Genomic DNA, 144,179 nt, shown 5'->3' with positions numbered 1-144,179 from the left:
TTATTCTTGGAAAAATTGCAAAACCATCAGCCAAGGCATTGTGTATTATTACTCCAATTGTGAACATTTAACATTCCAAGGTCATGGACTAAATATTTCCTTTTCTCCCCAGTAATTCTCGGTCTTTATACTTATAGGGACAAAATGTATGAGAATTAACCACCCCTTCAATTATAGAAAACAGAGACATTTTAAATGAAATATGGACAGGAGAAAATGCTTGAGACTTTCTAAGATTATTTTTTCTTTTTGAGAGAGAACAAAAAGAGACTATATACTACAAAATATCAAAATACTCTGAAATTGCAATGACTGTAATTGTATTAACTCAGAGAAAAGGAGTGAAACAATGAAATAGAAGAGAACTCAGCATAAGGGCTACATAAAATGTTTAAAATACACAAAAAGACAGCATTTCAAATCAGTAATGAAAGTATAAATGTCATTAGGAAAAACCTATCAAGCAGATAAACAAAAAGGTATATACCTGCCACATGTCAAGAACCATAATTAATTTATATGGATTAAAAATATAAATAAAAATAATCAATGAATTGGAAGATAATATAGACGTCCATTTTCTAGTCAGAGTTAGAATTGTTTCATGAAGACACAAATCCTAAAAGTAAAAATAAATTTAAAGTGACTTGACATATAAATGAAATAATATATACATTTTATATATAATATATGCATAAATATGTAAATAGATAGTGAATATATAATTGATATATTAACATATATAATATACATATATATGTAGACATATATCTACTAAATTAATATATATAATTAAATATATGTGTAATAATTTAGGGAAGTTCTGCTTGCTACACAAAGTTTAGAAGCCATACAAAAATTATTGATAGAGCTGACCTCCTGTAAACTCCTCTATATCACAGAAAATGCCACAAAACAATCAAAAGACAAGTGCTAATCTCTAATAGACAAAAAGTTTTCACAAAGAAATAAGAAAGGATAATAACAGAAAACTATGCAAAGCATATGCAATAGTTAATATACAAAATTAGAAAAATGCAAATTAAACAAATGGTATACAGTTTTCCCTTCAGATTGGCAGAAATTGCTAATCCATAGTGTTGTTGAGGGCGCAGTGTGCATTGTAAGCTAGTGTTCCACTTGTGCAGTTCCCAACTGGTATAGATTTTAAAGAAGGTAATCCAGCTATTCCTGTTAAATCTAAAATGCACAGCCCCACCTAGAGAAATGTACATTTGTGTGCAAAAAAGACATTTGCAAGGATGGGTGTGGAAACTTCACTTGAAACAGCAGAATAACAGGAAACAACCTAGCTGGCCATCAGTGCATGACCCGCAGTAGTTAGAAAGACAAAGTATAAATTTACAGGTTTTGATATAAAAATAATCCCAAGGAGAGTGGTGTGTAAACCTAACCATTACAGCTGCACGTGTCACAAGCATGTTGTGGGCACATGCTTCTTAAAACACTTACGGACATTGGAAAAGATGTTGATACATCTTCAGTGATTTGCACCTTCTCAGTTTCAATGGTCAGGAATATGACAGCAAGGACTCCCAAGGCATGAGGAAATATTTTGTGCAAGCTGTATGTTCATTATCAGTTTTCTTGCGATATGAATATACAATACTGAATTTCTTATTGAGCATATGCTTTCAATTTTTAAGTTCATTGATATCAGAGGAGTTTATTGCAAAACAGAGAAAGAGTGTTACCAAAGAATAAAAATAAATAAATGCTAAATCCATTGCAGTGAGAATATTCCGATTACTGTCCACCTGCTCTTATGTATATTTAATGAGGTTAAGTCAGTTTCTCAGAGTCTAAGCTCCCTGAGCACTGGAAAGGGAGAAACCAAGGGATCTCAAAAGAAAGAAGAGGGTCAGATCAGGTAGCTTTCCTCTAAGAGGTAACCAACCAAAGCCATCAGGTGCGTCTCTCCATTACTCGAACCAGGGTGGGACTGGGGAATAGGAAGATTTTCTAATTACTCTAGATGGTGCTGCTACGAATGGTTTGAGGCCCTGGAGGGCAAAGACTGAAACTAGCAACTTTTATTTCTATCTTTATCAGGTTAGTTATTTAGTTAACATTCCCTACTGCACATAACAAATAACAAAAAGACATCCCCGTTGCAGTTCCCCATTCAGCATGGAACGGCACTGTCATTACCAACTGCAACAAGAGGCTTCCGTTTCTGGGTGGGATAGGAGCACTGGCTGAAAGGGGGAAAACTCCCTGCCTTCACTGGAATCTGTACAGAATATTTCAATGACCTTAAAAAACTTTTTCCACATAACAAACTAGTCATATAGCTCAAGCAGATTACTCTGGAGTATATAGAAATTTTAGACAAAAGAGGTGTCATTGAAAAGTCATTTTTAAAATGTTTTGCATCTGTGTTATCATGCACATTTGTACCGTTGTACCATTAAGTTGGATTTTATTCCCAAATAGCACTGGAAGTCCAGTTACTCTCTGAATCTAATTCTATTCAAGTGGGACCTTGTGCCTGACTAAATGTACACGCGAGAGAGCTTTGATTGCAGGCTGTCTTAGTGTCGGTATTCACGTTTTCTATCCCCAGGCTATAACCAAGGTACAAAGCTTTGATTAGGGTCTTTGTCACTCTCATCCTCAAGGTAGATGTAGAAAGAGATGAAGGAACTCGAAGATTTCATTCAATTTTTTCCCCAAAGGGTTTGATAAGTATTTCTAATATGAAAAGAACCCTATTTGAAAGTCAAGTTTAGAGCATGGTTTAAATTTTATTTGGGGACTTACGCCTCATGAAAAAGTCTCACGCTCTTTTTCATGTTTTAGCTATGCGTGTGGCGTATTTATTTGCCGAGAACTCCTTAGGGTGAATAGTATTCCATTAGCTAACCTAAATAACCCCTTCAAAACCGCAATAGTTTATAACTCAGGAAATTTCTAAACAGTTTAGGCTCACTAAAAGTAGATTAGGATTAAAAAAAGTGATATGACATAACATGGTTGGCCTTTATGACGGCAATTAACCAAAAACTAATTTTCCCATCCAAAGCTAATATGTACTAATTATTACATTGCCTTTGTTCCGAAAGTGGCACTTAATGATTTACATATATTGTCTTTTTTATTTTCACAACGATGATACAGATTAGGTATGACTTTCCCCTTTCGGCAAGTGAGGACATTGAGCTTTAAAAGGATAAATACCTTGCCTGAGTTTGTACTTCTGCTGGGTGTCCTACAACTGTTGTCCAGAGTGTTTATTTTTAAGTCAATAACTCAAAAAAAGTAGAACTATCCTAATAACACAAGAAAAAAAGGAAAAATTCCAGAGCGGAAAATTGGACATTCTCATTCAGTGTAGGAGGAAAATAGCCATTGGAATTTTGGGGATTAAGTGTCACTACCAAGGCCGTTCCTCATGCAGTTAGATAAAAATTTCTAAATTTCGGGTCCTGATGGTAAAACCACTCCATCTTGGCCTAGAAGATTGAACTTTTCAAGACAACTAAGTCTCTTTATTCTAATGCCAACTCAGTAGACACACTTATTCTCAAACAGACCTGCCCGTGTAAGAGAGCTTTTAAAAGTCTAATAAACTGACTATTGTGACCCTCTACTTGCATCAGCGAATAGCTTCTGGCTATGATACTGTTTCTCACGCAGCCTGACTAAAGAGGAAACATGCCGAGCGTGTACGCGGCACAGTTTCCCATCTGCACGGGACTCATGTGGCCCCGAGGGGCGCAGACAGGCATTCTGCTGTCCTCTGAGGGTGTGTTCACTTACGAGGCATGAGTTAGTCCTTTGCAGCCCGATGTCCCTGGGCACCAGCAAGAGGCAGAGCTCAAAAACCAGAAGGCAACCCAGTTGGCTTTCTTCTAAATGACACATTTGAACACCAGATGCTCCCAGAACTGCTCTACACAGGACAGGCCTAACATCTGCAGCCTCAGAACACACTGGATATTACCGAGTCGTTCAGATTTGGGAGGGAGGCAGAGCCTGCCCCTCCCCACTCACAGACAGGGAGGCCGAGGCTCACAGAGGCGAAAGCACTTACCTGAGGACCCGCATTCAGCCCCACATCCAATAAGAGCATCTGGAACGGAGGCCTGTGTGCTTGGGCAGAGCTCTTTTAACCAGTCCAGGGCAGTCTCCACAGAGTTGGCCTTTTAGGGTCGCCCTTGTCTCCTCACAGTCTCATGTGCCCTTCGTGCTGGGGACCATTATTAAACTGAAGATGGGGCCTGAGAATATGCATACTTTGTGATTCCAACTGATGATGAGTTTGATTCCCTGGAGGACAAAGATCGAATCTTACACTTTAATTTTTCTAAGCGTTTAATGGCATAAGGTCTGTCTCGCACATAATAGGCCCTTATTACTTACCTGATGGTAATTACAGTCTGTCCTCCCCGTCCATATGTTCTGCATCCTAGGATTCAACCAACTGCAGATAGGAAAAAAAAAAATTCTGGAGAATTCCAAAAGGCAAAACTTGAATTTGCCACCCGCTGGTAACTATTTACATAACATTTACATTGCATTTACAACTACAAATTGACCCTTGAACAATGAAGTTCCCTAACCCCCATACTAGTCACAAATCCCAGTGTAACTTTACAGTCAGCCCTCTGTCTCCAGGGCTCCACATCCCTGGATTCAACTAACTGCAGACCAGGTAGTACTGTGGTATGTATTTAGTGAAAAAAACTCACTGTAAGTGGGCCCGCTAAGTTCAAACCTGTGTTGCTCAAGGGTCAGCTGTCTCTACGTAGCATCTACACTGCATTCAGTATTAAAAGTGATCTAGAGATGATTTAAAGTGTACAGGAGGGTATGTGTAGGCTATATGCAGAGACTAAGCCATTTTTACATAAGGGACTTGATCATCCTTGGATTTTAGTATCCGTGGGGGTCCTGGAACCAATCCACCACAGATAATGAGAGATAATGAGAGATCATGATAATATCATTTTCATAATTTATGTCATAGTGATATTGTCTTATTCCCTCACTATTTATCTAAAAGCCTTGGGTAAGTTTGACTACTTTAAGCCTTCACTTCTTCATATTTAAAATGGGGCTGGCATTCCCACTGTGTAGTGTCTTCGTGAGAACTGAAGATGACATGTGTGAAGCCCTGGACCCCTTCATAGCATGTGGGGGTAGTTAATAAAAGGAGGCGGTGAGTATTTTGTAATCATGATTATGTTTCTAATCAGTAGATCTTCTGTTTTCTATGGAACCCTCACACAGATAGAAATATAATAGATATTTAATAATGAGAGCTTAATAAATGCATGTTAGTTGATTAATTAATTGTCAAGAAAAGAAGGCTGAAAAGAAAACTCACCAGAGGGGCTCCTGGCAGAAGCTGTAGTCTCTAATTCATCTACTAAACTCCGCCATCTGTCCCAGGTTTACACTCCTGCCTCCTTACCAACGTGACCGACTGTGGACGCCCCCGCCCGCGGGCTGTCTGAAAGCAATTGCGGAGTCTTCCACTCCAAAGATCATTTCAACTACCAGGCCCCAAAGACATGAAAAAAGTCCCTCAGTAGACACATTTCCATTCTCATACAAGGCAATGTGAGACCACATTAAAGCTATACCTCGTGCAACCTACCTGGGGGACTACAGACTCAGGATTAGTGCTTCATCAGACACCTAGGGGGCGGGAAGAGAGCTCATACATAGCTGGGGTAGAGAATGGAATTTTCCAGGGAGTCCCTTGGACTCTTATGTTTCTTTTTATGGGAGAAAGGGGGCATGCAATTCAGTTAGCATGAAGATTAAAGGGCGCGCTGGGAGGAAGCTAGGTGACAGAGAGTCAAAGAGCAGCTTGGAGAACTGGGGAAGGCAGGAAGACAGCGCGCTGACTCACAGGGCCAGGCTTCAGGAGCTTGCCCGGCCCTAAGCGTGTGCCTGGGAGATGGACTCAAGGGCCAGAAGGAGTGTGAAGTTTCACAGCCTATGAAGTGGCTAAATGAAAGCACGCCAAAATGCAGTCGGTGAATTTGCATCAAAGTGATTTACTTCTGTGACTTGAAAATCCAAGGACAAAACGAGTTGGAGGTGGAGAAGGGAGGACAGAACCCAAAACTTCTGACCAAAAAGTTTGGAATCCAGGCCCGGCCAGTGAGTCGGGACCCGCCTAGGAGGGTCACGGAGGCCATGGCCTGTGCACCGGCAGCTGGCTGCGGATGCATCCCCGGTAGGGACCAGCCTCCACACCGCCAACCAGGCGAGAGAGGCAAACGGGCTGCTCCGTCAAAGCTGACTTGGCAGGCGGCTCCCCTGTGAGTGGGGCCTTTTCGCAAAGGGCCTGCGCTCGCAGGGCAGGAAGAGCACGCCTAGGGACACATCTGTGAGCGCGGCTCCCCCTTCGTTCCCACAGCAGGCCCGGGCCTTTTTCCTTCCCAGATGCCTGCTTCCAGGCAAACCGCGCTGTTGGGACGGGGTTCCATCACCACAACGGCGTTGAGAACCAGAAGCACAGCGCAGGCAGCTGATGCTGACTGGAGGGCCCGAGAAGACCACAGAGGAAGGTCTGCAGGCCAACAGGCGGCCAAGCAGGCAGAGCTTTTCTCCAGCTTCGTGGGGTCTCTGGAAATTGGCAGTTCCACGAGCGCACCCCGAAGTCCTCCAGGCCTAGACACAGTATCCCGAACGAATACATTCTCCAGGTGTGGAGAGAAACCAGAGTGACAATGAAGTCACTTAGAGTGGGGTTAAAGTGGTGCTATTACTAGCACCGCGAATTTTCTTAGAACACCCCCTTCTGTTGTGTAAGTTCACACAAGGCATTTCTTTTAGCCTGTGGGTCCCATGAACAAATAATTGAGGTACTACATGTACTGTGAACCAAAAGAGTTTGAAACCTCTGCCCAAGTGCCAACAGATATCACCGTTCCCAATACGGAGAAAGGAATCACTGGGTGTATATATTTTCTTTCAAATTATGGTTGGGATATATACAACAGTGAACACAATTTGTGTGTGTGTGTGTGTGTGTGTATAGGAAATATTTGAGGGAGCTTGGATGTAAGCAGACACCACGATTACCTTTGTTAACTCATATGAAGATGAATTGATGAAGTTGGTTGTAATCTTGGGATTATGGTTGAGCCTGAAGACATTTTGATGGTGTTTGCAAACATTCTAATTGATGACTTTAAGCGTCATCAAATAATGCACACAATATTGTAGAGACCTTAGCCCATTACTTTCCCTGCACCCAAAACAACATTTAATATTTGGCTTTAGAGTAAATACAGTATTTGTGTAGTATAAAGAAGGAATCTTCTTTTAGAAGGGAAATACTTGAGGCATGAATCAGGAAAGGAGAAGTAAGCCTCAGGAAAAAGAATGGGAAGAATGTGTCAAAGAGGATGAGGAAGTTCTCCCCTACAACTGAGAGGGGAGAAGTAATATTACAGATGCATGTTAAGTTAAAAAAAAGCCGACATTTCAGTGCATAGATAGAAAAGACAATGATGACTAAACACAAATGGTGGAGGGAAGAGAAAAGGATATAAGAAAGACACGTTGGAAAAATGTTCACATGCATGGTGGAAGAAAGAATTAGAAGGAATCTGGGTACAGGTGGAGAATAAGTTCCTGTGTCCTGGCTGAGCTGAATCTGATGCAGTGTTACCCTACTGGTAAGGAAACTAGAACAAATAACTGCATGAAATCCGAATGACTAGGTGTACAAGATCACATTTCCACAGATGGTAGAAAAATATCTCCAGTCCCACATGCTTTTCTGTAATGTTATCTTGCCACCTCTCCTGTAGAGATGAGGTCAAATTCCTCTTGCCTTGAAGCTGGTTACTCTGTGGTTATCTGAGTAACTGACAGTGATGTAAGCCATATTTTTGGGCATCTGAGCTCAGGCTTTAAGCAGACCCAGAAACTCCTCCTTTTGTATTCTACAGGAAGTTGGCCATCACGTAAAAATTGGACTAAACTAAGATGGTCCTATTAGGAGAAGACCAACGTAGCCATATGAAGACACCGCATGGGGCAGGATCAAGGGCCTGACCCACAACCTCTGCTGGACTCCTAGCCAGCAGCCACGAGTGAGCCACAGGACTGAGGCCATTTTGGAAATGGAATGTCTAACCCTAGCTGGGCCACTCAGCTGACGCCGTGTGGAGCAGAGTGGAGCTGTTGCCACTGAGCTCCGGTCAAACTGCAGTTTGGAGCACACCAGTGTTCTCGGTCACTGAGGTCTGCAATGTGTAATTTGAGGTTTTCTAGCCTTAACGTTCTTCAGAGTGACTGGCCCGGTTTCCTGCTCTTTGCCTCCCCCACTTGAGTGACTGAAGGGGGCCCCAAGAGGCTTTATCTTTATCTGTCAGACAAGCAATAGAAACCACTGCAGAAATTTCAAATGAGGAAATTCAACACAAGGATTATTGTATGTGAGATGGGAGAGTGAGAAGCCAAATGAAAGGCAACCCAGGTGTTGATAAATACTTGAGAGCTGCTGCCATTCATGGGGCTGACAGAGGAGAGGGGAGGAGAGGAGTATCCAGAACCCAAAAGCGAGGACCACCTTATGGAGGCCACATGGTAGAAGCTGGGACCATGGAGGGTGAGGCTGACCAGCAGGCAGAGGAGCCACAGGGAAGATGCAGCCTTCTTCACATGCTTCTCCTTCTTTCTCTGAGTCTCCCTAATTTTCACTGGATGGATGCATGACTGCAGTAGCTGCTGAGTTGAAAACCAGATCTGAGTGGCACACATCATGCTGTATGTATAATTACCCATCCCTGAGACAAGGAAGGCTGTGTACAGTTTCATAATCATGCATGAGAATTTCTCTTCCCCTGAAGCTTCAGTCCACATACAAATTCACTTCCGATGGCGTTAACCTCTGGGCACATTGCTCAGGCGTGTTCGAAATGCACTTTCAACATGCTGACCTCAACGAGCTGGAGTGGCAGTGTAAGGCTGGGGGAGGGGCCGGTGCTCTCACAAGTGGGGGCTCCACCCTGGAGGATCACAGCTGAGGGAACGTAAAGGACAGGGACTCCTAAAAGCAGTCATTTTCTTCTTTATTTTCCCAACTTTTTCTCCCTGACTCATCCTCTGACATGCTCCCAGAAACTTCACTTGCCCTCTTTAAAATGTTGTTCCTCAACTGATTAAGTCCCAAGGTGTCGATGTTTTGAATTTTGATTTCTAGGGTGCACTTGACTACAGGCCAGGAAAAGGGATGGTAGCAACATTACGTGAGTAACATCACAACACCCTGTAAGGAATTAGCCTCTTTATTTTTCAAAACTGGGTGGGCGGCAGCAGGTAGACAACCAGACGCAAGAGATTTAAAATCTTAGCCTAGAACCCAGAGTGTTTTAAGAACACACTGGGAGCAACCTTGTACACTCCTTCCTCCCTAATTGCAGTCATTAAAATGTGCTTCACAGTTGGGTTATTGATATTTTTATGTGCCATCCATCATATGTAGTATTCACTTTACACAAAAATATCAGTCAACATGAAGAAGCTTTTCACACAATTAAATGTGCGAGGCTGACGTCTATCGGGATATCAGAATCTTTCAGAACACATGAGAAATTCCACTACTCGATCACAGAGGTAAAAGGAAATAGAAAAGTTATGAAAAATGTAAATGTCAAACAGTGGAACCAGTTGCCTTGTTAAGACATACTTGAGTGACTTAAAGCAATTTCTGCATTATCCTAGTTTTGTATTTTGGTGAGAAACCAATTTTTAAGAGTAAAGCTTCTTTGTATCAAGAAATACTGTAGAAAATTTTTGTTGAAAAATTATTCCTCCCCTTTTTTTAAATGAAATGAAGCCACTACAAATACATTTATTTCAAAATTAAAATTTGCCTTAGTCCTAATCTAGCCCTAATCAAGAGGCGGACAGGCAGAGGAAATCCACGAAAGGAGTTGACAGAGGTCAGAGGTAGATGTGTCGGGGCCACAGATACTGGACTACGGCCGGTAAGGACCCTCCGATAGCGACCGGTCCCATTTATTCCACTGAATACAAAGCGCCCGCCGTTTCCACACTTCAGTCCGCTGCTTTCCGTCCCACTTCAGGCTTCTTACTTCTGAGCACGTAGAGACTGTCAGCCTTGCGATGGGTCAATCGTCACAGCTCAGAGCAGCTATTAAATCACTGTTGGGAACACAGCCAAGATGATCACAGTCCTTGCACCTGTTCTCCCTCCTTCCTTAATGTGTCCCCACTACCAGTGGCTGCGGGAGGAATGACCCAAGGGGCTTCGAGACACTCTGCTCCCGTTGGCCTTGTGAAAAAATGAGGACTTGGCCAACAAAACCCTGCAGAGCACTCACGGGGTGTACCAACCAAAAACACCCCGACATCTTTCTTTCCGTCAGAACACACTGTGACACTTCACCCCCGTAGCGGCCGCCGCTGCCGCCGCGTCCCCTCCCCCGATGTCTGTGCGCTCAGGCGCGAATGACACGGTCGCAGATGAGAAGAGCCTGGACAGCAGCGGCGGCGCCGGTGCCGCCTGCGCCCGGGTGGGCTTTCTTAGGCTCCAGAAGGCACTTCACTCCCGTTATTGATGATGGTCATGATAGTAACTCCCCAGCTCTAGCAGCATTCTCAAGTGCCCGGCCTTGGCCAGTCTCAGACCTGGTTCAGTTTGTCAGAAGACTCCTCTCTATTCTCAAGGCAAGTGTTCTTTTAAAATTTTTCTTTAAATCATGTGATCTCAACACAGCAAGTCTAAAAATGCAGAAGGGAAAAAAATCAAATCTTTCTATTCTGATTGGACATTTTCCAGAAGCACAAGGTACCTGCAAACGTTTTTAAGCAGGTCATGGAAACAGTGGTCTAGTCAGAGGCTCCAGAGCTTATCAAAAGTCTTGTCTTCATTTGCCCAGCAGAGCTGAGTTAGCTGGTACCAACCATAGAAATGAGAGCAACCATTTACTAGGACTTAGTTTGCTTCAAACACTGGGTTTAAGATCTTTGCATAGAGTTTCAGCTTGTTCCTTAAAACAACTTGCCAAGGGGTCATTATCACAGACATTTCATAGGCACAAATCTGAGCATAAAGGATTAGTGGCCCAAATAAGTGTCCTGCAGTGGTCAAGCTTAGATTTGCAGTGGGCTGAAGCTGGCCTCTCGGCTCCTGCTCTTTCTGCTCTGCTGGGCAGTCCCTGAGGACAGAACCCCAGGGAAAAAGCAGACGACCAATCAGATTGGTCAAGGGAAACTCTCCTTTTCTCAACATTCCCACTGCCCACAGAGAAAATACAATAAACAAACAAAAGAAAGAAATCTAAAGCAGAAGGAAAGAAAAGAAAAAGACTAAAGAACCAGTAGTTTATCTTCCAAAGGGATATATCAATTTCTATTGAAACAGTTTTAATTTTAATACATTTTGAAAGGTCAAATAAATACCAACTTAAAATGGGTAGTTGATCTTGTTAGAGCAGGCAGATAGCTAGATATGAGCAGAGAAAGGGGGATGCAGGCCAAGCAGCAGACATTGGGCAGAAAGGAGGGGCTCAGGCCATATGCAGGAAACCCCACATCACATAAGCACCAGGGGTCCCTGGGCAGAGAAAGAAGAGCAGGAACCTCTGGACTGATAAGGGGTCACACCTATTGGGGTGATGAGAGGCCTGGAGACAGACAAAGAAAGATGGAAAAAGGCAGGAATCCAGTGTCCAAATGTAACCTCTTGCACGTTATGCCCTCATTTCAATAAAGTTAGCCTTGCAGATTGGAAGTACCCATCACTTACTGAGGCCATGGCACTTCCAATCAAGACTAAATAAGGACAAAAGTCTCTCCTCCCCTCGGGAAGGTGGAGCTGGGATGAAAATAAGCAAATATGACCCCAAACCCTCCCCTTCCCAGTGAATATTCTGTCCATTCATTTTTACACCCTATGCAACCAACTTGCCAAAGGAACTCAGGGCAGCTGCTCACCTGAGCCTGACCACCTCCCCTTGAGAGTGTACTTTCCATCCCTTAATAAATCCTCACTTTACTTTCTTAATCTCTGTGTCTTTTCTCTGAATTCTTTCTGGGATGGGACAAGAACCTGGACACTGGTTACGTCTGCCAGCAATAATTGCACTTTTCTCAGCATTAGAATACAAATATTGCTATATTTTATAAGACAAATGATCTTTTGTGTTGTCTCATCTCCAATATTAGGCTTTCCTATATCAAAATGGAACTGTTTGATTGGATCTTAATGCATTTAAAATAGTGTCAATAATAAACATCCTTGGGTCTAAAAGATAAAGGGTTTTCTTTTTTGTTAGTGACCCACTAATTGCCAAAATGGGTAACAGTATAAATTACTTTATCAATCAGTTAAAAAATCCATATGCTTTAGAATTGGGACCTGAGATTCTTTCCAAGAGGAGGTTCTAAAAATAGCTTGAGGCAATTCCAGCTTCAATGGAATTACAAAAAATCTAAAAGCAAACACATTTGTCAAATTTAAAAGAAGTGAAAAAATTATTCATTTCAAATTTGGCAAAAATCATTGCCAAAGAACAAGTGCAAAGATAATTCTCTCTAAAAATGACTGGGCCTTATTTTTTCAGATATTTATAAATATTCTAAAGTAATGTCACCAAAAAATAATTTGGAATACTTAAGAGAAGAATACTTAATAGCCTGACTCCACAAAGAAGTGTTTCTGAGCTCCTCTTTGCTTTCCAATCATCTGGGCTTCAGCTGAAACAGGATTTTCAGTATCACTGGAAAACTAACTTCAAGGTCTGGACTGCTTTCCTGGGGGGTGTGCTATTTCTCCAAAAGGAAGAAATAAATGTATTTTATTAAAATATGATAGGCTTCACAAAAAGGCATACAAAACCAGGATGAAAATAAATTTAGGGGCACTTTTTCAAATGAGAAGAGTCAAGTTCATGAGTATGTCTTGACCTACATCTTTCTTACACACATGCCTTCAGTGCCACGTGCTCCGCTCTTTGCATCTACTGGAGCTGTGTGTAGGGAGTGGAACATCAGGTGATTACCTCCAAACTTTAATGATGTCTGAGTGTCACCTCCCTGGAGTTCACATTATGTTCCAGATATCTCCCTTTATATCTGCTGATTTGGTCAAAAATTGTATTAGAAGTGGAAAGTCAGAGTTTAATACTCTATAACCTTACACATTAAACTTGACTATTACTTCTCTACGACTGAATTTTATTTGTGATGATTTAGGAGGACAGCTTTGTTATGTCCTGGAAGTTAGGTAAACTTATAAAAGAGAGACAACTTCTATGACTCTTGTGCCAAATTTTAACTTGAAGAGGAATAAGAATTTAGGAAACAAAAGATCATCCACCTGTATGCTACTGAAAGATTCATACCCTCAGTTCCCAATGATCCAGGAGACAGAATTTAATCATATTCCTGAAAGAGTGATATATTTCATGCGTGGAGTGTGTGCGCCTTAAATTTTAATAAGCTTGCTCACATATTACTGCAAGAGGCTTGAAAAAGTTTTTTTTTCCCATCAACTCATAGTGTAGGATAATATGTAATTTTTTTTCCATTTATAAAGCTTTGGTTTATCTTTTTACCTTGTTTTCCATAAAAATAATATACTTAGATAGACTTTATAATTTGGCCAGTTTTAAGAGCACAATATACTTGAAACTTTTCAAGCCTATTAGAAAAGTGTACTAGTTACATAATACTCCTTTTACTTCAAATAGGCTTGCATTTTCTCTTATTTTATCCAATAAAAATCCTTAAAATAACATAATTCAACCACTAAAGTTTACATACAGAATAGTTAAGAAAATGGATTTATGTAATGTTTTTCTTCCAAGAATCTTCAGTGTGTCACACATGTCTATATATACATTTTCAGGACCCATTTCTTTACCAGGGGTTTCTGAAAATTTGCCTAATGTGTAGATTGTATGATCTGCAAAGTGTGGAACGTCTAGACACTCAACAAACTTCATGGCATGTCAAATCGGGGAAATTTTCACCTAGTGATTTTATCAGCTGAAAAGTAATGCGTATAAAAAAAGTACAATAAAATCAACTCACACAAGAACTAGAGCTGTGAATACATCACTTACAGTGCTGAAAATTGTGGAAAATAATCCAGGCCTCTTTGGCAGTATTTTAAGATGGATGACTTTCTTTACTGTTCTGTAGTAAATACACACAAGGGATGGTTTGATGAAAACATAACTAGTGAGAAAACAAACAGGTTAAAAGTAACACGAAACAGAAATCACCGTTGAGAATCCTATTATCTTGGCTAGCTATTCTTTACCTTAAAGAGTGTGCTTTGTAATGTTAGAAAATGTCACATAATGCGTATGGTTATAGCTCTGAAATGAACAGGATCCATTTTTCAAAGCCTGACACAGTGATTTGGATGCAAATTGAGTGGAGTTAAATATAGAAGAAATTGCTCCAGTGCAATTCAGAAATTAGATCTTTTCCTACCATTAACCTGTGGCAATTACTACATGGGGAAGGTTAGCCCTGGGGAGGAATTATAAACCCTCAGAAACAAATAATAGCTACTCCAGACAGACTACAATGTGCTTACCTTGCGTAGCTGGTGATTATCCCTTGTATTCACTGCGCCACATGACTTCAGGATAGTTAAGATTCAACAGTAATTGGTTTCCTGTCCTGCCTTCACATATCTAAAGCCTTATTCATAATTTGCTCTGCAGACACTTCCTTTAATCTCTTCTTCTGATAACGTATTTCAGTTCAAATGTAAACTACAAAGTGCTTACTTGACGAGAATCATAAAAACAAGTATAATTCAGGGATGATATGAAATTTTCCTGGCTCTGTCCATCTCTGAATATCATCAATGTAAAGAAAACATGTGCCTACACATAAATAAAATGCACAGGGCACTGTCCTTCTGAGACTTTTAGAACGGAAAATGAGTACTTCTTGTCTGTGACAGTCTTGGTCTGTGCTATTAAACACATGTCAAAACCTGACTTAAATAAGTAATTTTTATGAAGATAGGGTAAGCAGTCTGCCTAATTGCCTACATATTGTCACTCTACCAATCAGTCAAGACAAGTAACAAAATCATACGTACCTGAAATAAATTACCTTCTATTCTTGAAAAGTCTCTTTCCCTAAGTAACGTAGCAAAGATAAGTTCTCAGTTATCAAATGGTGCTATTAAGAGACAGCATATAATATTTATTAGGGCTTTTACCTTACTAGCTGGGACCAGTTCAGAAAGAGTCATTTCGGGCCAATGTCAGTGCAGACGGCGCTGTTTGGGACAAATGTTAGCGCGGGAAAGATGGCTCTGACATCATTCGGGACCCTTGTTTCGGTCAGGAGAAATCTGGCTAGGCTGCTGTAGTCAACAATGTTCAAATCTAAGTGTCCTAAAACCACAGTAGTTTATCTTTTGTTTGGAGTGGACCACTGTGTGGTAGGGGAGTTCCCTGAGCTCTGCTGTCCGCACGCCCCGCAGCTGACGACGCCTCCGCCACGGGAGCTGGAATGAGCCCTGACAACCGGAGGCTCGCAAGCCGCTTCTGCTCACGTTTGGCTGCTCAAAGCAAGTGACACGCAGTTCCTGGTCCCAGAAAGGAGGGCGACTCTTTTTAGAAGGAGGAGAACTTAGGATACTGGTAACAGCGATGATGACTGCTACACCGCCGAGTGAAGTTATCAGGGGAGAAGCTTTATCGGTAATTCAGGTCCAGGAAAATCTTTGATTTCCACCCCCTCCCTCGTAGAACTAGGAGCATCTTTTTTCTCTCTAGTAATGAGAATAATTTAAGTCGTCCCTTTCTCCTCTTTTTAAAAATTTCTTTTCTAGTAAACTCAGTCTTGAAGTTCCCCTATGAAGCTTCAACCACGGGGCTCTGCAATTTGATACACACACACACACACACACACACAATTTTTAAAAAATTGGAAAAAAGGGATTACAGCTGACAGCAGTCCCTCATCAGGCAGCAGGGGCCCTGTCCTAGGAGCCCCACCGCGCTTACTAGCCAGGAGCAGCCTGAGGGAGTGAGGCCTCAGTGTGAGCTCAGTGGTGCCTCTCAGGGTTTAGAAGCTGGAGGCTACATCTGCCAACCGTGCTCCTTACAGCTCGCTGTCAAGGAGTGAGATCTGAGCAAGGCCCCCTGGGCCACCACAAAGGATTAGTGTGGGACTGCAATAATCTAGAATGGTATTTTAAATTATATAAATGTTTACATGTCAAGTTTTAAGTAATACACATGTCACGTAAATATAAGCTGCAATTAACCCAACAACCAACACCTAAGTGACAGAAATTGATTACGAAGTGCTAATCACCCAACGTAAAATGATTAAGCCACTAAACATACTCAGCACCATTACTCACTTTTTTCTTTGTAGTTAAAAACACTTGTCTTAAAGTAAATTTTTTTTCCATGAAACTCTTTTGCAAACATAAAGTGATCTGATTTTAAAATGGACACCTTTATTTTTTTCTCAACGATTGCTCATCAACACTTTTGGGAATCATTTGTTAGTTAAAGTCATTGGCCACTCACCAAAATGTTTGAAATGTCATGCAGAATCTAGACTTTTTTGCCTTAAGGATTTGCAATTCAAATGTTTACCCTTTGAGGTATATCTTTACGATAACATATTCTCTTGACAAATGCAGTGACCATATGTGGCTGGAGAAAAAGTAGTTTTTAATAAAAAGGCTGATCCTTCCCCTCTGGGCAGTATCTTCCAGCTATATTACTGAACGACCGCAATGCAGAGGGAGGCATCTGTACAGACGGTTCTTCAAACCCTAATAAGCCTGAAATGTCATGAACTGTGGCTTTGTGTCTGATGCTTTAATGTAACTAAATATTTTGTTTGTTTTCCATAGCATGTTATTTCCAGTAAAGTAATCTTTCCTGACTTCACCTTAAATTATACCGTAAAGAAAGAAAAACACTAGTTGAAATAAAACCAGGGGGTTCTTTTCTTTAAATACGTAGAGGGTAAGAGATGCTTTCCTAGAGGGGACACAGTGCTCTGGCATCCGGGAGCCTCACTGCCTCCACTCAGCACTGGTCTGCAGGGTCTAAATGTGTTGAAATTCCAGCAGCTTTTGCATCCATCCATCAAAGCCAGAAGACCTCATAAGTGAATGAGTCAGTTGCTTTAAAACAATGTTTTAATATATAATCTGCTAAATACAGCTCCTGGGGCAAAACCCCTCCCTATGCATGGACCTGTGAACTGCGGTAGTGGGATGAGTTTAGGGTGACAGTCCTACATTATTACAGACAGGACAATTCCCACAGGGCATATGGGAGGTTAAGGCAACCACCAGGCTACAGCAGGTCTGAAACCCAGGCAGGCAAATGTCAGGAGTTTCTTGATTAGGTTTCAAAGCCTGGGACTATTGCTCTGTGAACCTCAGCCCTACTTCTTGTGTTCTTGGTTCTGCTCCATGAATAAGCCTTCCTTCTTATAAAAGATAGTGTGTGGTTGCAGTGAGCTGCAGTGGGCAGTTTTATCAGCCTGTTCATGGCATTGCCCATATGAGTGAAATTCGTGGACTCCTAAGAATGCCTTTCTCTCCATTCTTCTCAAGTTTTCATCTATAAGGAGGTATCTGGCATTACAACGTAAATCATAACATTAGTTAATTCTTTTAACTACAATAAATGCAATACAAATTTTGCAAAGGTAGCACAAAATAAACTTACAATCTCATTTATTAACAGAGATAAAAATGTTAAATAAAATTCTAGCAAATGAACTTATATATACAGCGAACAATAAGTTACAACACCTAACTAGCATCTATTCCAGGAATATAATGGTATAATAACATATTATCAGGGAAAAGGAGCAAATCTAAGAGATCATCTACAAAGTCCACTTGGAAAGACTTGATATCCATTTCTGTTTTCTGTTTTTATGCAAAATCGGAATAGAATGAGATCTTACTATGATTTTAAGTTTCCCTCTCGAACATCACTAATGTGCTTCTCTGGAAATGTTAGCCAATATGATTAAAAATAAAACACATCTTGAAGTATTACATTGGAAGAAATATAGTGAGGTTATCAGTGTATACACGTAATATTTTGGTAAGCTGAAGTAAGCAAACTATTTAAATGTAAAACTATTGCGGACAAGAAGTGAACTGAGTGAGACAGAAGACTTCAAAACACACATCTCAAAATCAATAGCCTCCTTCTAGTTCAAGCTAGTAGGTGGGAAACATGGCTCTTCCTACACAAAATCCCACTGAGATGATAAGGGGTGTGTGTGTGTAAAATTCACAACCATACTGGGGAAAATAAGAAATGAGGCTGTAAGGTGTTGAGAATTTTTGAGCTTTTTTTTGGGGTAATGTTTAAAAGGAAATGCGATCAGACTTATTGGAGAACCAGGGCGAAGGGCGCAAGCCAAGCCACTTCCTGTACCTGCTGCTTCGAGTCTCTCCTTTGCACCCCGGGGCTCTGGGGAAGTGCCCTGCTGCCTGTCGTCCAATCACCGCCCATGGGTGGGCCAGGTGCGATCAGGGAAATTAGTGGAATGACCATAGACCACTTGAGCCAGTTAATTTGCAACATGAGGCCTGGGGTCATTTCACAGGACTCTGTTTCCCCAACTCAAGCACTGTATTTAGGACATAGTAGCCAAGTAACTAATATGCTTGATAGAATGGATCCACGGGACAATCAGCAATGAAAGAATGTTTGATGGATGCCATTTCTTCCTCTTTCTGAAACATCCCTGTGCCCAGCTCTAGGTAGGAAAACACCAACACTCTCTCCTGGCGGGGCTCAGCTCTGCCTTACATAGAACATTCTCTACTTACCCCTCCTTCCTGTGGTTGGAACCAAGTCCCCCCAAAACCAGGTTCCCCTGCAAATTTATGATTAATCTCTCTATCTAAAACTTTATTCCCTTTCTTTTTCTCTCCTTGTTTCCTTCAAGATTTATGAGTATCAAAGAAATGGGGGGGACTGAAATGAAGCAGGACCCTGTGGGGTCCTCCTGATAACAAAATCCCTTTATTGTCCCCATTTCTTATTTGACTCCTAGGCCTTCCCTGAGTTCCAAAGAGCAGACACAAGCAGTTACTAATTAGGGAAGTGGGAGGGTACAGAAACAAAGCAAAAGCAGTGAAAGATGGAAAGTAATAACAATAGTTCAGCGATAAAACAGAGCCCTAGGAAAATACATAACATTCTGACACACGTCTTTGAGTTGTTCTGCAGGAACTAAGACCCCCACCCGTGTGGACGATGGTGACTACATGCTGAGCACAAGCACGGAGGCTCCAGGCTGGTTGGAACCAGAAGGCTGATGATTAAGATCCCTGCAACATCACCTGTTACCTCATCACCAACCAGTCAGGAGAAAGTCATGTATCCTGCAACCCTCACCCCAAATGTTGCTTTAACAATCCTTCCCTGAAAACCACTGGGGAGTTCAGATCTTTTGAGCACAAGCTGCCCCTGCATACTCTTTGTATGGGGCTGTACTTCCCTTCACCACAACCCGGTGTCAGAAGATCGGCTTTGCTGCATGGCTGGTGAGTGGACCCAAGTTCGGTTCAGTAATGTGAGCACTTAACTCTCTGTCACGCCAATGTTTATTAAATGCTTACCAAATAGTTACTAAGTTTACGTCATGCGCACAGCACTGTGCTTATGCAATAGAGCCATATATTGTAGCTATTTTCCATAAAGATTTTCTTAAATGAGATTTAAAAAAATAAAAGTGTATCTTATCTCACTTCGAGTGCTTATTGATGGTATTGAATTAATAAATTTTCCAGACTCAAAGTTTTGGTTCTTTTTCATGTCAATCAGACTCTTGCCCTTGACTGAAGCAGTTTGTGACTTTGCCCGAATCACAGAACATGGTGTTATATAAAAAGGACAACAAAGAAAGTCAAAGACGGATGCCTCTAGAGTAACATCTATGAATATCTATGCTGACATTTTAATTTTAACAGAGTCCCATAAGGTGACGCAAAGGAAAGACTTGAGGCAAACACACGACATTCTACACTTAAAATTCTGGAATATTATCATTACAGTAGTTTTGTGAATAAATCAAAGGACAAAAAAGTTTATTTTTTTATTTGCCATTAAAAATAAATACCACTGTTAGGTAGGTAATAAGTGGGGAAACCAGGCAGATAAGGTGGAGGAGAGGGAGGATGGTCTGCAAGATGTTGCTATGCCCACCTTCAGCATTAAGGGGCTTTACTTCCTCTAAATGAGCGCCAGCAAGAAACCAGTTAGAACCTGATGGCCGCAACTGCGCAGTAACAGAAAGGAAAAAACTGGACATGACCCAATGCTCATTGTAATATAATTAGCATTGCAGTTTAGCACTCTGCCATGGGTTTTTCTGTGTGTGTCATGGGTAAGGACATGTGCCAAAGGGACAAAAATGACTAAGCCTCCAGGGGCAAGAGCCGTCAATCAATTAAAAGACCCCTCCAAGCAAGGGTGTGAGACAAGGGCAAACAAAGACCACTGCTCTCCTCCCTTGGCTCAGCCCGCCTCCGCTCTTGGAGTTGTACTTTCCCTTTGCTAATAAATCCTTTAAACCCTTTCACTCCACAGTGCTCTGCCTCCCGTCTGAATTCTTATCTTTCGAATATGACAAGAACTGGGGTCTTGTCCTTCCTCCTTTTGGGGTAACACTGCAGCAGACAAGAATGGTCAATGAGACTACGATGCATTTGTTGACTGAAGAAAAATACACAACTTAAACCTGAGAGTTAGTTTTTTTCAAAGATCTCACTGCAGACTCTAGCCTGGCAGACAGCCTCTCAGATAACTCTAAGAAACTGCTTCAAAGAGGTTAAAGGAGGAGCCAGGATATATAGGAGTTTTTTTTTTTTTGCAGGGGGAAAAAAATCAAACAAACATGTAGTTGAACAACAAAAGACTACTGCTAATCACAAAGAACAGATATCTCAAGGTAATGACTTTGGTACTTTTCTATATGTGGGAGGATGCAAGGATCTGGGTTCATTAAAATGATTCCTAAGTATGCATCTTAGCTACCCTGGGCTGAGTATCTGAAGCAGAGACTGCTTCCTTTTTTCTCCATCCTGAATTCCCCTCAGGGCTCACCATTGGTGGGAGGCTGCAGTGGCTAATGGCTTCATCTTTATAGAACTGGGATGATGGCAGTGTTCTGTATTTACTGGAATGGCAGGCAGCATCTCCTGTCCACACTTTCCTTAAGATTTGATCCAGGGGACAGAGGTGTAAAAGTGTTAAAAGTCAGAAAGCGGAAAGTGTGAGGGAGTAAAGATAAAACAGTTGCCTTTAAATTGGGAATATTTTCAATAATAAGTGAGTATTTCAAAAAGCTAAAACTTCTACTCCAACATGTATGTAATTAATTATGAATTATTATAAGTTATCCTTTGTTCATTACTCAAGAATGTATGCTGGAATTGAAGTGAGTCATTTGTAATTAGGTTGAAAAATACTTTGGGTAATTTTATTCAATTTAGAATTCCTCTGAGATATCAAAATTAAGCAAATAAAAATGTATAGACAAAGAACACAAATATATTAGCAGATAGTCTCCAATACTTAAAGTATCTACTCACCCCAAATATTACATTCTTTTTTATGTGATAAAACTGAGCAAAAAATCCAGTTTGTTTGCCAACTCATCTTTGCCAACTACTGAGCTCGTGGTTCAGGAGTTATGATGTGGCTTTTCTCAGGCACACGGCCATTACAAGGTCCAACTTGACATGTCTCATCCACAGCAAGAATCTTTGTTGTCTGTTTTGATTTTAACCAACATATTTCAAGTCAACCAGTTACAGTGAAGTGACGGGATAAGACTGATTGCTTACCATAAAACGGTAAATTTATTTTAATTCTGATTTAAAAGAAGGAATAAGTTTAGAGTATTTGGTTTGCTATCAACTATTTCTATACCAGATAGAAATGGGAGATTTAAACTATTCTTAGCTATCTTAGGGTCTACACAGAAAGAAAGCAGCCTTGTGTCTATGCCATACGAGCACTGGATTTGTACTTAGTCGGGGACCTTTTCTGGAAATAATACTTTTGTTAATGTTTATCAAGTGTTTATTGTGATCAGCACTGTTTCAGAACTACACACAAATTGTTTCCTTTCATTAACAACCAAATGAGGGAGGTACCATTGGTATCATTAAACAAATGAGAAAACTGAGGCTAAAGGTGGTGAACTTGTCAAGCGTTGTATCTGATCGGATACCCACCAGGTGTATGTGCCTACAAAGTGCTTGCTCTTATTCTCTCTGCTGTCCTCTCTAAACACTTGTGTTACGTCTTTTTCTAAGATACTTCCACTCTCTCTCAATGTTCTTGGAATAAAGACAAAAATCCCTAAAGAGGCCCCAGGGCATCTCCCTGATGTCCTTCTCCAGGTCCCTGCTTCCTGGGCTCTCTGGGGTTCTCAGTGTGCCAGGTGCAGGGCATTTACACGTACTGTTCCTCCTACTGAAAATGTCTTCCCATTCCCGCTTTGCCTGCTGAAATCCTGCTTACTACTGACTTCTCACCCAGTCTCTGCGACTCCCTGAGAAAGACTTCCCAGACCTCCAATCTTATATCAACCTTCTCATTGCATTTTGCTGTGAGCTATCACAAGATTTTATATATATATTTCCCTGTGCTATACAGTATAATCTTGTTTATCTATTCTACATACGCCTGTCCATATCTACAAATTTCGAACTCCCAGCCTGTCCCTCGCACTCCTTTTCCCACTGGCAACCACAAGTTTGTATTCTATATCTATGAGTCTGTTTCTGTTTTGTATTTATGTTCTTTTTTTTTTCCAGATTCCACATATGAGCGATCTCATATGGTATTTTTCTTTCTCTTTCTGGCTTACTTCACTTAGAATGACATTCTCCAGGGACATCCTGTTGCTGCAAATGGTGTTATGTTGTCATTTTTAATGGCTGAATAGTATTCCATTATATAAATAAACCACATCTTCTTTATCCAGTCATCTGTCAATGGACATTTAGGCTGTTTCCATGTATTGGCTATTGTAAATAGTGCTTCTATGAACATTGGGGTGCAGGTGTCATTTTGAAGTAGGATTCCTTCTGGATGTATGCCCAGGAGTGGGATTCCTGGCTCCCCAACAAGTGGTGTCTTGCAGCAGTAAATTATGCATTTTTTCTTTAATATTCAAGCAAGCTGAGCTCTCAAATGCATTTGTAAGTTTACTATTTGGTGTGCAGAATGTCTTCCTCAATAAGTGAAAAATTGTAAATGACAGTTTGCTGCATGGTTAACAAGCAAAAGCCAATGTAACCTGTGAGGTGGATGAAATACACTCTGCATTCAAAGAAGAGTGTTAGAGCCCAAATAGGTTGAAGGAAACAGCAGGCTTTCAGGTGCAGGGCCTCTTGTGCACCTGGCAGTTCCAGGAATAGCAGTTTACAGCTGCGCTCTTGCCAGCCCAGCTCTGAAAGCTCTCACATTAAATATAAAAAGGTTTTCATCAGATTTTTGTGAGAATGGAGAAAAACACAAAAGTAAAGAGGGTATAAGTTGGGTATGAGGGGGAGGTCAGTGAGGAAGGGGAATTAAATTTCTTCTGCATTTTGAAGCTTTTTTGACAAGCACTCAAATCTTTGACTTACATGCTGCTGGTAAGAGCTTATGGTCACATAAGGTTTGACTTCTCCTCCCAGGTACTGGGTATTGAGCAGGTAAAAAGAGAAAGTAGAGAGGGAGCCACATGGGGGTAACCGGTTTAAATGCATCAGGTTGGCCTGTGTCCACGTGTGTGTATGTTGTTAGTGTTGAAGATGTAATTCTTTGGTTGCTAAAGTTAAAGGAAGGACCAGAGTAAGTTTTTCATGCTGCATATTAGACTCCAAATTTTTTTAGGCTCTTAAATTTTAGGGAACATAAAAGAATTCAGGTAGCCCCAATGGGAGCCAGTGAATCTCTAATAAAAAAATTATGATGTTCCTGGAGAATGTCATTCTAAGTGAAGTAAGCCAGAAAGAGAAAGAAAAATGCCATATGAGATGTATAACTGAAAAATTGTGCTCTACACTGGAATTTGACACAACATTGGAAAATGATTATAAATCAATAAAGAATGTTAAAAAAATTATGTGAAGCCAAATGAAGAACCCCCACAGTACCCCACGGTGTACTATATTACTGTCTCTTGCAAACTCCCTTCTAAAATTATCCACGACTGTTTTACGATGGTGGCAGTACAGATTCATATTTTCATATCCATGCAAAACAAATGAATTATAGAATGCAATCCTGTACAGTTGAGCTTGCAGAAGGCGAGGGTTAGGAGCACTGACTCTCCATGCAGTCGAAAAATCTAGGTATAACTTTACTCTTGGCTCTCCCTATCTACCGTTCCACACCCGCAGATTCAACGAGCCAGGGGTCATGTTGTGTTGCTGTATGTTGACTGAAAAAGCTCTGTGTACAAGCGGACCTATGTGGTTCACACCTATGTTGTTCAAGAGTCAGCTGTAGTAAGAGCCAAGCTATCCTGGTTTTCTAAAGCAACTTAGAATTCTTTCTTTTTAAAGTCACCTGTGGGATCCCATTAAATGCAGCTTTATGTCTGATTTTCCTTGGTTGTTGTGGTACTAAGGAGTTTTCATAACTATTCCTACCCAGAGGAGTAAGTCAGGCTCACAACTAAAGACTAATAATCAAGCCAAATGAGATTCTCTCAAAGAAGGCAAGTGAACACTCACCTATAGGAAGTTTGTGTTTATTTTTTGTTCTATTTCTTTATAGAGAAATTTAAAAAAAATACCCTACTAGAACTAGCAAGTGTAGAAAATCTGCTTTATAAATTATGACCCTCCCTGAAGCAAGCCTGCACCCTAGGGTTGTGTAAACTGGCAATTTTTAAGAAAGAAAAAGTAAATCTATCACACCACATCAAAGCCAGTGGACACTCCCTCCCCAAAAGGCTCACTGTGGCCAGATTCACCCCCAGAGCTTTGTAACACACCTCCTTGGCTCTCAAACCAGCTAGTCCTGGGCCAGTCCCCACTCCCTCTGTGTAGACCGTGAGCTTTGTCTAAGTAGTCGAGCTGCACACTTGTGTCCAGAGCCACAGGTCTGAATACTCTCGTGCCAGCCAAAGCCAGTTCCGATCGTATGGTTTGCACAAGCGGAAAAGAAATCCCAGGAACCCGCATGGACATAAGGGGGCGCCAGTCTGTCTTTTCTGATGTTCATCGCATGAAAATGTTCAAAACATCTTATAAGAACCTTCATACTTTGAATTTTAAATATGAAAGTCCTCAGTGTCAGATAAATATCTTTCCTGCCAACACACATCATGTGAATACTGGCTTTTGATTTGGTGTCCTCAGGATCTTAGTGAAATTTTTACACAGTAGGTTTCTGTACCTTGGGGGAGCAACCAAAACTCCTAGAAACCAGTTCCCACAGAAGTGCCTTCCAAGTAAGCAGGTGGAATAGTTAACAGAGTCCCCACAGCGAGGGAAGCGGGGCTGCCTGCCCCGGTACTGACCACGCTAACGCCTCAAGTTACTCCTATCATTATGCTTAGAGTTTTCATACCTTACAGAAGTTAACATCACAAAGGTAAAAACATACATATCTTAAAACTATTTTCTCCTTTTTCACTGAAGTATAATTGATATACAATGTTATATTAGTTTCAGGTGTACAATTCAGTGATTTGACAGTTACATACATTGCAGATTGATCACCACACTGTCTAGAAATCATATCACCTTCCCAACTATTGACTCACAAAACAAGTTAAACGTTAACTCCCATGTTCAACTACTGATGGGAGTCTAAAAATGATCAAAATTCAAATAATTTAAATGCCTCAAAATAATAAAAAAAATGTCAAATATGTGGTGTTCCAGTGATGCACTTACTACAGAAATAAGTAAAAACAGCATCATAGAAATTCTGGTCCAAGATGTAAACTAAATATGCCTCTTCTTCTGCAAATTTCATTAAAGTGATAGTAAAGGGATTACTAAAAGGCACAAACCCAAAACAGTGAAGAGATCTGAAAGGGAGATTTGAGGGAACAAAATACTTGAACAAATGTCAGGAAAATGGAAGGTTGCAAAAAGAGAGGAAGAGGGGCAGTGTATGTCCATGTCAAACAAGTGACTCACGTCTTATCAGACGCAATTTCTTTCCATAACCCGTACTTTCAGTACATCTATTACACTGAAAGGAAATGTATAAAGAAGGTAAATGATTCATAGACAATTTTTAAAAAATCAGTATAATGCTCTAATTATAGTTGAAAGCATGAAGTAAATCATGTATAATCCATTACATAACTCAATTTTAAAATTCTCAGATACGACTATCCTGGAAGATAGTGAAACTGTCAGAGGTTGGCATCTTTATATGATAGTGTGAATCTATGAGCTCCAAATGCAGCATTCAGACAGGGATGGCGTTTTCTACTTACATACCACAATGATTTTGCCTTTGATATTGGTATTTTCCAAAATGGCAAAATTCTGAATTTATATTTCTTAAAAATTCATTATTTATTAAAACTATGTCTAAAATATGTTTACCATTTTTCCTTACAGGAACGCTGATTGCCAAATATACAAGATATCAACACCCTCAAAGTTCTTAGGGGCAAGGTTTTTAATCTTAGATTCTAAATGTAGGCAAGCTATCACACAAGACAAGAATAAAAAATTTTTCAAATATGTACTAATTTAGAGTAGTGTTTACTTTCTTATGAAGTCACTTAAGGATGAACTCCAACAAAATAAGGGAGTGAATCCCTGAGAGAAAAATAAAGGACTATCACGAAATGATTCGTTTAGTGCATTAAAAAAAAAAAAGTATAGGATATCTGCAATTTGAAAGAAGAGCAGTTGACCTAGAAAGCAACCAACCAAATAAACGTCTAGAGTTTACCTCTCAGGAGACTGAAGGGAAGAAGGTGGGGGAGGGGGCACTCAACAGAAAAGACAGCACCACTGAAAGTCTGGGGGACCAGGAGACAAATATTACAAGAGAAAAACAAGCAATTATAACTGAATGAAAAACATAAAGGTTTTCAAGAAACCTGTGTTTCCAGTATGAATAAACTAGTCCATTTACAATAGAAACTTTTTAAAAAGTTAGTACGGTTCCAAACAAAAGGGTAAAAGTATAGGAAGTTAAAAAATACAAGGAATTAGCTGAAAATGACTTTTTTTCTGTCAAAAAAATTTGATGGCAAATGGTCACTTCAGTAAAATCAAAAGTACATCACACTCAAAGCACAAAACTACATGAAATACAGCATAACTTCTAAGTAACTGCTGAAGTATAAGAAGATCTCAAATTGTTCTTCAGCTGGAGGATAGCGTGGACTGCCTCCCTGCCTGCATAAGTGTTGATCCAAACCCTGCCTGCTCTGTGTTCACCGCAGCGGAACTCCCCTCTGCTGAAACCACATCCCGGGGCATTGTCGCTGGTATCTGGCAGCAGGGCCTCCAGAATCACGGGGAAGTCCGCAGTCGAAGATTTGACCCTGTGCGATGGTTGATATTATGTGTCAGCTTGACCAGGCTGGGGAGCCTAGTTTTTTGGTCAAATGTTAGTCTGGATGTTGTTCTGTAGGTAGTTTATAGATGTGATTAACATTTAAAGTCAAGTGACTTAAGTGAAAGAGATTACCCTCATAATGTGGTGAGCCTCACCTAATCGGTTGCAGGCTTTAGTAGCAAAACCCGAAATTTCCTCTAAAAATGGGATTCTGACTCTAGGCTGTAACTTAGAAATCTTGCCTGAGTTTCGTATTCTGGATCCTATGGATTTCAGACTCAGGACTGCAGCAGCAACTTCTGCCCGAGTTTCCAGCTTACCAGCTGCCTTATGGCTGTGGACTAGCCAGCCTCCACAATCCCATGAGCCAATTCCTTAAAGTCAATCCTTATCTGAATACCACCCACCTACCTAATCATCTGTCTGTCTATCTATGTATCTATCTATGTATCTATGTATCTATCTATCTATCTATCTATCTATCTATCTATCTATCTATCTATCTATTTTCTCTTGGTTCTGTTTGTCTGGAGAAGTTAAGCTGATATATTGTGTTTCCAGGATTACTCCCAGGACTTCACCTCATCTGGATTCAGAAAAGTGGCTTTTCCTTAGGTCTCAAGCTACTTGAGCACAAGTCATACCTTCTGGCAAGTTGGTTACATGAGCCTTGAGGGGGTCACAGATCTGAATCCAAAGAAATGAAAGTCTGTGTTCATGGAACTGCTTTCCAGAGGATGTGAGATGTGCAGGAAGCAGGAAGAAGAGAGAGGCAACTGGTCCCCTTCCTCATCCCGCAGACTCCACTCCTGTGCCTCAAGGTAGCCCCCTTCCCAAGGTGCCCCTGCTTCTCAGTGGTCTTCTTGCCTGATGGCCAGTGGTTCTTCTTTTAGCATTTGCTCTGGTAGCTCCTTTAGCCCACTTGCCCTTCTTACTGCCAGTAACAATGAGTGATAGCACATACTTTGAAGATTTTTAAAAAATTTCTTCTATAAACTTGACTAGCCTGGCTCATAATCCACTAGTTATCCCTGGGAAGTTTGGATAACTGGAATCTGAAAGACAAAGGAAAATTTAGGTGTCTTTTTACTTATTCTGTCTTAGTTCTGTCAAGTATATGATATCAACCATTTCTTCCATTTTATTTCTAAATTTTTGAGATCTATATCAAAAAAGACAAAGTATATGACCTGGTTTGCTTGTTTGTTTATTTTGTGCAAGTAGACTGGAATTTGTACCTTCATATTCCACTAGGAATCAAGAGGCGAAGTAGCTTATTTTTCATTTGGTGCTGTTGAAATTTTTCTTTCTAGATTGACTTCCTCCATCCGATGAGTCTCTACCCATGGTCTCATCAAGATAAACCTGAACTCGCTCTATTCTCTGCAGCTCCTTCACAGGGACACTAAGAAAAAGCAATGTGTTTCCCAGGAATGAAGGAGAGAGACGTTACCAAGGAAACCAAACCCTTAGGCAGGAGATTGAGGAGAAAATCACGACAAACCCTAACTAGGAGGCAGATAACTGCAACTGCACAGCATCAGGATGATGAACATTAGTGCGTGAGCTGCTCCTCTTGTCACACAAATCTCAGGCCTGTTACCAACAGGGCTACAATTACTTTTGAATTCAAGTCCCTTTAGTCTGTGTTGGATTAAAATGATCTGCCTCATGGACCACTGGTGAGTGGGGAGGATGACACTCACAGAAAAGCCCTAGAAAGCCCTGGATTCTAGACAATGTTTCCAGTGGTAGAACCACTCTTGTGTCTCACACTCATTTTCTTTACACCCTGAAGATTCACCCAGGACATCACTGAAGAAATTCCAATACTCCCACGTTGAAGAAGGTGTTAGCCTAACTTTCTGCTTGATTGCTACACACAGATTAGAAAAGCAGGAAGTCGTTAGCATCATGGATGCAAAAGGCAGGAAATGCAGCTGCATGGTTTTATTTTCATCTTATGCAGCTTTCAGGAAAACTTAAATAGATATATGGGCATTAGTCCTCAAACTGTAGTGGGCACAAATTTAGAGGGCTTGTTAAAAGTATAATTTCAGGAACTGTACCTTGAATTTCTGCTTCAGTAGGTCTGGGTGGGGTCTGGGAATTCTAGCAGGTTCCTAGGTGGTGCTCACGCTGCTGGTCTACGGACCACATGCTAGAACCACTGGTTTAGGGAAAAACAAGCATGAAATTACATGCTATTCCTTTCATGGGTCACAAAAGAAAAGGTCCTATTCTTTACATAAGGAACAATATTATGCCTCTCTCTCCAGATCTTTTTCAATCAGTTTCAGGATTATTTAAGAGCTAACAGAAATTATAAGACTGGCGCTAACGAGAGGTTGTCATTCTCCTGTTAACAGCTTTTTGTTCCTTAGTCTAATTGCAGCTGGGAAGACAACAGCGTTCAGGCTTCTCATTTCTCTCTGAGCTCTGCTTGAGCTTGGCCTGCTGTAAACTGCGACATCGCCACTGGGAGGTTGCACTACTCTTATTCCTTCTATTTCCAGAAAGAGGAAAAAGTCAATGACTTATTTTTCTTTCTTTCATTTATTTTTTTCTGAAATCAACTTATATGTTGTTTTTTTTTCCCCCAGAGAATAGTTCGGTTCATATAAAATGCTTTTCATCATTTCCATTAGTGCAGCTTTCAGTTTTCTCTAAAAGTGATCAGCTTATTCACACATTCTGTCTATTGTGTTTATTTGAGATAATAAGAAAAAAAACCCCACCAATTTGTTCCATTAAAGATGGTAGCATGTTATTGAAGAACAAATGTGATGGGGACATTAGAATAATTGGGGTGTGAAGCCAATTCTGCCACAATGAAAAGCCCTATAATTTTATAGATCACTGCATCTCTCTGATTGTCCCACTGATGTTCCACTGAAACACATGAGTATAGTAAGATGATTGTATAAGTACTCAAAATCTCTTTAAAAGTCTAACTATTATGTAAGATTTAAAATGGTTACTAATAAATATAATGAATTATGTAAATAAAGACATTACAATTTGCAAAGGTTCTAGGTTACATAATGATAAATTATAACCTGAAGAACCATTTAACATAAAATAAATTATATTGAAGTTATACTTATTTCCAGAACTTGCATACTAAAATTACTCATTTTCAGTTTTAATACATTTCATTCTAAGGCCCTGAAAATCTACCTAAAGAGAAAACTTCAACCTGAATTTTAAATGAATTCACAGGTAATTTAAGTGCTTCAAGCTTGCTAGTCATAGGCTCTAACAGGAAGCTTTCTACACCGTAGCAAAGGTAGCAGTTTAGTAGATGTTTTGAATTTGGTTGGATGCATTTCAGGCTGAATCTGTCAGTAATGCTGATCACCATTTCTCTGTTATAGTTAAATAATTTATTAAAAACATAGGAATTTTGTTATCTGGAAGTAGAGTTAATACAGTAAAAATGTCATTTTCTTGAGGTAAAATGCAATTTAACCTTTAATGTATCTTAAAAATATTTTTAAAATAGAATTTTGTTACTAATTTTCAAAATCATGTTCTTAAGAACACATTAAGTGTAGAAATCTACTCAAAGTAGAAGAAAGACACAGTATTTCCAAAGCCTATAATCTCAATGTAGTTTTAGTTGCACATAGCTCACCATATGCTGGCTACATAAACACATAAACAACATTCAGAAAAAGAGATAATTTGCTTATTTTCCTCCAAAAGTCTCCAGCAATAGGTAATCAAGTTGGATTACTTACTAAGCTTTGAGTTCATATTCTAGAAAGTTAAAAAATTGTTGCATTTGGTTACCATTTTCTCTTTCCCTGGATGCATGTAATCACTCTATCCAATACTCATTTATCATTTGCATGTCTGATAAAGAATATGCCACTCTTTTATAAGTATTATTACAATTGCACTGTCAAAATGATCCAAGTACTTCCGTTTGGATAATAGATCATATCTTTTCATGGTGGAAAATAAAAATAATGAAAAATTTTCCTTGGTAGTAAAAAGTCTGAAAACCTTGCATATTGTCCAACTCCGTCATTTTAATAAATGATGTAAACTTGGGTTCCTATAAATGAAATGCCTTCTGGAATATCCTACAATGAGAGAGCTAAGAACCCCAGATTTCCTGATGTGACACCCTAAGTTCTTAACCTTGTATTCCCTAGAAGAAATAAAACCAAGTTTCGTTATAAACATGCCTGGGAACTGAGGATCTGTCTCAGATTGCCAGAGGAGACTAAAAAGACAAAACAACGGAATGCATCATAGACCCTTGACAGGATCTTGGACCAGAAAATGGACATTAGTTGTCATAATCTGAATAATATATGGAGATGAGTTCACAGTATTGTATCAGTTAGCCCTATTTTTTAATGACGCAACTCATTTAAAATAGATTAAAATATTAAAATTAAAATATCAATTCTTCCTTAGCTATCATTTCATAAAGCTTCAGCCAGTAACTCAAAATATTGCAATAGTATTGGCTTAAACCTTTATAACGTAAAATTTACCCAAATTTATTATGAAGGTAGAATGATTTATGGGGTACTGTTACTTTCCTCACATGAGAAATGACACCCCCCCCTTCCAATAAAGATTTTCTATGATTTCCATTAACCTAAAATCACGGTAGAATTCTTTGAAGAAAGTCCGTGTTCTGAGATAAAGCACAGGCATTCTTGACAGGCCTGACCTGGCTGGTCTTAATAATGTCAGAATTTGCTAGGAAATAGTTTAATCTATCCCAGATTCTCTGCTCATTTTATCGTGTACTTTTTTTGAGGATTCATCTCCATTAATTATTAACTTGGAATTACCTAAGCAATATTATCTTAGTAGTTCTGCTAATTGTTCATGTGCTTTAAAAACAGGAATCAACACTTCCCTTTTAAATATTTAAAAAACTTCTTTAGCCAGGTTCCTAGCACAATTAAACTAGTTTTATCTGCTGGCAAAAATAGAGATATTGTGCCAAAGGCATTACTGTAGAAGTAATCAAACCTGCAAGAGCCTTTTTCTGTTGACTTCATGTTTCAGTAAAGCAATGGACTGAATGCCCAAAGGTCATGATGTATTTATTTCAACTCAGACACAGAAATTGCGCCAGTCTGCCTTCTGGTCAGCATCATCTGGGGCCACAGGCTCACAGGGACCCTTCTATGGCAGTATCCCTCCTAGAGATGGTTTCAGACCCTGATCTGTGTCAGAGTCTATTTCAGGAGTTCCTGGATCCACCTGGGAATTTCAACATTTATGAAATAGGTTGTTATCTCCTTCTGTACTAGGAACTATTAAAGACATTTTCCCTTATATCTAGAATTCTAATTTGTGTCAGTATTTTTTTTTCTCCTTGAGACTAACTTTGTACAAATTTTGTTTAAAAACATCAGTGGCATTTTGAAATGCAGAATTACTGTATAGCAGGTACGGATTTTAGTTTCATATGTAACATACTGTTGCTTAGTTCTAGAATCTAGGGAAACCTAATATTAGCCAGAAGTTCCTCTTCACTCTGTTGTAAAATTGTTCCAATGTTTATTGCTTAGCGACTGAGCGGCGGTTGAGATGTGGCGTGGCAGACGGAACTTTGGAGCCATGCCCACCTAACTTTTAATCACACGTTTGCTGCGTATACCTTGGCAAGTCATTTAGATCACTAGTTCTCAATTTTACCACCTTCAAAACCCAAATGAATCTTACCTCACAAGACTTGTGAAGGATGTGTGAAATAAGAAGGATTTGGAACTTCAAGTGTGTGCTCACCACATGCAAATTTCCATGCCCTACGGATACATTTAACAGAATTCATCTTGGAGAATCCTCAGTCTTTCATTCTCTCACTAAATATTTATTCAGATTTCAGTTCTGTGAAAACTTGTCAGTTGCATGATTCCTCAAACTTGCTTGAGTTATTCTTAAATCTTATGGCCTTTATATCATTCCTATATTTACAAATCAACAGATTTTGGTAGGTCCTGTTGGTTCCCTGCCCAACAGACATCTCCATCTCGGTGTCATTTAAAAAGGCCCTACATTAAGGGGTAAGAGGTCCACATGGGGGCATGAGGGAAGGCATCACGACGTCTGGCTTCCATGAAGGCAGGCACAGCCCTTGCAGGGAACATCTTTAGAGAGACACTAGACTGAAATATACAGTCACAGCCCCTGAGACAAGAGGGTCAAGAAGACTGTAAAGGCACCTACGAAACCTCTGATAAGTATCTATCATCTCACTCAGTCCTTATAAAAGCCCTAAGAAGGGAGGTATAGCTGTGCTGCTAATTATGAATTCCTTTACATTGAAACTTAGAAACAGAGACCTTAGCCATACAGTCAAATGCCTTCTTCTAATGAAGAAATGATAATTATACAGCAAGCTGTTTCCTTTGTCAAATAAGCGAATATTATTTTTGCTTTACACAGTATTACTTAGTAACTGGGTTTATTATTCTGTCCAGACACATCACCTTCTTTAAAGAATTTAAGGTCTCTGGAAATAGAGTCTTAGTTACTTGAAGAATTTAACCGTTAAATAACTTAGTCATATATCTGACCTTATGGTAAAACTATACATACCTAGAACTCAAAAAAAGAAAAAAGAGAGAGAAAAGGCCAAAAAATTGCCCTCTGAATTGCCATCAGAAGTCACTAAAGATATGTCATAAAACCCAATAATATTTTTCATTAACCTTGGGATTCAATTCTGCTTTGACCCTAATCCTCCAGATTCTGTGACATCAAGCCCACAGTGGCTAGAAGGGAAAAAACCAAAAACAAAAAACAGAAGGTAAGAGAGAGACTGTTTAAGGAAACCCGTTCCTGCTCACAGCTCAATAGCAACTGCAAAGGAAGAAACGTAATAAAAGGCAAAACCAAGAGCTCAAAAAGCATAACATTTTGGACCAGTTGATACAGGGACAAAGACACTCGTACTTAAACAAGACTTGATGGTATGATGAGTCACAGGGCTAGCCTGGAAACCTGTTCTATAATAGACTGCATTTGAAAGCAGTGGATTGATAATATATTTTGAATTATTTTCATTTTAAATGACTTAGGCTGAAAAATGATGATGTGGGGTTAAAAGTAAACTTTGAAATTTGACCTGTTATATGTTGTACAAATTCACACAATTAAAAAAATGCTTTATTGTCATCACTTGGGTTTTTTGGATATGTAAGATGGGATTTCTCTACCTCATGCAAATTCTTAAAATTTATTTGTCTTTCTCTACCCATAACTCTCAACAAATCTGGAGGGAGGTAAAAAGTAAAGATGCTGCTGTGAGTAACCTGATGGTGCGTGACGCCCTGGCTTACAGTGCCTGCACCAAGTCTAGAGTGAAAACAAGTGATGCGCTAAGACCCCGGGCTACAGGGCGTCATACCGGCCCTAAATCCCGGCAACGGAGGCCACACGTGCCTCATTCTCTGCCTAGCACTTCACACAGACCAACTCCAGCCCCTACACATACGCTGCTGGACTAGCCCTCAGAGGATGCATTCTGATCATTCATGATGGATCAGTCTGTGGCTGTGATAGAAGGGCTATAAAGACAAGAGAGAGAAAAGCTCTGAAGAATATATGATATATTCTGGAATATAGTGGTAGAAGCTGCTGTGGGCCCACAGTGCTGCCAGCTGGGTAGTTACTCAAGGAGAGAGTCAGCAAAGAAGGAGCGAAAGCTCCATTGGCTGAAAACGACTTTTAAAAGCCCTGAAGTGGCTTTACTTACCAGGCTGCTTTTCAAATTCTCCTTCTGATTGCTCTTTTTTCAATTTTTTCCAGGTTTGGTGTCATTCTGAATGAATGTTTGCTTTTTTTCTTTCCTTCTTTTCCTTAACCTGCACTTACTTGATTGAGGAATGATGTCAAATCTGATAAAAAATAAATTTTTATAGTCATATCAATGGACATAGACCTGAGAATACATTCCTTCCTGAATGGAGGTTCACACCCAGAGCGCAGATCCAACAATTTCAAGGAAAACCAAACCAAGCTTTACAGGTACTTCCCCCAGCCACCCTTAGACCTTACAGTTTTTATTTCATTATATTGTGACATTGCTGCCTTTTTATTTCCAAGCCTTAAAATACAGGTAACAATATTCTCACCTGTGACTAACTCAGAGTGAAAGAATTAATGAGAATTATTAGGAGTAAAGAAAATGGGAGTAAATGAGTTCTCAGGCAAAACTGGAAGTAACATCCTTCTCTGGCCCGTCTGCGGTATCTCACTGACAGAAACAGTGCCCCTTTGTCTTCTCCCCCATGTCTCCCAACACCCCTCCCAACTTCATATCTTCTGTTGCTTTAGGATAACTGTGTAAACGGTTTTCACCCAGGAGATATATTCCTTCCGGGCTGAAATAGTTAAGAACAGGCCTGTTTTCTCCACGCTCTCTTCCCCGACCCCCAGCTACATGTCAGTGCCCAGAGGAGTTTTAGGAGACACATACTGATGATATCCCGTGAGCCTGGGTCCTCCAGCCCATTCCCTTCTGGTCGCACCAGGCATCAGTAACACCCACGTGGGGCTGTTCCAGGAGCTAAAAATACACCTAAAAATACCTTCTTAGTATGTTTAAGATACTAGTATGCAGGATGCAGCGTGATGTTGTCTTCTTCCTGGAGTTAGTCATTTCTGCCTTCTCTTTCCCTTTGTTTTTTTCTTGATGGGTTTCACCAGGAATTGATCAATATTGTTAGCCTTTTCAAAGAATCGATTTGTGTGCTTCTCTGATTCTGTCTTGTTTTGTATTCTATTAATTTATGTGTTTTTTTCTTTCATTCACTTTTACATTTTCTATCTTTTAACTAAAATATAATTGAGATAACATTGCATTAGTTTCACATGTATGAGTCAATATTTGTTTATATTGCAAAATGATCACCACAATAAGTTCAGTTAACATCTGTCACCACACATAGTTATAAAAAGATTATGTGTGTGTAATGAGAACTTTCAAGATCCAATCCCCTAGCTACTTTAGCTACTGTCAAATATGCAATAGAGGATTAACTATAGTTACCACACTCTATACAACATCCCTATGATTTATTCATTTATGGCTGGAAACTTGTACCCTTTGACCCCCTTCACTCATTTCACTCCCTGCTGCCCACGTACCTGCCTCAGGCAAACACCAGTCTATTTCCTATATCCATGAGCTCAGTTTTTTGTTTAGATTCCACATATAACTGAGATAATACAATATTTATCTTTTTCTGTCTGACTTATTTTACTTAGAATAATACCCTCAAGGTCCATACATGCTGTCGAAAATGGCAAGATTCCATTATTTTTATGGCTAATGGCATATTATATGTATAACACATCTCTGGTATCTGTTCACCCATTAATGGACATTTAGGTTGATTCCACATCTTGGCTATTATAAATAATGCTTTAATGAACATGGAGGTGCATATATCTTTTTGAGTTTGTGTTTAAGTTTTCTTTGAATAAATACCAGAAGTAAAATTGCTAGATCACATAGTAGTTTTATTTTTAATTTTTAAATGAATTTCCATAACATTTTCCATAGTATCTGCACCAAACTACATTCCACTAACAGCACACAGTGGTTTCCTTTTTTCCACATCCCACTAACACTTGTTATTTCTTGTCATTTTGGTATTAGTCATTCCAGCAGGTGTGAAGTGATATCTCACTGTGGATTTGATTTGCATTTCTGTGAAAATTAGTGATGCTGAGCAACCTTTTAGTACCTGTCGGCCATCTGTATGTCTCATTTTAAAAATCAGATTGTTAGGGTTTTTTGCCATTGAATTGTATGAGTTCTTTGTTTTGGATATTAACCCACTATCAGAACTACGATTTGCAAATATTTTCTCCCATTTTATGGGTTGCTTTTTCGTTTTGGTTAAGGTTTCCTTTGCTGTGCAGGGTATTTTTAATTTGATGTAGTCCCACTGGCTTATTTTTACTTTTTTTTACCTTTGCTTTTGGTGTCTAACCCAAAAAGTCATTGCCAAGACCGATGTCAAGGAGCTTACTATGTTTTCTTTTAGGATTTTTATGGTTTCATCTCTTACATTTAAGTTCTTAAAATTAAGTTCATTTTGAGTTAATTTTTGTGTGTTGTGTAAGACCGTGGTCCAGTTTCATTCTTTTGCATGTGGCAATCCTATTTTCCCAACACTATTTATTGCAAAGACTATCCTTTCCCCAATGTATTATATTCTTGGCTCCTTTGTTGTAAATTAATTGTCTGTATATGTTTGGGTTTATTTCTAGGAACTCTATTCTGTCCCATTAATCTGTGTCTGTTTTCATGCCATCACCATCCTGTCTTGATTACTATAGCTTTGTCATACAGTTTGAAATCAGGGAGTGTGACGCCTCCAGCTTAGTTCTTTCTCAAGCTTGCTTAGTCCACTTGGGGTCTTTTCTAATTCCATTCAAGTTTTAGGATTGCTTTTATATTTCTGTGAAAAGTGCCATTAGGAATTTGATAGAGATTGCATTAGATCTGTAGATTGATTTGGGAAGTGTGGACATTTAAACAATATTAATTCTTCCAATCCATGAGCATGGAATACTTTTTTCATTATTTGTGTCTTCTTCATTAATGTCTTATAGTTTTCAGTGTACAGATATATTACTTTCCTGGTTAGATTTATTCATAGGTGCTTTATTCTTTCTGAAGCATTTGTAAATGGGGTTTCTTTCTTAATTTGTTTTTCTGATAGTTCATTATTACTGTTTAGAAATATAACAAACTTTTGTATAATAATTTTGTATCTTGCCACTTTACTGAATTCATCTATTAGTTCTAACAGATGTTTTGGTGGCATCTTTGGTGTTTTCCGCGTATAACATTATGCTGTCTGCAAAGAGTGGCAGTTTTATGGCTTCCTTTCCAATTTGGATGCCTTTTGTATCTTTTTCCTGACTAATTGCTCTGGTTAGTACTTCCAATGCTACATTGAATAAAACTTGTGAGAGTAGGCATCTTTGACTTGTACCTGATTTGGAGAAAAAGCTTTTAGCTTTTTAACATTGAGTATGACATTATCTGTGAGCTTGTCATACATGACCTTTATTATTTCGGTGTCTGTTTCTTCTATATCCTATATGTGTTAATATGTGTGTTAATATGTGTTAATATATGTGTTAATAGCTTTATCATAAATGGATGTTCAATTTTGTCAAATGCTCACTCTTAATCTATTGAGATAAGTATATGATTTTTTTTATCTTTTGTTAATGTGCCATGTCATATTGATTGGTGGATAATGAACCATCTTTTCATCCCTGGAAAAATCCAAATTGCCCATGGTGCATGATTCTTCAAATGTATTGTTGAATTTAGTTTGCTAATATTTTGTTCATCAGGGATATTGGCCTGTAATTTTCTTTTCTTATTGTGTCCTTGTCTGATTTTGGTATCAGGGAAGTGCTGGCCTCATAAATGAGCTTGGAAGCATTCTCTCTCTTCTGTTTTTTGTAAGACTTTGAGAAGAATTGGTATTACCTCCTCTTTGAATGTTTGGCAGAAATTACCAGTGAAGCTGTCTGGTCCTGGACTTTTTTTGTTGGGGGGTTTTTAATTCCTGATTTAATCTCCTTACTAGTAATTGGGCTGGTCAGATTTTCTATTTCTTCATGATTTAGTCTTGGTAGTTTGTATGTTTCTAGGAATTTATCTGTTTCTTCTAAGCTGTCCAATTTTTTGACATCTAATTTTTAACAGTAATCTTTTATGATCCTTTGTATTTCTGTGATATCAGTTACTATCTTTTTCAAATTTGGTATCTTTCTCTTTTTTTTCTTGCTGAGTCTAGCTAAAGGTTTATCAGTTTTGTTTATCTTTTCAAAGAACCAGGTCTTAATTCCTTCCTTCTGTTAACTTTTGGCTTCATTTGTTCTTCTAGTTCCTTGAGGTACAAAGTTAAGTTGCTTAAATTAGATTTTTTTCTTTTTTATTGATGTAGGCATTTATCACTATATACTTCCCTTTGCAATTTCTTTTGCTGGCATCCCATTGGTTTTGGAATGTGGCATTTCCATTTTCATTTGTCTTAAAGTAGTTTTTGATTTCTCTTTTTATTTATTCTCTGTTCGATTTGTTGTTGAGTAGCATGTTGTTTAATATCCACATGTTTGTAAATTTTCCATTTTCTCCATTGTGGTTGGAGAAAAAACATTGGGTTGTGATATGATTTCAACCTTCTTAAATGTATTAAGACTTGTTTTGTGGCCTAAGATATGATCAGCCCTAGAGCATGTTTCATGTGCACTTGAGAAGAATGTGCATTCTGTTGCTTTTGGATAAAATGTTCTGTGTGTATCTGTTAAGTCCATCTGCGCTAATGTATTGTTCAAGGCTGATAGTTCCTTATTGACTTGATCTTAATGATTTATCTACTGATGTAATTTGGCTATTAAAGTCCCCTACTATTATTGTATTGCTGTTTCTCTCTTTAGGTCTGTCAATATTTATTTTAAATATTTAGGTGCTCCTATATTAGACACTTAAGTATTAATAAATAAATGCTACATTCTCTTTTTGGATATAATAATATACGTTTACAAACTTGTATAAATAAATATATAAGATATAGTTTTATTGTGTTAAATTTCTAAAACTTGTGAGTTATCTGTAATAACACTGACATCACCCTGTATAACAGAGACTTGCACTAAATCCTAACTCTGACTATGGTGTACACTGTTTGATACTCTATTAATAAAGTGACTTGAAACTTCACAGAGTGGATTTGAGAAGCATTGTGAGGGAGAAGGTGGGAATCCAGACAGGAGGTCATTCAGTTTTCTGGAATTACAACTAGCCCCACAGGAAACTTGAGGCTCAATACATGTGTTTTTCAATCTCATTTTTGGCCTTCATCTAGAAGTAGGCGATTTATGTGATTGAACCTCTATTTTCTTCTCCTATCCTGCTACATTTGAGGTATAAATGGAGATCTGAAGGAGAAATTTGGAAGTAGAAAGCTGGGATTCATAAATTCACTACTAACAAGAGACATATTGTTGCCAAAATGATAAAGAGATATACAGTTTCTGCTTCACAAGAGTATATCTGTGTCAAAGAAATGTATTTCCATCCTGGATGCACATAAAATAAACTGTATGAATGTAACATAGTACAGTCTCTGAAGAAACAATCGTTTTTAATATCTCTAAAACATGCCTGTTTTTCTGGAGTTCTTCCAGGAATAAATTAAAATGTTAAGCTTTTATGATTCCTATCTTTTATTATGATTCATTTGTGCAGGTAATTCTCCTTAATGAGATGATACCCATGGGCCAGGCCATATTCTTTAGAGAAGCATCAGTGCTTGACACCTGTGTCTCCTAGAGCTACCATGGTCAGTTCCCCGTGCAGGGGGAGGGAGGGCCTTCCTGTTTAGGTGCAGGTGTGGGGTTGAGCCCGCCTGCTGAGGAAGTCAGCTATGTGCAGGATCCAGGCAGTTCTAGAACTTGACAATGGACCAGGGGATTCTGCCCTCTATGCACTGCACACTTGCCTCATAGGGTCAGGGACTGAAAGTCAATCAGAAAAGGCCCAAGAGTCGTGGTAGAATAAACAACAGTCAGTTCATTTAGGTGGACTACAAAGTTAATACTAAACAGCTAACTCTCATGCTTCACCGAGCCATGTTTACTTCTGCAACAGTCCCATTTCAGCTTCTGGAATAGGGATGTTGAGACCTGCCCTTAAGTGTGATGCTCCTTGTTGTCCTAAATCTCAGAGAAGATTGAATAGCGGTATTTTGCAAGTTTCCGGTTATTCTGGGTCCTTCAGTTAAATGCCTATGAACCTCCCCATCTATAAAAATCACAACCGCATCTTCCCCGTTGCTTAAGCTAAAATCTTTGGAATCACTCCTCACACCATTATTTTGTGACGAAGCCTGTCTGCACCGCCTTCAGAATGTCTCCAGAACTGCCCTCTTCCCCTCATCCCCACAACCCCACTCTGGTCTGAGTCGTCAGCACCCCTTGCCGGGATGATTGCAACAGTCTTTGAGGGATTGCCGGTGCCTCTGCTTTAGGCCTGCCTTTCTACAGTCTATTAGTAACAAAACTGGGATCTTTAAATGTACGAAAACATCCCTCCTTTGATCAGTCCCTTTCATTGGTTTCTAACTCATTCAAGGTAAAAACAAAGTCCTCTTAAAATGGCCTCTCAGGCCCCAGCCTGTGGGTTTTCCCTAATTTTTTGAGATCTTTCCTTCCACTGCTCTTCCTCTTGATCATTCCATTGACCTCTCCTGCTGTTCCCAGGGCACTCCAGGCTCGCTCCCAACTTGGGGTCCTGGCCTGGCTGCTCTCTGTGCCCAAGTGCTCCTTCTCCAGTCAACCACATGCCCTCTCCCATCAGGATATTAACTCTCTGCTTACACTCTCTGCTTCATTTTTCCCTTAGGACTTATCAATATTTTACATATTGCATATTAAAGTTTTTCATATTCATCTCTTTATAGGCATATAAGGCTGTAGAATTTTGTCTGCTTCACTGCTATATCCCAATGCCTAGATGGTGGCTGGTGGGCAGTAGGTGCTGAGTAAATGTATGTTCAATATGGGACTTGTATGAACCATACAAATGTTTTACCTACAAAAGGACTGCTATTGCTGCTATGTGTTGTCAAAGTAATAGCAAGTTCACAGTAAGTATTTATACTTCACATTAAAAGCTTGCATGTATCTCTTAGGTCCAATTCTGTGCTGATTTTGTTTTACATTGAAATGAGGAGAAGGGACAAGAGTGAAATTGTTATCTCTCAGTTTCCTGTGAAAACTGCTATATTTTAGTACAGTTAACTCAAATTAATCTTCTGCAAAATTTTATGAAGTTTATTAGGTGTGATATGTGTGGGCTGTTTACCTGTTCTGTTACTGATTGTCTGGTTGTTTTTGTTGTTGTTTTTGTTCTGTTTTGAGTGTAGTCAGTCAGTGGATAACATTCACCACCCATTCACTGTGTACCAGGCACTCTGTGTGACCCGGGCGGAGATAAGACACAGCAGAGGCCAGGGCCACAAACATTCTAAAAGGGTGGACTGTCACCAAGCTTCACACGCAAAGGCCGCACTGGCTGTGATCAGTAACTCCTGGTTAGGCGAGAGGTCTCGGCAGCAAGAATCCGTGGGGAGGAGGAGGTAGACACGGAGCTGATGATTATTTTTCCTAACAGAATTATGAACAAGCAAATCTGCCCACTTATTAGTAAACTGTGACAGGTGGGTCATGAGTGGATAGATATATGGTTGAATTCTGCTCTTCTAGCAACATAATATCATTAAATGACTAGATTATTAAAGTAGTGTTTGTTCCAGGAGGCCTCTTATTTAAATGTATATACAGTTGGTACATTAGTGTGAATTATTTATCAGGATCTTTATGAAATACTTTGAGCCCAGTGGAACTGAAGGGGAAGATAAACGATGAGAGAGACAGAGACAGAGAGAAAGACTGAGAAGAGACAGAGAGGAATAAGATCAAGAGCCAATGGGTGGAGTCTTCCCGAACCCAAAGGAGCAAAGGAGAGGAGACACTGCCTTACTTTGAAACTGTAGGAAGGAAAGAATTTAGACCAAAAAAAAGGCTGCTTTATCCAAGAGCAGTGGCCCGGGTGATTTTCACTGCCACCCCTGACAGGTAACTTTCAGAAAGCAGAATGCGTCACCCTTGCATTGTTACAGGCACTGATGTCCGAGTGTTCTTGATCTCATTCTACTCCTGTTGGCACAGGATGGGGAAGTTCACTTGTGAGACGGGAATGAAAATCACACCAACCCTACTAACTGGTTCTGCGTGGAAACTCAGGTTGCTGACGAGTTTCCACCCTGCCTCCTGCCCCAGAGGCCGCACACACCGGGCCCTGTTCTGCTCACGGCAGCTGCCGCTGCTGCCGGCTGAACGTGTTAGTCCCGCCAACACTGAGCAGGATGCAGACGATTTTCCCTGAGCGCTCCCAGCACGCGGAGGTGCTCTGCTCAGCCACTGGGAGGAGTGCCAGGGAAATGAAGTTTTGGTGTGCCACGAATACAGGACGTGTGAGTCTTCACCCCAAGCTCCCCATATCTAGACAGCCTGACAGGGAAACAGCTGAGAAGCAGTTTAGTATGTTTAATCCCTGTGAATGTTCACCTTGAAAAATCAGTGTTTCTACTATTATTGCTCTCTGAAAAATACATGTATTGCTTTTGACTTTTGGAGATAGAAATTAAACACTTCATACACTAAAATAAAAATCGAGCTTTAAAGTAAAAAACTTAAAAAAAAGTCTCAATGTAATACCTGAGGACCTCTGGGTGTTTTTTATTAAAACATGTAATTTGTTGCCTCCCTGTTAGGACTCCAAGAATGCGCTAACATACTCCCTAATACCTCATTTTTGCTTCTTTTTCATAAAGAGAAAAAAGCAGCTTTACATACTCTTTTTTTTTTTTGGAAAATAATGCTGTTACAATACTATTCAAAAAGTTTTGCTTACTCTGGTAGAAATATACAGATTTCTGTTACAAATGAAAGTGAGTGGAAACAAATATTACAAACAAAACCCATTTCAATTCTAAACATTTTTCCATCCCCTACCCTTATTCGGTGGTTCCCAAACTGACCTAATTTCCAGTTCCACCGACATCCCGTGGGGCATAAACCTTTAAAGGAATCCAGCAGACCCCACACACTCACAGCTCACATGCTCCTCTGTGAGGACATCCACCGTAGTGCTCTGAATCGCCTGTTTCCTCCTCAAAGGATAGTCTTACAGTCATTAGCACTGGTTTCTCTGTCTGCAAATGGCAGCCACTAATACTAACCATTGTTTGACAGGTGGATTTTTGCAGTTCAGATCTGCCTGTCTCTGGGGTCCCTGTTCTGAGAACTCCAACATCATTGTGTCTCAGCATGGCCTGTCTCACATAGTGTTTCACCTTTCATAGTAAGAGATGCTCTTTCAACATAGCTTTATTTGCCTGGCCTATTTACCTGGTTCTATTCAAGACGATTTTAGCTCTGGCAATTTTCTAGGCTCAAAAGACATCATGCTTCAGCCTCTTGACCTAAAACAAATAGACCAGCAGGTATTTTTCCAGCAAAAATGGGTTTATTTGGGATCAGCAGAGAAGTGCAATTCAGGGTCTGCAACCATGGCAAGCTATGTGCAAACTCCTGAACAGCAAGGGAGGGAGAATGCTTTCCTAGGAGGGAAAAGAAGTTGGGAGGGTTACAGTAAGCAAAGAATCCGCAACTTTTCATTGGCTGAGTCAGGAAAGAAAAGGAATCTTTCTTCTTCCTGTTGGGCTCTGCTACGGTCTCAGGGCTTCAGAGCTCCCCGACCTGGCCTTCTAACTTCATTTAATTGATGTTTTTGTTTATTAATGTTTTATCATCTATAGCAATGAAGATCCAAAGGACTTGGTCTGCCCCAGAAGACAGCAGCCTGAAGCAGCACAGAGATGGGACATCTCAGCCCCATGGGATGCAGGCCAGACCTAGGTGCTTCCAAATTCATTAATTATCTGTGGACAGAATAGAGAAGGATATTTAACTCCCAAAGTGGTCACAAAGACAAGACAAGCAGACTTCCCTAGTCACCCTAGAAGCTGACTACCATGTATATGTGGATCTCCCTCCATCATAATGTCTGTCTTTCCCAAGAGCATCCTTCATACAAGATATGGAGGAACATCTAAAAAGGAACACAGAGAACTAAGGGCTACTGAGCTTACAGAACAAAACTTATGGCTATTCTGGACCTGCTTACTAAAAATAACATTCATCTTTTACATGTTCTACACGTAGCACAACTTGGCTGTAACTTGCTTTCACGTCCAATACCAAGGAAGGAAACTTAAAGAACTTGCCAGTTTCTAACTATCAGTGCGTACATTTTTTACCAAAACGATTCAGTTGCATACAATGTATTCTCAGGTTAGTTTACAAGAGGCACCAATGGCAGATACCACCACCAACAGCATTTCATTCAGAATTGCCAGCTGCCTTTACCCCTACTCCTACATGACACCTCCTGGGACTGAGTCAGGAGGAAGGAAGGAAAGAAGGAAGGAAAAGATACTATTTAAACACATACAATGATAGCTAAGTTCTACTATTAATGTTAACTGTTTCACAGTACAACAAATCTGTATGCAATGCCAAATTGCTACCTGAATAAAAGCCTGTTGTTTTATTTCTCTTGCTCCCTTATATTATGCTATGGAGCCTAATCAAAGAAATAGTTACCTTTATTTAGTACAATCTATTTTTAATCAATCAATTATTATGCCACCTGACATTACTGGTTCCAAAAATGCTTAAGCAGCCACTTCTGGGAGATTGAGATGAAATCCACAAAGGATGCTGGTTTCTGAGATTTGTCATAAATAGAAGCTCTTTTTAGTCTGGGCTCTGAGAGGAAGAATTTTTCCCTAAGTGCTGGCCTCAAACATCTCTAAATTGAGCTAAATTCACTGGAGAGAATTCAGACACCACCACCCTCAGCTGGCTAAACAAAGACATATGGAATGCTGGATTTTCAGTCATTTTAATCCATTCAACACTGGCTATCACCAGCCATTTTTCATAGCGGGTTGTTGTCTTCCCCATCTGTTAAACCAAAGCTTCTAACCTCTTGCAATACCTCATTCACAGTATCTAAAGGGAATTGACAGAGGGCTGAAGAATGAATGTAATTTCCTAGATGGTACCAAATTCCACCTGCACCATGCTCTCCCTGGCCCCTCAGGCAGAGATGCAGAGTGCACCAGATTCTGGAACCATCTCAGCATCAGGGCTGTACTAAAGAGAGAGATAAGAATGTCGCTGTCTCTTTTGTGTAAGACTATTGGTGTTCTCCAAAAGATCCATTGTTTTTCCTCAATACATTCATGGTGATTTTTGGCAACAGCCGTTTGGGGTTTCCTTACATTACCATGTGAGGCACAGCCGAAAGCTAAATCCAAACACCACTCTCCAGAGGGAAAGAACTTTCCAGAGCTGCATTCTGACTGTGGGAAGGACATATGTTTCCCTCCAACTTCCTGAAGTCTTCCTGCTTTTCCTAAAAGGTGAGGAAAGATAGTCAGCTAGGATCAAGAAAACAGATGGGGGAACATGGTAGTCAGGGAAAGGAGTAGAGGGAAGGCGAAGAAAAAGCTAAGCTTGTAGAGAAACACTTGTGAAGGTCACAGCCCAAGACACAGCTGCCTAGAGCTGACATTTAACCAACACAATGACAGAGCACTTCTCCTCCTCACCTTCACACCACACCGACAGGGCACCAGAATCATCATATCTACAGAACACTCTATCCAACAGCAACAGAAAAAGCATTCTGTCATGCTCACATGGAATATTCACCAAGATAGACCACATAACACACAATATAACAGTCTGGGCCATATAACATACAACAGCAAAATTAAGAGGGTAGAAAGTGTGTTCTCAGACCACAAGAGAGTTAAACAAACAAACAAACAAATCTGTAACAGAAACACAGAGGGATAATCCTTCAAATATTTGGAAATGTAACAACACACTTCAAAGTAACCCAGATTAAAGAAGTTGCAAGAGAAATTTTACAATACTTTGAATTACATGAAAAGAAAATACAATAGTACAATTTGTGGGATATGATGAAAACAGGACATAGAAGGAGATCTATAGCATTTTGTGAATATGTTACATAAGAAAAGAATCTAAAATAAATAACCTAAACTTTCATTTTAGGAAACCAGAGAAAAAAGGGCAATTTAAGGCCAAAAGAATCAAAAAAAGAAAATGATTTTAAAAATAGAGCAGAAATCGTGGACCAGAAAACAGAAAGAAAAAAAAAAAACAATGAAGAACATCAAAGAAACAAAAAAGTTGTTTTTTTTGAAAGGTCAATTAAATTAATAAACCTCTAGCCAGTCAAATGGAAAAATAAAGAAAGATACAAATGATCAAGTTCAGAAATGAAAGTCATCACTAATACTGATTCCACAGATTAAAAGAATAATAAAAGGGTACTATGAACAACTCTGCCAACAAACTTGATATTTTAGATAAAATGAACCAGTTTATTGAAAGGCATAAACCGCTAAAATGCAAACAAGAATAGATAATCTGGATAGCCTACATCTATTAAAGAAACTGAGTTAATAATTGATAACTTTCTAAAATAGAAAACACCAGGCTCAGACCACAAAACTTGTGGATTTCACCAAACAGTTAAGAAAGAAATAATACCAGTTTTCTTCCAGGTTATACACAACCAGATACAGACATTACAGACAGGAAGCTAGAGCTAAATATCCTTCATGAACATAGATGCAAAAGTCCTCAACACATTTTTAGCAAATTGAAGACAACAATTTCTAAATTATACATCATGACCAAGTGGGATTTATTCCAGGTATGAAAGACTGGCTCAACATTCAAAAAATAGACAAGCTGATTCTAAAGTTTATATGAAAAAAACAAAAGATCTTGAATAGCCAACAAAATACACACAAAAAAAACAAAGTTGGAGGACCCACATTACCTGATTTCAACATTTACTATAAAGCTACAGTAATCAAGTCGTTGCGGTACTGGTCGAAGACCAGACACACAGATCAGTGGAACAGGATATTCAGTCCGGATGAATATAGTCAACTGATCTTTGACAGAAGTGTAAAGGCCAATTCATGGAGATGGTGTAGTCTCTTCAATAAGCAGTGTTGGAACAATTGGATGTCCACATTCAAACAAACAAACAAAAACTCCAGAAAACAAACAAAAACTAAATGAAGACCTTATATTTTTCATAAAAATTAGCTCAAAGTGGAACACACATCTAAACGTAAAACATAAAACTATAAAATTTCTAGAAGAAAAGCCTAAGAGAAAACCTGTGTGTCCCTAGGTTTGGTGATAAGGTTTTGGGAGAGGGCGCTGACCTAAGAAACTCTGCAAATGTCTGGAGTCCATAATACTAAAGGCAGAAGGAGCTATACATAAGCACCATACTCTAACTGAAAAACTCTTTTTCCCCCAAGAGTACGAGTTAAACACTTCTGAAGTCAGTATATGTGCAAAACTGAAATTAAATAATTAAGTAAGTAGATGGTAGACAGTGAGAGCCAGGAGTTTCCTGGTTGGGAGTGGGAGGTTGCAAACAGATAAGAAAAGAGAGAAGGGTAGAATAGTCCATACAGCTAGGATGAGGGTTGGCGACATCAGTATGAACATTATGTTTAGCTTTTTATTGATGTGTGTATACAGACCAGCTAGCACACACACACATGCTTCTGTGCTCTCTCAACTGAGAGAACATAAAATGGTAACATCCTAGTAGCACAGAGCACACCCATGTCTTGGTTTCTAACACCATTCTCCACTGAAAGGAAGCAGGGCTCCTTGGAGAAATGGATGATTCCAGGAAATATACACAATGAGCTTGAAGTATCTTATAGGACCAGAAAGCACACAAATGTGCAAATATATATAAATAAGCAAACACCCACAATGAAGGCATGTCAAAGGGACACAGGAGCCATCTGAAAGAACTCCCAGTGGCCAAAGCTGGAACAATTTGGGCAAAAAAAATAAATAAATTAGCGCTTGATTCTAACTCTAAAGATAAGGTGTTCCCGCATGGATTAATTTTGCTTTGGATGGGAATCTCCAAGGACATCCTGCAAAGATGTGTCCTCCACCCAATGCTGGTGAGAATTAATTCAAAATTGATTTGAATGGAGATATATAGGGCCTACTACTGAGCTTTGTTGATGGCATAAAGCAGACAGGAATTAAGGATGTCTTGAACAATATAATACCAATGCGAAAAAGATTTCCCATCTATGGAAATATGTTGGATCCCCGACTGACCTTCCAGTTCAATCACTTAGAAAGTATCAGAGAAACACCGACCATGCCTCATGCACTGCAGACAGACGTGAACAGGGCTATGGGGGTATCTGCTTTCCAGAATACTGCATTCAATGGGTGATGGGATAATTAGTGACCTTGGGGCAGGGCAACTTTGACTACCATGGTCAGCAAAGGCCCCTCTGGGGCACTGATCTGTAAACTACACCTGGATATGAGGTCAGACAGAGATAATCTGGAAGAAGCATGCTCCAGGCAGATGGTACAGCAAATGTGGTTGATGAACAGAGAAAAGGAGCAGAATGAGAAAGGGTTAATGGAATAAGTTGAGGACTGAAAAGTTGAGATTGGACAGAGGTGGCCGATTACGTAGGTCCTTGCAGGCTGTGGTTAAGGAATTGGGTTTTATTTTAACTGGAATCAGAAGCCTTTAGTAGATTTAGGAAGCGATGGGTGGGCTCTGACTTTTGAGCCACAGCTCCTATCAGAGTAAGCCCTGGTTGGATGATTGTCCTTAATGTTTTAGAAAAGCTGCTCACCCAACTGTGTCTTGGTTTCCATGGATCCAAACCACAAGATCAAGATTCCTTGACTGCCCATGATTTCTTAGGGTAAGTATCACCGCCACCATCTGCCTTCTCTAACTTCTATCCTCTTTCGCTTAAGATGATCTGAGTCTTCGCAACCATAAACACCTACAACCACAGGAAGGAAGTAACTGGAGTAAAGTCTCTCATTACTACTACTTCCAGTGAGCGTAAGGATCTGTCAGCTCAGAGCAGCCTCAGTGTAAATGCCTTCATCTAGGACCACAATGGCCAAGGTGGTTCATCTATTCAGGACTTACTCCATTTGTTTGTTTGTTTTGTATTTATTTTTATTATTTATAGGAAGTAACTTTTTTCAGGGATTTTGCTGCTATGTGTGCTAATCTTTCCAAAAAGCATTCAAATAATATATAATAAAAATATAAATTTAAGTAAAAAATTAAATAATGCTGACAGGTCAGGCATCCTAGCACACAGCAGACAGTGCTCTTAATTTAAATTGGACTTTGTACATTGCCCCTTTCCTCTTCAACATATTTCCCAGGGGATTCTTCTCTGACGATGAAATAAATCAAGTCCATATAACTGTATGGAGGTTATGTAGTTTTTAAGTTACTTTATTCTGTTCTGTTCAAATGTTTTGCAACCTTATAGATGGAAGATATGACTGCAGTCCCCAAGAATGACTCCAGCAAAGATGCTGAATCATGAGATGCTCTATCAGTGGTTGTCAGTTCACGCTCTGCTGAGAAAAGAAAAGTTAGAGACCCACGTACCTGTGAGTGACTTTTAAGCCCCGAGTAACTGAATGAGATAACCTCAGGGTAGGCTGTTTTCCAACAGGCAGGTTCCTATACCCTAAATTCAGTCTGAGCTTCTCAGAAAGGGAAAGGAGAGGCATTTTAGAGCTCTGACCTCAAAGGGAGACCTTGAACAGCTTAACCCAACAGGGATGGCCTAGGGCGATAGGATAGATAAGAGGCCAAGTAAAACCTCTTAAAGTGAAAGTGAGGCCGTGGATGTCTGAGCTGGGAGGGCCAGGGAAGTTGAGTCCCTGGGAATCACAAGTGGCCAGAAAGTGGCTGCACTGAGGCATCTTTGGCTTACGAATTAGAGACTTCTTATCTACAGAACAAGGGGACCCAGTTTTAGTTAGGAGGGTGAAAGCTTAGAAGAGCAGTGTACAAAATCATAAAACAAAACAAAACACTAGAGCAAGTAACCTGTTGCTACCAAATTTCAGGCACAGTGTGTCAGAATTCAGGCCTCATACGCTTCATCTATTGTAGTGTTGGGATCGTTGGCCAGCATCACATCCCCATGCTTGACAAAAACCTGCGGACACCATGAACACAGCATTCAGCGTGTGCGCACTGACTTTAGAGAGGTGCCATATTTGATGTGCATGACTAGGATTAATTAAATAATCAAGGAAGGTTAAGCCTTATAAAGGCATTAGTTCTAGAAGAAGGAGCAAAAGAACTTGCATCCAATGACTTGAGGTTCTAGACCAGCTGTTCCCAAACTTGAGTGAGCATTAGAATTATTCGGAGGGCTGCTCAAATCACGGTTTGTTGGTTTCCTCCCCAAGATTCCTGAATCAGCAGATGGGGTTGGAGAATTTTCATTTCTAATAGTTCTCAGTGACGTGGAGCGGCTGGTCCCAAGACCAGGCCCTAATTACCACTGTTTCAGGCTAGAGGCAGAGGGAGAGAGCTCGGAACTAAGCACCAAGCTAGCACCAGAGAATGTCCACCAGGACGAAATCAAGACAGACCAAAGTCACTGCCTGATGTCAAGAGTGTTTCATATTTGTTGTATTTCAAATAAATTGTTATCTACCTCACTGTATTCTAAACTAGATAACTGGTATTAATCTCATTTTCTTGATAGTAAATGATTCAGAGTCCCAAGATGTGAAGCTAACTTGGTATTAAGAATAGTAACAACAGTAGATAAAGGGACCCCGGTCACAAGTGATTCTTATGTCCCTAAAACACCCGAAGTTTAGGATCACTGTGCAATGAGAGATTACAATTCCTCAAGTAAACGACGTTTTTTTTTTTTTTTTAATTTATTTTCATTATCCTCCATACAGGGCCTCTAATCTGCAGATGTGTGAGCTAGTCCATGGGTGTTATCTTAAGCTGCTAAATTTATATGAATTAGCAGTAAGCAACAACAGAAAACGAACAAACACAGAACAACTAGACTCATTCCTGAAGCTGAGGTCAAGCCTCTTATCAGAGAGAAGAAATTTTTAGTTACTTTTACTCAGTTTGCAAATTTCAAGAAAAGAACATGAAGTTTCTTTTGGAGACAAAATTTTTCTCCTTTGTGAGAATACAGGGGAATCGCACTTTAATCTCGAGAATTTCAGTTAGAAACAAAAAATGTAGATTATTCAGTTAATTGAAAGATCTCTTAATAAGCCACCAGCATAATCTGGATTAGAGGCTGCGTCTTTCATTGTTGGCAGAAATAGGTGGTAAATTCCACAATCAAAGCTAGAATGCAAGAAGTATCTCAAGGCTTGTGCTCAAATGGGATTATTTCTTGCCCAAGATGCCATGGTCACATGCGTATTTTATAAGAGGGACATTTAATACTACGTCCCAAATGCAGAATGTGGGTGCTCCGAGGCAAGGGGCTTTAAGATTTTGCAAATTGATGAAGATGGAGAGGAAGTTCCTTTCTACTCCCACTAAATATGAAAAAAGATAACTTCCTGCCCGAGGCGTTCCATACAGGGGAACCTCGAGAAGGAAGCTGAGAGAAATGGGGGAGGAAAGAAGACACCAGGGGAGAGATGGGGACTAGGACAGGACTGCTCCTGAGTGGGGAAGAAACTCGATGAGCCAGGTTTCAAGTCAGAGCTGCTCTGAGCTGCTGAATGGGCTGGACACAAAGTTTTATCATTCTATCTTTCTTCACATGATCCAGTGGCTAATTAAATATGTGCTGGCTTGGGAGTGAAGAGGAGTGGGGAGAAAGGGAGATTTCAAGAATAAACAAGAGAGGTGAGAGAGCCCTAATGAGTTCAGTTGAATTTACATGTAATGTCGGCAGCCACCATTGTGGTTACCGATTCTTTTTCCATGAAAAAAAATCTCAATTTTCCTGACACCTGAAATCTCAGAATTCATCGCTTCTTTAGCCTAAGATTTGTACAGTAGGAAGGAGCAACACGTTAATCAGTGGGTTCATTTTCTGAGGTGATTTTATTTGTTTTAAGTCCAGTTGGCTCAGAAGGGCAGAAGGAATGAAATACCGCTTTCAGTGAGGGAGTCGGGGGGACCTCAGGGACAGCTGCGGAAAGCAGAGGTGAGGGCATGATTGGGACCATCCCTAAGCCTCACATGTACTAATTCCTGGGTCCTGACTCTAAGGAAAAGCGGGAGGCTAATCAGGATATAAGGTTACAGACCAGCTCTGATGGAAAACACCAAGCCGGCCTCACACCCACTGCTTTAATGCCTTCAATACACCTAGCAGAGGCCTTACGGAGCCTCCCCCCAAGAGGACTCTATTTCCCACCCCAATGTGAAAGCTGGTGCAGATAAACCCTACCAAGGTGAGCGAATGGTCCCTTACAATAATGGTCATCTCAAAGGGCAAAGCACCTCATTAACCTGGCTCCTTAAGGAGAGTAAACCACGGAGTATCTAAGAAAAGAGGCACAGAATTAAGAAATTAAATAGCAATAATTACTAGCACCTGTAACCTAAAGACGCCACAAGGGACACCTAATGTCCTTTATAGAATCCATGTTATGGAAAGTGAGGAATTCTAAGGAAGCCCAACTTGCAAAGAACAATTTAATAGCCTAATAAACATCCTGAAGGAAAAGATGTAAAATGGAAGCAAGTTATTTCCCTATGAAAACAGAGTAAAACGACCACTGAATGTGTTAGACTTCGGTAATTTAACCATTTAGGACTTCTCCCAGTGTAACTGCGTAACCAACTCTCTAAAACGGCCTGTTTGAAATGCCTTCTCAAACAAATCACTTGAAAAGGGGTGCACTTTATTTACCTACAAATCCTCAGGCAAAGGAATCCATGATTAACAACTGAGTCGCTGTTACAAGCTGTTTTGGGAAATTAAAAGTTTTCATCACCTTTTTGCATGATGTACTCTCCTTTTCCTTAAGAGCAGCTCCATATTTTCCTGTAATGGTGACACATTTTTTGAAATAACAGTTTTTTTTGAAAATTAATAGAATGGCAGTAAGTAAGGTTAAATCTGAATCCTGAATTAACCTGCCTCATTTTAGTCTAAAGTTGGCACTGTCTGCTGTAACAGAGATGAAGAGACTGGTTTTCAGAGGCTGGAGGTGACGGTGTTTTCCCAGGAGGTTCATGGGGTGGGATGTGAGAGAGGAGGAGAAAGAAAAAAAAGACTGTCTGCTCTTCTGGCGAGTCTTAGCCCTGTCAGACAGGCCACCAGCCCATCTGGGGACCTCTAGGGGCGATGCTCCTCTTCCTCACCATGTCTGCTTCCCACTAGGCATCTGGGTCCATCCATAGAGAACGTGTATGTCCCTCCCAACGATGACCCGCTGGGCATGGAGCAAAACAAGAAGGCGGAGCTGCCACTCTGGGTGGGAGAGCCCATCGGGACCCGGTGTGTGCCCTCCTAGGACAGTCGGCGTGGCTTGGCTGGTGCTGCTGTCCCTGCAAGCTCTTATTCCAATAGGAAATCCCTCTGCTGAGGGGCTGGGGTCAGGAGTGAGTGGGGGTAACAGGGGAGAGGATCATGTGGTAGGTGCAGGTTCCTACAAGTCATGGAAGTTTCCTCTGTGGAGGCTTTAAAAAAAAAAAAACGAAAGCTCAGGGAAGGCAAAGAAAGGAGTAGGGGTGCACAGTTAGGGGCCGCACGGCACAAATGAGGGAGCCCCTGGGAAAGGTCAAGGGGAAAGTCATCTTTAGCAAATAGATTTTAAATTCTTTTTTCATCTTCGGCAATTTAACTCTCCCTCCCCAATGAGATGGGGCTGACACGCCCTGTATGATGTGGCCCTGTCACTGGCGACCTCCTCAAAGGAAGCTCCTTTTGAAATCGCAGGATCATCATGAGAGAAACTGTGGTCCGAGGGTTGCATGCAGCAGCGTGATGAAGGCATCCCACAGGGGTACCCAAGAGACAACTGCATGCATCTCTGTGTGCAGCTGGGCTCTGTCATGTCATGCTGGTGGCTTGAGAATGAGTACAGTGGGAGTGTTTACACAACAGGAACAGGAAACCACTGAACATCGACTCTGTCTTTCTACCTCTCTCTTTTGCTGCTTTTCCCCCCAGAGAGACCGTTCACAAGCACACCACTGGTGGCGTGTCCTTCCTTCCTCATTCATTGTGAAGAAGCTGGTGGCCTTCAGGTAAACAGTGTTGGATATGGGACACAGGACAGACAACCAAAGAGCAGCAGCGAAGTGAACAGTCTGGGAGCAGTTGTAAGACAAGAACCAGGGGTGGAGGAGCTCCTCCAGGGGGAAAGGAGATGCCTCACAATGAGCTGCACGAGACCAAAGCAGGGATGGGGGCAGGGACTTTGTGGCAGAGAAGATGGCAGGACCAGCTGGGCATGGTGAATCACGGGAAGAAAATGGAAGCCAATGCAAGGCAGAAAAGCCAGCTGACTTGGTGTCTTTCATGATAGAGATTGCACTCAAAGGTGCTCTTCCTGAACGAGATATCAACATGTATTGAGCACCCATCATGGGCCAGGTATTCTGCGATGTGTCGGGAACACGATGGTAGCACATGTAATCTCTGCCTTCATGGAACCAGTCATCAAGCAGGAGGTAAACAGGTAGTAAAATAGTTATAAATGACTTAAAAATTACAAGGACACAACAGATCCTCATGAAACGTCCACCAACTTCCTCACCACCCGCAGCTCCTCATCATTTAGCTCCGAGTATGCAGAGGTTGGAAATAGGTTCACATAGTGGATACCCAGGAGAAGACGCTGAGAGAAACTGCTTTGTAGCCTGGCTCAGCCAAACCCAGCCGTGCCTCTTTGGCAAGTCCACGTTCACATCCAGCTCCTATTCTTAAAAATGGGTCTAACAATATCAACTTTGCAGAATTGTTGTGAAAATAAAAACAAATGAATGGGAGGTACCCTGTAGGGCACCTGAGATACGTTAGTGACTCAATAAACCACAGCTCCATTGTTAGCTTAGAACAGTTTTTCCCTGTCCTGCTAATGTCTTGTGAGCTGTTGTCTTTAGTGACAGAGACAAAGGACAAGGAACTGATAAAAACAGGCTAAGATCTAGGGACTATCTGCTCAAATGATTTAAGCCAACATTGAGGTCTGGTCTAGGCAAGAGGACTTGCGCTTTAATCAAAGTGTATTTTCAGGAAGAACTCTCTGATTATTGGGGCAGATAGCTGATTTTCTGTTGGTTAATATTGGAAAGAAGACAATAGGTATTTATTTTCCTGCATGATTTTATAACTGAGCCTGATAAGTCTTTAAAGACTTTTCTGGAATTACAACACAAAGTTAAGACCTTATTTAAGATCTTTAACATCCGTTCCCGGACATGCTGACTGTGCCAGGAGCAGCTCACTGACCTGAATGAATGTTTTATTAAAACTGTCCCCAGCCACCTTGTTGGAGGAAATTGTGCCTAAGGAAGCATGGTTTTATACGCTTTCTCATGAAGTCGTGAAAGGAACAAAGGATGATATATGGGACACAAATCAAAAGTTGATGAGAAAAAGTCCAGGAGTCAGGTCTCACCTTTTAGATGCTGTGAAGAGGTAGAACTTAGAACACGTAAAATTACGTTTCTTCCCCTCTGACGTAGCTTTTTTCTTGTTCCTGTGCAATGCTTCCTTCTTAATATGTTCATAGTTATCATGCTGATTTTCAAAACTGTGATTAATTAAAATCTTTTTGTAAATCTCAGACCCCAGTGGTTACTGCAGAGGACTTGTTTGAAAACGCAGGTGAGACCTCCCTGATGATCCCCAGATACACTTGGTGGAGACTTTGTGAAGTCTTTAAACAACATTTTCAAACATCTACATGCCTGTATCGTTACTTCCAAATTCATAACATATTGTACAAATTATGCTTTATTTTTGCTAAACATTTCACACGACCATTGGCATATGTATTAAACGACCTTGAATATTCCAAAAAAGCAAACAAACCACGTTGTTATGACTTGCTAGTCATTGGACGCCACCCCTCTCAAGACCCACAGAACTACAAGACTGACCCATTGGCTGAGGGCTGACCAGCTCTAGAGTCAGCCTGACCAGGGTCAGCAGGATGCCAGGGACCCCATGGGCCCTGGAAATAGCACAGTGTCCCGAGTGCGGGGCCCAGCATGACCCCAGCAAGCACTGTGTCCCGACACGCCACCCAGCTGTGCTTCCCCTCTTATCCTGGAGACATTTTCCAATTCACCCATTTGATCAATGGAGCTTATGCTGTGGTTTCCTGATGAACACATTACACCCCCTGCAGCTGAAGGAGCCCATCCTGACCGGCAGCCCATTCATTCTCCTGCTCAGCTCTTAACAGCAGCTCCCGCTGGGCTCCAGACCCACATTCCAAACCCCCTGGGGTTGAACTCCAATCCAGAAGAGCCTTGTACCGCTGACCCTCTGGCTCTTCCTGAAGAAGTCTCCGGCTGTACCCTCTCTGAACGTCGCCCTGTGGGCACTCTGCAGTGGGCCAATTTCATTCTTGCCTTTCCTCACTCAGGCACCTCTAGGCCCAGCACAACCTCCTTCCAGACCCCTCTTCCCTCCTGGCTCATGCTGCTGGGTCTCGGCATCCTTAGAGTGAAGCCCACCCTGGTCAGGGCTCAGGACTCGGTCCCTGGAGGCAGAGGCTGGGCAGCTGCACAGGCACCCAGGGAGGGCGAGCATGGCTTTGATGGACTGCATCCCGAGGCAGCAGACAGGGGCAACAGAGAGAAACATGGCAGGAGGTGCCCCTTGCCCCACACCTGTCCTCCCGTGTGCCTTTTCGTCGGTCCCTTCCACCTCATCAGGAACTGTATCCCCAGGGGCCTCAGCAGGGACGCTGCCTTTGCATCCTACTCCTTCGCTCTTTACTTCCAGTGAGCCAAACCCCAGCAGGCCACTCAGGGGCCGCTCTGGGACGCGGCCTGGCCGCAGGTCTCACGTCTCTCACCAGAAAGCCTCCTTAGTCTGTTGCTGCCTGTGCCTCCCTGTCAGGGCCCTCTTCCTACACGGGGCCACGTCACCTTCCATCAAAATCAGACCGTGCTCCTCCTTGGTGGAAAACTTCAGTTGCTGAGCCATTGAGATCTAACCTCCCCTGCGGGCCCACGAACACCTTTACCCTCATAGTTTGTTCCCAGTCTGCACCATGGCCTGCCATCCCCTCCCCTCCCCTCCACTGCTAGATTGCTAACAAGAACAATGACTCAAATGACAAAGCTAGCTCTTGCCTGTAAGAAAACCCAGAGGCAGGCAGCCCAGGGGTGGAAGTGTGATTCTGCTTCATGAAATGCTTGAGAGTCAAGCTCCTTCTCACTGCCCTCATGCTCCAAGGTAACAGCTACAGCTCGAGCTTCTACATCTGCATTCCAGGCAGAAGGATGGAGAAAGGGACAAAGAAAGAGTACAGGACTCAGGCTGGCTATCTTTTAAGGGAGTTTCCAAAAACTGGTCTATAAGCTTCATCAGACTGGGAGGCTGGCAGTTCTGGACATTATTCTGGGATTTCTGTTGCTACAGAGTAAGTGGGACAGAGAGCGATTGTGGCCATGCCCACAAACCTTCAAGCACTGAACTTGTTACCACGCCCCCAAATTCGACACCCTTTGTGCATCTCATCTTTGCCAGCACCAATATCTCCTTCTGGAATTTTCCTTTCTTCCTTTTTGGCCTAAAAAAATAAATCCTTTCACCCTTCATGAGGACTCAGCTCATATTTTCCCTCTTTAGTTAGCATGTACTACATTTCAGATGCTGTTCTAAGAACGGTGCACACATTAATTCACTTCTCATGGCTCCCTCATCGGCCCCATTGACAGAAGATGCAAAGGAGTCACGAAAAGGCTACAAAGGTTGTGCAATGTCACAGAGCCGGTCCCTTGCCCACCACACCTTACTGCTTCTCTTTCAGTCACACCCTCCTCGGTGGTCCCCCAGCACCTGTGGGGCTCCTGTGACTGTGGCAGTGACAGCATTTGCCTTCTGCACTATACTTCACTTGCGTGCCACTAACCTGCAAGTTACTGAGTGAGGATATGTATATACACACACAGTGCCCAGCCCCATGTTCAAACAGTTGTATACTGTGGAAATTATTTCCTTTATTTCTTGATGGGACTGTAACAACCTGGTTCACCTAGATATTCCTAGAGCCGCCGTGGAGAAGGACAGACAAATGTCTGGCCTGCACACGAGAGTGAGTGTGTATGTGTGTGTGTGTGTGTGTCCGTGCCCAGGGAATGAAACAGCAGTCTCGGAAGATGCAAGGGGAACCTCCTAGAGTGGCGAGGACGCTGCGACAGAGCGTGTGCAGGAAGGGAAAAGGACCGCTCAACCCAGGGCAAGAGCGGGGGTCGGAAACCGCCTTCCCCTAAGTTCCTGCTAGGGGGACCCGCTGTGCTAGCTGCGGGGTCCCGGAAATGAGCAGGGTCACAGCCAAGACAAGGGAGGCCAGTGAATCCCACAGAAACAACAGGGGACCCGTGGGAAAGCCTGCGAGGGAGGCATCAACTCTAAGAGATGACATCCGCCCGGGGCTCCAGATGGAGCACCAGTGAGGGTTTCGGATTGCGGTCAGCACAATCCCGCTCTGGCCAAGAAGCAAAACAAAGAGGAATGTGCAGGAAGGCTGTGAGAACACCGAAGGAGCAAGTGGAGCGGGTGTGTTCCTGAGAGGCCCGGGAGCCCCCACCAGGCCGAGCGCTCAGCCACGAGGGAGAGTAGAGCGGCGTGTTGCGAGGCACCAGCACCAGGTGCGTTAGCTGTGGGGGTGACTAGTGTCTGTGCCTACGATCCTCTGCTCAGGGACGCTGGGTGGTGGGCCTGGCTTGGGCACCGCCCTTGGCAAGGAAGGGCATCTCACCTTGACTGACCATCACCCAAACTGCACACAACTGGAGCCGCGTAGTGTCCAGAGCAAAATTGGGCTGATCTTCTCTAAAGAATCGAGGGTGCATGCTAGCCAGGGGGACATGTCTGCTATTCACTACGGATGGGAAAGATTTCTGCCGACCAGTGAGCAGGATGTTATTCTAGCAACAGGAGAGCAATGTGTAAAGAAACAGAGATGAGAAACCGCGGGTGACAGGAAGGGGATGGGAAGCAGACCAGCTTGGCCAAAGCCAGATGGTGATGGGGCTGAAGTAGTAATTGGGTCAGAATCTGGAAACCACCTGAATTCCACACAAATAAGTTAGATGCAACTACGTAAGCAGAGAGAAGTCACTAAGGGAATATGACGTGTTTCAAAATAGAACCAAGCGATGTAGGACTGGTAACAGGCAGATCAGTTAGGAAGCCACTGCATTGCTCAAGAGAGATGTAATATGGACTTAAGACAAGTTAGTGTCAGTGGGAGATGATACTGAAAATAACTGTCTTTTTGAAGGGGGAATTTAAAATTGTTATCTTCTCAAGTGAAGCCACTCCTCTGTTGCCCAAATTCAGAGCTGCCTCATCCAGCTACACAGTCTGTGCCTGGCACAGGAAATGAATGGCTCCCCTAAAGCCATGGGACAGGGCAGCCTTGCTCAGAGGGTCTGAAATACACAGGTGAATAAAGACCCACCACTTTCTCACAGAGACCTCCAGCAAGACAAGAAATCAAAAAGTCCCAGCAAAACAAGGAGTGGAAAAAAACAAACAAACAAAAATACATTGGAGACAGGCAAGGAGGGACCAGCAAACGAGGGACAAATGAAATTATAAGAAGGATTTTACACTCTGAGAATGATGGATCTTGAGCTACAGATAGGAGGAGAGATGGACTGTCAGAGGCAGAGCAGCTGCAGAAAGAGGAAATCAGTTGTGCATGTTTAATTTAACAGTTCAGGAAATCCAGTTACGATTTTCATCCAAGCATAGTGGCGTGCCTTGCTATTCTCAAGAAAGTATTTCCTTTTAAAAGTTCCCGTGGCTTGACTGTATCACTGTGGGATGGCGACCCTCCAGCCATTCTCAGTCCGTTTCTCCCATCCCTGCTTCCAATCACTGCAGCCAGTGAGCCAGGCATCTTCCCTGCCAACACCCTGCTGCTAGGAATGTGAGTCCCAGCCACATGGATCTGACGGGCAGTCCTCTGGGGGCTTGTGGGAAAGACGTCTCCTTCTCTATAAAATAGGGGAGCTGACTCACGGCCCTGGCACACCTGCTCTCTGCCCTGGCATGCTGTTATGTGAGGACATGACACCTGGAATTGTAAAAGCCACTTTGCTACCACGAGAGAGAAGCAGGTGAATCACAGGGACTCTGACTTCGGTGCCGTCATCGTGGGGGCTGAGCCGACTTGGAACCACCTGCCTTCTCATTAAATAAGCAGCATATGTTCTTCTGGTTTAAGCCACTGCCAGCTGGACCTTCTGTTACCTGCAGACGAATGTACCCTGAGCTGATACAGTCCCAACTGAAGGGTATAAACTATGCACTGCTGGTGTCGCAAGTACTTGGATCTGTACTGGTCTTATCCACCCCCTGATGAATGCATGGCCCCCAGGCAGTACAGGAACATTGTGGACTGAGCCGTTCTGCACTATTACCTCCTGGGAAAAAAGACGCATATTTATAGAACTGATGAATAATTATGATAATAAGTAATTGTCACAACATCTCTATTTTAACAAAATAAACATGAACTGTGAATCTATAATTAGCTACCAACAAAAATATCTTTCAAAATTTCAGGCAAAATAAAAACAAAAAAAAAGAACAAACAGAAAACAAACTTTTAGGGAAAAAAAGCTCAGAGTTATCATCAGAAGGATTTCACTGTATGAAATACTAAAGAAAAGTTTTCAGAAAGAAAACAAATGGTACAAGACACAAAAGAATAAAGAACACTGAAGACTGTGAACATAGGAATAAACGTAGGTAACATTTTTTCTTCATTTTAAAATATCTCTAAAAGATCACTGTTCAAAGCAAAAATAGTAACATTTTTAGTGGGATTTATAACACATGGACAAGTGAAATATATGAACACAATGACACAAAGAATGGAAGAAGAGAAATGGAAACATTGTGTTGTAAAGGTTTAAAACTATAGGTATAGTGTTATTTGAAAGTAGACTGTAGCCAGTTAAAATGTACATTATAATATCTGAGGAAATCATTAAAAATAAAATTAAGAGTTAGTTAAAATACCTTCAATGGTGTTAAAATGGGATTATGAATAATGCAAGCATTATAAAAGAATTCAGAGTCAGGATAAGAGAAAAGTAGGGAAAAAAGAACATATGAATAAAATAGAAAACAAATATCAATAAGGTAAATATAAACCCAACATTTATTAAAATTATAGTAAATTTTAATGATCTAACAGTTTAAGGAAAAGATGCTATTTTCCTATTAGATGAAAATCAAGACACAACTATATGTTTTCTACAGGAAACTCACCACAAATATAAGGACAAAAATAGGTTGTAAGTGCATGAATAAGAAATGTGTACCAAACACTACTCAAAAGGCAGATGGCTATATTGATTTCAGTGTAGCTTTTAGAACAAGAATTCTGAGGATTGGAAGGGATATTATCTAGGCTGGAGGGGTCAATTCAATAAGAAGATATGATAAATGTGTATGCACATCTCAGCTGGGCTTTGAAGTATGAGAAGCAAACACAGGTTGAACTGAAAAGAGAAACGGACAAACTCACAATGAGAGCTGGTGGTGTGACACTCATTTCTCAGAAATCGACAGAACAAGTAGAAAACCAGTGAGGATCTAAAGAACATGAACAACGCTATCAACCAACTGGATCTCAATGACGTTTATAGAAAATTCCAACCAGGAACAGCAGAAGGCACATTCTTTTCAAATGCCATGGACCATATTCTGGATGACAAAGCAGGTCTAAATCATTTTAAGTGAATAAAATAATACAAACTTGTATAACTGAATAATTAAAATTAATAATTTTCATTTATTGGATTATTAATTATTAAAATAGAGTTCAATAACAGAAATATCTGGAAAAAAATTCCAACATATTTGTACATTAATCATCATGCTTATTAATAACCCTGGGGACAAAGAAGAAATCAAAATACATTACAATTTATGTAATGTAGCTAAAGCAGTGTTTAGAGTGAAATTTATTGCCAAAAATTCTGATTTTAGAAAAGGAGAAAAGTCTCAAGTGGATGATTTAAGTCTTTGTCCTTGAAAGATTTAGAAAGAAAAGATTAAATTAAAGCAAAAGTAAGCAGAGAAAGGTAATAATAAAAAGCAGATAAATCAATGCTTTGAAAGTATATGTGAATTAGCAACACAGGAGAATTTGCTTTTCTAGTCATAGCAGCAAGTACCTGGTTCATTCAGAAGTGAACAAGGTGGGCTTCAGGAATTGTCCAAAAACAAGTGCCTAATTTGGAGGGGACATGAAATGAACAAAAGGGCTCATCAAATGCTCCCTGGGTAATCTGTAATCCACTCAAACTCTCCGAAGTGTCACAATAAAGTTCTGACATTGACAGGTCGATGTGTTTTGAAAAAAGCATTCTCTGATTTGTTTAATTTCAAGCAAGTTTTTAATTTTAGGAGAGTGAATTTAATTACTCATTTTATAATGGTTAAAAATCTGGCATCTTTAAAAACAGGGACTGTTTGTTACACACGTTGCTTGATCTCACTTCACCTTGTCAAACTCATGGTCATTTAGCTGAAACTCTTAGGACTGAGAAAACTGCCTGTGTTGTTTCCTTAAGTAAATTTGGGGGATTTTGGTTGTCATCAGGGAGTGTTTTATCATGGTATTTATTAAATACACACATGCACACATACACACTTCACTTTTACAACAGGAAACCTCTTGTATTTGAAAGTCTTTGCAATTAATTTTGCAAAGACTATTCTAGGAAGACATTAAAAATAGAATATATCCTCCTTTTTTAAAGCCAATGAAAAATGTACTACACTCGCAACACTATAAATAAATATTTTGTAAAATTCTCCAGTTCTCAGCTTCAAATTATAATTTCTAGAGACTGTAGATGATTATTTATATATCCTAGAAGCAGATTTTTGATGGATTAACTTCTATAATCTATCATTTTTCTTTTCTCCCCATCTGTGTCATACATCATTTTTATACTTGACTGCAGAATTTCTGATGCTAAATTTTAGAAAATGTATAGTTTTGTGGCCATCTGCTATACCACATGATCGTGTGTACTGATATTACCTCTTTCTCAAGACACTCAAACTTCTTTAACAAAATTTGACATTTTCACTATGATAATCTTTCATATTTACAGGCTCTTCACTGTGATGTTTCAGAAAAACTGAAAGCAAATTTCACATTTCTGTTCTCATGAAGATGGATGATCATGTTTTATCTCAGATAATCACAGATCATTTCCCTTGCAGAGGAATATTTGGAAATATAAGTGATTGCATTTAGAAACAACTGCACAATTACAGAGTTTGTTTTGTGACCTTTTCGATGAAGCCAATATCATTTGTTGCCTTAGTGGTGACCTGTCTCATCAAAATCTTTAGATCATCTCCACCAGATACCATGTAAGCGTAGAACACAATCAGGAAGGAAGAATGTTTCTGCTAATCAGCATGAGAGTGACTTTTCTCCAGCTATAAACCTCATAATAGAAGGAAAGGGAAGGAAAAAAGAAAACTGGGGCATGTTTCCCACCCACCTCCCCTAGCCTTGGGGATCTGGGGTTGGGGGGGCTTCTAAGGAGGAGGGTAGTGAGGGGGAGGGGGATGATTTTGGCTCAAATTGGCTTAAACCCTAATGGACTTCTCATGTCACATGTCTACTGGTCCTGAGGGGGTGGCTCCCTCGGCAGAAGGGCTCAGCTCTGCCCTCTGTTTCAGCCTGTGTCCCTGCTCTGCAGGCAGTAAGTGGGCTGCAGCAGTTGTATCTTCACACCCCCTACCCACCAGCCATCCCACCACCCACCTACCATCCAGAGGGAGAAAGGAGCCCTCTCTTCCCTCATCTAGGAGCAAGGGCACATTTCCAGAATGCCTCGTGTCTCATTGGCCAACACTGACCTGCAGGTTGGATACTAACTATGAATAAAAATGCCTGGCACAGGACAGTGCATCCTTCGATCACCTAGAATTTCAGCTGCAGCCAAGGAAGTCAATCCTTGCAGGCTCAGATTTGGGCTGCGGCGTCTGTCTCAAGCACATGCCTCACTTGTTTTCCTCCCCAGGAACTCTCTGCAGCCTCAGGAGTTCACCCCAGGGCACACCTCCACCAACAGGGATCCCGCGACAGGTGGACACTTCTAGGAAGCGTCTCCGCCCCTCTCAGTAACCCTGGAGGAGGGAGTTTCACAGCCACAGCAGACCTCTCCTGATGGGCTTTTCCTTCTTCCCTGCCTCGTCCCCTCATCCCTCCCACCTGAGCTGTGCAATAATCTCCCCGGGAAACTCTGTGAGCTAAGCCCTCATCTCAGGCTCTCCAAGGGAGGCTCAGGCTAGCACGCCAGCTTGTCCTTGTCGACAAGGGCAGAGTGCCCATGGTGCAGCATGCAGTCTGAAATGAAGGCTGGCACCTGCACGTTTCTGAGGCTTTGACGGACTGAATTTTCTTGTGTTCAAAGGACTGGGGTGACCTTGTGCAGCCACCCACAGAGGGGTACTCACATCTACATGATTTCTGACAGCCTCTTAGAATTATGCAGTGCAAAACCTGCACACTGGATGCAGTGGCTTTGGGAGGGAGGCGTGTAGGCCTCCCCTCTCAGAGGCAACTGGATTCCTCGGGGCTTCTCCAAGAATCCTCTCTCTTTCTGGATTCTCAGTTACATGAAGCTGCCAACAGTTGTCTGTCATTCTCAGTAAAGCTCAAAAAGGCTTTTTGGTTTGGGTGATTAATTTTAGCAGATTCACTGTGGATCATAGTTAACTGGAGTAAAAAAGTTGGTGCTTTTGCTTATACAAGACAAATTGCTCTTTTAATGATTTTTCTATTGTTAGATGGGGTCACAGAGTGCTGTGGTGACACCTATGGTCCTACCAAATCCACAGTTGAATAATTGAATGCAATTAATTAAATTAATTATAGCAACTTGTGAGCTCCTATTCCATATGAGACTCAGCAGCAGATTGTACGCATGTTGAGGAGGGAGAGGGCTTGTGTGGAAACTTCTGAAGCAACATCAGCCACCACCTCGGCTACGAGCTCTCTGAATGACGTAGAGAATAAGGAACCTGGTCATTCCAACATATTTACAATTTGTTTTTTAACCTTACATAGTTTACAAAGCTAAAGCTCTAAACAGTTATTAGAAACAATGAACAGTACATATACGTAAATTAAAAAAAAGAAATATCCAGAATAGATAAATCCAAAAAAGAGAGAATGCATATTCCTGGTTACCAGGGGCTGGGAGGAGGTGCCAATAGAGGGAAAGTGCTTAATGTGTAAGAGGTTTTATTTTGGGTGATGGAAATATTTTGGAACTAGGTAGAAGTGGTGTTTGCACAACATTGTCAATGTACTGAATGCCACTGAATTGTTTATTTTAAAATGGTTAATTTCTAGATTGTGAATTTCACCTTAGTAAATTATTTAAACAAAAAAATTAAAAATTAAAAAAAATTGTTTTCCTACTTGCAAATAAATATAGCACATAAAATAAGATTTGGTTTTAATAAATAATAATAAAATAGCTAATATTGGGTATTTATTATGCTTTGTAAACCATGGTGATAAGTGTTTTACATGGATAGTTTTACACAATACTAACAAACAAACTAACAAGGTAAGCTCAGTTTCCAGATGAAAAATTAAAATCACAGAGAGGTCAAGGAACATGCCCAAGGTCACACAGCTGGGCAACTCTCTAAGCCTTAGTCCGTCTCAATACCTTCAGAGAAGATACATTAAATATCATGGGAATTTTGAGTTAGTAAGCTCATATTAATATAAGGGCATAAAATGTGAGATCCAAATAATAGACTGATAAATTTTAAAAGTGAAAATAGTAAATGTAAAGAGACGTAACCATTAGCCTGGTATATGTTGTTTCTAATACATTATACTACTCGTTATGTATTTCTTACAGGGTATTCAACACAGTATTCCATTTACTATTGCTTATGGAATGCTGCAGTATATTTGAGATCTACAAGCATGTAATGACAAGTTGCTATCTTGCACAATTGAGTAATCAATTAAAATTGATTATAAAACAACTTGTGAAAAGTCTATAAACCTTGAGGGCATTTTAACACGAGTTTGAAAGCCCTTGTCCTTTCCCACCCTCTTTCCCAAGGCTCCCTCCTTTCTCCTTGGGATGTCATGAAGGACCACGTGGCCATGATGAATGGTCTCCAGATGCCATGTGTCAGCTCTGGACGGTATTACTGCAACTCGGCAGACATTCAATGCATTTTCAATTAAATACTCTATATGCAAGTATGTTTGGAGGAAAGGCTTTTTAAAAAATATTATTTTCTGCTAAAATAACCTTGAAAAAAATCATAAAATGATGAAACATATTTCTTCCTATGCCACCAATTAGTCACAACTATTGAAAAATTATCAATGTCAGAAGTCGGGTTCCAATGCTTAAAATAAAGCTTCTCTACAATATTTAAAATATCTTCAATTTATAAAAGATACATTTGCTTTTTATTTGTTCATGTATATTTAAAAAAATAATAAATCTTTGTTGGAAGGCCAGAGGTTAATTTGAGAATCCAAATTTCCAAAAAGAATAAGGTAAGGCTCTTTGCAGATTATGACTTAAAGAAAAAGACTTTTATGAATCTCAAAAAAGTTTAATTCTACTAACTATGCTTTTTAAAATTTGGCCGGTTCATGTCTTGCTGGCTTCAGACAAATTCATCTAACACTTTACAGAAAAAAAAAAAATCAAAGGTAAAGCAAATCAAAATTTACCTTTTTGGGCTTTTTAACAGGCCTGTTTTGGTGTGACATTTGCTCCGACCAACTGATTTATCAGTGTGTATTCCTGCATTTTCTGAATCAGCCACAGCATGTGAGGGAGAAGAGCCCTTGGCATGAAAGCTGGAACGTAGGCCTTGCTTTGCAATCTGCAGAGTTTTAGATAAGTGACTAGGTTTCTCTGGGCCTCAGTTTCCTCATCTGGAAAATAAGGAGCATGTGAGATGAGGCACATTTTTTAAAGTATTTGGTAAGCCTTAATGTACTAAACAAGAGTGAGGTATTTTGTAATACTGTCATTAATATTCGTATCACAACTTTATTTAAGCTCACAATGATCGTTACGTTTAGGTTCACATTTATCCTCGGTGGCATTATTTGACACAATTTATAGTGCATCTTACCAGTTCTGTTTAACCTTCAGAGAATCCCTTTGCCGGCATGTTTTGTCTTAAGGTCTGTATGACTTTTAAGGGTCTTCTGTGGTTATTCTTCCAGACCAGGAAGGTTCATTCTTTCATGTCCCACGTGATATCTCTGATCACAGCCTCTGGCCATCCATTTCACTTTCTGTGTGAAATTTCAATAAGGGTGTAGGTTTTGAAACACCAGCACTGTTTCTGTGTTTGTAATGCCCTTGGTATACCTATCCCAACACTTACTTCTATTCTTTAACGTGTCTGTTAAACTTTTGAGGGAAACTGACTTATGCTATGTTGAGAAGCTATTCTGTTTACCTAGCATAAATATTCAAGATTCTTCTTAATTTCAAATGTTGTAATTTTCAAAGGTAATATTAAAACTTCAGGTACTATATTTATAATAACATATGGTGTTTATTATTAAATATTAAATATTTAGTAATTAGTTACAATAATATAAAAATTCATGTTCTTAATGAGTTTGTCTTCAATTAAATTTCCTTGCTGTTGATAATTCCCTAATGTTCCTTTCATTGCCAGCTGAATAGACCTGATCTTAATATTAGGAAGACCTGAGAATTTAAAGTGAATGAATTTTTTTAAATAAAAACTGAATTAATGAGTATGAAGAAAAACTCATACTGAAGTGCTCTGAATGTGACACCTTCTGCCAGAACCTCACAGATGTCACCACCCTTGATATTTATAGTGGCTCCGGGAGGGAGGGACCGTTGCCTCCTTCTCAGAGAAGGAGGCTGGACCTCAGAAATACCACCCGACTTGTCATCCAGCTAGATACTGACAGAGGATCAAATTCATGACTTGAAATTAATAAATCACATATACTTAGAGCTAGTTTCCATAAAAGAGCACTTCAAATCAAACAAACTTTGTGACTGAACATTTGAAAACTGTAGCTGGAATATACAGATCAAATGTGTTACAAAATCTGTGTGACTGCTTATTGATTTAAGTATAGATGATTTACAATATTATATTAGTTTTAGGTGTACTATATAGTGATTCAATGTTTTTATAGATTATACTCTACTTAAAGCTACTATCAAATACTGGCTAAATCCCCAGTGCTGTACAATACATCGTTGTAGTTTGTTTTATACTTAGTATGTTGTACTTCTTAATCCCCTACCCACGTTTCACCCCCACCCCCTTCTGTGTCCCTGCTGGTAACCAGTAGTTTGTTCTCTATATCTGTAAGTCTGTTTCTGTTTTGTTATATTCAATAACTTGTTTCATGTTTTAGATTCCAGGTAAGTGTTAATATATAATATTTTTCATTCCCTGTCTGCCATATTTCACTAAACATAATACCCTCCAAGTCCATTCATGTTGTTGCAAATGGCAAAATTTCACTTTAATGACTGAGTAATATTCCATTGTATATATATGCCACATCTTCTTTATCCATTCATTCACTGAGGGTCACTTACATTGCTTTCATATCTTGGCTGTTGTAAACAAAACTGCTCTGAACATTGAATGCATGTATCTTTTCAAATTAGTGGGGTTTTTTTTCTTTAGATATATACACAGGAATTGTGGACCACATGGTAGTTCTGTGTTTAGGTTTTTTTTTTTTTGAGGAAACTCCATACTGTTTTCCACAGTGTCTACACCAATTTACATTCCCATCGGAAGTGTACAAGGGTTCCCTAGTCCCCGTATCCTCTCCAGTCTTTTTGATGATAGACAATCTGACAGGTGTGAGGTGATAGCTCACTGTGCTTTTGATTTGCACTTCTCTGATGATTAATGATGCTGAGAATCTTTTCATGTGCTTGTTGGCCATTTGCATGTCTTTAGAAAAATGCCTATTCAGACCTTCTGCCCATTTTAAAATAGGGTTGTTTGTTTTCTGATATTGAGTCATATGAGTTGTTCATATTTTTGTGTATTAACTCCTTATTGGTCATATCATTTGTAAATATTTTCTCCCACTCAGTTGGTGTCTTTTGTTTTTGTCAATGGTTTCCTTTGCTGTGTAAATGCTTTTAAATTTAATTAGGTCCAACTTACTTATTTTTGCTTTTGTTTCTTTTGCCTTAGGAGACAGATTTAAAAAAATATTGGTATGATTCATGTAAAAGAGGGTTCTGCCTATGTTTTCTTCTAGGAGTTGTATGGTTTTTGGTTTTACATTAAGGTTTTTAATTCATTTTGAGATTATTTTTATATGGCATAAAAAAGTTGTAATTTCATTCTTTTGCATGCAGCTGTCTCCAGTGTTCCCAGTACCACTTACTGAAGAGACCATCTTTCCTCCATTGTATATTCTTGCTTCCTTTGTCATAGATGAATTTTTTTGTATTTCTACATAAGGAAAGAGATTGATCACTTATGCCAATTACATCTGTTAGGAAGTAGAAACTCCAGTAGAAAATAGTTGGTAGAAAAAGAACACAAACTTAAAACTCCAACTAGAATCATTAGAGATTTATGTAAAGATCTCCTGGATTTTAAAACTGGTGTTGCATTTATTTTATTAGCTATTTATTAATCCTTAAATATAAACACAAACAACAAATTCAGTACCATCTTGAGGAAGTACTTAATCATTTACAATCATAAGAAAACGTATGTATATATATGAGATATGTTACTCTCTCCTTAATATAGTTTTTGTTACAGTAAAAACTTTTTGGATGTAATTGTTGAAGTTGTAAGCAAGTATAAATAAATGATGTAACATGTTCAGATTCTTAGTACTACAAAGCTCTTAGAAACTAAACAGCGAAAGATTAAAAAGATCAACTCTGCTGGGTGCTAGTCCTGTTGTTTCCCAGGAGACGAGACAAATTCCATGTGGGACTGTAGACACCAGTCCCCAGACATTTGTTCAGGAAGTGACATGCTTCAGCAAAGGGTAGAGTTACCACAATCGATTTATTTTCCTAGAACATGTGCATGCTCACTGTAATTAACATGAATTACCTTCACATTTATAAAAGTAGTTTTAACTCTGAACATCTGAAATGTCAACAAATATTTCATCCTCCTTAAAAACTAAGATTTTTCTTGATCCGAAGTTAGTTCAGACTGACCTGGGAACCAGTGCCTCTATAATCAGTAACAGATTCTACTGAAGCTACCGCACTATTTTTGCCAGTGTGAAGGAAGAGAAGCCTAACTGCAAATCCCAGTAACAGAAGTCTCTTTGGGTTGGGTGTAAATCTGACAAAGCACCTCTAACTTCCTCTTCTCTTTGAACTTCCCAAGGCTCTATGAGTGGTTCGATTTTTCCATCTCACAAAAATAAGCTTTACAGCAACACAAAAACATTGCTCAGCCTCATGAACCAAGGAGCCAAAGTGCTGCAAAGGCAAACTAGAAAGATCAGGGAGGAAGCATGCCAAACTAGACCTTCCCAGGCTGGACCTCGCCACCAAAATATCCCCACTGTCTCTGCATCACTCTGCAGTGCCAGCACCAGGGGCAGGCGAATGAGGTGAGAGCCCAGCAGCTTTCTGTGCTCAGACGTTCTGACAGATGGCACAGGAGGAGCAACAAGGGGCCTTTGGGAAGGCGAATGCACAAACAGAACTTTATTTGAGCATTTAAGTGTTAAAAGAAATAGGATCTGTGAAGGCAGAGAAAAACGAAGCCATAAATTGTGATTTATTTCCTCTGAATTATCAACCTGCTCTGATTTCAGAGTTTTCTTTTCTTCATAGTGTGTCAGGTTCACCCTGAGTTCTATACTTTAGTGTGGGCTTAGAATGGAAACTCCCTCCGTTTTTCTAGACCAACTATAGTGACCAGAATTAAGTAGTCTAACATTTTTCCCATAGCTCAGAAATCTGAACTGAGAAATTTCTAGGGTAGGTCTGCTTAGCTCAGGAAGCCTACAGGCTACTCTGACCTTTCAGTATTTCCTCTGGACATTCTCATTAACAACAGACATTTGTATGATTCGCAGCATCTAATGTACACAGAAGATCTAGTGTTTGCAGAGCATCTAGTGTGTGCAAGGCATTTAAAGTGCATCTTGCGTGCTCCGGGCATTTGGGAGTGAAAGCATCGAGTGTGTGCTGCCTCTGGACTCCCAGCTCTAGAATGTGGGCTGGGGAATGAGGAGGTCTCTACTCACCACACTGCAGTCCGCACAGTCAGGCCCGTTCTCGCAGGTTCTGCGGCGAGCTTGAATGCCACCCCTACACCGCACCTTCCACTGTTCCCAGGGACCTCAGCCTGTCCAGAACATGTACCATGGGCACAGCAGACGCTCACTGCAGTATCTGTACTGGGGAAACCAAGAGGAAGAGAAAAGGTTTAGTGTAATGTGAGGCCACAGACCTTGTCACTCTCTGTCTCTGCACTGGATGTTGAATACACGGAAGTGCTCTGTGTGGAGGGGCCTTTTGTATCCGGAGTGGCTGCACAGCGAAGGGGGCCGATGTGGCGCTGGCCATGCGACATGTGCACAGACAATGGGATGCGTGGGAGACAATGAGGAAAATGCAAAACTCACAACGCGGGATGGATCTTACCGTGCAGCTGATTAGGGAAACAAACAAGATAAATCCCTTCAAATAGACATGAAAACAGAGGAACATGTAGAAAAACATGCACATAGAACATGCATATTCTCAATATGCAAGTTAAAAACTAAAGTAGGATTACAATATTAAGCCAGGAAAGAAAGTGCTCTCTCTGTATTTATACATGCATGCACGTACACATTTTATTTTATATAAAATAAAATGAGCATATATATATATAAAAATAATATATATCTATAATTTAAAAATGCTAAACTATGTTTTTTTGGAGTAAGTCTATCCTGTATATTTGGATTTGTAAGTTTTACACTTAACTAATTCTTAAATAAACATCTCAGAATGCTGTCAGATAATCTTTGAAACATTCCAACAAATACTCATTAAAGAACTAAATCCCTATCTTTGAATAATGACCCTACTTTTCAATTTTTGAACTCTTCTGTGTATGCCTCTATATTTCCAGTTTTTAGCCATATATCCAAAGTGCTGTTTATCCTTACAATTAGTCATTCTCTCCACTCTTTGTAAACGTAAAATGCATTTCAAACTAAAATTTCCATGTGAAATGTGTAATAAAAAAGGAAAAGGAAAAATAATTCTCCAGTTCAATGCCTCTAGGAATAAGTTTGAATATTCAGTGTTTGAGAATTCAGTGAGACATATTCAGTGATCTAACAAGTTATTTAAATTTAATAGTTTGTGTACTTAGTCTACTAAGAGAAAAGATTTCTAGGGAACAATGGGATATCTTTTTCTCCTCTTTCCCTCCCAGATCACCCTCCTTTAGAAATAAGCAGCAAAGTTTCCTATTTTCTAGGCCAAGTTAATCACCTTTAATATCATCACTATTAATTACGGCTTAACACTGCAGGACACTATGCAGAGGGAATTGGAAAAGTCTCTTCCTGACCACAGTTGCTCATCTGTCAAGGTGAACACAAGGAAATGGACAAAATCCCAGGATGTGCAGGACAGAAACAGTGTGTTAGCACAGCAATATCACTGCATCTTCACAGGCCAAAGGAAATGCATCTTTGAAGTAGAATAAGGGGAAAGTGATAGCTAGTAACTACAAAAAGTAATTTGGGGTGTACAGTTCCTGACAGCCAATCCGGGTAAAATGACAACTGCTTTTCCTTGAAATCAGAAAAACTTCCCGATACAAGGTAGAATGTAATGTCAAGTTGAAGGCTATCCACAGGGTGAGGCATCTTGAGCATCAGGTGGTGTTTTAAAGAAAGATGGAAGATAGAATTAATAAGACTGAAGTAAAAAATGTTACTTAGGAAAAGAGAGAAAGAAAGGAAATGATAAACAAACTGGGGTAACCATTTTTTATGACATAGTGAGGATGAGCTTGAACTGGATTTTTAAGGAATCGAGAAGGTTCCACAAAGCTCCAGGTTTAAATAGCACTGTCAGAGTTAAATAGTGAAGGCTTATCTCCAGGAGTTGGTATGTCAGCTTCTGGTGTCCAGGAGTCCTGAGGCTTCAGGAGCTGACTGTGTTGCAGTGTGAGGTCTGAGCCCTCAGACAGATGAGGCCACCAGCTGGAAGAGCTCATGGAGCAAACATAAGCCAGTCTTTGATGTGGAACTTTCATACTGAATCAGGAGAATAGACACAAATGCCAAATTCCAAACAGCAAGATTGCAATTTAACTGTGTGTCAACATAACCAAAATCAGGAATGTGTTGAAGTTGGAATCAGGGTAAACCAGTGAGCGAAGACCAAGAAAATGTTGTTCAGGAATGTTGGTATCCCTGCTCACATTAAGTATGAGTGGCTCTGGCAAGTGAGTGTGTCTTCTGAGGTTTCTATGTGCTAGTTGAGAAGACATTATCACAATCAAAGTGAGAGATAACAAATACCTAGACAAATGTGATGGTTGTCATGTGAGAAAGAGGATTTGTCACCTGTAGGAATATGTTAAGTAAAACAAACAAATCAAGAAAAAGCAATAATGCAAAAATCAAGGTCTCATCTTGAAAGAGGAAGGTGCTCTTAGTTTCAGAGAAAGATTGTTTGATATGTCATGGTTGAGGATCTTCTAGAGAGCTAGGAAATCAATTAGTTCAATAGACACCATATAATGAGTACATTTCTGTAAACACTTAAATATAGGAATAACCTATGTATATTGCCCATCTATCCTTTCTGTTCTCTTTTGTCTTCATCTTCTAAGATCAAAGAGAAATGTTAGACTTTCCTCCCAAGATAACGTGTTCTCCCACTGCCCTGACTCTCTGTGGCTAAGACCTTTGGAATTCTTGTTTTCTCATATATCCTCATGTACTAAGGAAAAGGGAAGTTCTCTGCTAGTTAAGAGAGAGTAGTTTCTGGATAGAAGTTTTGAAGCCAGGTTATAAAAAAAGGCAAAATAAAATTAAAGATACAATTGAGTGAAAGGATGCGACCTTAGGAAGAATATGCAAATGTACATGCTGAGTTAAAATAAGTAAAACTTGCCAACTACTCAGTAAATATTAACATATGTGTTGGTGCATGGAGTATTCCAGGAAGAAACTGGGATTTATTTTCAGAACTTTTTAAAGTCAGAGGTGCTGACAGAATTCTCAGCATCTTGGTTCCAAATATCCCTGTGTAATTTCTCTCACTGTAAGTAGAACAGGAAATGGAAAACAGCTGACTCGCCGCCATTTAAAAGCTATTAGATGCCTACGATCCTATGACATTAATTTCAGCTTCAATAAAAGAAGCGGGTAAGAAGGGCAAATAATAATCTTTCTTTAAAATGCTCATAAAAATCTTGACTTTTAATAAAGAGAGGGCAGTTAAACTACCATTTTTTCCATAGAAAAATAAACCACATTGTACAAGAACCTTCATACTGCCTACAGCAGGACACTTCTGAAAACACTAGATGTATTTTTATAGTTAAGGGAAAAAAAAAAGACAAAATGCAACAAAACACAAGCTGCAAAATAACTCTGAAAGGTACGTGTAGTATGGAGTTTTCAGGCAGTTTTATTATCTATTAGGCTGCATTTCAAGCTTAGAAAAAATTGCCTTTCTTTTTTCCCTCTTCATCTTTTAAGTTCCTTTTTCCTTTAAGCCATCATTCTACAGTAGTCCTCCGAAACAAGCCACAGAAGGATGTGTTAAACTGCTACTCTCTGAAATTGCAGGATGTCTAACAAGGAGGGGAGAAGGGAAACAGAAAGTTGCTACATTAGCTCCATCCCTTTGTGTTGGGGTTTTCACTCAGGAGCCCGACCTAGGAGAGACTGCTCAGAGTCCAAGCCCTTACACACTCCAACTGTGGATTCTCCACGACTGTGGGAAAGCAGTTTCTCTCAGACCTCCTCTCCCCTACCCCAACTGACCTGCGCTCCTGAGAGAGTGGTCTCATGTAATCATTGATCACAAACAACTGTGGGGATGGGAAGTTAGTTACTCCACAGACTTTGACGCTGCTTGTTTTAGGGTTTTTTGTTTGTTTCAATGGACAAACATCTACACATTGGGTAAGCTCTTAGGATTTCAGTCCTGCAGTCTTCCACACACTATTGAGTTTTACCAAATAAAAGTCATTTAAAAAAATTTTTACTGGATCTCTTGGGCCTGTAGCATCTTAAAACATGGGAAGTCACAAATGTATTTCAGGATGCATTAAAAATTAAAATCGTAATTTTTCTACATGATGGTTTATTCTCATTTTGCATTTAAAAGCAATTATAATTTCCCCATAAATTATCCATTTTCTATAATCTTAGTCTCTGCTAAAGAAATTCGTTTATAATCCCATATAAACTATAATTATCAAAACCACTTCACATTTTATTTCATACATCTTTATGATATAAATTGTGTTTGGCTTTTATCATCCATATCATTTGTTAGTTAGAGTTCCATTTTTCTTTCACTAATGAAATGAATTATAAATTCTACTTCTGTAAACAAATTTTAAATACATATGCTCTTCAACCAAGCTTGCCAATCCAATGTTCCCTGAAGACGGCTTTACACAGCGTGGCACGTGGATACCCCAAGTACACATGTAACTGGAGTGAAGGAGCTTGATTCTCGCTTTGTGACCCTCTGCGCAGCCTGGGGAAGGTCATGGCGGGAAGAGTGCCACGATTCCTCAGGCAGCCCAGCAAAGTGGGCGTTTTAGAGGGTTTCAGAATTTTCAACCAATCTTAAAATGTACAAGGTTCTAAAATAGCAAGGAGATGACTCAATCCATGAATGGCTTTCCACTTGTCAACTGGGGTTAGACAGGATGGGTCCTGACCTAGGACTGTGCCCTGGGATTCCCTCACACATAGCAAGCCCTGTTTGTCAACACTGTCCTTCTGTTCCGCTTTTTGCGAAAATACAGACGTCTTCATTGGTACCTGGAGAACATAGTGAAGAAAGAAAGGGCTAAGTCACTTTGGTTTACTTATCAGTTGTAATATATGCCTAGTAAACTTATTAGTAAATCTGTAGTTCTTGTGCTTTGGAATATTAATCAATTATCAAAGATCTGGCTGCAGTATTTTTGTAAGAGGCTTCCTCAGTAGCGTGCCCTTTGAAGTGGTATCACTTGATATAGCATTAATACAACTTAATTAAAAGATCACTGTAAGCCATTTGCTCTTTCATTAATTAAAATAAAGAGAAATGTATACCAATATAGCAGAATAAGAATCTTAAAAACAATGTGAAATTTATCTACTTCAATTTTTTAATGATAACCAGAAAACATAATACACTTTAAGCATACAGGAGAGAACTGAAGGTCAAAACCACAACTTTCAGGGAAAATAACCTCCCAATGTTTTTTACACTACATCTTTAGTGAGAATGGTAGGTAGTTATAAAATATTACAAAAAAAAACCCTCTGAAAATGACCCCAGATGTGGTGTAGTTGTTTATTTCACGTTAGCTGCATTACTTCATCTGACTGTATCATAAACGTGGGACTTTATTAGGTCCTACACAGAATTGTAGGTTTTGAGACCTGTCCAGCTGGATTCTAAAGAGCACAATTCATTTTGTAGCAAACTCAATTTCTGAGTGTACGGGGAACAGGGAGCAAGGAGTCTTGGAACAGAGGAGACTGATGAGGAAGAGCTCAGTTCAGCAAACACAGAAGGCACCACTAAGGTCTAGGGATGCTGTCTACTCGAGGTTTCAATAAAAGGATGGCAGACAGAGAGATGGAGACTGAACTCAACTGAAAAGGATGCCACAGATGAGCTAAGCTAGATCCACACCTCAGATGCAGGTAAACCAGTCCACGCTGGAATGTGAGGCTGGCAATGCTGGGAGCAGAGTGAGTAGGTACCTTTCCTCGTGGCTCTGTCCCATATGCACCTGGCACATGTGGAAGCTGATCCCACAGGTGGTGCCACAGAAAGACCATGAAATCTAGGCATGCAGCCTCCATTCCTGGGGTAAGGGAAGCAATGAGAGCACTTGGTCAAAACTGGCTCAGAATCCAAGCCTTCTCTCCACTCGCTCTCAAATTCACATCTTTCTGCATGTCTGACAGTGGGGCTCCGTGAGAAAAAGGAAGAGGGGCCATGGGACTGAATAGGTCATGTCATTTCAGTTGCTGAGTGGTTATTGGAGGTAGCTGGTTTTAAAGTCAAGAAGGGAAATTAAAAATGATGTTTTAAAATACATTGCAAATAATTCAAAAGAGTTACACTAGAAACAATTAAGAAAGTTTAATTATGAAAAAAGTTAAAGAATGCAAACCATATTGTTTTAACTGAAATATATTTAGAGATAATCTCCCTAACAGCAGAATTTATGTTAATTCTGCTACAATTACACTACACTTTTTACATAAGATCACATTTGAACAAAAAAAAATCATAATTTGAACAAAAAAAATCATCTAAACACATATACAATCAATGTCTTAAAACCTTTTAACATTAGTGTAAATCAGCAGTACCTTTGACAGCATTCATGTAGATAAATAGTCTTGTCATAGTCAAGACTAGACAAAACTTGATTTAAAATGAAGGGACTATTTAAATTCAGATTTCTAATAGTTTCTTTTTAAACTGACAATGATTCAAAGAACAGAATTAAGGAGTTTAAATTGCAATATATGTATATTGATATCATAATATAAATGACTTATAAGATATATTGATATCTAATAAAGTCAACCCTTAGTCACAGCTATAGAAATTTGGCTAATATTTCATTTCTTCCTTTAATATTTACACTTAGATTATTTTAGAACTTAAGCATTTCTTCTCAGTTGAAAGGCTTTATTGAAATCTATTTTATCCTTGTATTAAAAAAAGGTGATTTTTAAGAATTTAAAATATTGAGATGTCTAGTAAATACTGAGTTCAAGCCTTCATGCAATCTACTTTATGCATGAAGAAATGGTTTTTCTACCTATGAATCACATGTACATTTCACTGTTACCTGTCACCTTCATTTATACAATTTAGATCTTTATTAATATAATAAATCAACTGACATTAATTTCCATTTTTATTTTATATATTCCTTTAGAAATATGCAAGTATATACTTATACAGTTAAGGCTCCCAGTATAAACAATAATTTAAAGTTACAATTACTAAGAAAATTTCACACAAAAATTTTTTTGAGATATTTCTAAGTATATATATATAACATTTACTCACTTTCTTTCCTGAAAGTTAGGAATAACAAAATATTATAATTACTTTGTATATGATAATGTGATCAAATAAAGCTATTTTATAATTTAAACTAAATAATCACAAAATGTATCTGGATAGCTCCAAATTTCCCACAAGATTAATTAATTAATTGGCTTCTTCCACTCTGCTAACAGTTATTGTTTTAAAGCTATCCAAGTCATCCACTAGAACACACACAAAAAAAGAGCTATTTCCAATATAAGTAAAGCCATGCTTTCATTTTTTTAAGTCTTTAAATATGATCAAGACCCTAAAGTGAGAGAGTGCTGAAACTCCTTCCAGCTGATTCCAAATGAGTTTGGAACACTTAAGTTGCCTGACATCTTCGACAACAAGTAATTTTACAAAATATTCTGTTTATTATATATGGGACACATATATAAAAGAGGTAGGTTTACAAAATATATATGTATATGTGATATTATATATTATCACATATTTCATACATATTATATGATAATATAAATCATACATATGAAAAGCAAGTAGGAATACAGTATACAAACAAATTTATATGCACGCAACTTTAAGTGAAAGTGTTTGTTATATATTCCTCTGTTTACAAACTTCTAAATGCCGTTTAGAGGCAGAAGTGGTTGGCAACAAACAATGAAGTAATATATTTAAACATACATCAGCAGATGGATAATTTTGATAATAAATCCAGTCCAGAATAATTCATTGATGTACCTTAAGTATTACTGCAACTAGTTTGCCGAGTTGATTTTTCATCTATAATACCAACTTACATCACACTCCTTTTCACAGAGAGAAATTTCAACTAAAATATATTAATAAACATGTCCCTAAGTTATACTAGATGGTTCTCTGCTCCATTAAATGATGCACAATTTGCTGGTTGTGATCTTGAATTAATAATATTCAGCAGCATATAAAGTCTCTAACAGGTATCAGCAGAAAACATCTAATTTATAAAAATAGTACAAGATAGCTTAGACCATTGGTATGTATCTCTTTCAATTGTGTATGAGATGATAACACAAAATAATCTCATCTTGTAGCCCTGAATATCCTTTCAACTTTGCAGTGCGATCCAAGCCAGCCTATCGAAAACATGAGCAGAGGGTGAAGTCTGCCTTTGGCCCCTTCACTTACTTTTGACAAAGGGAGACGCGACTTAAAGTAAGCTGCCTGCTTTCACTCTGCCTTTTGAGGCCTGTGACACCCTGTCTTCTGGGCCTGATTCCTGCCCTGAACTCTCATTACATTTGGATAGACATTCAAGGAGAGACGACTCCATGGGTGAGACAAGCTTGTTCTTCCTGGGCTACAAATTAGACCCAGACTCCATCATTTCAAAATAATGTTGACACTCTATTTTGTTTATGAAAATATGGGTGAACTTTGATTTTGTTCCATTTCTCCAAAAACAGCAGGAAACAGTTATACGTTAAACGTGTACATATTTTCTGACGTGGCTGGTTGGTCACGTTCCTGGTTCAGTCACTGTATTTATGATTCTCCTCTTCTCTCTTTCTTGTCAATACTCTAGTGCTTTATACCCACAGAGGCTGATGATATCGGGACTCCTCCCGGCTCTTTCTATCAGAAGCTGTGCCATAAGGGAGGGAATGGGACTGTATCACCTGCGGGGGCAGTTCAAAGGGATATGCTGGAGTGCGGGTGGACTTAACAAAAGCACATTTCGCCCAAGAAAAATCAATGTTCAGAACCTCTGTAACCTCCCTGTCCAGTGGGAAGGGAGTCCAGCTCCCACTCCCTCCACAAAGTTCCCTGGAGGCCTCAGTGTTTGTCAAAGAACCAAGTCCAGACTGGTAGAATGATTCACACAACATATTACTTACCTGAGTCAACAGATCAAGCATTAAAGGACCTACCACTTGAGGCTGGCAGCGCCAGCCTCCGCCTGTTTAACAGCCCTCACTCCTGCCTCTTCTGCAAACGGCTCTGTGTGAGATGAGGTCAGGAGGCACAGATATCTGCGTTCACTGTTTTACACCAGCCTCACTATGATTTAACACAGGACAATTGCTAACAAATCTTCGTATTTTCCTCCCATATTTATAACTTATTTTGACAATTCTGTTCCATGTTAATAATTAACTATACAGTATAGTATTCATCGTTGAGTGTAAATGTCCTGTAATATGTACATTTACCTTTATATTCTGAAATAATTTTGGATTTATAGATTTCCAAAAAGAGTACAGGATTCCTGGATATGCTTCACCCAGCTTCTCCTAATGTTAATGTCTAACACAGTGCGTTCATCACAACCGAGACATTAACATTGCTGCAGTACATGGGATTGTACACACTGCTTCATTTCTGCCTTTTTTTAAACATAATATTACATCACAACACATTTTCATGTCAGTAAGTATAGAATCTACCTCACTCATTTTAAAAGCTTCAGAATGTGCCATCACAAGAATTAACTAAGTCTATTTAGACAATCTCCTATTAAAGGAAATGTAGGTTATTTTAAAACACTTATTACTATGGGTTGCAATGAACATCTTTGTATAAGTTATTGTAGGACAAGTAAAATTCGGAGTTAAAAGTTAGGGTTATATGATGGCTAATTTTATGTGTCAACTTGACAGGATCGTGGGACATCCAGATATTTGGCTAAACATTATTTTTAGGTCTGTCTATGAGAGTGTTTCCAGATGAAAACAGTGTCTGAATTGGTAGACTCAGTAAATCAGGCAGCACCCCTACCGGTCCCCCACGTGGGTGAGCTTCAGGCAATCTACTGAGGACCAAAATTAACAAGAAGTTGAAGGAAGGAAGGAGTGGGCACTTCCTGCCTGACTGTGGGAGCTGGGACGTTGATCTACTTCTGCCTTTGGAGCTCCTGACTTTCCGGCCTTTAGATTCGGACTGGAATCTACATGTTCAGTGCCCAGAGTTCTCAGGCCTTTGGACTAAGGCTGAAGTACACTGCTGGCTTTCCTGAGTCTCCAACTTGCAAATGGCGGGCCATGGGACTTCTTGGCCTCCATAATCACTTGAGCCAATTCTTTATATGTCTTTATATGTTTATAATATGTTTATTTATATACGTAAATAATCTCCTATTAGTTCTGGTTCTCTAGAGAACCCTGACTAATAAAAAGAATTACTCACTTGTCACCAATCAACAACACAGCAGTGCCTGCTGCCATCCTTTCTAATGCTGAGTGTTGGCATGTCTTTTTCATTTTTCCCTCTTGATAAATACATTAAACAGAATTCCCTGCACTTTTGGCTAGGCTTCCTCCTGCAAAGCTGTCTACACCTGACAAAGCAGCATTCAGTGGCAGCAGTTTAATCTCTTTCAAGTGAAAAGCTGCCTGCAATAATGTCTTTCTTCTGATAATGTCAGGAGTTGTTCATATTCTTAAAATTCCTCTCAAAGCTTAAAATCAGTGTGCTTTTTTTACTCAAATACAAAAGCCTGTTCTATAAAAGAATACGATACATATTTTACGATGTGTGGAATTTTTTACGCTTTGGGCAAACTTTCCTCTCTTTAACCTTTATTCTAAAATAGACATTAGTGGTTAATTACTTCCATGCTCCAAAAAATGATTATTTTTGGAAGATACTTAGAGTCAACATATGGAAATTCATAGATGTCTTGTTACAACAGGTATCATGATGTCAAGGGTCATAGCTTTCTTTATTCGGCTTCATATTTCCCTCTGTGATCAAAATAGCTCATGAAGGTCTTGTCTTATTATTTCAAGTTGGAGAACTCAGACTGTTCTCATTTTTATATTCTCCTGACTTTTGAAAATACCAGAATTCAGAGAAGGTTGTTGGTTATAATCTTAAGGCTTTTAAAATGATTACTAAGACTATGTTTTAGAACTAGGTATATATTTATAGGCAAACCTTAGCACTAGAAGAAGGGTATATTTTTACTTTCCTTTATATTTGTTAACATAACAATGATACTTATTTTTATCTGGGCATTATCTTTATCTTTACATTTAAAATAGCTAGTTATTTTTATCAACTTGCATGTACCAAGAAGGTGGTAAGATCAGGTAAGAAAAAGCAATGACTTTCCATTGTATCCTTGGGAATTGTATGATCTCCTTAAATATTAGATCATCTAAGTATTAACTGACTTTATTTGGCTTGTTTTACATTGCTGTTGCTGGCAATTGGTGGGTAGAGCCCAGGGGTGCTGGTAGACACAAGACAGATCCCAGAACAAAGAACTGTCTGACCCAAATGTCAATAGAGCCCTGGCTGAGAAAACAGAGTTTTCACAAAACAATATTGAAGATGCTGACTGTACCTTTCATTTATAACCCACAGACTTTCCTGGAAACATGGCTTTTGACTGTGTGACAAAACTAACATGTATCAAATCCCCACTGAGCATCCTAAGAAGAAATGTGATGCAGAAAATACACGTTAGCTAAGTCTACACAAAGAAAACAATAAACAAATTTCAAAAAGCATGTTTCAACATAGATATGAGTGCTGTACACCCAGAAGCCACCTCAGGTAGTATCGCAGATATACAGACATCAAAACTTAACGTAACGCAGATATCTTAAAGGTAGATTGTGGATCATTATAGGAATTAACGTAGTCATGGTGGTGAAATACAAACCCACTTTTTAGTCAAGTTGTTTGTTTTCTTATTGTTGAGTCTTAAGAATTCTTTGTATATTTTGGACATCAGTCTTTTTTAGACATGGCATTTGCAAATATTTTCCCTCAGTCTATGGCTTGTCTTTCCACTCTTTTGACAGTGTCTCTCACAGAGAAGAATTTTTTTACTTTTAATAAAATCTGGCTTATCGGTTCTTTCTTTCATGGGTCATGCCTTTCATTTTGTATGTAAAAATTCATCATCAAACCCAAAGCCACCTAGAATTTCTCCTTCCCCAGCGAGGCTGCCTCCAACCTGGAGTGATTTTCAGGCTGCAGTAGGTTGCACGTCCATCAGTGCTCACCTTAATGGCAGCCTTGTTTGCTCAGATCTCTGCTTCCAAGTGTGCTGTCTCAGTGCCTACAGGTCCACATGCCCACGGTACTATTTCTATGTGCTCTTAATACATCCAAAATAAACTCCTAACTGTGCTGAACTGCCACGTCATCTCTGCAGGTACTGATAATTGTTCTCCTTGGTTTGCAAAGGTTTTGTTCCTGTGAGTCACGCTGATTTTAGTGTGAGGTTTTACAGAATGCAAAATTTGTCAAGAATAGTGTACGGTTTTATAACAGAAACATCTGTACATAGTTTTGTGTGTGTGTGTGCACACGTACAAACACACAAGTATATTTACTTATGTGCAAACAGATGAAAAGTAGCAATTAAAAACATTTTTAATGTTTATACCTGGCCTCCATATTTGTTTTCATGTTTCCAAGCTATTAAATTCCATAACGGAGTTTACTAAGCACTTCCATCCTTTTGGATACTATAGTTACATTTATTTATTTCCTATCATAAATAAAATAATATGTACCTTCATATAGATGGTCATTTAATTCAATTGAGTAATTTTCTTAGGAAAAAATCCAAAGTAGGCTTATGTGTTAAAAGCATGAACTTCTATATGGCTGTGACTGTCTATGGCTGTGTTATCGTTATAAAAGCTATGTGTCCGCAGCCTCCATCATGGGTCTGTGTCAACTCCCATACCCTGTTTAAATGAAAGGCCGACTTCTGGACCCAAGGGGAAAGCAGATTAGCTAATCCTCACAGAAAGGAATTGAGGCAACAGCTAACCAGTCTAAACACAATACACAGTTTATTTTAAAGAAAACTTAGGTGGTCAAAGACTTATAAGTTCAAAACTTTATAAAAAACCTTCCATTTCATTTTATTGTGATTATGATTTATTGTGATTACACATTTTACCACTGTAAACCTATTGAATAAGTATGATTATCATTACCATGGAATTTTGTTGTTACCTCAGTGGTAGTTGCAAAGGGAACAAGACATACAACAACATACTTCGAAGTTGCAGACATGGCTGAGGAGTGAAGCTTGTAAACTTCAAAGTGCTTCCCAAATAATGTGTAAAACCCACATTTCAAATTCAGTATTTTTTACTATTGATTATTATTATAGTACTGATACTATAATTACAACGGCAGTGGTATCCATCAATTTATATGTGTATGAATTGTGCTTCTCCTAATTCCAAATAAGGTCTGAGGTGTCTTATTCCCAAATCTCATATACAAATACACTGCAGAATCCATTCCTTTCATTAAGAGCTACATTATTGACACCATTTTACTAGAAATAAGTTACAAAATCCCAAGACAGTAGATCAAAAATATGGCTGAGAAACATATTCCAAGTTAATAACAAATTATTTTTCACACCTTCAACTAGAGAATATATTTTCTTCAGTTTCCTCTTCTATAAAACTGGAATGGTAATACCCAACTCACAGAGCTATTTTGAGAAATAAATACATAAATTAAATGAGAACAATAACATTTCTTTGAGATGGGATGCATATGATTATTCTAATTTATGCCTCAACATAACTACAAATTACTACATATTAGGCACCTTCAGGGGTGTTTGTAAACATTTTATATGGAAAATGCTGAATGTGTAAATGCCAAGGGCTATAAAGCAGTGTGAAATGTCACAATGTTTTCCATTAAGTAATGAAAAGCTACAGGCCTGAATCAGTTAATTAGGATGTTTGACTACCTGTATGTCCAAAGCACAGTGGCACATGTTGAAGATACAGAGGAGGATATGAGTGAACTTGCTGTTGAGCGATGGAGGAAGGGCACAGTCATGGATGTTATCAAACAACACAGTAGAGCGGGGGAAAATACTAAGTGAGGAGCCCAAGCAGTAGCTGATGTGGAGAACCTCCCCAGCGCTGGGAACACAGGTCTGACACGCACAGCATGGAGAAGGGGAGGGGAGCAGAGTGGCTTAGGCAGCCTGCGCATTTCTCAAGGTATAAAGAGACATAATGATGTGAAAAAAAATATTGGGGGGGAGGTTTAAGAAGAAAAACATTGGCTGTGATGTTTAGGATGTGCTGAATGTGCTACAGTTAAAGGCAATGGAGCCCATTAGAAGATTAATACACAACTCCCATAAATATGTATTATATATTCTTAACTATAAGTGCAATTAGGTTATTTTAAATAAAGGCACATAACCAATAAACAAATAGATACTAACTCCAAAATACCTATTTGCACTCATCATGTGTATCTTGCTAAAGACACTCCAATTCATATCACCTGCTATGATGTGTAGATAATGTAAATAAATATTATTTTAATTAATGACTTGCTTTTAATTAAAATTATTCATTTTTAATTCATTCAAAATTTATATCGTACACTGAGTTTAAAATACAAATGATAATTTTTCACATTTTAATTTGCTTTTAAAAGAGATTTCATTAATTGATATGTACTGCTAGTATTACTAAACAAAGGACTTTTAAGTTGAAATATTAATAGGTGGTTATAACATTGATATTCTTGAAAAATGTGTATTAAACTGATGGAATCTGATGTAAAGTTTACAATGATGTCTTTTGGGAAAAATTAATAGTAAGATGAAGGCACAAAAGGAATAGAGGGCCTTTGTACTCCAATCCAAATGTACTTTCTGTAATCTACTAATTGCAATTTACTGATATTAGTTTTAATTTCTAATATGATGCAGAATAATCCAGCTCACTGTCTTGCTATGAACACCTCCCCTTAACCATGCTGTAGTCAGCTGATTATCTTGGCTCCCCCATGGGCTTAAATCATCTCAGTCATAACCACAGCCTACGACAAGCATTAAAATCTTTCTGGAAAGGCCAAGCTGGCCTCAGGATGAAGCTTCCCAAGGTAGGCAGCCTCAGCTACGACTGGTTTTGTACTCAGGGACCAAAAGCAGGACAAAGAGGACACAGGAAATTAAAATGGCCCAACCTGAGCCCTTCACAGCTCAGGGATGTTGAAGTAATTTGCTGGGAGTGATGATTAGAAAACTGTGTCTACGTGCTCAAGGGGTAAAAAAGAACCACTGGTCTCTTTATTGAGGGAAAGCCTACCCCTTTGGTATTTTATGTTCTCTATTATGTAAAATAAAGGCAATTATAGGGTCCTCCAAGTCCATCATCTCATAGTCTCTTTCCTTGGCTGTTCAAGGATAAAAATGAATTATTCCTTTGCCTGTCTCATGTTTCATTAAGAGAAACCATTCCATGAACAAGAGTTTAATGGGCAGGACCAGAAAACAAAGGAGAGTCAACAGTTTCAACTGCAAAATGCACAAAGTGTCAAGTAATAGATCTTAATCTTTATACAAAATTTAACGTGCCGCCAAACATAAATATATCAGCAGGATTCTATTGAATTTTGAAGGCTAAAAGAAGACACATATACAAATACCCCAACAGCGGGTACACTTCGGTATGTATTCAAGTATTCAAAAATAAAGTTTTATGTTGTCCTAGAGTGAATGTTTATTACTCAGAAAAATGGCTCTCAGTCTTTATGTTTGATCACTATACTGAATTAAAATTGCACTCCACATGACAACCAGCACACACACATTCACAAAGAGAAACAGAGGTTTCAAGGACAGTTGTTACCATATATGTGTATTTTGGTTTTATATACATATATATGTCTATATATATCTCTTATCATCATATTTTTCATTCTATGTATTCTCTTCTATTCTGTTCTATTATTTCACATCATATTTTATAATATTTTCCAATTCATTAAATTAATTATAGATCATGAACCTCAACTTCCTGTTTGAAAATTGCTGAATTAAAGTATCTCTTAAGAATGTAAATCATTTCATTGGATTCTGTTATGCAGAGATAAGAATTTATGAATAATCTGCCCCTATAGGTTCACCAGTCAAAATCTGACCATGTGTCCACGGAAGTCAGAAAACAAGACACAAACTCCCGTGGAGCGTAACCAGCAGGGCGAGATTTCTAGACTATTGGAAATTCTGCTTTCACTTTGTTTGATTAATTTGTTGCTACTATTGCTTCAATTATGCAATAGCCTACTAGGGACAAATAAAAGAGTTCGTATGTGTGCTTAAATGTATGTGTGTGTGTGTGTGTGTGTGTGTGTGTGTGGTGGAGAGAGGTGATTGGCCAAAGGTAGAGAAAGAGGCACATTTGGAAGTAACAGTACAGGGTCTTCCCACAAGATGTTGCTATGGAGCAAATGAAGCTTTGACATCAGAGCCCTTGACTTCATGAGCCCCTATAAGACCCTGGGAACAGATCTCGCAATTTTTATTCATTATTTGGTATGAATGAAAATATTCTAAAAAATAAATTGTACAATACTAAAGGCATAATTCATGAAAGAAAGTATTGATAAGCTGAAGCTCATTAAAATTAAAAACTTTTGCTCTGTAAAGCTACTGTTAAGAAAATGAGAAGACAAGCCAGGAGAAAATATTAGCCAAAGACATATCTGATAAAGGACTGTTATCTAAAATACACAAAGAATTCTTAAAACTCAACAATAAGAAAACAATCTGATTTTAAAATGAGGAAAAAAGATTTGAACAGACGCCTCTCGAATGAAGATATACAGATGGCAAGATATACAGATATATACAGATATGTCATTAAGAAATTACAAATTAAAACAATGAGATGCCACTACACAGCTATTAGAATGGACAAAATCCAAAACACTAACAACATTAATTGTTGCTGAGGATGTGAAGCAACAGGAAGTCTCATACTTTGCCAGTGGGAATGTACTCTGAAAGATAGTTTTGTCATTAAACGTCATTTGACCATATGACCCAGCAATTACAATCTCTATTTTCCCAAATAAGCTGAAAACCTATATACACATAAAAAATACACACATATGCTTATAGCAATTTTATTCATAATCTTCAGAACTTAGAAGCAACCAAGATGCCCTTCAGTAGATGAATGGATAAATAAACTGTGGTGCATCCAGACAATGGAATATTATTCAATGCTGAAAAGAAATGTGCTTTTAAACCAGTAAAAGACATGGGGGAACCTTGAATGAATATCACTAAGTGAAAGAAGCCAATCTGAGAAGGCTACATCCTGTATGATTCTAACTCTATGACAGTCTCAAGAAGGCAAAGCTACGACGACACTACAAAGATTAGTGGTTGCTGGGGGTTGTGGAAGGGGAAGATGAACAGGCAGGGCACAGAGGATTTTCAGGGCAGTGAAAATACTCTATGTGATTCTATAAAGAATGTCTGTCATTACACATTTGTCCAAACCCACAGAATGGACACCAAGTGAAACTTGATTTGCACTATGGACTTTGGGTGATGTACCAGTGTAGGTTCATGGATTGTAACAAATGTACCGCGCTGGTGCGGAATGTTGACAGTGAGGGAGGCCATGCATTTGTGTGGGGAAGGGCCATGTGGGACTGTCTGTACTTAACTTTGCTGTGAATCTAAAACTGCTCTAAATAATAAAATCTACCTTTAAAATAAGCAAATTGCATAAGTTCATAAATTACAAACTTCAGTCCTCATAAAATCTAACTCAGTCCCTGATTACTAGAGGACAAACACTAAGACAGCACATGTTTCATAATTTACCAGGTGAGTTAACACGTCAGTGTTCGGCCTTCTAGTGCATGTCAAGTGGTCCTGCAGCCACCCACCCTAAGCCCCAGGGCTTTGGTAGTTGTTACCTTGTGATGTTGTTGATACAAGCCCTTCTCATTCAGTAGCCCTATTATAATAAACTAATATTATCATAATTAGTATTTTGATGTATCTGATTTCAATTTTTTCTTTCAATTTTTAGTAGTTGTAATGATGGCATACCTATAATGTCGTCTTGTTTTCTTCAATTAATGTTATATCATGAGTATTTCTTCATAATCATCATTTAATGGCATCAAAATAATCCATTGTGTGAATGTGCATTATTTAACTAATAATTGTCTTACTACTGAAAACTCAAGTTGGGAGCACTAGTTATTACTCCGTTACAACTTTAAAAAAGTTCAATGGAAATATAAGACAATAGATTAATTTTGAGTTTACTCCAGAAACTGACTTTAACAATAAATGTATTTTAGGGCAAAGTCAATTCTAAGTTAATGTCAGGGCCCTTTAGATATTAAGAAATTTTTATTTATGCCATAATTTCACATTAAACTTTCAGCCCCTCTAAAGCAGGGTCAGAGCTGCCTCCTCCATCACCATACACCCAGGGCCTGGCTTGATGCTTGGAACATATTAAGTTAAATAAAAAAGTTAAACATGATGAATGAATTCACTAAAGAAAGGTCACAATCTTTAGAGACTAAACCAAAGCCAATGCAAACAAAAACTTAAGATATTGAGATATGAAAATTATTAAATTCATTTTGAAGGAAGAAGGTATATTTTGCAAAGTGGGTGCATGTCAAAACACCCTCCTGACTGTTAATGGGATTCCTGCTGAATGACTAACGCTGTGTTGCTCAGGCAGCGAGAGACCTGGTGGAGCCCCTGCCTTTTCTCTCTATACATGTACGTTTCTCCCATTATGCGGATGCTGTCTTCAGAGAATGTTTAATTAATAAAAGCACCAGCTTATTAACTCTACCTTTTAAAACTTTGCCCTCTCAAGCAATAATTGCTCTGCAGTTACCTAATTTCCATACTAAGTTCCTTAATGAAATGTTAATCTTGTGGTCTAAATGACATTATTAGAGGCTAACTGAATTAATGGGGTCCAGACACACACAAATGCAGGAAAAATAAATTTTTTAATGGTGCCACTTTTTCCTACCAAATTTACAAAGGAAGATTTCAACTGTGTGAACCAGGAAGGCAAGGTTCTTCACACTCCCTGCTTTTCTTCTCTCCCCAACTAGTTAATAAAATAAAAATTAGAGTTTTCAATTCATTTGCTACTGTCTTGTAACACTAACACTTTTCTGTGAAGGGAGGGTTTCTGCATCTCATAAGGACTGAGAGGTTCTTTCCAGGTAATGAAGTGAAATAGCAGTGAGGAGAGGGGCCAGCACTCATCTGTTTATTGGAAGAGGATTAACTGAGCCTGTCTTGGACGGGACACCATCTGGAATCCGCAGAGAGCCTGGAAACAGACAAACCATGCGCTGAATGAAGACTAAACTGGTAGGAAGTACTCACAATTCTAGTTAGTGTTTACAACCGACCAAAAAGGCCTTCAAGTTCCCCTCAGCTTGACTAAGGCTTCTTCCTGACTCTAGACCCCTGAGCTCCCTTTTCTGAGAAAATTTGCCTTAGATAATTTAAATTGCAAATTATTTCTCTGCTTCTTTTAGATGTATATCTTTTTAAAGCCCATGCCATTTTTATGACAGAGAAACCTCTTTCTCAAGGACCTGACAGCCATCCCTTTGAAATATAATCATCTGGGAAGATAGGCCCCTGTCTTCCCAGTCCCTGGGTGGAGGGCTAACTTAAATGCGAACCACGTAGCAAACACAGAGGGCCTCATCATAGAGAAGAATGTCTATGACCTTAGAAATAACTCAGGTGTTGGATACATTCACATCCACATTCCACTGACCAACCAATCCCCTAACGACCCCCTGGTGCTTTTCCACTAGCTCACCCCACCAACTAAAGCCTTCTTTGTTCCACAGAGTTGAGTCCACACTCAGTTCTGTTTTTTCTCTCCTATTGCGATAGCCTTAAACAAAGTCTACTTGCCTCAGTAACATTGTCTGGAGCAATATTTGCTTTAACCCAACTGATGATTCTTTAGATGAGTTGCTCATGTTCTCTGATTCCAATTCCACATCTATAGAATGTAAACTCTAAAACCGAGCCTGTTTATCTCTTTTTATAAGTTATGGTGAGAAAACAGGAGAAAAAAATACATATACGTATTTGAAAAGTATTAAACACACATAGTAGTTATTAGTGTATACAGTTAATTTATATAATTTAATAGTTAATAGCTAATCTAACAAATTTAATAGTCCCTTTATAAATCAGTGTGCATAATTATTTAAGGCATAGCTATCTACTAAAACACAATAGTAAGTTAATTAATACACATTGCCAATCCAAAATGATTTAACACTCCACAAAAGACCTCCCATTATCATAACCTGAAGCTTTTCCTTTCTTACAATTGAGGAGATGCAATGGGCCATAGAAATTGGAAGACTTCAATAATTCCTTAGGGAGGAACTAACATCCCATCTTATAGACATAAACATTCAAATCCTGGGGTCCTTTTCTTTCTTATACTGATTGCTCTCTACCAGAGTTCTTTCTTTTTTCTTCCACCCATGAAGGAAGTCCATGACACTCTGAGCACTCACACCATGTGGAACAGGACTGTGGCTCTTCCTCTGACACACACCTGAAACCACACACCTTCATCTTTGTGGGTCGAGTTACGTACAGGTTCGGTCAGCCTGTCATGGAGCAGCAGGATCATGTCTAAAACATTTGGAAAATACAGATCCATCTAGAATGATCAAATGGGTACAAAATCTCCTTCTGCTCTGATAGAGACACAGAGAAAATGAAGATGATCTATTCCTTATGGCAAAACCTAATAAAGAAGAAACTGGGAGGGGACACTGGCTGATTGTCAGTAGTCCTGAGTTCTGCTTTCTCTGGAAATAAGTAGTTCTTTCTCGGGAGCCAACCACACGTGGAAAGTGAGAACAGGTGGCTCCTTCCTGCTGAATCAAGCCATCCCACTGCCTTTGACTAGAACACTTGAAAAGCTTCCCATGGTTCTCAGGATAAGACTGACGCTCCTTTAACATCCTCTAGAGTCCAGACTCCAGACTTCTGTATCACTCTCTCTTTCCTCTCATCTTTCATTTTCCCTGCCATTTCTTAATCTTCATTCACATCCATCATCGTTAAGGTCCTCAAAAGAGGCACGTTCCTTCCTTCTTCCCAAGTGCTATTCCCTACATCTGCAACAATCCCCAACCTTCACAACTCACCATCCCTTACTCCACAAACTCCCTTCTGTCTTAATTACTGGCATATCTTGTCTATTGATTTCCACCCTCATCAAATGGGTTATTTCCCTGAACGTATCTTCTGAAACACTTACAGGTGCAATTATATATTTATTGGTGTGGTTATTGGACTAACCTTTCCTGAACTAGACCATATGGTCTCCCAAACCAGAGCATAAGTTCCTTAAAGATAAAAAACATTTGCTGTTTTTTACCCACTGTCATATTCCCAATGCCCCGTAGAGGACCAGGCTCAATGAACATACTCCCTGTGGGTGTTGTGAAGAACAATGGCAACTGAGGTGCCCAAAGCAATGCATAGAGATTAGAAAAGTGGTGTGCACGTCATAGTGATGACAGTTGTCATTCCTCTGTGTGTGGCAAGAGCTAAGGCAGATGCTCATTTTCTTAGCAAAGAAGGAACAGGCTTTTATTAACGATAGTCAAGAGTCATGGACCCAATCCAGTGAGTAAGGTGATGAGTGAAGAGTTATGCTTGCCTAAATTATTTAACCCCTACACAGCTCTGTGAGGTAAGTAAACCAATTTTATATATGACAAAACTGAAGCATCAAGAAGTTGTCATGGCTACAGACTTGCACACCCAGACACACCATTTTATTCAGTTCTCAGAGTGTGAGGAGGGAAAAAAGGTGAACAGAGGCTTGGGGAGTACGTAGATTAACTGAACGTACATGGCCTGTAACGGACAGGGCTAGAAATTACACAGGCCCACCTGCCACGTAGCCCGTACCTGTGAAAATCATTTACTCAATCCAAAATAAGGCAGACAATGAGAAAATAGGGAGCAAAGAATAGATGTAGCAAAGAGAAGACAAAACGTAGTATGGTAGATTAAACATAATCAGATCAATAGTCACATTAAAATAAGTGATTTAAACACACCAAGTAGAAAGGCATCAATTGCCAGGGTTGGATTAAAAAGCAATACTCAAGTATAAGCTGTTTACAAAAAGAAAAACCCCAAAACTTCACAACTCACTTTAAATATAAAGGCAGCAATAGGTTAAACTAAAGTGATCGATAAAAGGTACACAAGCTAACACTAATGAAAAGATTACTGAAGTGGCTCAATTAATACCACATTTCAAGGTAAAACTGTGTGATTCCATTCATATGAAATGCAAACTAATCTAAAGTGTCAGAAAGCTGATCAGTAGCTGTCTGGGCGCAGAGTTGGATGGATGGGTGACAGAGGTAGAAAGGGAGGGAGGAAAGAGTTGCAGTTGAGGATTTGAAATAAGGAAACAGTCATTGTCATGATGGAGTTGATGGTTTCCCAGTGCATACCTGTGTCAAAACATACCAAACTGTCCACTTTAAATAGAAGCAGTTTTCAGCATGGCTGTTATACCCCAATAAAACTACTTCAAAAAATGTGAATGTGAAAAACCAACCTATCAAGTTTAGGGATATACAGTTACATAACAAACTGATGATGAAAAGTAAAGAAGTGAGAATGTTTGATTCAGAATAATTCATTGTTACATGTTTTTAAGTGCAGTTCTCTGCATTTCTGTAATATCTTACAATAGAAAATTTAAAATTAAAAAAAAGAAAACCATGCTACACTCAGTCTTTCAATTCACTGCATACAAGAACATGTGATTATGAGGCAAAAACTTGATATAAAAAAGTTACAACTTTTGTGATTATTACACATAAAGTGCAATACATCATTGAACTACATCTCTTAATAAGATGGGTAGGGCTCCCTCATTCATGTATGTAGGAGTACTAGTCTAATTTTTTGTTTCAAATGTTCTTTTTAATTTTTAGTACTTTAATTTTTTGGAGCAGTTTTAGGTTTACAGCAAGATTGAGAGGAAGGTGCAGAAATTTCCCACATACCCACTGTCCCCACACATGCATAGCCTCCCCAGTCATCAACATCTCTCACCAGAGTGGTTCATTTGTTACAGTTCATCAACCTACATTGACGTATCATAATCACCCAGAGTTTATGGTATACCTTAAGAGTCACTCTTGGTGTCGCATTCTGTAGGTTTGGACAAATGTAAAATGACATACATTCATCATTCTGGTATTACACAGAGTTAATTTCACTGCCCTAAAATGCCTTATGTTCCACCTATTCATCCCTCCCCGCTCCCAGTCCCTAATCTTTTAAATTTCTCCATAGCTTTCCCTTTTCCAGAATGTCATGTGCCTGAAAATCATACGGTAGTTAGCCTTTTTAGACTGGTGTTTTTTCATTTAGTAACATGCATTTAAGATTCCTCCACATCTTTTCATGGCTAACAGCCCATTTCTTTTGGTACTGAATGATATTTTATTGCCTGGATATACCACACAGCTGATTTATCCATTCACCTACTGAAGGATATATCAGTTGCCTCCAGGTTTTGCAATTATGAATAAAGCTAACATATAAACATCAGTGTTCAGGCTTTCGAATGAGCCTAAGTTTTCAACTCAGGGCAAACACCAAGGAACACAACTGCTGTATCATATGGTAAGAGTATGTTCAAGTTTTGTAAGAAACCGCCAAACTATCTTCAGAGCTTGGTGTTTAAGAAAATGTCATATCCAGTCAAATCATCTGTATTTCTGTGCTTATCACCCTCCAATACATTATAAAATCTAAAATGTTCTTCTGAAGTATAATACCTACTATTTTAAATGAAGCAGTAAGGAAAAGTGCTCAGAAATAAACAAAAATATCACAAATAAATAACAGTTTCAGAAAACAAGGAAGAAACACTGCCTAAAAGACAAGGGCACTGTCACCAGACTCATGCTGAAACCATTACAGGGCCTCACTGCGTGTTTACCTGTGATAAGAGAGCTCTCCTGGGCATAAATCATCAGACTGTGGGTCTAAACAATTTACAATATTGATTTTTGCTGGTGAATAATGAAGTCACGGAAGATCAGGAGCAAGTCTGATGGTGCCTAGGAAATGCGGAGGTAGAATTGGATTACCGTAATAACAGAGACAGCCATTTCAGCTCAATGATCTCAGCCATTAGGAAAATGATCAAAGGGAAAAGCAAAGGTCATCAATAAAGATGGCTTACAGGGGTACCGTCTTCACATCATCACGTGAAGTAGCAGTAAATTCAATTTTGAAAGTGACTGCTGGGGAAGAAATATTTGCACAAGTCTTATCAAAAAATGGAGTGCAAACTGAAAATGACATGAAGAAATTCCCCTAAAGGATTCCAGCCACAAGCAATGACATGTGAAACACCGAAACTTGCTCCACAGCCTCCGCCCCGCAGGGAAATATGTGCATGTCCTACAACAAATGAGTTACTAAGCACCCTATGGGAAGAGTAACTGGGAAAAAAATGTGCTTTTCAACAGGAAATAAGAGTATTTGGGTTTAAATGAAATGATGTTCTTAGGGCAGAGTGTAGTAGTAAATAAAGCTGACAGGAAAATTCCTAATGCATTTCATGGGAGCAAAGTGACTTGCACGTGGGACCTGAGGAAGCAGCAACAATGACTAAAGTCCCCACAAAACTTTCAGGCACTAATGACTGGGGTGGGAGCTGCCAGGTTCTCTAGACCAGCGCTGCCCAATGGAAACATTAAAAAACTACATAAGTAGTTTTGAATTTTCCAGTAGCCATTTAGAAAAGTAAAAAATAAATAGGTGAAATTAATTTTAATTCTAAATTTTATTTAACCCAATGTATAACAAAACAGCATTTGAACATATGATTATGAAAAAATAAGTAATGAGATAGTTCTTTCTTACTATCTATGAAATCTGATGCACTTTGTACTTTAACAGAGCATCTCAGTTCAAATTAGCCACATTTCTAGTGCTCAATAGCCTTGTGACCAGTGTCTATGGTTTTAGTCAATGAAGACCTAGCCTTGGGGATGTACAGAGGTGTCTCAATGCTGCCCTGGAAAACTGGGCACTCGCCTCCCAACCAAACAATTGAAGTATATACAAGCTACAAGACAAGTTTCATTTGACTGCATTTCACATATTGAAACTTGTCATAAGATTTCCCTTGAACAAAAGGTTCCAGCTCCATAAATGTTTGATCATCCCTGCACCAGAGCTCCTATTGCAGGTAAGATGATGCGGTCCTCAAAGGTTAACTAATGGATTGCATTTACCCGGTCAGTGAGTGCAGGTCTGGAACTGGAACCTGGTCCATAACTCCTCACCTGGCCATTGGCATCACCTAATGTCAATTTGCTCAAAGGCAAGTGACAGATGTCCTGTGAGAGTGAATGCAATTATTGTCGGGTCATTGTAGAAGCTTCGGGATTGCGGCAAAGCAATCATAACCATTAGAGAAGGTTCTTTCTTTCTGTCTTTTGTTTGTTTGCTTTGTAGAGTTTGATTCTTTTTTTTTTAAACATTTTTTATTGAGTTATAGTCATTTTATAATGTGTCAAATTCCAGTGTAGAATACAATTTTTCAGTTATATATGAACATATATATATTCATTGTCACATTTTTTTTCGCTGGGAGCTACCATAAGATCTTGTATGTATTTCCCTGTGCTATACAGTATAATCTTGTTTATCTATTCTACATTTTGAAATCCCAGTCTGTCCCTTCCCACCCTCCGCCCCCTTGGCAACCACAAGTTTGTATTCTATGTCTATGAGACTGTTTCTGTTTTGTATTTTTTTTTAAATTCCATATATGAGCGATCTCATATGATATTTTTCTTTCTCTTTCTGGAGTTTGATTCTTTACTATAGATCAAGCTAGTCCCTACTTTTCTTTTGAAGAGTAGCTTCTATTTCACAGTTTTTGAAATTTAAAAAAAAAAAAAGGCCAACCTTCCAAACCTATTTGCTTTATTTTTAGAAATTTCTTATTTCAAAGCACTATAAATTTACAAAAAGCTGCAAAGAGAGTGTAAGAGTACCCTTCACCTAGTTTCCCTCCAATGGTTACTTGTTACATAATTTTAGTACAATATAAAATCCAAGATCCCATTGATACAATGTGTGTACATAGTTCTATATAATTATTGTCATTTGTGTAGTTTTATGTAACTGTTACCAAGACACAGAATCATTCTATCACCACAAATATTTCCTTTGTGTCACCTTCCTCTCTTCCTCCATCCCTATTTGATGGTAACCACTGATCTATTTTCCATCTTGATAAGTTTGTGATTTTGAGAATGCTTTATAAATGGACTCATACAGCATGGAACCTTTTGTGCTTGGCCTTTCCACTCAGCATGATGCCCTGGTCATCCATGCAAGCTGTTCCCGTATTAATGGTTCATTACTGCATGTTGCTGATTGATATTCCCTGGGATGGAGGTGCCGAGGTTTGCTCAGTCATTCACCTATGGTGGGGCATTTACTGTTGTTTTCAGCTTTTGGCTATTACAAATTAAACTGCTATGAACAGTCATTTACATGTTTTATGTGGACATGTCTTCATTTCCCTGGGATACAGGTCCAAGAGTGAAACAGCTGGGCTGTGTTTAGTTTAGTTAGAAATGGCCAAATTATTATCTAGTGTGACTATCCAATTTTATATTCCCACCACCAGTGCATGAGAGATCAAAAAATTTTGACTTTTTTTCTCTTTTTATTTCTCCTTTTACTTTTGTTGTAGTTTAAGGGAACATTTTAGCTTTCTGTGTACTGAATACTGTGCAGAAATTGTACCTGCTTTTGAATAAACAGCCCCTCTAACAATGGCTACTTTCAGCAAGGCAGAGATTCATTGTGGAGACTGAGACTGCTAACTCAGAAAGCTAAATTACTTTATTTCAGATTGTGTAGGGCCTGGATAGGGATTCCGTGTGTCTCCGTTTGATTCCACTCTGCTGTATCCGAGAGACACTTTAAGCATTTGTCTCATGGACCCAGAGTTGCTACAGAGTTAAAGGAAACCTTTTGTATTCGCATCTGTTATCTTTCCAAACCTTATCAGTGAGATAATGATGAAATATACTCTTCTACTCACTAGGTAGCATGTTGCCATAGCAACAGATCATTCTACAAAGTTTATCAATTCAGCTGGTCATTACTCCAAAGTAATAGACAGCTAATATGTTTTGAAAGTTCTTTCTCTTAAGTTATAACTGAACAAATGAATTAAACTGGTCTTGGCAGGGGGAGCTCAACAACACATTTATATAGTAAAGGGGAATTAAAAGAAGAAAATGGACCTTCTTGGCTAGTGTATGCACAAAAAGGAGATTTTAATTAACTCTGTTCATCACATTCAACTAATGGCTTATTTTTTTTCTCAAAAAGGATAAGTTAGCCAGCTTAAATATCCTAGTCATAAATTATATGCAACATTCTTTTATCCCAAAGTATTAATTTAAACCATATTCCTGTATCCTCACCCTCGGCATATACGTTCCAGGGAGTCAGGTGCTGGGGGGAGCAGCCGTCTTTACTTCCTGGGATCTCACTGGCATCTACAGCAGTGCCTGACACACAGCACATGCTCAAGCAGAGCACAAGAGCACATGCATGGTTCTGTGTGTGGACTCTGTGTGTTAGACTCCTGTCTCCAGGTCATGCTTATCTCTGGGTCTCCCTCACCCGGGGGCTCAGCTCATGGGCTGGGGCCTTGCAGTGAGCTTAGCTACACAGGAGGCTTGGACAGTGCCTAGCAGGCAGGGATTATTATGTAAGAATTCGATATTATTATTTCATCACTAATTTTAGTTTATATATTATAAGCCCTACTCAAGTTCTGTCTAAAATGAGCAAGTTTCCTGCCTCTGTCAGTACTGGCCACAAATAAAGCAGAGGGGGAGATGACGGCTCTATTATAACCACCACTACTGCCTCATTGAAAAACAAAATGAAACAAAACACTCCTTTAAGTACTCTAAATCATAAGCTGATAGCTTAAAAGAAATTTGCCACTACATTTCCTGTGAATGGAAACCAAATTGTATTTAAAACAAGAGTGCAATCAACAGAGTCCTCTGGGTATCCTTTCTAAGCCTCATCTAGGCCCGTGGCTTAGATGTAACTCCAACCAGACTGAAAATCATTCTGCTAAGGAGGCAATTCAAGGTTCTGAAGGGAAATTACTTGCCTCAGATTTATTGTACCTAAATTACAAAGCAGCCGCCCCATTGGCAAAGTTGGCAGCCCTTCTCTGACAGTTACCAGGCAGGAATACAGAGTCTAAATTACCTTCTCACCCCAGTGGTGAAATTTATACTGTGTCTGGTCCCATTAGTGTGAGCTGGAGTGGTTGAGAAAAATCTATGTGAAGCACTTTTACACTACATTAATTTAAAAGGAAAAAAGGGAGCTGTCTACTCAATGGAATAAGAAAATTAATTTGTCATTTTTCTGAAATGCTATATTATACTAATTATGAACTAGTGGCTGAGATTCCAAGCTATTTGGTAGCTTGAGTTTTCACATGTTTTTTTTTCAGGTATGATCTCATTCACTCCTATGATTTCAAAGCCAACCTGAGGTCTCTGTTACTGAGTGAAACCTTTCCCTCTGGCTTCAGAGAAGGATTTCCAACCAACTTTCAGACCTACCACCTGTCACTGGAACTCAACATATCCAAAACTGAGCCCAGTACCTCTCCTCAGCCCAAATCTGTCCACGCAGCAGAACTCCTGAATTCATTTGTTAGAATAAAATTTTCATCCTGACCCATCTTACCTTTCAGCTTCATATACCTCTCCACTCACAACTCTAGCTAACTTAAATTTCTCATCCTTTCCAGAACATCCCATGCATTTCTAGAGTTACGTTTTGCACAGTTTGCACCTTCTCCGAGGAAGATCCTTCCAAACCTTCTCCACCAGGAAACCATCCCCATATCTTCTAAGAGCCAGCCCCCAGGCCTCTCCACTGTGGGTGTTCCTGACTCTCCCAGGGCAGTTCAGTGTTCCCAGGTCTCTGGGCTCACTGGAGGTTATTCTTTCTTCAGCTAAAATAGTGCATTGTGTCAGACTGTAGGGAAAGTGTTTGTCTTTGGTTATATGGTGTGGGCTTTCCTGGAGGTCAAGCACTGAGTCTTATTCATTCATGATTCCTTTATTTTCTCAGCACATGGCAGACTGTCAGTGAAGGTTTACTGAATTAATACACGAAGATTTCAAAATTCTAAAAGTATGCCTCAGAAGTCAATCGTTAAGCTCAGGCCAGAATATTTATCTTTCAAACTTCCTGGTTATTACTAAGGAATAGCACAAGAATAATCACATTAAAATTCCATCACTTATTTTTGACAACTTGAGGTGTCCAGGGTACACAAGTTGCTCATGAATTTCTGTATACCCTTCTTAGTGCCCATTCAACTGAAAGTTACCAGAGAGGTGAAAATCTGAAGTGAGGTGGATATGGGAGAAGAAATTTGAAAACAATAGACATGATGGGAGATCTATACTAAGCAGACTAGTTCTCAAAGTTTAATGACTGTAATGGTTACTCAGGGAAATTGCTAAAATACAAATTCCAAGTCCAACCCCTGAGACTGGGATTTAAGAGCTTTGCTCTGGGTCTTGGGGAACAACATCATGAACACAAATTCTAGGTGAATCTAACACAAATGGTCTAGGATAGTTCTTTGACCAACAATTAGAGGTTATTGATTTTAGTACACATTATCAAAGATGCTATTAAGGTCAGTGATGAAGAAGCTTTGAGACATGTTGACCATCTGTCATTTTATTAAACCCTAGGAGCTACTTCATGAAAAGTGCTTATCACAGTTTCTAGACTACAGGAAGCATTTATTGTGCTTAAGTCATTCCCATGATGCTGGTGAGAAGGAGGAGGATTTCATGGCCAAACGCTGGAGAAAAGACTGGATCACAGATCACCAGAGAAGATGTCAAAGGCCTAGGCACTAAAACTGGGTGAGAGGTCAGAGCCCAGCCAGGGCAAGATGAGCTGGCACTGGGCCCAAGCCCTCATGTTCCTGGAACACTCGGTGCTCAAGGCAGGAAGGCCCCAGAATCTGAGGGTCCAAAGGTATAGGTTAAGGGACCCTAGCTTTGAAAGTTAGAGGGTCTTAAAGCCAAGCTGCAGGTGAATCATCACAGGTCAGCAGTTCAATAAATACCAGGACAACAGGCTTTTATCGAGTTAAGGCTTCCCACAAATATTTTTTAAAAGCCAACACTGTGTAATCAACACATTTTTAACTGAAAGGAGAAAACTGTAGTTTAACTCAAAGAGCAGCAGCTCACTATGAAGATTGCTTTAAAGATCTAGTTTACCGAAGACAAGCCAAGGCCTCCGTGGTTGGCTTTCTTTTTTTTCACTTTAAGCCAGTGTTCCTTTGCTATGGTCGTCAGACTTTAAAATTAATTAAATGTTCATATTAGTGAGTCTCAAAATGAAGCTCTAAATCTCACTAATTAAGGTTAGGGACTACTCATAATACTCAGGATCATAGTTTTTTTCCCAAAGTTCTAGAAAGATATTTAAGCATTCAAATAATTAATTATTAGAGATTTTAACATTGACAAAATTACATGAAAAATATTGTATATAAAAGCCTTTAAACTTATTTGTGAGATAATTTAAACCAACTTTTTCTGGGCTCAAATCAGTATTAAAGTGCCTCCTACCGATTACAGGCAAGACTCAGTATCTTATCCTCAAAATGTAGAAATGTTTACACATATTTTCTGGTTCAAGAAACAAACCTACTTTCTTACCCCAATTTTCTTTTCCTCTTTCTCAATTTTAGTTCTGAAAGGATTATGTATTTAATTAGTTTTATTATATCCTTCTGGGGCTCAGGATTTGGACTCAAAGCAAGTAATTAGGACTATTATCTGAACATTGTTTTAATTTTAAAATTGTCCCCAAATGTTAAGCATATTTTAGGTTTCGCAGGCTTCAGAAATCTAAAGTGTGCACTGAACGCACTTAAATATCAAGTTTTTTTCCCCTACCATGGGTTAGCTGAAATAATGCCAGTGATGATGACAATGACGGATGAGAGATGGACGAACAACCCCTTTCTACCCATCCCGACTATCCAGCAGTTACTTAGCACTTACGAGGGTTGGCCAACATAGAAAAATGAAAAATACTTTTTCTTCATATTGATTTTTATTTGGTCTCCAGGGATAAGTTCCTTCATAATTATAATGTCAGGTATTCTTATTTTTGGGTAGTTGGTTAAGTAAAGACTGCATTGATTTCCCATAAACATCTCATTAGCAAAGTTCATGCCCTCAGCTTCTCTGAGGAGGTACTTACTTAATCTAAAGGGTAAATCTGAGAGAATCATATATGAACAGTGCTTCTCATTGCACAGCTGCTCTCAGAGACATTAGCTGTACTCATCCTAAGGACTCTACTAATCTGCTAATAATGTTTGTGACAATTATAGGATTATACAATAAGATCCTCAGCAATGCCTTTTAGTAAGGATAAATCCATTTAAAAATAGTAAGATAGAAATTGTGTAAAATATATTTTGGCTAATAATTACATGGTTTCAAAAAGAATAAAAGTATTATAAACCAACTTTAAAAATGGTCGGTTTATTATATTACTGTGGATTATTCTGCTCCTATTTTTTTTAACTGAGAAGAAAGAAAGATAGGAAGGAAGAAAGAAAGAAAAGAGAAAGAAAAAAAGGAGAAAGGGAGGAAGAAAAAAGGGGGGAAGGGAAAATATATGAATTCTTGTGATGATATATATCCAAGAGAAAAATATTGTTTTCCACATGCCCAGGAAAGGTTTAGTTTTAGATTTGGCCACTGTTAATCACTGCACCACTATAAAGCTGTTTTTCCAAATCACACTTTACTGTAGGCATCCTAGTGGAAAGGAAACTGCAAATGTATTAACTAATCCTTGATGATTTGAAGAAGACTTGCTTATTCTATCAAATTTCAAGTGGGAACAATAACATTAATAGTTACACATCACTCTTCCATTCCTGGGTCTATCAAATTCCTTTCTTTTGTTATTTAAGGGAATCCTCAACTCCCATCTCCTCCATGTAGGTTTATTTAGAAAGAAATGATAGCTGAGACCAAAACCAAAGACATCTGAAGAAAACTACAGACAAATACCTCTTATGAATGTAGACACAAAAATCCTCAGCAAAATGCCAGCAAACCAAATGCAGTGACATCTAAAAAGGACTATACACCATGACCAAGTGTGATTTATCTGAGGAATGCAAGGTAGATATAACATCTAAAAATTAATTACTGTAATATGCCATATTAATAGAGACAAAGAAACAAGCATGTCAATTTATACAGAAAAAATTATTTGACAAAATCCAACAGCCCTTCATGATGAAAACACTTGGCAAATTAGAAACAGAGAGAAACTTCCTTAATCTGATAAAGAGTATATTTTAAAAAAAGACTAAAATTAAATAATGTCAGGCTTAATGGTGAAAGACTGATACTTTCCTCATAATATCAGGAACAAGACAAGCATGTCTACTCTCATTATTTCTATTCAACATTGTATTGGAGGTCTAGCAGGGCAGTTAGGCAAGAATATTAAATAAAAGTTATACAAATGGGAAAGAAAGAAGAAATATTACCTTTATTTACAGATAGCAGGACCTTATATATGAAAAATCCCAAGGAATTTGCTAAAAAAAACTATTAGAACTAATAAAAGAGTTCAGCATGGTTATGATATATAAGCTCACAACTGTATTTCTATATACTTGCAAGGAACCATCTAAATAAGAAATTGAGAAAAATTTTCATTGATAATAACATCAAAAATAAAATTCTTAGAAACAAATTTAATAAAAGGAATGTAAATGTTATACTCTAAAAATTAGAAAATACTGTTGAAACAAAGAAGACCTAAATAAATGGAAAGATATCCCATGTTCATGGATCAGAAGTCTTAATAATGTTAAGATGGCAATACTTCCCAAATTGATCTAGGGATTCAATGTAATTCTTACCAAAATCCCAGCTGGCATTTTTTTTTAATTTGTTAAAGTACAGTTTTTTTAAACATTTTTTAATTGATTTATAGTCATTTTACAACGTTGTGTCAAATTCCAGTGTTCAGCACAATTTTTCAGTCATTCATGGACATATACACACTCATTGTCACATTTTTTTCTCTGTGAGTTATCATAACATTTTGTGTATATTTCCCTGTGCTATACAGTGTAATCTTGTTTATCTATTCTACAATTTTGAAATCCTCCAGCTGGCATTTTTATAGAAACTGACAAGCATATCCTAAAATTCATATGGAAATACAAAGAAGGCTTGAAAGGAACAAAGTTGAAGGACTCACATTTTCCACTTTAAAAGCTTACTATAAAGCTATAGTAATCAAGACAATGTGGTATTAGAATAAGAATAGACATATAGATCAATGGACATAATTGAGAGTCTAGAATTAACCCCCCACATTTATGGTCAATTGATTTTTGATAGAAGTGCCAAGACAATTCAAGAGGGAAGGAATAATCTTGAGGACCCCAAGGTGTGGGCTACAGAAACAATCTGGGAGAGGCTGAATGATTTCCAGAGAAGAAAACATTGATGAGAAACTGACATGGTAAACTAGCAAAATGTTGAGACTCAGATTTCCACATTTCATTTCTAGACCTGCTTTAATCTTATTTTCCTTTTCAGAAAATGTTTGTCAGAGTCCCCAAAACTCAGAGCCAATAGATTAGTCATTAAAAGTATGGGGGAAGAAGAATAATTTTTCTTCTCCCTTACTACGTTCTTGCCTGAGACACCTACTATAATAAAAGATAGATTAACAGGAGAAAAACAAACAGAAGTTTCACAACATGTACAGCTCCTGAATACATGGGAGATACTGAGGAAAACTGAATAATTTCCTGAAATGGCCCAAGTCACCACCTTAAGTAACATTTCTAACTAAAGATTAAAAAAAGATACTGGGTGGGGATGAGGGGGTTGGGTAACTTCTACTCAGAAATGAAAATATCACTTACAAAAGGGTAACATACTCATTTTTCAGAGCTTCTATGTCTATTGTTTCTTAAAATTAATCAGCCTAAAATAATCATTATGCCAGAAAGGCATATTTTGAGGTGGTAAATTCTGCTCCCTTTCCAAAATATCTCAAATCATCACATTGTACATTTTAAATGTAAACAATTATATTTGTAAATTATTCATCATTAAAGCTGAGGGAAAAAAGTACTCAAGCATCTGAAAAGAAATCAAATGTGAAGAGAAATATTACCTAAAGAGAACACATACAATGATCAGGCAAAATTATACATCCCATTTTTATGGGTTTTTATGCTGCTCTTGAGTAATTTTTACATCCTCAGAAGCACCTTGATGGTGTCCTCTAAATCATCTAAACAATGTTGGAGATGACTTTTTTCCAAAATCAAACAGAAGATACTTGGAGAAAATGAAATTTAAGAGCAGTTTAATAAAAGAGAAGTTAATTTTCTTTCTTAGAAGTCATGAATACTTTGTAAGAACAGTAAGAGAAAATGGTTTCACATAACTCAGGAATTGATGTGGAGGTAAAATTAAGGAGCAATTCATTCTTCTTCCCACCAATTACCCCTCATCAGCCATTTCTGAGGTTGGGAATGATGAAAAGAAGAGGTGACAGACATTTGGCATTTTACATACTCCTGAGTTGGAGGTAGTGAAATTTAAGGTAGCAAGAGTCTCTACACATTTCCACCATGCTCCATGCTTCCAAACTAAAGGTCAAGTAACCTCACTCCATTAACTTTCCCGAATAGCAGACAGGCATCATGAGACTCGAGGTAGAGAAGCAGCTCTTCTATCTACTGATGATAGACATAAACACAAGCCTGTCCGCATGAACAGTATCTCCACTGGCTGCCATGAGCAGCTTATAATGTGGGACAATTAATTACAGTGGTTGGGCTCAGGAGCTGCACAGTTCAATGGCCTGGTGTGGAGACTTGCCTTTGCCACTGACTAGGTAACTAGTATTTGCAAGTCACGTAACCCCTCCTAATCTCAATATCCTCGCTTGTAACTTGGAGATTATATTAGTGCATAACTTGGAAGCTGCTTAGAAGATTACATGAGATAATGCATATATAGCTGTTAGCACAGTTAACATTACAAATCACTCAAAACGTTAACTGCCATTTAAATGCCCTTTTTGTCATGCTTATCAACTAATTCTGCATTCTAGCATTGTTTTTAAATACAAGCTGCAATCACAGTTTAAAAAAAATATTATATAAAACACAAACTATACTGCCCACCTTGACAAATGAATTTCTTCCTTAGTAACTGATGGTCTCAGTGATGTTTCCTTTAGTGACCAAGACTGTCCCAGTGATATATTGATACTTTCCTTGATGTGATAAATGATATATGTGAGCAATATTTTAAAAAATAATAACATGTGGGAATTTTAAAAATTATTGATCAGATATGTGTAAGTTAGAATTTTTACTTTAAGAAGAAACATAATCACTTTCCATTCTTGTGCCTGTGTCCAGGGTCTCCAAAATCATCCATAGGTTCAATGATTTGTTAAAAGAACTCACATGACTTAGCATACAGTTATACTCGTAACTAAGATTTATTACAATGCCAGCTACAAAGGACAAGGGGAAAGGACACATTGGGACGAGATCTGGGGGAAACCAGGCACAAAATTCTAAGGCCTCTCCCAATGGAGTCTCACAAGACAAGGTTAATTCCTCCAGCAATGAGCTGTCATAATATGTAACGTGTCCTCTAACAAGGCAGCTCTTTAGAGACTCAGTGACCACGTTTTGGGGGGACTCATAGGCACCCTCCACTACCACGCATCAAAAATTTTAGTCTCCCAGAAGGAAAGCAGATCAGCATAAACTACATTGTTTGCATAAACGGTCTAGGCACATCATCATTTAGGAAAAGTCCTATATGAGTGTAGGCCACTGTTTACCATTCAAGCTCCCAGAAGCCCACAAAGCGCAAACTTGACAAGCAGGTCCTTCTAAGGATTGTAGTCTCAGGTCTGCTGTGTTAACTGTCTCTGCACAATGCCTTTTAGCATTTGTAGACACAATTATTTAGACTTTTCAGTTATAGCTACTTTAAAAAAATCTGTATATAAGCTTTTCTTAAGCATACTGAATAAAACTGGTATTTGATATTATTTAAATAGAAACTTACTTTCAGTTTTTTAAATGACTTAGATTAGAAAACAGAGGGAAGACTGATTTAGGAAAATGTAGCCAAACAGTTAAAAGGAAATAATTCTTATTTCCATTTGGACATTAGCTGTACTTTTTTGACAGACTTTTCTTCTCCTATCTCAATTCAGTGCACTATCATTTTAAGTTAGAGTGCTTAGAAATAAAAAAAAATTCTACCTAGTGGAAAAATAAAACTTAAGTTCCACTTAATGAAAAATAGATCACCAAGTATTTTATATGATTCTTGAGGGCTATTTACTATGCTCATAACTGTCTTGATCACAGAGTATTGTTCTAACTATGACTTTTTCTGTTATTGACTTACTTTAAAAAATTAGCCTTAAACTATAGTTAATAATACTGCATGCTCATTTGAAAGTTACCAGGAAAGCAGATCTTAAAAAAAGAAGTAATCCTTTCTAGATTCTAGATTCCAAGTGATATTTAAAAAAAATTATTCAGTGTAAGTAAAAGCATAGAGTAAAAATGCGCTATGGCATTAAAACTTTTATCACTTAATATCTCATGTCTTAATTTAGGGAAATAGCGCTCCATTTTATTTTTATAATTATCATTGTTATTATTTTCACTAGTACTTTTATTGGTTTTAACTTATATCAAGAAGACTAAGGTATGAGAAGTAAAGAGCTTAATAAAACAGTAAAGTAAATTATGTAATTAATATTTATTAATTATATAACTAATAATATTAATCACACCAGGGCCCAGTACTGTTTAGTCTAAATTCATCAGGAGTGAGGATAAGCAGGCCTGAATTCAGCTCCACTGCTCACTTGTCTATACTGTATGTTACACGTATCTTGATGTTTGTGCTAGTAAAATTCAGTTCTGTGGAACTGAAAGGATATTGCTAAACTCAGATGAATTTGCACCTTAAAAACTATGAAGGTCAGTGTAAGTATATTATCCTTTTATTATCTCAGCTGTCAAATATTTTTAATTTCATATTTAATATAATTCCTGACTATTTTTCTGCATATAATTTTTAAGTTATAAGTTATATAACTTACAAGTTATTTTCTGTGTCAAGTTGTCAGCTATCTGCATGCATCTAGAAAGCAGAGGTGGCTGTCTATAATTTTATATCCATATAGGAATTAATGTGAATATATTTTTATCAACATATCCAACTTCGTTTGACACTTTCAACATGCCAAATTTAGTAATAAACCAGCCAAAATTCATGTTCTTTCCATAGATTTCCCCAATTCTGCAGCATCTGAGAAGTCTTAAAAAGCCTATTTACTCTTAGCACCAAAGTTCTAAATAGAAAAGAGAGTGATTAAATGATAAGGAAAGATTATGTTCTTATTTCCAAGAACTTTTAAGAAGTGAGGCTTTGTGGCTACTGATCAACATGCAACCCACAAAGGCATTTCATTTAAGCTGTGAATTGATGCCACTCAACTCCCCACTTCATGGTCTTGTTTTGTTTTGTTTTCCATATGGTGTAATTAGCCCTTTGCATCATATTATTTTAAATTAACACAATGGAGCCCATTTCCTGATAGTCAACAAAACTTTTAAGTTTAAAGGTTAGCCAGAGCTCCCAAGTGCAACGTAATTTTATTTTAATTATTTATTGAATGTATAATGTATGCTGCAGCAAGGCAGAGAGGTATGTATTCAGGGTCACTGCATAACTGTGACCTTTTTTACTTTACTAATTAAAGTCTCTCTGTCTGGAGTTCAAGGCAACTGCATCTTAGGCTAACCTCTAATGCAAAGTAAATACTATTAGAGTGAAGTGTCTCAGTAGCCAAAGTACGGAATGGTAGATCTGAGGAGCTTTATTATGTTACATTTTAAGATGTAGAACTTCATGTGTCAAAGTAAAATATCGCTGGATTGTTTATTACTATAAGGCAAAGTCTACCATAATTCATATCCTTTTCAATTGGGTGTAATGGAGTTAAAAACATAGTAAAAGACGGCTTCTGTTCTTGAAACCATTAATCCCAACACAATCACATAGTTATACTTTCATCCTAATAGATATTAACATGGACACAAGATGGCAACAAATGGTGACTGGGGACAAAAGGCAACTTGGAATCCTAATCACTCACTGCTGTCTGGTCGACCAACAAAGGCAAGGTGACTTTCCTGGATTCCAGACTTCATCCTTCTTCATTGACCCAACATACTGCTCATGACTCATGAAAACCTGTTTAACCATGGCCACACACAGAGCTCAAGAAATAGCCATTTATAGTGGGGACAGGCAGGCAGATGAAGTGGAACCAGCAAAAGAACAGTCACAGAGGGAGGGAAGAATCAGAATAGATGGTGTTCTGTAAGTCAAATAAGGAGACAATCCCCATAACATTCAAATGGTCAACACAACTTGACTTTTTTGTTTGCTAAGAGGAACTGAGCAGCTAGTTGGATATAAGACTCGGTCATTTATAGAACACCAGTCATCAACTCTCTACAAGAGTCACCATTTACTATTTTGCCTACTGCTCTGGGAAGAACTTCAAAGAAGTCAAAATAATATTTACACAGACAGGGCCCAGGTAATGTGCTTAATCCTGGCTGGATTTCTAACAGCACAGAGATGTGGGCGCTGCAAGAAAATGGGCCCAGAATGTGTTTGGGAAAGGCTGTTTGACTCAGCTTGATGGTGAGCAGCAAGGAAATGCTGCATGAGCTGTGAGATGCACCATAAAATTCATCACAATCACTTTGATTCCTCGGTAATACAGACAAATAAAATAGACCAACTTTTTAAATGGTCATCTGCAAGTTTTCTCCAATTTGTGTTTGCTCAAGTAAATCAAACTGTGAGAAAATAACTTGTCTCCAAACTTGGATACCTTTTCTAAAGTTCTAACCCAAGATATCAAACTGATTCTTTTAGGGTACTCTTTTCAAAATATATTAAAAATGCTGTAATCATTAAAATGAAAAGATCGAGAAGTTAGTTAAGACACAAAACTTTTAATTTGTAGAGGTGATAAAGTTAGAATTGTCAAGCTAGTCTAAACAATCATAAAAAGCTGTTTGGGAATCCAGCTTCCAGAACTTTTTATATGCCTGCCCTGAGTCACTACAAATGGTTTGGAGATGGACTCTAAAACTCTGTGCATCCACAGTTTTGCCCTGCTAGAAGGTACCTTCACTCTCTGTAAACACCTCTTCTCCCTGAGTTTAATAAACAATTTTACTAATGAGAAATAGAACCTGCAGAAGGGTTCCATGTATGTATGGGCACTTTCACTGCAAATTCTAACTCTGATTTGAATTAGCAACATCTTGATTATGTATGCCACATAATTTTGATTTGTAAATAGCTGTTAATTGAAAAAAAAATAAACAAACAAAAAACAAGCCTGTGGAAGACCCCATTGCAGCCCCAGACAGGATAAGACAGCCTGGGATCCTTGCTGCTCCTGAGGCCTGAGTAATGCCCTCACTGAGGAGTTCAGGAAGGAGGCTGGTCCAGTTATGAGAGCCTTCAGAACAGTCACAGCATTCAAGCTTCCAGATGGCTGCACTGTTTAAAAAGCAAACAATGTTGTTGATAATTTCATTTAGAAGTCTGTAATTTGGGCAACAGAACCAGATTTAGATTCTGTTCAAACATATTAAATGGAATAAAAATCTTTACATATATATATATATATATATATATATACCTTAAAAAATATATATGTATATACAATACATACACCTTTGTAGGCAGGTTTTGATTGAACAAATTGACTCTTCTAGAATTAAACTACAAATCCAGTTTCATTACACATCATTAGAAGCTTCCAAAATCATGTCATTAGAAACATAATAGAAACAAACATCATCTTCAAATGGCCACTGTCATGGAAAGAGTTATTGGTTGGTTCATTATCTGCTGTCCCCATCGAATGTAAGTGCCACGAGAGTAGGCTGCTGCCTGTCTATTCACCATCTTACTTATCAGTGCTCAGATGAACCACAAAATAGTAAAAATTCAATAAATTTTAGTGACTCAATGAATAAAATAAACTGATAAAGGCATAATTACAAAATGAGAAGTTTTATCAAGGAATATAAATGATTATTAGGATAAAATAAAGGATATTTTGTTTGAGAAAGTGCCAATTATACTGAACCTGAAGAATGAATAGGTTGTTTGCTGGGCAAAGAATTAATGGGGATGGGGAGGGAGTGGGTAAAATTCCAGGCCAAGGGTATCGAGCATGGAGGACCGCAGGAAGGGGAAAGGTGGGTGAGGACACAGAACTACAAGGAGCCCCCTGCAGCTGCCCTCCAGTACCTTGAGCTGTATGTGTAATTAGCAGAGATGGGACATTCCTGCATTACTTAATGTACTACTGCAATAAGTTATTTGGAAATTGAATAGGTCTAGTTGTCATACTTAATGAGTATTTCCCCCTATATTTATAACAAAATATTACTTTTTCCTAAGGGAATAAATACCAAGGGAATAGTTCCAAGAATGCTTTGATGTACCATTCTACAACAAAAATATTTTGCTATATTATCTTTGAGCCAACAAGAAATCATCATGACAAACACAGGATTCTATTTCACTTAAAAATGTCATCTGACAAATGCTCTATTGCCTTAAATTACACAAAATTACATTAAAATTACATTCAAACAATCATGAAAAATGGCTTATATTATGAAAAGTTAAGAAGCACTAGCAAAGGTAGTAAGTGTTGTCTTTGCAATTAAAATAAACAAAGCATGAAAAAAAAAAGAAAAATTAAGATTTCCTACAAGTAGCACAGAAGATGAAGATAATGGAGCACTGTGTATTTCACTGCTTGTCAAGAAAAAAGGCAGACCCAAATCTTGGCATTGAAATCACATGTTTGGAATTTTAAACCTCAAATCAGAAGTTGGTAGAAAACTCCTTAGAGAGGGAAGAGCTCCAACCTGTGGCCAAACAGATGATACTGTGAGCACAGTCTGGCCCTGTTCCACACCCACAGTCACATGGAAAAAGTGGCTGTTAACCTCCAGGAAGGATGCACCGTGGTCACTGGCTGCACCGTCTCGCACATCTGAATGAACGTCTGAGCATCCTGCAGGCTTCTTTCTGTCAGGCTCCTGCCTAGGCTCTGGGTCACAGTGCTGCACTGCTGAAGGAGACAGGCCATTACTGGAACCAGTCCCACTGACACCCACAGCTGACCCTGGCCACCCCCGGTGGAGGCTGATTCAGAAGCTAAATAAACCATAATGCATAACTGAAGTGTGAAAACATGCTTGCTTCTCCATTTTCCCCAAAGCCCCGTCCTTAGTGTCACTCTCATTTTAGCTTTGAACTCATCATATTTGGGGAGTCTCTCAAATCCATCATAAAAGGAAATGATAAGAAGTGAAAAAAATATACAGAGTGGAAGTTATTGCTGACTTTAATTTGAATAGCATATGCATAAAAACTCCTCAGCATATTTTAAGTCGCTTGGGAACTGTGTTTCTAAATGTGTATTATTATATCTGTCGGATAAATCAGGTACCCAAATTGAAAATGCAGCAGTCGAGAACATCATATAGATTTATTACTATCCCTAGTGGAGCAATGGGCCTATATAAGGCCATGAAGAGAGAATTATGCTAGTTTCATCGGGAGAGCTTATAATATTGTTGTAGCATCATTCACACGGCCTGTAAAAATCTCTGTCTTATTGCTTTATTTTGTTATTCCAAGTTTTAGGAAGTAATAAGCTTACTTACACAATAGTAAATTTACTAGAAAGCTGAGGATCAGAGACAGGAGAGTGGACCCACGTCTGGTTCGGTAACATCAGTTAGGATTTGTGGTAACTGAAACTTTACAGAATATACCACGTGCAGACATACTACGACTGGGTCTGAATATATTTTTAAAAATTTGTTTCTGATATTTTTATAGTGAAGCTCAGGGTTTACATTATTATTGTATTACTGCAGCCTCATATTTGAGCATGGTTTTAAAGCTATCCACAATAATTCCTAACTTGTAACTGATACCTATATGGGGAAGAGTTCATGGTTGTTTAATTGAGATGGCTGTACTTATATAGTGAAAAGTGGTAAAGAATCTTCCCTAACCACTCTTTTTTTCCTGTACCTGAATTCCTTTTCTATTTCTCTAATGAATTTGGAAATTCTAGTATATACATTCTGCATACATTTCCAGATGCTGATAAACAGAGGTCATGTGAAAAAGGCAAGAATAAGGAAAAGAAAATCTAATCACTTATTAATGCTGATTATTGCCAAGACAAGCACTTTATACATTTCCAATAGAAGGATGCTTATATTAAAACTTATTCATCACTATAAAGCAGTCAAGGTGGTATCATGAGTGTAAGTGAGCATACATACGCTAGCATAATTAGCTTGAACTGGTAAACCTAAAGAAAAGTCTAGGCACACATTTTATTTACATGGATTTTCCCATCAATCTGTCCCTTATCAGTAACTGAGGTGAAGATGTGGCCTTGATATTTTAATTAAGCTTTTCATCTTGAGTTCAATGCAGAACATGTAGTTATAAGGGATATTACAGAGAGAGTCGGTGGCAATACCCTGCAAAACTAGCGTGCAGTGCAGAATACTGATGCTGACGCTGTCCAGATAGGGAACCCTGTCCTACAAGGATCCCTCCTCTCAGCCTCCTGCCGCCATGTCTGTCTCCCCTCCTCTCCCTGCCCTAGTCCCTGGCAACACCAATCTGTTCTCCATTTCCATACATTTGTCATTTCAAGAATGCTATATGAAAGGAATTGTGTGGTATATAACTTCTTGGGATTGGCTCTATTCACTCAAAATAATTCCCTGCAGATCCACGTTGCTGAATACTAGCAGTTCATGTTTTTATTGCAGAGTAGTATTCGTGGGATAAATGATAAAGCATGGAATTGCTGGGATGTATGACAGTTACAGGATTAATTTTACATAAATCTGCTAAATGGTTTTCCAGAATGGCTACATCATTTTTGATTCTCATCAACAATGTACATATATCCAGTTTTCTTGCATCCTTGTAAACGTGTGGTGTTGTTACGACCTGTCATTTTAGCCATTCTAATACATATGTAGTATTTTCTTATTGTGATTTTAATTTGCATTTCCTTAATGCCTAAAAATGTTGGACATTTTTTCATGTGTTTATTTGCCATTGGCATATTCTCTTAGGTGAAATCTCTCTTCATGTTTGTAAAATTATAAAACTTTTAGTTTTCTGAGCAAATCCTTTTTGCTCCATTGGGCAGCATTAGCAGGGACTACAAGGGCTCAAGTGGTATCACATAAACCAAACAGATAAAATAAAGCAACACCCTTAATACAATAAAAAGTAAACTACCATTGGAACCGCAGCCCTCAGAAGCAGTTTAGGACCTGCATGCTAAACTTGCGCAGACTGGATGCCTACTAAAATAAGCCACCTAAATAATATCGGAGTCTCCTAACAGAGTAAGCAAAATGTCTAGGATATAGTCAAAATTCACCTGTCATATCAGAACCAAGAAAATCACAACTTGAATGGAAAAAAAAATCAATCAATCAGTTGACCACAGCCCTATGATAAATCACATGTTGGATTTATCTGACAAGGATTTCAAAGTAGCCATCACAACAACTTCCACAATCTATCACACTTCCTCTGAAAACAAATGAAAATACAGAAAATCTCATCAATAAAATAGAAGTCATAAAAAAGAACCAAGTGAAATTATAGAGCTGAAAAATGCAAATTTAAAAAACTCACTGGATGGGGTCCATAGCAGACTGGAAATCACAGAAGATGAACTTGAGGACAAATCAATAGAGTTCACCCAATCTGAATAACAAAGAGAAAATAGACCTAATAGAAAATGGAGCAGAGACTCAGGGACCTGTGGGACAACAAAAGACCCAAAATATTTATTTTCAGAACCCAAAAGAGAGGGGAAAGAGGATGAGACTAATAGAGTATTTGAAAAAATGACTGAAAATTTCCAAAATACGGAAAAGATATACAATCACAGATTCAAGAAGTTGAGAAAATCCAAACAGGAAAAGCCAAATAAACCTACACCAAAACACAGCATAATAAAACTTCTGGAAACTAAAGACAAAGAAAAAATCTTGAAAGCAGCCAGAGGCGTTTTCCCCAAAATGAGAAGAAATTGCTGACAAAATTGCACAGTTTTACCTTCAATGAGGAAACTCAAGAAATTTGAGAATTATATAGACTTCCAATTAAATTCTATTTTTAACATTTGAACTAAGCTGAAGATCTCCAGGAACTGACCTGCAATTGAATAATTTGGGTTTAGTACTTGCTGCAGCAAAGATGAGCATGTGCCATGGAGAATAGTGGGTATCTCTGTAAGAAAGTGTTAAAATGAAGCTACACAGATACACAGTATGTAGATTTTGGTTAGGTGATTCAGGGTAGGATCAAGGGACTTGCTGTAGATCGGATGCTATCAGGAAGCTGGGGTTATTCTATGATTAGATAAAGAAGTAACAGTCACTCACTTGGCAAACAAAAAGGGTGTGTCTGGTGTTCTGTGGGTGGCATATTGACTTTCTCAGTCACTTTGGGATGCTAGAGCAGAATGCCACAGACTGGGTGGCTTAAAGCAACAGAAATTTATTTCTCACAGTTCTGGAGGCTGGGAAGTCCAAGATCAAGGTACCAGGATGGTCAAGATCTGGTGAGAGCCTTCTTCTGGGCTGTAGAATACCAATTTCTCATTGTGTCCTCACAGAGTGGAAAGAGACTGACAGAGCACTCTGGGGACACCAATCCCATTCATGAGGGCTCTACTCCCAAGAACCAAAAACCTCCAAAAGACCCACCTCCTGGTACCATCACACTGAGAGTTAGGATTTCAACATATGAATTTGGTGGGGACACAGTTCATAGCTGCGACCTTCTTTTTTGCCCATGTTTAGACAAAATTATAAAGTGGCCTTGTTTTGTCTCACTGTATCATATGTAGCATCAGAGTAACTCAGTTTTCTATGAACTTGTTTATATCCAACAGGAGGATAACACGGTCCAGCTGTGAATGCCAGGCTAATTTCCAGATGTTAGGAGCTGCTCTTTCTTTCTTTTTGTTTTAATTTCCTTTCTCAAATGTTATTTACATAACATTCTGTTGGTTGGTATATGCACTGAACCTATGTATACCTTATAAATAGAGTTGCCTCTTCGATTTTTTTAAAAAATTTTAACAACTAGCTTTGATTCTTGTTGTCTCTTTTTCTAAGAGTGTTCCATTTAATAAGCAAGTGACTGAATTTTACAGTGCAATTAGGGTAATTATAACAAAAGCCATTGGTATTCAGAACGAATGGAAAGTGCAGACAACAACTATATCTGTCAGAACACATTTTCAGGGATAATTAGGTGTCTGCTGGGGCAGTTGAATTGGCCATATGCTCTGATAGGTTGAACTGAATTGTGCCAATTGACATATAATTAATAAAACAATGAAAACACACTGGACTGCAAAAGAGCCTGTGATGTTAGAGTAAGACGCTCACAGACACTCACATAAAGACTGAAATGCACAACCAACTTCATCACTGTCTGAACCCAGGCCATCTGACCCAGAGCCCCTGCATCTAAAATACTCCACAAAGCATGATAAACAAAGAGGACATTCATTATGCCAACGACACTCAAAGAACCAATTTGGGTTTCTTTCTCATGGCTTAAGTCACCTAACGGCAAGCTCTGAGATGGAAAGTTGCTTAACTGCTTGTGATACGGTGAACTGTTTTTCACAGGAATCAGCTGAAAAGAGTGGCAGAGCTGACTGCAGACAGACAAATGCCCAGACGGAAGTGAATCTCACTGCCGTAAGGGGTCTGGGATGCCACAGGAAAGGCAGGGGGCAGGAAGGGGCAACAACTCAAGGGCTTATTGAACAAGAATATGGCTGAAGAGCATGTGACCTGGCTCCAGACAAGGCATTTTAAATAGCGCCCTCCACGGCCTTGGTGTAATGAATTCTCTCCTGTGTCTGCTGCGTGCTTGTTTTGCGTGACACAAAACACCTCTCACTCAGATTTCTCAGGTAGCTTTGCCCTCACCATCCTCCTTACACAGGAAAGCTTCTTCTGATGGCGCTAACCAACCCCCCCCCCAATCTTGCCCGTATCCAGAAATTATTTTTATGATGTTGTAACTAAGTATGTTTTAAATGGAAATGCTCAAATACATTTTAACCTACTAAGCAAACAAGAGGAGAGTGTTTTGGAGTATGCACAGACCACTTTGTTCAAGGAGCCAACTGATACTTGGGAATACCTGTGCTGCCCACAGCATGGCCTTGCAGGACAACGCATGGCTTCCAACTGTGTGACCGGCTGTTGAGTGGCGAAGTTCCATTTCTTAGAAAGCAGAGCTTCCTGAAACTAAGCCAGGAGCATCTTAGCCTTTTTCAGAGACATCAAGGAAGAAGAATAATATTTAAACCACGACTGCACCATGGCCTTCATATAGTAAATGTCTCCATATGCCTCCATTTACAGATACAGTCTGGTGGGGGTAGAGGCTGAGGGGGGTGTAAATATCACCAGGATGGATAAGAGGATGCAAATTGTTTTCCCTCCTTTATTTAAATATTTAAAGTCTGTTTCTTGCTAAAGTGCAATTTGCCACAAATCTAATTTGTGTCACTTCTGAGTTAATCAAAGAAATCATAAAGCAGGCATCACCTAATTTACAGTGGGTGTGAGTAAAAGAGGGCTCTGAGGGGACTTTGCACATAATTCTTATGGTTACGTGTGAATAGATGTGCTGACTAAGCAAGACTGAAAACAGGCATGAGACTGTCTGCCCACATGATGATTTCATGTGCTTGTGTGGGCCTGGGGCGTGTGTGGAGAAGAGGCTTTTATCATGTGCACTTGGGTAGCATATCTACCTATGAAATACAGTTTCCTATAAAAATTCATATACAGAAAAGGAATTACACATAACTTAAGAATTTTGTTTTACAATCTTGTTTCCAAAATGGTCATGTACAATAAGCTCTCTGAGATTACTCATAAAAAATAGGAAATTTACAGAAACATCTGGCATTGAGAAGATGGACAAACACAAAAAGAATGGAAGATAATTCAGTATTATTTGCTGTCTGGTTATATTTGCAAGTTTCTTCACAACATGCATTTATGAATAGTTCATAAAATCATTTTATTTAGATTTACCTAAGTTTCTTGATTTTATTTTTTGAATTATAAGTGAATGTTCTGTTGTTGTTTTTAATAAGTTAACCTGTAGGATCATAAAGAATAGCACTTAGAAGTATAGAAAACATTTAAAAGTGAAAGATTAAGAAAATAACTTTGAAAATATTAACTTGAATTTAAAGATCTGGAAGTATTTTACACATAGCAATAAAATTTAAAGATCTAATTTAAAAAATAAGGTTTAATTGAAAGAATATATTGCACAACAACATCATGTGATTTTTGTCAAATGCTCTCTTCAGCATTCAAGAAAAGAATCATTCGTTTCACTGGTTAGACCTTGATTCCTAGCTCTTTGAATAAGAAACTGGTTTTGAGAAACTAAGGGGCTGATCTAGACCAGCATAAGAAAAACAGAAGTACCTAGAGATATTTTCCCCCAAAACAGTGTTAAATAATTGTTTCATGATGTTTACCAAAACATATATATATATGTGTCTGTATATATGTATGTGTATATATGTGTGTGTGTGTGTGTGTGTGTGTATGTAAACAATTTAGAGTAAATTTACTAAAACACTCAGATCTGAACATTTTATAAATAGGGTGATGATATAATTTATATTCCAAAACTGAGACACTTTGAGAGGGGAACACAATGCTATAATTATGCCAGGACAATTTAAAGAATAAACCAGGACTTACTCTCCTTAGAATTAATCTTCGGCCAGTCAACCTTTAAGAATTTTTCTGAGTTGATATGTCAATGATAGCGCATGCTCGTGCAACACACTGAAGTCTTCTATAATAAGGCATATCTGATTTGTGGGGATTACATGTTTTATGCTACAGATTTTCCTGTGAGTACATCTGCCCCTTTACTTTTCTGATATTATACTAGGAGAGGGGACATAACTGATAAACAGGAAAGATTGATTAATCCATCCTAATTTGAATATGCAAGTTTAAATTCAACTGTTTTAAGTGACTTAAACCAATCATATAGCTTTTATATAAAGATAGGGATTTCACAGTTCCTCAACTTTCAGGCACTTAAGACTTGATCTATGAATGGAAGAGACAAAATACTACATGATTTCTAAAGCACCAAAGAAATTGATCCCTTGGTGTCTTTTATCACATGTATGTACACATGATGAACTTTATCAAATTGTTCCAGAATCTTACAATTTGGGCTTTATAATCCTGTTTTAGTCATCTTTTGTTAAACCCTTTAAAAATCAAGGGAAGACTTAGGAATTTTCCAATCTCCTTGTCTCTCTCTTCAACAACAAAATTGATTGGGAGTCGGCCTTATAATAATAACTCAATGCATTTTTTTAAACCCAGACCTGGGCAAAAAGACCAAAGAATGGTGTGGTATTTGTATTCCTTAAAATGTCCTGACTGAACAAGAGGAAAAGTAAAGGGGGAGGAATGCAAGATGCTCTGGAGTTAGATCTGCTTTGAAATCCTAGCCCACTGTGGGCCCAGGGCAAGGTGTTTAATCTGCCAGAGCCTCAGTCTGCTCATCTGTAAAGTGAGGCATCTCTATCCACTGTGGAGAACTGTGCCGAGGACTACAGATCACGTGGGAATGGAGTCCTCAGACCTGGGGCATTATAAATAGAGCAGGAAGGCTATTTCTTTAAAATAAACTCTGACACTATGACACCAAATTTGGCTTGCAACAAAATTTCTAAAATGCATATGTCACACCCAACATAGGAAATCTGCCCAGTGCCCTCTGGTGAGGCCAAATCAGGCCTGAAAATTAGGGAGATTTATTGCACATAGCACCTTACATCATGACATTTGCTCAACGTGCTCTAAGTCCACGTCCCATCACTCTAGCAGGTTTAAGCTTTGGGATTTAGAAATCAGGCCTTAGCCATGTGCTTGCTGACTCTGCAGAGAGACCACTGTTCACAAAGACACCACGCTTTAAGCATTTGCCCTGTTGGCAACAGCACTCCCAGCCTGCTGGTGGTCTGTTTTGATTTTACAGTCCTTCTTCATCTCTGTGTTAAAGTCTTGAGGATTTCCTTTGTAAACACACTTTATTCCCAGTCCCCATTTATCTTTGGTTTGCTTGCTCTCCATCCTTCCCTCGCATTTATAAATTTCCAACTTTAGCAAATGTCATCAGCCAAGGGAGAGCTTAGTGTGGACAATTCGCACTTTCTGGGCACTAAGTTGTGTAGACTGGGGCTCTCACTGTCCCCAGGAAGCAGCCCAGCCCAACCGTGCCTAGACCATTGAGAGGCAGTGTTTGCTCCCAGACAGAAGTGCTAGCTTCACAAAGCACCTGTCTCCACAGTAAGCAGAAACAATTCCTCCTTAAGTTAAGCACAGATGAGATTTTTCCTCCAAGTAAATTACCTTTACTCACTAGAAAGTTAGATTGTTATTTTTAAACCAGAGAGAGCCTATTTCATGCTTAGCTCACATCTTCAAAACATTTCAAACGAGCAGAATGTTTAACAGTCTTCTTTATTAAAAACAAAAGATCATAAAATGATTTTGTTAAAATAGGAATGCTTGTAATTAGGAAATAAGTGGATTTCACAAAAGATCACTTCAATATGAGATCAGGACCCTAAGAAGGAAGACAACAGTGGAGTTCACTGTAATTACTGTGGACAGACTAACAATGGTCTTTCTACAAATGGAAGACAAATTAGGATCATTTAGAGCAGAAAAACCTGGTGTTCATGCTCAGCTATTAAAGACTTAGGAAACAGTTTTTCCAAGTTCTCACTGATTTCTCCCACTCTTTACAAACATGTAGTTGACTCTGAACTCAGGAGCTTAACTTCATCTAATTTGGAAACGTCATTCTTATTTCCTCAATTTCTATTTATTTGAAGGCAAGTTTTACAGCATCTCTATCTTAGATATTATTCATTAAACATGTACTTCTTTTTTAGAAATCCTGCCTTATAGAAGCACTTTAAAAGGGTTACTAACCGGTAAATATTTTAAAGCATTAAAGTAGAGCAATGTAGGATGTCCCTGAACACATACGTTTGATTATAAGAGTGATTTTGACCAAGAGAAGGAATTTGATTTTCAGACTCAAATTCATTGTCAAACACATAACTTGCTGTTCCTGTTTTCTTTAGTGACTTGTCTGGATGATTCCAGTGCCCTCAATAAATAACTGGTAAGAACAGTTGAAAACAGGGGCCCAAAAGATGAAAGAAAAAATATTTCTCCATTTTTGGCCCCAGTTTGTTTAAAATAGATCAATCTGTTGTTTTCCTATTAGTCATAATGAGGTTTTCTTCCCCCACTTCTTATTTATCAACATTTTTAATATTTCTCCCGATTCTCAAGATAATTTGTTTTTCTCTTAGTTATACAAGAGTTATTAATAGAGTCTGGACTATGTTTTACCTATCTGTAAGATGCTAGGCATAAAAATGAATAAAATGTCCCTCTGAACCTCAAGGATTTCATAAATCAGTCTTAAATAATTCATTAAAAATATCATGATTAAGCACTGTTCTGAACCATTAGGATACATCATTGAACAAAACATGAACATATATCTGCTTTTGTGGTATTTGTATTTTATAAGTGGGAGACAATAGCAATAACCATAAAAATTATTAATTTTATGGTATGTTAAAAGTGTTATGGAAAAAAATAGAACCAAATAAAGGGATCAGGGAAGCTAGATGTCAGTCAGGAGGTCATGACGGGCCTCAGTTAGAAAGTGATATTTGAGCAAGGACTTGAAGGAATTGAAAACATTATTAGCCAACTGGATACTGACAGGAGAGTTTTATAGGTTGAGGAAAAAGCAAGGACAAATGGCTGATATTTTAGAGAAAAAGTAAGGAGGCCAGTCTGGCTAAAGTTGTATGAACACAACAGAGGGTAAAAGGGAAAATGACAGGGAGGAAATGTGAGGCCAGGGAGTAGGGTATCAGGTTTCAGCAAATTTGAAATGGGGGACTATTGCAGGTTTTGAACAGAGGATTGATCAAGAGTTCCAATACTGTGGAAGTAAGGATCATAACTTAGGATGCTGATGAAGAAGAAAAACAAATGGAATCTACATAAAATTGAAAATTCAATGGAGCATTAAAGGAGGAGCAGGAATTACCTATGAGGGAAAAATATAAAGGAACTAAAGTCAAAATTGACACCATTTGTAAGGAAACAGAGGTAAGGACAAGAATGATGCCTTCAAGAGACTGCCCATTACTCCGTAAAAAAAAGGTGGGGGTACATGTTGGGGTGCAAGAGCTAAAGGTGAAAAAGCAGACTGATCCTAGAGCAGAAAAGCCCAGTACAGAGGAAGCAGAGGAAGCAGAAAATAAAACTGAAGAAGCCAGGACAGGCTGTGACTGGGCCTGATATGTTCATGTGCCCCTGGTCCGTGAGGACAGCAGATAGGTCTTCAAAACATAGACAGTTGTACAATTCATGTGTTATGCACAGTATATTAATATATGATCGCAGTCATGGTAGCAAGATGGCACTTGTGTTGTAATAAATCACTGTACATGAAACTCAATGGTTAGATCCAAATGACCTGGCTTCCAAAAGGGATGTATCTGTGACCATGAAAGATACTGGCACTGAAGTTTCAAGATGCTGTGATTGGCACTATAAGAATCTTAGTAATCCCCAGAGAGGGAGCAAATCACAGAGCAGGAGAGCATGCCAACATGGAAAGAGGAGGCTTCAAGGGTCAGTAACCCAGGAACCAGAGCTCAGGATAGCTATTCACTCATCTGTTCAACGGACGCTCATTAACTGCCTACTACATGCCAGAAATTGCACCAGACGTGGGTAATGAATAACCACTTTTTTTTTTTTTTTACTATACCTAATGTGTGCCAGGCACTGCATGTACATTCTCTTAAGGTTTATCACCAAAGTGAGGATGAGGACACTGAGACTCAAGAGGAAATCAACTTTTTCAAATGGCTTAAGTGATTAAATTCTGAAGACTCTACTCTTTCCTCCAAGCTAAACTATCCCCAAAGAGAATTCAATCCCTGGCATACGGTGGTCCGTGACATAAAGTGATGGAGTGGCTGGATAAAAGCTAAAGAGAGGGAAGGACAAGGAGCTCATTTCTGAGGAGAAAAGACCCAAAGAAGTTTTGGAAGTTTTCTCATGGTGCTAGCTGCATTTTGCAAGCTGTGAAGGGATTAAAAGGACTGAGGTAGGAGAGTACAGGCAGGGTGCATAGCAGAAGAGGCTGTAAAAATATAAAGACATGGGCAAAGAGTTGCCGCAATCAGAGGCTACAGATTGGCAGTCTGCCACTGAATGGAGCCTGCAGAAATATTTTATTTTATTTTTACTGTATGAGCCCCCCAAAATGTGAGAAAAATTATTTCCCAATATTAAAGAAAGGGTTCACATAAAAATTCCAGTGTTCAACACATTTAGAGAAATACAGATAATTGGGCAACACCGGTCCTCTGCTCCACACAGTCCAACTGGCTGAGCGTTCCAGGTGGTCTGGTTTCTCACAGTCCTTGCTGCCCCTTGACCTGCTTCGCTCATTCAACTTCCCTAAATGGCTCCTGGAGATACCTGAGTTTGTCATTTTCATGTGGACAATGAAAGGCTTTCGGAAGATTTTAAGAAGAGAATTATGATCAAATTTTCACTTTAAAAAAAGGTGGTGGCATAATGAGAGAAAGAAGATACCTGTAATAAACAGAGATTCTATGCATTCATTCATCCTTATTCACATATTCATTCATTTCATTTATTCTCTCATTTCTTAAACATTTACTGGCTATCTACAGGCACTTCAGATATAATGTTGAGCTAAACAGTAACTACTCCTCATGGAATTTAATTTTTAGCAAGAAAGACAGAGCATTAATAACCCAACAAATAACAATTGTCATGATCACAAATAGTGATGCCTGCTAGGAAGGAAATGGAAGGGTGATGGGATGGAGTAACCCAGGAGGCTCCTTAGACAAGGTGACCAGGGAAGAAGAAACTGGGACTAGGATTTAAGGACTGAGGAGGCAGGTCCCTGGGGATCTGTGGAAGAACGTCTCAGATGGAAAGGACAGCCTGGGCAAGGGGCCAGAGTGGGAGAGGATGTAGGTTATGGGAGGATAAATGGGAAGCAGCTTGGCTCAGTGAGGAACAGGTGGAGAGAGTGGAGGGAGATTCAGTACCAGAGGTCCCAGAGCAAGCCACACAGGACCTTCACAGACCATGGAAGGGAGCGAGCATTTTTTTTTTTTCCCTCCCAGTAAAGCATTAAAGAATATTTAAGCCTGGCACTGGCACTTACATAATCTGGTTTACTTCTTTTTTTTCCTGATTTGGTTTTTTGTGTGTTTGTTTTTTGTAATTAAGTTCAGGCTATCTTATTATTACATTAATATAGGTTGCCTTTAACATAGATTACTTTTCAGTATCTTGATTTTTTTATAAAGTTTTTTTTAATTGTGGTAATATATATATTATATATATCATAAATTTTCCACTTAACCACTTTTTAATTGCAAAATTCAGCAACATTAATTACATTCATAATGTTGGGCAACCATCTCCATTACCTATTTTCAAAATGGTTTAACTTTTTAAAAGCTCATCCTGGCTACCTAGTGGAGAATGGGTTAGAGAGGGACCAATATAGTGATTCAGGGAACAAATGAACTTGAACAGAGAAATAGGTAGTTAGAATGAAATGAAACATAACTGAGAGACATGTCAAAAGCATGCTTGCCATGACTCGGTTGTGGAAAGATTATGGGGGTTCATCCTTGAGAAGGAGTGATTTCACATGCCATGCCAGTTTCTGGCTTGGATGAATGGAAGAACCACACAGATTTTGTCTTAGATAATAAAATGCGAGGGTGGGGCATGGTTTGAACCTGAGGAGCTTGAGGTACCGCTAGGCTCTCCCTGTTTAATTGGAATTTAAATAATTTCATTGGAAATGAGTATGCAGATCTAGAGCTACTCCTGTAAGGTGAAGGCTGAGAATGAGGACAAAACTGTGACACAAGTGAGGAACCCAAGAGGAACATCCTAGGTGAGGACAGTGTGAGAGACCAGGTACGTAGGGAAGGAATATTCAAGGAACAAATGTGCTGTATGGCCTAGTAAAAGAAAGAGTCCAAGATGGAGGAAGTGCTGAAATGTGGGACCTGAACCAGCTCTGACTGGTGCAGTGATGTTCTAACTCCCACCTCCCCAGTTTTCTAAGCTTTCCCATGTGAGTAGTAAGTCCTTATGTAGCAGAGCCTGAATGCCACAATCATAAGTAGCCTACTCAGAATGCATTATCCTGTTTTTCCTGTGGGGCAGGTCAATCCCCAGTTTTTCAGGTATCTACCCCTCCCTCACATGGCTCTGGGGTAAATTTAGATTTAAGTGAACTACAAGGATCCCATTCCTTTGGCAGTGATGTGTTTAAGGGTGAGCTTATGATTCTGCTGGCCAAGGACAGTGTGCGATGGTCTGCTGGGGGGTTCTGGGAAAGGTTTCTTCATAAAAAAAGAGACCCATGGAAGAAAGGGCTTCCCTAGATTTGATGGATTGCGATATCTGAAATCACATAGCCATTTTGTGCCGATTCAGGGAACTAGCCCAAGGACCAAGCTGGGGGTGGCAGAGTGCAAAATGGAAAGAACTAAGGGTACTTTTTCCTGAGCAAATAAATTAAGTGACATTGTGAACTTCCAGATATGTAAAATAATAATGAGACTCTTACCGTTTAAGCAATTTTGAGTCATCTACAGCCAAAAACATTTTAACTGATATGATAATATCTGAAAATTTTATTAAAATGTTTTTTTCCTTCCCTGAGATGTAACAAAAAAGAAAAAAGAGACGTAGATAGATAAACAGATGACAGATTTCCTTGGTACAAAATTGAATTTCATGCACTTCAGAGTAATACATGTAGTATATAAAAGTTTAAAAGATAAAACCTGTATAGAAAATCTAGACCTTAAATCTATGATTAATTAACATTTAAAATTTAACCCCTTATAATTACCAGTATCTTCAGTTCTATGATGTTGGAGACAGCTTATATTCCTTATACAAATGTGTTATGAGGTGCCCTTCCATATATATCTTCTCAGTATTAAATATGTAACAGTTTGATCTCTTTAGACTTTTTCTTTAGAAATTTGAAAATCTGCCTCTAAGCACCAAGGAACTGGCATCATGGAGAAATGAGATGGGTAACTGAAAATGGCTTACCACTGAGGCTTGGGAATTGTATGCACACTGCAGAAAGGGGTAAGGTGCCCAGACTTCAGGAAATGGTAGGATCATGTCCCAGGAGACCCAGAGCCTCTGAAGCATAGAGAGCCCTGCTCAACATGAGGAGAGCCATGGAACTGTAGAGGGCATCTCAGCCAGGTTACTCAACTGTGTAACAAGATGAGAGAACAAACATTATTCCTCAGTAGAAACCCCTTTAATGACAGTAATAGTTTACATCTTCCAGCATCTTAACTGAAGCATTTATAATAAGCTCTCCAGAGTTCATGAAATAAATAATATTTTATACTCTGACTTTGATGGAAATAAACTGCCTATAGTCATGGATAGACCACGAGCTTCCCTCTGTGTGTGTGTGTGTTTGCAGTTACTGAACTCCGTGCCATCAAACAGTGTAACATTCACAAAATATGAAGTTAATGACATTTATTGAAAAAGTTCAATAAATTCATTGAGATTACACATGACTTTTATTTCAAATGCATAAATGATCATTAAAGGTTTTCAATTCTTTAATAAAGAAATCAACTTAAATATTAATGGAAATAAGATCAGAACAGAGGATTGGTATGTATTATTTTCTGTTAAAATAAATCTCAAATATAGCAAATAGCCCAAAATAGTGTGTGTCACGTGGAAGAGTATGTGGATATTTAGCACTATAAGCAGACAGCCTGGAGTCATGTAGCTATGTGTTATAAATACAGTAGCCCAGATGCTCTTGGAAGCTCTTTTGGAGGGCTGGAAAATCTTCATTAGTTATGTCACCAATAGGTAATACGGCACTGTGGTTAGAATAAAAAACTTCAGAACCAAACTGTTTTGAGTTTATGCCTTAAATGTACCACTTACTGTATATGTAAATTAAGCAACTTACTTTCCTGTGTTTCTGGGCTTCTGTTGTAAAATGGGGCTAACAGTATTACCTATGAGTGAATACACTTAAAGCACTTGAAACAGCGTCTGGCAAATAACAAATGTTCCACAAGACTTAGCTATTATCATTATCATTATTATTTGTTCCCAATAACTAAGTATTAATTTGAAAATAATGAACAGAAAACAGTGGTTCATAAATAATGCTCTGAGATTAGTTGAATAATTAGGACTTTTACAATGATATTTCTTTATCATGTTTATTTAAAAAATCAATTAGTACCATTGAGTTGCTTTACTAGGGCTGCTGTAACAAAGTACCACAAATTGGGTGGCTTAAAAGATAGAAACTTATTGTCTCATAGTTCTGGAAGCCAGGCTTCCAAGATTGAGGAAGCTAGGATTCTAAGATGGAGGTGTTGACAGGGTTGGCCCTGAGGGCTGTGAGGAAGAATCTGCTCCATGCCTCTCTCCTAGCTTCTGGTGGTTTGTGGACAATCTCTGGCATTTCTTGGCTTGTAGAAGCATCATCCTGATATCTGCCTTCATCTGGCATGAAGTTCTCCCTGAGTGTGTGTCTGACTCCAGATTTTACCCTTTGTAAGAGAATAATCTCCAAATAAGGTTACATTCTGAGGTTCTCTGGGTTAGGATTTCAACATATAAATTTTTAGGGGTAAAATTTAACCAGTAACAACCATGCATTTGTACAATTCTATTTTTTGTTATGATAATAGACTACCTTATTTTTTGTTATTCAGAGGCTGCATGTCCAATTTGAAGATACCTGGTTTTTTGCATTATACATATTTGCTATTTTAATACTTACTAAAACCTCAACGCTAAAAGTAAAATAGAAGAAAATCAATCCACTTTAGGGCCATTTGATTCTTTGGTAAATTGTTTGAAAACTGCTAGTAAAAATTAAATTTGAAAATTATGTTTAAATTCAATTATTTATGCCAGTATTGCTCCCAACATACTAATAGTCTAATCTTGATTATAAATTACCAAATATTTATTCAACTTGATGAGTTCTTTTTAAATTAAGCAGCAACTCTTTTGTGCACAAAAATGCTTTTAAACTTGATGTTTTAAAACAATATTTAGTTTATCCTTATATTAGTCAGTGTTCTCCAGAGAAACAAAACCAATAGGATGTGTACATATATGCATAGAGAGAGATTTATTTTTAAAGACTTGGCTCACATAATTGTGGGGGTTGTCAAGTATGAAATCTGCAGGGCAGAACAACATTCTGAAGACCCAGGGAAGCAATGACACTGCAGTCTTAAGTCTGAAGACAAAATTCCTTCTTCCTTGGGGAAAGTCAGTCTTTTTCTCTTAAGAATTGCAACTGATTAGATGAGGTCTACCACTTTATGGATGGTAATCTATTTTATTTAAAGTCTCTGATTTAAATGTTAATCTCATTTTAAAAAATGCCTTCATAGTGACATATAGACTGGTGTTTGATTAAAAAAAGACTACCATGGCTTACCCACATTGACGCATAAAATTAACCACCACAATCCTGTCTCAGTAAATTCTGTTAAAACTCAAGGTGAAGCCATATTGCATGGTTAATACAGACAAGAGTGAAAGTATTGCTTTCACAGGTTAACAGTTGATTACTATCCACCAAAACCACCCATATCTGGTTTTGATATTCTCCCTCTAAAATAGAAAAAAAGTAAGTGTCTAATCAACAGAAAAAAGGATAGTTAATAAATTTATCCAAATACTTAGTATAATAACATTTGATCATTAAATGACCTTATATTATGATTTGGGGAAAAGATAGCTGTTAATTGAACTGTCATAGTGTCTCCAGTAAAGTGTATTCATTCAATTTGATCAGTGAAAAATATGGAGGCAATATTTAAGTTCAATTAAATTCTCAATATGTCCCCTATTTTGATGAATGCAGGATAATTTTTATCAGCCTAATTCATTTATAAGCCCAAATTATCTTTATAAAACACATGTACAATTTCTGGGCTGAAGATTATTTTTAATACTGTGCCAGAAGTGCAGCCTCATCTCCTGTAATACCCAGCAAACAACACACCACGTGTTCCAGCCACGGTATACTCACAGTTTGCCAAATGAGTCATACAAGGAACGGTACCCGTAATGTTCCCCTCTCACCCCCATCACCTCTTTCTAAAATTCGGCTCATAAATCACTGACTATCCTTCCTTGGTTCCTCCGGAATCCTAAATTCTTCTGCACTACCATAATGTGAATGTGTACTTCATATTAAACTGTCGCCAGCTGTATACTTACCTATCTTTTCCTAGATAGTGCTGTTTCAACTTGGCTAACTGTGTGAAATACAGTTTCCTAGAATCTCATTTCTTGAGTAGCTCAAAGTTAGGGTACAAAGGAAGAGTCTGAGACAGATTTGGAAAATGGGAGCCTAATAAATTCTTAATTTCTATTTTATGTCTGGTGAACAGATGTCTCACTTGAAACACGACAACAGAGAGTTTAAAGCCCCTCCACTAATTCTAGAGTTGAGTCAGTTTCTAGACCCAGAGCCTTTTGAATGAAATGAAGGCTTGATATCCTCAAGGAAAAACCATGCTACACTTCCAGAAATTAATATTGTACATTTTCCTCTCACTCATCTCCAAAGGGACCTGAGACTATTAGGATGACTGTCCTTTAGGGGGTAAAATTAAACTTTGTAGGAATTACTGGATGTTGGCCCTAAAGTGATACTTACTCTTTGGGGACCCAAAATGCTGTCATGGTCCACTAGTCAAAGTAAGAGTTTATAGAAGTGATTAATGTAGTTTTAGCTCAGTTACATCTCATAGTAGACCCAGTGGGTTCCCAGGTTTATTCCGTGGTTATTTTTCTAATTCCAAAATGCAAAGTTAGAATAAAAATCCTCAGCTCTGGCAGTAATTCTATATTGGTTCCCTGACCTGTGAGAGAGAAGTGAGAACTATTATTGTAGGAAAGGTAAAGCTGAACTGCCTCTACTTCCAAAGTAATAAAAGGAATCTAAAACTCTTGGAGGAAATGTGGAGAAACTGAGGAGAAACTCTTGGAGGAAACCCGGGACCTAAAGGATGCAGCAGTTGTACAGGAGGTTTGGATCTTGGAAAATGACAATGGAGCATCATAAACTTAATCATAAGGTAACTCCCATTTCAGATGCTGTTCCAATTGTGGTTCCTTTACTGAAACAATGAACACACGCCCCATTACCAGGTATGTGACTATTCATGTGGTGAATTCTTTTATGGTAATACCTTTTCATAAATGGTACTGAAACCACTTTGCTTTCAGCTGACAGGATCAGCAAAATGTACCAACCTTGCAGCTCTTTGTAATAATTTAAATCACAGGGAACCTGATTGCCTCTATATTCCACAGTACATTATGCTGGCCCTCTATATCAAGGGTCATGCTGATTAGATATGGTAAGCAAAAACTAGCAAATATTGATACATTGACTAGATACATACATGCTGGAAATGGCAAATAATCACCTAAAACACAAGGATTTGCTACTTTGAAAAAAAGATCTAGGGGTCCAATGCTCTAAGGGTATGTTAAGATATCGCTTTTAAAATGAGGGCCTCTTTGAACTTGTGGTGTGCTACTTTGACCTATTTAATAATAAATCTAACAGGCTATCAGTTTTGAATGAGGACTAGAGCAAAACAATGTTCTGTAATAGATCTGGGCTGCCATACAAACTAATCTGCCACTGGGGATTATGATCTGGTGATATTCAAAAGTGCTTCAAGTGTTTGTGGCAAAGTAGATGCTATACATAGCCTTAGGCAGGTCTCTACAGAATCACATTGCAGATCTTTAGGACTCTGAGCAAAACTCTGCCATCTTCTACAAATGTGTTCTCTTTTGATGGCTTCTGGCTTGCTACTGCATCCTAGTAGAGACAGAACATCTGACAATGAGCCTCAAAGTAACCACTGAAGCTGATCTGCCCTCTAAGAGCTGGGAGAAGTCTAAGCCACCAGGTAATAAAGCATAATAGCACTCAATCTTTTAGTTGATGTTTTATGTATGAGATGTTTTATGTATGACTCAAGCAGGGACTTAGGTAAAAGTAAAACAAAATGAGCAGCTCAGACTTGCATGGCTCCTTTTCTTGTTGCATCGTCTTTTCTCAAACATGGCCACGGGGCAAGTTCCTCGTGTCTTGTTGATGGAGGAAGAAAAATTCAAGTATATTTTACAGGTGATTCTGCATAATATGCTAGCACCACTTGAAAGCAGACAGCTACAGCAATACCTCCCCACTCTTCAGGGACTGTGAAGCATTGGGATGAAGGGAAACTCTTTCAGTGGGCAGAACTTCAAGTGATGTCCCAGTTGTTCATTTTTTCTGGAGGGGGAGATTTTCAGTACATATCCACACGGACTCATGAGCAGTGGCTAACTGGTTGGCTGGGGGGTCAGGAACTTCAAATGAACAAAATCGAAAAATGAGTGACAAAGAGATCCTTGGCTAAATCTCTCTGAATGGTCACAGTACAAAGCCATTTTTGTCCTATTACAAATGTTATGAAAGAAATGCAGGAGGTAGGATAGAGTATGTCGAAGGATTTAAATCAATAATTCTTAGACTTTGGAGTCGGGGTGAGGAGAGCTGGATGCTTATAAAAATTTAATGTTATACAGAGCTTCTCTCCAGAAAACACACATACAATTATGTACTATACACCTTCTGGAGGCTCATGAATCTTCTGACCTAAATTGTATCTACAAATCTCTTTGACTTGAGGATAAGAAAATCTTTTAAACAGTACAGATCTGTTAACGTTCAGAAATCAACTGATCACAAGATTTCAAAGGGAAGTAAAAATCCTTTGAAACCTAGCCCCCAAGCAAGAATCATGGTTAACTGGATGCTTTAACATGTCAGAATCCCTCCAGTCTCTTCCCCACTCAGCCTATTTTACTCTCTTTGCTTTGCTCACTCTCTTTAACTAAAGAACCACAAAATTCTGTAAATGATCTTAGATATCAACTAACCTAACTTCTTTTGCTGTAGGTTTTACTGATGAAGAAACAGACCCAAAAGGTAAGGTGAAGTACAAGATGATATGATAGGAAATCAGACATATAAACAAATATGTAAGTGATATTTACAGTGTGCTTACTTTCTTTGTGCCAAGCACTGTTCTAAGTGTTTTACATGCATTCAATCACTTAATTCTCACACGATCCTAATACTGTCATCTCCAAGGAAACTGAGGATTGAGAGGTAAATTAAGTCTTCACAAGTCACATGGTTGGTATGTGATATAATTTCCTGATACATGGTCTGATATAGATAGAGATTAAGTGCATAATTAATAGCAGTTTCTCTTCTTTTTCTTGTTCTTTCTCAATAGAACTATTTGATGACAGAAGGACTAGAACTAAATTTTCCTAACTCCAGGGACTTTTCTACCCACAAGCCCTTATTCTTGCCTCCATGCCTCTCTCTCCTGTCCCTAAACCTAACCATAATTAGAAAATAGAGCATCTATATTTGACTAAATGCAATCCAACTCCTTTTTTGACCTAAAAATAAAAAATTTCTCGAGTCCAACCCTACAAGAAGTTTATCTGAATTAAGTTCCTTTTCACTTCTTTGTATTATTTTCCCCCCAAATCATATTAAGATAAAATTATTTTACCTTCTAGTTAAAATAATTTTCTATGTATTTAAATGATTATAAATATTAATTTGTGTATTTCTAAACATTTACATTTATTAAATCTCCAAATTATTATAGTCTGTTTTTGTTTTTCCCTCAGTATACACTCCCTTTACTGAGATTCAGACATCTGACTTATTTATGTAGACGTGAAAGCCTCTGAGGCTTTATTTGGGTCTACGTTAGAAAAGACAAGGGACATGTAATCAGAGGTAGTGTCTGATCAGGAATCACTAGGACCCTGGACACTTGGCTTATTAATCTAGGACTCAGGCTAGAAACCATTAACTGAGAGATGTTACCTCTCTTACTTTTAAAGGCTGATTGTTGATCCCCTTTTTCACCACAGAATATTCTATAAAATGGCACAATATTCTTTGTGGTAAATTCTTCCAATTTTCACTTTGTATCCCCAGTGCTGCACTAGCTGGAATGTGGGGGTTAAATCATACTTTCTCCCATATAGAGATTGTGAATATCCATGAATCCTTGTAAGGCATTTTCAACATTCTGTAATCAGGCTTACTAACAAATTTCTTTAGGGATCCACATGCAACATAGTCAGAGCTTACAAAGCAGTCACCAAACCAGTATTTAACAGTTTTCAGGATTAAAAATAAAATTATGAAGTACTAAAGATGTTAGCTGTTGCAAAACTCCTGCTGCAGAGATTAAGCAGCTTCTCTAAGAAAATTTTCTGTTTATTTTTTCGCCTACTGTAAAACATGTATTCATCCACGCTTTCATTCTTATATTCACTCTGTCCCAACTGTGAAAACAGTAGCACACCAAGTAGACAAGCTCATTTCCATTTTTGGCCCTGGGACCTTTTAGAGCAGCTGTGAAAAATTTGAGGCTGAAGGATGTTGGGCGCAGAGAAAAGCACCACGGACAAAGTGCGCCTTGCAAACACCATTCACAGGTCAAGTTTCAGAGCAGCCAGAGGTCCACATGGCAAGACCAGATGGATGAAAAAGATTCCTCTACAGTGTTATCAAAATCATGTCATTCTCTTTCCCTTGAACAGTACGTATACTTTAAGAACAATATAAGTATGTTAAATACTGAAAAAGCTACTCATTTGCAAACATGCCTCACTCAACAAAAATTATCAGTGTTTATGAAAATAGAGGCCTGTATCTTTCCCAAGTGTCAAAGTGTCTGAAATACCTTAGAGGCACCAGGACAGGGCATCAGGGACTTTGATCCCTATGACCTAAACCCTAGAAAAGTGCCTGGTACCTAAATAATAACAGTAACTTGTGAACATTTACAAGTACCAGGCGCAGGTCTGATGGCTCCACGTATTAACGATCCCTGCTCACCACCAGGAACCACCACCTTGGTTTTCTGGACGAGAAATGAGGCAGGAGGAGGGCTGCCCCGGTCAAACAAGGTGGTAGCGGATGGGTTCAAACTCGGGCCGCGCGCCTGCAGCGCCGGTGCGCTTCGTGTTTGTGGAACAAATGGATGGTTAAAATGGTCAAACTCCAGAAAGGGCAAGACAGGCAGGAGTGGCCTTCTGGGGTAAGTCTCCTCAGAAACTGGGGCCAGGCCCTCAGCAAACAGGAGGAAAGAGACAGAAAGCCAAGCAAGGGCAGAGAGTGGGAAGAGGCGGGGGCCGGTCCCGACCTCAGCACCCCGGGGGACTCAGGGGCGAGTCAGGAGAACCAAGGCAAGGCGAGCCCGAGCGGCCGCGTGCCTCCCCGAAAGGAAGGGACTTCACACCCCACGGGCTGGGCGCCCCAGTCACCTGCGCTCGCGCCCGGCCCGGCGGACGCCCGCGGCTGAGGAGAAGCAGCCGCCTGTGCGCACGTCCCGAAGTCTGACAGAAACGCTCCCGCGAACGCCGCCGGCGGGGCGGCCGCCCGGGCACCGCCCACACACCAGGCGCGCTGTGATTGGCCCCAGCTCAGCTACGGACTGGGCTTCCTATTGGTCGCGGCGCCGAGCATGCGCGCTCCGGCCGTGCGCGCGGGCGCAGTGAGCGGAGTCTTCTCAGAGCGTTCGGGCCTGGCGCCGGCACGTGACGGCCGGCTACTTTCTCTCGTCTATCCGGGAGCCCGCCCGAGGTCAGCGGCCTCCGCGCCCCCAGTCCCCGCGTCCTGCTCCTGGCCAGGCTGGCCGCGCGGGGCGGAGGGCGGGGACTCGGCCCTGGGGCGTCCCCGCCGCCTCCCGGAGCGGGTCCCCGGCTGCGCCGCGGCGTTTTCAGGAGCAGAGCCGGTCCCGCAGGTCGCTGTGGGCCACTCCCCCCTCGGCGTCCTGGTTCCGAACCGTTTTCTAGGCGGGGGTAGAGGGCACCTTGGGCGCGGGGTCAGGTGCGGGAGTCGGGGAGTCAGGGACGTTGGGAGCGCGGACCAGGCCAGACGCGGGTCCTGCTCCGCCGTTTCTCCTCCCGGCCGCGTCCTGCGGGTGCGGCGGAACCTCTGGGAAACGTGGGATGGAGTACCTGCTTTGTAAGGTGGTTGTGGGACCGTGGGGACCATGGCCTGAAGCACCTCGAGCTGTGCTTGGCTCCCAGAAAGTGATAAGCTCACCTGTAGTGAGAAAGAATGTACTCACTTCATTTCCACAGTACACCGTGATCCCTAACTATGTATTGCCTTTTCTGTATTATTTTTGGGGAGTTACACTGCCATTAATGCATTTAACAAACATATATTGACATTTAGTGTCATTCATTTAACAAGTTTGTACCTGCTGTTTGCCGGGTGTTCGGATGCCTAGGAGTTGAATTGAATTATATGTATCTAGTGAATTTGCTTTATAATGTGTTGTCTAACATGGTTATTTTACCAATTACTTTAAGGTTTAATTTGCTTTTTTAGTCAAGTGTAATTGTCCGGTGGAGCATCAATTTAAACTCTTCGTCGCAGTCCAAAACCCTACATTACAGTTTGAGTTTTAGTTTAAATCTTTCTTTACAAAATTTTCCTGACAGTTTCCCTAGATTTAGATACTGTGTGATGAGTATGAAAGCTCTGTGAATGAAGTTTATTTGACCCTTGATAATCTCCTGTGGAAAAGCGTAAATGTTTGAGTGTATGGGAAATGTTTTTCGATGATAATACGCTCTTTGAGAGTGTAGGCAAGTTTGCTTGTGTACTACAGTTAGTTTGCTCAGCATTGGAATGAAATATCCGTCAAGAAATCTGCAATTTAATTGATTTTTTTCCCTTTGTCGAAAGAACAACAATAAAGCCTATTTTGTGAGCACCGCCATGTTTCAGTCACTGTCTAATTGCATTTATCAGATGGGTATTATTATTATCCCCACTTTAAAAATGAGGAATCTAAGACCAGTTCAGTTTAGTAGCTTGTTCAAAGTTACAGATCTCATAAACGGCACATTCCAGGATTCAAACCCAAGTAGTCTGACTCTAGATTCTGACTTTGAAATCCGAGTTTCTGAATTAGGCATGAATTTCTCTATTACTCCTAGTTTAATGGTGAATATTCTGTCTCTTTTTAAAGCATATTTAGGGTTAATGTTATTAAGTCTAGTAAGAAGGCTAACATAGCATATATCCAATAGAGTAGGTGCAGATTTATCTTTTTCTTGAATTTTTTTGCTACAGTATGTCGTGCCTGTCTTCTTTTGTAAATGAAGGGACATTTTCTTGTTTAACATATGGAAGTATTATATGATCTTTGAAGGCCCGAAAGCATCTCAGAGAAAAGATAGATAAATCTAGTATATTTTTATTACAACAGAATTTTTATTTGTATTTTTGTGTGCATATTGTTATAGTCTTACAGATTTGAGGGACTTGATATCTTGCAAGTCTGTTGTTGAATAATGAATCTATTTTTCAATGCTATGTGGCTTATAACAATGAAAGTCTTATCATTTCACAGACATGCTGTTAACTATGACAGTATTTAAACCTTTCTTAGAGGAATGGCCATTGTGACCTTGTGTTTGTGTCCTTCTGTTAGAAAGGAATTATTTCCTCAGTCTTTGGAACACCCTCACCTTGCTCAGTGTGCAATTTGGGTAGGTGTTCATATAAACAAAACACCTTCATCTCATGCCTGGTTCTTAACCAGGGCAGCCCATCGGAATTTCCGTTGGGAGCCTTTGCAGACTACAAGTCTAAGTCCTACCTTCTAGTGAGACCGAATCAGTGACTTTACTGAGGGAACCCCAACCCCAGGGTTATTTTGATACATATTTTGGGTTGAGGATGACTTATGTAAATTTGCCTCCTGCTCTTTTTTGCTAATCATATAACGAGTAGCATTAGTAAGATACTAGCCCACAGGGATCACTGGAGTCGAACTTAAGATTGTTTATGAATTTACGAGTTTATTGCCAAAGGAGTTAGTGGGAAAATTCCCTGATGGAAAGAGGAAGAAGGGTAGTTAATCCAGGCTTGTAAGTAGCTGTGCCGGGGTGATCTGGTGGGCCCCCACACTCCTGGCCAGTCAGCCTCTGCAAAACTTACTGCCCAAGGGCACAGAGGACCAATATAGCAGATTCATGCTCTAAATTGAGCTATTTGCAGGTTTTCACATTATACTGTTTCCCACGATTCAGGCTGCAGTAACTAACAGAGGCATTTATACTGCAAGATAACATGTGAGCCACTAAATTAGCAGCCATGGTATTTCCAAATTTATCCTACCAATACTCCTACAACACGGGAGCCAAGAAAAGTGTCTCAGAGAGAATTCAACCATGTTGAATGCTGCTGAGAAATTGGAATTAGCAACTAGAAGGCACTGGTGACCTTGGGGAGGCCAGTTTCAGTGGAGAAGGAATAGAACCACAAAGGGCTTAAGGACAAGGGGAATAGTCCAAAAAAAAAAAAAAGCTTTTTAAGTTTTTTGCTTTGAGATGCTAGGTTCAAATCAAAGTTATTTATTCATTGCCTACTAAATGCCAGGCGCTGTTAGGATTTTGGGTGACACAAGGAGGAACATGGTATGTGCCCTACACTCCGCGACTTTCTACCTCCTGGGAAAGTCACAAAAACACTTAGGACAGTAGGAGTTCTATAAGGGGAAACCGGAGCACGCAGGAGGGGAGCTTCACCCTGTCTTGTGAGTTAAATGAGTTAAGACGTGTAAGCTACTTAGATAAAGGACCAGGAACGCAGTAGGTCCTCAATGTATCTATTAATAATAATAGCAACATCTACATAACACATTATGTACTAAGCATAATTTAACTCATTTAATCTTCACAGCATTAGTTATCAGGATTATTCCAATTTACGGATGAAGCAACCGGGGCATAGAGAGTAATGTGCCAAAGGTCTCCCAGTCCTTTAGTGGCAAAGCCAGTATTTGTATTTGTGCAGTCTGGTTTCAGTCAGTGCAGCTTAACCACTGGGCTGTAACACTTCTTTTCTGTGAGAGTGTGTGTGTGTAAATGCCACAGCTAGAGATGAGTCCCAGCTCACATCTAAAGCCTAGTGAAATGGCTGGGGCTGGAGACAGTCCAGGCTGCGAAAGGCTTAGAAGTGTGAAAAGAGCATGGTACTTTTAAGATGAGGAAGTCCTAAAGTGTGCCCTGAGAAACAGGACAAGGGAATGAGACAGTTGAGCTGACAGGTTAGCAAGATGCCAGTCCCAGAAGTCCTTAGACTCCTGTTAAAGAGTTTGGGTTGTGCCCTGGGGCAGTAAGGAGGAAGCATTTGAAAGACTTTTAAGTACCAGAAGAACATGACCAGAGTTGCATTTAGAACAATCACCGTGATGGCAGGCTGAAAGATAGGTGGGGAGGATGAGTGTGATACAAGAGAAGAAAAGTGTGGGGCGAGAAGATGACTGTGTCCCAGGTCTTGGCTGAGTCCCGGGGTGGGGGGGTGGGCATCCCCCACCAAGTGCGGGTCCTTGGCTTCATGCAGGAAAGAATTCAAGGGAGAGCCGTAGTTGAGTAAAGGTAGATTTATTTAGAGAGATACACACCCCGTAGACAAGAGTGCAGGCTGTTTCAGAAGGCAAGAGACAGGTGTGGGAGGTGCTTGATTCAAAGTAAAAGCAGATACACTCCATAGACAGTCTGGTCCATCTCACTCAGAAAGGAGAACGGCCATGGCGTGTGGGGTGGTTAGTTTTCATGGGTTCAGTGGCTTCCTATGCTATCAAGTGGGAGGCTTATTCCGACTGCTTTGGAGAAGGGGCGGGGATTCCCAGGAACTGAGTCACCGCCCACTTACTGACCTTTTATGCTCAGCCTCCAAACTGTCATGGTACCTCTGGGAGTGCATTTACCATGCAAATATATTACAATGAGCATATAATGAAGCTCAAGTTCTCCCGGGAGTCAAGTCTCCGGCCATCTTGGGCCTCTAGGCCTGTTGGGAGTTGAATTTTTGGCCACCTTGGTGTTAATTGCTCTGTTATTTCTTGAATAGGCTGTGCCCTGCCCCCTTCCTTCCTGTATCAAGTGGAGAGACTGATTAGGAAATGTTCAGTTTTCCAAAGAAAACATGGGAAAAACAGCAGCGGTGATCTGGGGAGTTAGAGCAAGAAGTGTGAATTAGGAGGATTTGGAAAGAGATTTGTTCTAAAAAGTTCTGAAATACTAGTACTTTTTTTTTCTTTTCTGGAGATAATAAATAGCCAAGGATTCAAGTGACGAATACCTGGGGCGGAAAAACTAGAAGCCTCGAAAATGTTGCCGACTTAAAGCAAATGGAAACTGTATGTTCAGGACATTAGGTCAATAAAACCAGAAGTTAAAGGAAGAGAAGAGATGGTCACTGGGACCAAAAACTCTGAAAGACCATTGATTTCTGAAGCTGACTTTATTTTTCAACATTCCCTGGAGGGTGTGTTTTTGGAGGGGTGGGAGTTTGGGTAAACACTTAACAACAAAAAGAAACCCTCCTGATTTGGTATTTATACTCATCTGCCGTCTCCTCCCTCCCTGTGCCCAGGACCCTTCGAGAACCGCCCAGATGCTCGCAGGCCCGCCAGCTGAGAGCAGACTTATCCCTTCAGCAGCCCCTGCTTAACCCTGGGAGTCACCTGTTTCCCTCCATAAGGACTTCTGTTCTGTGAACGAAAAAGACTGCAAACCATCTCAGTAAACAAAAAACGCTGAAGCCATCACGTCAACAGCCTCTGCCGCCACCCCCACGGTGAAGACAAGCCTGCAGCCCGGCCTCTGCAGCCACTCACAGTGGTGCCCTCTGAGGGGATTCTGAATAAGAAAGGACAGGACCTTGGCCCTCAATAGCTAGGTGCTTGTCAAAGGAATGAATTCAGTGCTCCCTCTCATGCACAGAAAAGCACTAACTTCTTTGGCTTGAGATGATTGGTTTTCTTTAGTTAACAGTGATCTTTTACTGTTCCCGTCCCTCAGAGCGATCTGAGAGGCTGTCATCCAGGGCTGGAAGGGGTTCGAGTCCTCAGAAATGTCCGCCGAATAAAACAACTCTCAACTTTTCGGTTGTGCACTTATTTCAGTTGACAAGAGGTTGGGGAGAGAAGGACGTGGCAAAGAGTCTGAGAATGGCCAGTTAGGAAACTCAGGAGTGTGATGCACTGTGGAACCATTAAGTGTTTCAGGGAGAATGTGGGAGGCATCTGGGTCCATCACTGAGATAGGTGAAGTCAGAGTCAAACTGAGAGGTATATAAGATTTTCCAACATTCAGGTCTTAACTGATAAGCAGTTGTAGTAAGTGGTGGGTACAGAAGCCTGACGAGAATGGTGGTAAAAAAGTTGGAAGGGGGAGAATGGGAGTCCCTGGTTATTAACATACAATCAACTGGAATGCAGGAATTCAAGTTCAAGACAATGACAGTGAGACAGGAGGGGAGGGGGCAGGGCGCAGCCATCCAAGGAACGACAGATCAGTTAACTCCGAAATGGCAGAAGATTCCACTCCCAGTAGGCCTTGAGGCTCAGGATGACAGGAGTTGGCTTCCAGCAGACTTTGAGCTTCATTGTACGCTCGTTGTAATATAGTAGCGTGATAAGTAACATGCCCACAGGCTCCATGACAGTTTCAAGTTTAGCCACAGAAAGTCAAAGTGGGGGTGACCCAATTCCTGGGAATCCCAGCCCCTTTACAGGGGTAGTTGGAATGGTCCTCCCACTTGTTAGCATATGAAGCTACGGAGCCCCATAAAAACTAGCAACATCGCACCTGGTGGTCACATCTCTCACTCCCTCCTCTTTGGAGATGGCCCGCACTCTGTCTATGGAGTGTGTACCTACTTTTCCTTTGACCTGATCACCCAACCCCCACACCTTGTGGCCTTTCTCATGCCTTTTGAAACAGCCTACACTCTAAATCTACCTTTACTCAACTGTGGCTCGCTCCAGGGCACGTCCCAGGGGCTCCACTGACACCTGGGACACGACCCTCCTCACACCCCACATTCATTTTTCTTGCATCAAAATTAAATAAGTGGATCTTTAAATTTAGAGAGCTCGAGAAGAGATAATGAAATTAAGTGGAAGGAACGAAATAAGGAAAAATCAGACAGAGTAGAAAATTTTTAAGTTAATCAGTAAAGCCCAGATCCATGTTCTTTGAAATGACAAATAAAGACAATGAAGAAAAAGAAGAAATAAGTGTCGTGATCAGAAAGGGGAGCATAACTGTAGATATGAGGATTTTTTTTTTAAATCTGGAAGAATAGAACATCCAATACTAGATATGATCTACTGGCCCTCAGCATCCATTTCTACATCCTCATGGAGGAAGAGTCATGGGGTCTGGGGTCTGAACATTTAGGAGCTATAGCACAGTGTAGCACAGTAGAGCACAGTGGTTAAAAATAGAGACTTCAGAGAACGCAGACATACCCATCAAAGTGGCTTATTGCCTCAAAACCAAAGTAAGATTAACTTAATGAAAGTTAACTTTAATGAAAGCCAAGTAAGATTAACATGTTTAAAATTCTTTAACTAATAGGATTGATAAACTTTCCCTACCCAAATAGGAACATTAATGCAAATGCTAACAAATGTCATGTTAGGAATATATGCTGATGTTAAATCAATTGCAGATTTTCATGTTTATCTAATGCTAATGCTATCCAAATACTGTCTTTGACATCTTGTAGATTTTAGTCATGCAAAGTATTAGATGTGATATATGTGTAAGTTGTGGCATATAATAAAATGAACACCCACGAAGTCACTACCCAACGTAACAGGCAGAGCTGTTAGATCTCTCTCTGTGACTATCATAAGGCTCTTTCTGATCTCATCCCCCTGTTTCATCCCTCGAGGAAACCAATAACCTGTGCATTATGTATATTATTACCTGAATATTTTAGTTCTGATTTTAATGTGTATAATTTTACACCATTAAGAATGATCCTTTCAATATATGCTTGGAATAAACAGATTTTATCAGATAAATAGGATTCATTCAATTTCTTGACTTCTAAAATTATATATTTTCACAAATCATGTACAGGCATTAAATACTGTTTTTTCATCTGTTGAAATAATCATGTTTTTTCTCCTTTAATTGGTTCATGTGGGAATGACATTTACAGATGTGTCTAGTTATAAATTTGCATTTCAAGTAAAAAACCCAGTTTAATTTTTTAAA

General features: G+C 39.2%; 3 long non-coding RNA genes across 3 annotated transcripts; 1 reads left to right on the top strand and 2 right to left on the bottom strand.

The window, feature by feature from the left end:
• Positions 1-44,624: 44,624 nt before the first annotated feature.
• LOC140690013 (uncharacterized) lies at positions 44,625-46,573 on the bottom strand. Its single transcript, XR_012065203.1, has 2 exons — positions 46,474-46,573; positions 44,625-45,061 (listed from the first exon to the last, which is right to left on the bottom strand). It is a non-coding gene; the product is annotated as an uncharacterized lncRNA (long non-coding RNA).
• Positions 46,574-67,832: 21,259 nt separating this feature from the next.
• On the bottom strand, positions 67,833-136,498 carry LOC116280085 (uncharacterized). The gene is made up of 5 exons (XR_012065201.1): positions 136,404-136,498; positions 128,061-128,231; positions 116,425-116,496; positions 72,564-72,716; positions 67,833-68,234 (listed from the first exon to the last, which is right to left on the bottom strand). It is a non-coding gene; the product is annotated as an uncharacterized lncRNA (long non-coding RNA).
• A 166-nt stretch (positions 136,499-136,664) lies between these two features.
• LOC140690012 (uncharacterized) lies at positions 136,665-142,051 on the top strand. The gene is made up of 2 exons (XR_012065200.1): positions 136,665-137,111; positions 141,541-142,051. It is a non-coding gene; the product is annotated as an uncharacterized lncRNA (long non-coding RNA).
• Positions 142,052-144,179: the final 2,128 nt, after the last annotated feature.

This window comes from Vicugna pacos, chromosome 3 (assembly GCF_048564905.1).
Source record: "Vicugna pacos chromosome 3, VicPac4, whole genome shotgun sequence".
Classification (NCBI taxonomy): Eukaryota; Metazoa; Chordata; class Mammalia; order Artiodactyla; family Camelidae; genus Vicugna; species Vicugna pacos.
This window is presented reverse-complemented; position numbering and strand designations above follow the sequence as displayed.